This window comes from Pagrus major, chromosome 15 (genome assembly GCF_040436345.1).
Source record: "Pagrus major chromosome 15, Pma_NU_1.0".
Lineage (NCBI taxonomy): Eukaryota > Metazoa > Chordata > Actinopteri > Spariformes > Sparidae > Pagrus > Pagrus major.
In genome coordinates this window covers 16,553,222-16,697,400 of record NC_133229.1, presented here as the reverse complement: position 1 = coordinate 16,697,400, position 144,179 = coordinate 16,553,222, and the positions used below count along the sequence as shown (strand labels likewise).

Genomic DNA, 144,179 nt, shown 5'->3' with positions numbered 1-144,179 from the left:
TGGTTTTTGCGTAAGTGGTAGTTTTGGGGGCCTGAAAACGCAAACCTTTGAAACTGAGTGTAATCTTTTGAAAACGCCACCCTTACCGTCATCGTGTAAACTGGCAATACGCAATTCCTGTGAAAACTGTGACGACACTGCCCCGCTTCACGCAAGTGTATTATGTTGCCTGAAAAACATGCACAAATAGGAGGACGACAAGAAAAATGGCAGACTATAGAGCTTTTTTGTGCGGCTGCCTCTACTGAGCATATAAAGCTCCAGAGTGTCACAAGTGTAGATTTGTTGCACCTTTACTCTGATGTGATGGCTCACTGCTCTGTAAAAGAAAGCATGTGTGGTATTCTTGTGGTTTAATTGCAAAGTTACACCTCCAGCTGGCCGGGCATGCATGATACAGCCTTTTCAATCGATTTTTGCAAATCTGTATGCACGAGGATCGTTTTCACAATGTTGTCATATGATTGCGGAACCTTTTTAAAACGCAAAGGAAAAACTTTTCCATACTAGCATAACTGTTGTTATGTAAACGGGGGCTATGCAGATGCCTTCACATTTGTAGGTGCCACAGGCTTTCATGCATTATTGGCATTCCTATAAAACATGTCATATGACTATTATTACATATTTATGACCTGACTTTCATGTTGGGAGGTGGAGGGAATGGTGGTGGAGTTACAGTAAATATAATAAAAATAAGTATTTTAAGCCAAAACATGATGTTTTCCTGACCATAACCAAGTGGATATTAGGTCTAAACCTAACCAGAGTATAACGACCACGTTGTCACAAGATAAAATGGAAGATTGAACCTGCATACAATCATCTCTATGGTTTACAGAGACTGGTCCTTTAAAAACATATCCAGTGAGTGGCAGTTCTTAAGGTGAAAATGCTGTATTGATGGCAAAGATCAGAGGAGAATGGTTTGTAGTGATAGAAAGGAAACTGTAACTATGCAGGAAAGCATCTTTGAAAGCACAAGGCTTTGAACCTTGAAGCAGAGTGGCTACAGTAGCAGAAGACCACAGCTAAGAACAGGAAACTGATGAGTCATAACCTTTGCTGAGAGATTCAGCATGGGTCCATTCAGCCTTGTATCATGTTATGTCACTGCTGCTGCTGGTGTAATGGTGTGGGGGATATTTTCTTGGCACACTTTGGGCCCCTTAGTACCAATTGAGCGTCTTAGTGCCCCAGCCTACCTGAGTATTGCTGGCCATGTCCATCTCTTAATGACCACAGCGTACCCATACACCAATGACTTCTTCATGCAGAATCACACCATGTCACATAGCTCAAATAAGATCAAAATGGTGTCTTGAACATGATAAAGAGTTCACTGTACTCCTCCACAGTCACCAGTTCACAATCATGCAGAGCACGAGGGTTGTGGTGGAACAGGAGGTTTGCATCATAAATGCGCTGCCGACAAACATGATGTTAACATGTCAACATGGACCCTAATCTCTGAGGAATGTTTCCAGCACCATGTTGAATCCATGTCATAAGGAATTAAGGCAGTTCTGAAGCCTGAAGTTGGTCCAGCCTTGCAGTGTGTGTAATTAAGTGGCCAGTAAACATTAACACATTGTTTTTTAATGATAAGATATTGAGTGGGTCAGCTTATAGGTGCTATGTGGAGTTTTCTTGGGAACAAAAAATTCAGTGTTTTCACCAAAACACACTGTATGCATTCATGAGGTTGAATCTATTTGCTGACCACCAACAGAAAAGCTACTCATGGTCAAAAAACTTAAAGACACTAAGTTTAGCATTTGAATTTTACTTTTTACTTTAGTGCCACCTGGGGGCAGTGTGAAGAATGACACTGTGAGACAGTATCAATATACTGAGATGCTTTAATGTCATGCAAGTTCTACACATGACAAGCTTAACAAATACAACAGATTGTTAATGTCTGTTGTGAAAATGAGACACAGAAAATCACTTTTGTGTCAAACTAAATGGCAGATTTATGGTTACAGCATGCTGCGGATAGCTCATCCACCACACTCTGCTGCTTCCAATCAGCTTTATACTATCACACTATGGTCCAGGTACCACTGTCTTGGCTCCACAATGGTGGAACAAACTCCCTATTTACACCAGGACAGAAAAAAAAAAAAACAACCTGTACACATCTTCCATCAGACTGAAAACTCACCTGTTCACACTGCAACTTGGCCCATAAATAATAGTAAAATAAATGGTCTCTTATTCTCTTATCATTCTAAATGTACCACTTGAAGTCAGGGCTGTTTCCAAACATTTGACGGCCCTCAGCAACATCTCACACTGGGGCCCCCCAAAACCCAAACCACCACTTCTATTCTGGCTATGATCTCAAAGCCTCCAGTCATTTCATTTGCCCTGAAAGAAAATGATTGACTTGGTTACACCTTATTATCAATAAAGCGTTTAATAGACACGTTATGAAAACAATAAATAACAATTCACAAGGAAAACATTTGAAGAAAATTAAGGTGCACAAATATTATTAAAGCAACATTATGTAGATATTTGCATTTTGTGTGATTTGGCGCCCCCACGGTGTCTGAGTGCAACATTAAAGTCATGACTACAAATCCCAGGTCTGCAACAATTTGTCAGACGTAATGAAGGTGTTAACTACAGACAAAACTCATTACGTCATAACAATGTTATGTGTTGAAAACCTGTATTGTGTATTACAGGACACTGTATCATCAACATGATTTTGAAGCTGTATTTTAAGGTTAAAAAAAATTACATAATGTTGCTTTAAAAGAGAATAAGACAAACCTTTTCAGTGTAAATTCAAGATTATTCCAATACAATATAAAAACAAGGAATAATTTTTAACTCTCACTGAATATTAACGATCAACAAAAATATATATTCATGTAAAATAAAGAAAAACGCCCTCCTGGTGGTTATGGGTTCACTGCAGTCATTTATAGTACATATATGGAAAAACAGCTTTTTTTTCTCCACGCATGCAGTAGTACTCCCCAAGACCTGTAAACATACTTTAATGTGTCAAATTGGAGTGGTGGAATTACCCATTTATTGCTGGGTTGTATCCACACTGTAGGTCGCTTTGGATAAAAGCATCAGCTAAATGAATGTAATGTAATGTAACACTTTATATGGCATCATACCAAATGGTGTGTTTGTTGAAGAACGTGATAGAAATGGTCGTGCAAATATGTTGAGAGTTTCTGTAATGAAGAAACAGTATGGCAGACAAGACCAGGAACGGATCATAGGTTGGAGCATGGTGGAGTACACTTTGACATTAAAGATGTCTGCGACTTCCTGTCTGGATGACAGCCAGTAATTGAACATCAGCGACTTTGCTTCACACCAGCCCTTATTCAAATGTTTATACATGCTGCTGTGAGGCAGCAATGATTCAGTCAGAACGGTCAAATGATTACAACACAGGTTCCCTCGTGGTGTCTGGATTCTGGGGATTTTGATTTAGCTATTTTTGGTTGTTGAGCACTGGAGATGAAATATCTGTCAATCATGAAACATTAACCTTTTCCTAAAATGTTAATGCCTTGAAAAAAAAAGAAGGTTTGAAGTATTCTGAAAGTTCATTTGTCAATGATTTCCAACAAATGATGTCTGTGTCCTTTTGGTGAGTCACAGCGTTTCAACAAACCCAGCTGGGAGGTAAAACATTTGTTCGCCATGATGATTTTGTTGATCAAAAGTTGGCTGGTCTATATCAAATACTTCACGATTAAGGAACTTGAAGAAGAATAGAATTGATGTGGGGTTGTAAGCCAAAAGGTTTTTTTTGGTATGAAGATGAGCAGAGGAGTGATTTGAGGTGAGAAGTTGAGAGGTGGAGCTGGAGCACACAGGAAGCTCCACGTGGTGTCTGGTGCTCTCGTAACCAGTGTCAGCAACGAGATTAATGTAATGCCTCCTGTTAGGCAAATATCAAGGGTACAGACTGGGCTGTTTAGGAGAGCTGGAGCACCCACAGGGTCATGCTGATTGATCGCTCCGACACCCAAAGGTCAGCACTGCTAGGGTTCTGCTGCCTCTGACGCAGCCTGAAGGCCTCAGCGGTCACTGCTGTTTGGGTTTTTCTCAGCTTTCCCTGAAAACATTTTGGCATTTTTTGTTCTTGTGGACGTTTTTCAGGGACGGTGTGTTAATGTCTGCTCTCCTTGGCAGCTGGCCGCTTTAGGCTGCTGCAGGTGTTGATGGCAGAGCAAATGAGAAATGAGAGAATTAAAGGCAGATGAAGGATACAGAGTTTATCCGGATTAAGACAAATGAGTGGCGGGGCCGGGCAGCATTGTCTGTTGTTTGAGCTTTTGTTTCTGGGTCAGAACGCACAATTACCCAGACAACAGGGATATTTCATGCGCAATGCCCGCTGCTATTGCCAAAGTTATCCCATTAGTGCAAGTTTGCGGAACTACATTTTTAGTCGATGTTTTGAAGTGGCTTATAAAGGCTTACTTTTTCTTTTAAAGAAGCAATTAGTGTCTAAGTTATTGATCGATCAGCAGCCTCGGTGTGCAGAGTGCAACGTAGACGCCCATACTGGGGTCTTTGGCGCCTCTCCAGAGGACTGACTCCCATTCTTCGTTCGTCTGAGCATCTCTGCTGGCAGCTCGACAGCTCATTTGCTCCCTAATAGAGATGAACTGGTGGGGATAGTCCAAGGGAGAGGGAGATGCTGCTTTCTCCAAGCAGGAGGGGTAACAAGAGGAGGGATACGGCTTCAGGTTGCCTACCATCACCAGTGTAATTGATTACATTCATCACAGCGTGTTGCAGAACCTCACAGTACTGTATAAAACTACTGCCTGGATAGTCTACCCATGTCAGCCTTCAAATGAAGACATATTAGCTGAGAGGGATGAAAAAAAAAACGGTCCAACTCCTCCATCTCCATCCACGTCCAATCCACGCGTGGTTAAAGGTCGCACTGATGTGTAAACATGGAACGAGCAGCTGGGCATAAAACATACAAATCAATATCATGTTACAACACCATTAATGGTAATTGTTTTCCTTTGTAATGTGATCAGCATTCACACACTCGTGTCATGGTTGATTATAAGAACAGGCCTGAATGAAACCCGTGTGGTCCAGGATAAAAGCCGATAGATGACAGCAATCTGACCTGCTCTCATTACCATTGGTGGACACCTCATTGTGTAACCCGACTGCAGAGGAACAGAAAGGCAGGAGATTGGGCTGATTGTGTGTGAATGGGGACTGTAATTAGACCATAACCGCGACCACACCAGACAGGTAAACATCCAACCACAAAGAGCAAATGAAGGTGTTGTTCGCAGACACTGACTAACCGATCATTCAGAGCAATTAATAGCCTCAGCTCATTCATTCAGCCCCGATTTTAGGGGTAAATCCGGGTTAGATCGTAGCCACGCAGTGACCTGTCTTCCTTTCAGCCTCGGGTGCAGCAGTGAGACTATTATTTTTCATTGAGTTCTGCTGTGAATGGTTTGCATTGTCATTGTGTGGCTGTATGAAAACCATCCAGACTGAAATAATCCCTTCAGCTGCAATATTTTAATAAGATCCTGCTGCTGCTGCTGCTCACGTCATGCTTTCAGAATACACACAGGCTAATATAGTAAGGAAGATACAAGTTTAAAGGTGACAGAAAAGAAGGGTGATGAGTTTCCCCACACAGAACCAGAACACATCGTCACCTTTCAAAGCAGTGATTATCATTTTTCCTGTGATGAACCTCAAAAGCAGAAATCTGAATCACTCTAATGATTTATGCCAGCATTTAAATTCAAGGACAATGGAGCAGTGAACTGCCATTACTGTGCAACTGATATTGAAGTATTGCTTGACTTTTATGTATTCAGTAATGACGTGGCACTTACAGATCTTATACCTTTGTCTTCTTTTCTGCACTTTGATCAGATCTTTGCTGTAATTTTGTATACTCTAGGATATCCAGAGGCCATGCTCTCAATAAAGCGCTCAAACATTGTTCAGTTGGTGTTGGTCTGAAAAAGAGACTGAAGTAAAACAAAACAAAAAGTAACCACTGTAACATTGTCTGTGGCCATATCAGTACCAGATCCTTTCCAGCTACCTGATTGGTACTGCACAATTATTTCACTTTAAAATTAAAATTATGTTTAAAATTTGTATAGATACAAGTATGTAGCATAACCTGCCACACACTATAGCATCTGTAGCCAAAGCTAATTTGCAATGCACATCCATAGATGGGCCTTAAAATACATAAAACTCAAGAAATACATAGTATTTTGTTTGTACAGCACAAACACGAGCTCACGAACAACAAAAAAACCACAAAACACGAAACACCAGATCCATACATAACTGATCCTTCTTCAGAAACTTTTTCAGTTTGAGTTTAAAATGCTCCCAGTCAGGACCCACTTTGAGTTCAGTAGGTCAGGAATTCCACGTGTTAATTGCCCCGAACAGAAAAAGCTGTTTGTCCTATTGAGGATTTACGTGAAGGCACCTCACAATTCCCACTGGGTGCTCCATGTGTTACTGAGCCTGAGTGGAACCACCAAGGTCACTGAGCGTGTGCAGCTGTCACCACAGATGAAAAAGAAGCAGGTGTGTCTTACTCTTAAGCTGCTTCCATCAAAAAAGAGCCAGACATTTCCCTCAGGAGCAGGTGGAGAGCTAAAAGGAGAGACATTCTTACATTCAACAGGTGACCAGAAACACAACTCCCAATAAATGCTAATGTTGCTGTCTATCTGCAGGGTGTGTAAACAGGAAACCTCTACGTCTGTCTCTGATATAGTATTTTGTTCGTGGTACTCACAGCACTGAAAACAGTCATATGAAAACAACAGCAAGATCTCTTTCCTAACATTTGTCCCAGTTACTCCAGAGGCCTCACTGTGAGCTGTTTCCATGCTTCTTATATGGCTTTGTTAAGTAGTCACTGCAATGACCACAGGAGGGTGTGTGACACCAATGACTACTGATCCATAATATTTCCTTTGCTCCCTGCTGTGCTGTCATCTTCATACCCTATAGGTCAATTTCTTAATGAACCCTGAGGCTTTCGGTAGCAAATGACTTTGTCCCTCACAGATGTGGAGGTCCTGTAGGGAAAGGATCAATCTCAGCCTCAGTTGTGGGCTAACAGAGAGCCAAAACATGCTAAAGCTTTGAGTTGGTAAAGCCAGCTGTTCCTTTTGTCTGAGTACAATCAATATATTGTTGTGATTTCTCCTACTCATGAGCATCGCTTTCATAGATCTCTCGTCCAAGGAGAAAGGAGAGGATCAACACAAGCTTTATATATTCTAAATATGAAGCTACTTAGCTTAGCATAGAGTAAACAGTGAAACCCCCATAAAACCACAACTTGCCATTTATACACTATTTGTTCACTTTTTCAATTGTTACATGCCCCCCCTCTGCTGGCCAGGATGTGCCACTGTGGCTGATGCTTGGCCTCCTGTCTTTCCAGATGATAGCAGTTTGGCTGATTAGGAATAACCAATAAGAGGAAGTAGGGCACTGGGCTCTCTCTCGCTCTCACTCCATTCCACCTGACCAGAGAGGCAGTCAGTCAGCCAGAGGGCTGGCTGGGATATTATGTTTTGTTTTACGCTTATCTGATGGGTGCAGTAGTTAGCCCCCAGCTCTGACGGCCCTGGCGGGTTGGTCTGGGAGGCTGCCCTTCTTTTGTTTATTTTGGCCGGCCCATCAGTTTGTTTGATTGTTTAGGGGTTTTTCCCTTTGTTTGATTGCTGTTCAATTTATAAATTTATCTTCCTTTAAACTGCAACTTGCTTGATTGTCTTGTGTTAGACCGCATTTGGAGTACCTCCTGTAGAGGGTCATAACAGTCATATCTGAGACAAACCCAAACAAAGAAACATTTAAGCTATCAAAAGCAATTTCACAACATGCCTTTAAGATAAACACAGCGCTTCCAAGAACGTCCGGAAAAAGCAATGTGGAAAAATCTCATTTTGGTTCAGATGATCTGTGTAATAAAGTGGAATTTACAATAAGCCTGTGAGTCAAGCGGCAGAGGCACAGGGCAATCTTATACAGCGAGGAACAAGTACAGCGCTGAGTACAAAACATGACTCAGTATTATGGCATCATCCACAGTTCAGATTTTATGAATCAGAGCAATAAACAGGCAGTATTGCTTGGTGGCTGTGTGAATGTGACATTGTGAATCACCATCTTCAACATCAGACTTCAACTTTCTTGGACTGTTTTCATTTCAGAGATCAGCAAGTGTATGGTCCAGACTGTAAATTATGTCTCAGAGTCAGTTAGAAGCATCAAGTTGCAATATTCTCCAAGTACATGAGAGTATAGCAGATTTACTGGTGGCCACACTGGTACAGTAACACTGTACTGGTACATAGTGGAAGGACTAGAGGACCTACAGTGCAGGAACAGCAACAGGATGTATTATATACTGCCCATGATATCAGAGTGGAGAACACTAAGTCAAAATAATACACCTGTTTTCACAAAATGTACACATTGACATTCTCAACCACTCTTCAACCACAGCGTGTGTGCAACACATTTGAGACCACAGACTCTCTTTGAGTTCAAACACAGACTCTATCACAGCCTATTTACTATGTGATTTTAAACTGTTGATCCCCTGAAACATCAAGTCAGGCTTAATCATTTTGACTTGTACCAAATAACTGCAATTATCTCAAAATGTGTGAATATATGGGAGCTGTAAAGCTTAACACCAAGTATGTCTGGCATTTTTGCTTAACGGATTGATAAAAATGGACACTAAATAAGACACGTACTGTAAGTAACTCATTGTGTTGCCGCTTCCGTGAGGAGTGTTACTGAGCTGACTTTATTTACTGATTCATTACCATTTCCACTGTTTGTAGTTTCCTCCCAAAATTTCTTTAACAAGTTGTGTTTGTTTAAAGCTGCAACAAGGAACTTTCATTTTCTGACTCTGGTGGCCCCTGGGGACAAAAGTGGTATGAGCACCACAAGTAATACGACGCTAATGACACACATCTTTTGTTACCATTCCTACACTTTGCACGTAAGCCTCCAGCTAACAGATTTGGTTGCGCGGTAATAGCAATTTTGTTGAGCTAGAGCTTACATCATCAACATTCCCTAGTAATGTTATGACCTCATAATAATAAGTCAACGGCACAATATAGCTCGATAGCAAATCAAACATAAAATGTTATAAGTCAGTTGTTGCCTGTTGTTTTCCTGTTATATCATTTATCGAGTTAATCATTTAATCAGTGCTATAAATTGAAACTTCTGTTTACCAGGTGATATTTGCATATGGATTCAGTGTAGAAGAGCAGGTGACAGTCCACAGCAGAAACCTCAGAGAGTCATAAAGTTTCCCATGCAGAACTCTATTAATCCCAGACGTTTTCCCTCTCCAACAGCCCCCTTGAGGTTTGTCTTTACAAGTGTAGCTATCTGGGTTGATACGGAGATGCAGAGTTATATTGCCTGTTATCCCCGCTTTACTATAAAACAATGTCAGGATTTAGATTGAATTTCCTTGTCCAGGTGACCCTCTGTTGGGAGTCGGGGATGTGTTTCAGCAACTACCAACCGTGAGTGCCCTCCCCAGGGAGCTCACGGCCCATTTAGTGATTCACTCCAGGAGAGCTGTCACCATGAGGAGAGAGTCACTCCTACTCCTCTACCCTCATGAATTCACATGAGACTGGTGTGCCTGAGTCTGCTTAAGGAACACTGCCTATATTCATCAGACACACAGCAGTCTGAGGAGTTTGCCTCCAAGGTGCTTGAGCTCCTCGAAAATCTCACTGACTCGGCAAAGGTCTGAATCCCTTATTTGACAAACTAAACCAGGAAGTAATGATGCAATTTCTCAAAATAAATACATTTTCCCTCATCCTTTCCTGTGGCAATTTCTTTACAACTGACATGGGTCAAAATCAATTGTCTTCATCTTGTGCAAAAAAACAACAAATGGTTTTATGAAGCTTTCATATTCAGATTCAGTCAAACCAATTGGGGATCTTCAAGAATTAAATTCCCTCTTTGTGTTAACATTACTCTGCTGTAAATCAGAAGGAAACACTGCCTGTGGGAACACAAAGGGGGAATTTGGCGCTGAAAAGGCTGACTGTAATAACCCTCATTTGATTTCCCGAACTCAGTTTGCTGAAGTCTCATTATAACTTTAGCTGAACTTTAAAATGCATTCTACACAAAAGGAGGCGAGCAGATTCTGTCCCTAATCACTTATAGCGGGGTTGCTGACGAAGGGATCTCTTCAGGGACAGTTTGAACAAATAAGTCTCCTCATGATTACATTTATATACTAGTAATTAGCAAGAACAAATATAAGTTGGAGGAAACAGTGCCACTGAGCCTACATTTCATCAACGTAATGGGGGAATGTTGTTTGCAAGTTGTAAAATGTTGATACTCATTTACTAAACTAAATTTCATCATGTTTATGTTAAGTTACAATGTTAATGACCTAGGTCGTTTTTAACGGAAGTTACAGAAATAATGTAGTGATTCAAGGTCAAACCATACTGCTTTGTTGCAAACCTAACCGAGTATTTCTCTTGTCAAAATGTAACCAAACTGCGACGTTTATTGCAGGAATGCTGTAACGGCCATGTTGTTTTGGGAACAGTGATATATGTCGTTTTGGAAACACGCAGACAGTTGGCGTTTTGGTATGATGAGGATGTGTTGTGAAAAGAACACGGACATAATCCAAAAAGTAATTACAATTTCCATCACAACATACCTGGGCAAACAAATTATTAATAATCAATGTCATTTTAATGATATAGAGAGAAATATTGTACATATTTTAAAAAGATGTTCATATCACATTTGCTTCTATAATTGACAAAAGTCATCAGTGCTGATGCATTTAAATATTCATGCATTTTTATGCATTTGGACATTCTCATGCACATGTGGACACGCATGCACATCAATACACTTAAGTCTAGCCCAGCACTGTGTTAATGATTGTGTCACAGACCCAAGTGCTGCCTGCCAGTGTCACAGTTCATCTCTGCCTCACCACTCCTGCACCTGCCTGCTTCAATCTGCCAATCAGACACACCCCTCTCATCAAGCCACCTCCACTCACCTGTGCTCTCTGCTCTGCTCTGGCTGCATTTAAGCCCCAGCTCCACACTCACTCATTGCCAGATTGTTCTCGATGCTTGCACCAGACTCTCCAGCGTTTCTCTGCCTGATCTCCCGGTTTCGACCCTGCTTGCCTCCGACCATCCTGCCTGACCGATCTCCTGGAAATCACCTCAGCCTTCCGTCCCCGACCACGATCCTCACCTGTCCCTTTCCGGATTCTGCCTGTCTGCTCCCTTGGCTATCCGGTGATTACCGGATTCAGCTCTACAGAGTAAGTGTCACTCTCGTCTCCTCTGTGGCTTCCTGCAGTTCTGTGACTCTGATTATTCCTTCACTGAGTGAGTACAAAACTGAGTTTCATGGACGTTACTCACCAGTATCCTGGTTTGGTCGGATGAACCTGATCTACAATCCCCACCAGATACTGTTAAAGGCCAGCGGCCAGAAGACAGACTGTTTTGCCTACTGCCATTGATTCCTGCACTTGTGCCAATAAAGTTTGTTACCAACGATACTTGCCTGTCTTTGTGCTGCTATTGGGTCCAAACCAAACCCATTACAGCCAGTCAATTGGTAGACTTCCTGTTGTTCTCTCCTGAGCAGGTTGTAACCTCTGCTGAGTGCACAGATGACAAACAGAAGGAACTATGGGTAGTTTACATCTTTCCGGTTCATTTATCTGTAAGACAGGGTCAACAGGATGCTTTACTTTCATTTCAGTCAGTGTAAAATGGAAAGTGAGACTGCAATTCAGTGATAAATGACCGAGCATTCCTTTTATTTTATTGTTTTTTATATCAAAATCTATATGTAAAAATAGCATGGCTTCAAATGATCAACAAGCAGTGGAGCCATATACTGTACCCACCAATCTGTATCTTTAACAGTGACTGACGGGTGAATCATTTTACATATCCTACTTTGCTTTTTGTATAATTCTTGCACCACTGCCTGCTCCTTCTATGATTTTTACGGGGATTTTCCCGAGTTTGATAGATGCTGGACGAAATGATGTGGTATTTTTCACATGTTGTCCAACAGGTTAATAGGTTTATTCTGCTTCGATGGTCTAAAGATTCCAAGAAGGGTCTGTGTCTAAAGAGGAATTAAGCCATAGTTCAGTTGAGCACATCGCTGAGATGAGAGCAGCTCCTGACATATTTTTCTAGAGGATATACACTTGACTGGCTGATTAGCCTTCAAGCTGTTCTTTTCAACTTCTAACTTGGACACTCGCCCGTCCTACCAATCTGTTAGGCTGCTGACTGCTGATGTATCTTTAGTTTCCTCCAGTGGTTTTGCGGTAGAATGAATACAGACTACCTGATGTGTCCTGCTGGATTAGTGGATCTTTTTCTGAACACGGCCTTGTTCAGTGGAAAATGATCTTATCTGCAGTCTGTATGTGGTGATGTGCACGTAGGAAACAGGTCTCTACAACATGGGAAAGAGAAACTGATGTTAACCCTTTATTGGTCTTCTCACCTTTTTAATACAGCACATTTTGTGCTGTGTACTCGATGTGATTGCCATTTATACTGGTATGTTGGGCCAAGAAAATCAGTAGGTCCTTTACAAGTTCTTTCTAGGAAGTTATGGGCCTAAAAAATCTCTTTCGGCGTGCAGCATGTTTAGAGTTTTTGAAGGTGATCATATGTGTCTTCGATGCAGTTTTGTTTCAGAGGCCTTACTGAATAAAGTCAAGTAAATAAAAACCCCTCCAAAGTCTGATTTATTTTTTTCATGAAAACATTCTGTACAGGAGTGACCAAGTAGACGAATGATTACAGTGAATGCCACATAACTGCTATGTCCCTGCATGGCTTCCATCTGGGGACCTGTCGTTCCAATGAAGGTGCACATTTAAAAGAAAGTTATGGCTCTTTAGGTTCAACTTTCAGTTTTATGTTGTGACAAATATGTTGTTATGCTCTGGTTAGGTTAAGGCACAAAAGCCTTTGGTTATGGATAGGAAAAAATGCTGTTTTGGCTCACCTGGTCCTGTCACCAGAAATTGGAAATTGTCTCGACGTCTCCTCAAAAATACCTGGTTTGGTTGCTGCAAACATGGCTGGAAGATATCCCAATGTCTTGTTAAAAATATCCAGTGGTGTCATGCTTACAGATAGTGAAATGCTGTCTCGAATTTTGATCTTTGGCTTGGCAGCCATGTCGCCCAGCTGTCATGCACCACCATGTAATGTGAATGCGGTATAACACATTGTAGAAATGTTGATATGACACTCACGACACATAAAAATGTCTTTGTACATATACAATATTTGTTCCTCACTTAAAAAGCAAAAAAATCTTTAAGATATTCATTTTTTTATATAAGCTAATTCATGTTATCAGTTCCTTTTAATGTTTGTGTTTTGAAACTCAGTCCAGCACATAGCCTGTTGCCTGTATGACCTTATCTGGATGACCCGAACAAAGTGGGTCATGTTGTGTAATCCAGAGGAAGGAAGTGAAAAAAAAATCAAATCATGTCTGCCTGGTCCCCATGTGGTCGCAGTGGGATGAAGAGGGAGGAGGGTTGTGTTTTTGAGGTGACACATGGTTTTTCTCAGCGCAGACAGATCAACATCTCTCTGGCCTTCTCGAGTCTCCGGGCAAACAGCTGAGACTGGACTCGTTTCCGGAGCTCCATCTTCGCCTGCCTCGCCCTTCCCTGCTGCCCTCCCGATGTGATTTGTGTTTGATCTCAAATCTTCAGCATGCCTCATTAGAGCAACGGTGACCTTGGAATTAAAATGCTCCAACTGCATCTCAGGTGTCTTTTGAGGAGTATTAAGAAGTGAAAAAAATTTCCAGTAATCTGGAGGGTGTTACTTAAGAGTTTTTTTTTGGTCATGATGTTTCTTCTTCTTTTCCCCTTTATTGGGAAGTTAAAAACACAAAATATGAGTTGACAGAAAGATGCAACTAATCTGGCAAAAGTCTCGTGTCAGATTTAATCTAATATAAAAGAAATCAGTACTGGGGAATTCTGATACTTTAACGTTAATTGTATGTGTGATAAGCATTTTTAATACTAAAACTGCATCTACTCCCAATCATTTTTTTGACAAGTGCTTTCTTTATTTTCAGCAAAGTATATATGTTATAAATTATAATTATTAAAATATAATGAAAGCAATATCAGTTGTAAGTACAATATATACATGAAATGGCTCATAAAGGCCAGAATATGCATGTTTCTGAGGTTGACATGAGGAAAAATCATCAGTCAGCTTCAAAACCTAGAAATGCCGGTCTAAGCACAACGTACACCATATGCTCACACAGGAAGCAGACATCGATGTACTTTTTTTGCGCATAAGCATGAAGAAGCACATACACAGACACACAAACATGCACACAGCAAGAGGGAGGGGCGGATAAATCTGGTCGGCTTTCTCAGAAGTGTCTGTGGCCTGAGACATGCATCAGGGCCATCCAGTCTGAATCTCCAGCGGCGCTGAAGGTCCCAACAGATGGCCAGCTGCTCCATCACACTCTGCACCCTAGGCCACACTGATTTAGCAACACTGAGATACTCCAAACAGCCACATGGGGAGCTATCATCACTCTAATCAGTGTTGAGCTATTGTTATTACACACTCATGCTGTGCAGCCAAACTCAAAACCCATAGATATTTATTTGAAATTCTGGTGAAGAGTCTGAAGTTTCTACCAGAAGAGTCATGAAGTCAATAAAATGTTGGAATAGAGTGTAGTTTATGTGCCATCCTAAAAGCAAATAAAAAGTGCTGCTCTTGGTTGAAAACTGCACTGAAACATTTGCTCAATGATGAAACAAATGAAAAGATTTCATCTCACTCCTGTACCACAGCTCTAATTGCTATACTACAGCTTCCAGCCACACTAGACTCACCCTGACACTTGTCCGCACAGATATCATTCACGAGACACTAAACAAAATATTAGAAAACATATAGGCTATGCAATGCCCAGTTGTATAATACTGGGAAAAAAAATCAAATAAAATTAATACAATAAATGAATACTTTGGTAGATGCACAACATTAAATGAACAGGATTCTACTTAAAGGACTTGTTAGACATTTTGGGAAATATGCTTAATTACTATCTAGCCAGGAAGAGTTAGGTGAGAAGCTAGTGACTCTCATTACTGTACATCAAGTTGACATCCGTGTGGTATTACCGCTGGCGCTGCTGTCAGAAATGTAATGTTAGCTACTGTCCAAAGCAAAAAACAACCCCAATGTCAATGCTATGAAAAGGCAGCATAAAACACACGGTTGTATTATTAAGTAGACAGGTTTTGGTACTCACTGATCTAGTCGAAAGAATGCCAAGACTTTTAGCAACACTCAACAAAAATATAAACAAAACTCTAAGAAATTTGTTAAAATCCATGTTTGTGAAAACTTCTCCTTTGCCAAAATAATCCATCCACCTCACAGCTGTGGCTTGTCAAGACGCTGATTAAACAACATGATCAGTGCACAGGTGCTGGTTGTAATAAGAGGCCTCTCTAAAGTGTGCAGTTTAATCACACAACACGATGCCACAGATGTGGAAAGTTTTCAGGGGTTGTGCAGTTGGCATGCTGCCTGCAGGGATGTCCACAGGAGCTGTTGCAAATTAAATGAATGTTAATTCCACTACTGTATGATTTGTCCGCTGCTATACATGTGATTTTTCAAGGTAAAACTTGATACCTTAGCACCAATCATGCTGTTTAAACAGCGTCTTAATACGCTACACCTGTGACGTGGATGGATTATCCCGGCAAAAGTCTAAAAAAGTCTTAAATCTTTATTTGTGACGAGTGCAAAAATTTGAGCTAAAACTAAAGTCTTGTGTTTTTGTTGAGTGTAGTTCGCTTGCTAGTTAAGACTGAAGCTAAAACTGCTGCTTTAAGTTGCAATGAAACATCAGTGTTTCCCATTCAGTAGCCTACATACTTGCCCTATGATACATTCAAGTTAACTTGCTCTTACCAACTCTCTCTCTCTCTCTCTCTCTCTCTCTCTCTCTCTCTCACACACACACACACACACACACACACACTCTCTCTCTCTCTCTCTCTCTCTCTCTCTCTCTCTCTCTCACACACACACTAATGATCCCTGCCTGTATGCGTCAGTGTTGTCCAGATGGCATACGCAGCAGTATCGGCAAAACTAAAGAGAGATTTTGGTGACGCTGTTATCTTTTAAACTATATTTTAGTCTCATCTTTTTATATAAAAATATATTATTACGTATGTAGTGATAGGCACAGTTAAGTGTTAAAAAGTTACTTATGTCTCACTCCTTGTTATCTCTCTTTTATAAAGAGTATATGTATAGAGTGTATACTACATGCTCCGGTGCGGCTGAGTTACACGGACAAAACAAATCAAACAAATCCTCCTGTGGTCAAACTTTGGGTTTTTTTCAATGAATATACAGTGAATATAAAGATTTTTTTTAAAGGAGAAACAGGTTTGTTTTCAGGGTTTTTGAGGTCAGTGTAAGCCAATCTGTGCGCATGCTGTCTCCCAGATTGACACTCTGTCTCTAATGAGCTCACTTGGACTTGAAATTAAGCCGTTATCCTGCGTAATCCCTTTTATCTCACTCTCCATTCTGTATCACACATGAAATGAAATGCAGAGCCATAACCAAGATTAAAAAAAAAAAACTTAGGTCATGAGTCAAAATCCCAATCCTAATACACTCTTTGCCCCTACAAATTAGCCCTACCCCTGTTGTAAACGTTCATGCCAAAGTCTAGGGCGTCCTGATACTTGCTGGGATAGAAGGGCAGGCTGAAGTGTTGGGGCTACATGGGCCTACAAATGAAATGGCGTCCGCACTGTCACGTCGTCTCATCTTAAAAAAAGGTTGTATTCTGTCACAGTTATTTATACTTCATGGAAATCTCAAGGACTCCTGTAAACAAATCTTTATAATCTGTATCCTTTTTTTCTTGGCCACAACCAGATATCCACCAAAGATTGACCACAGGATTATTTATTTGATTTGTTTTGTCTGTGTAATTCTGCCACACTGTAGCATGTAGCATACACCTGCTCTATATAAAAGATATAAGGATAACAAGGAGTGAGACATGAGTAACTTTTTCCTCATAATAGGAAGTGATCCGACATTTACAGACATGCCCCCGGAGAGTAGTTTGGAAAGGTCAAACCACTGCAACACCAGTGGAAGCCCGCTTGCGTGAGTGTCACATTCCACCAAATGAACAGCATAATGCCGCACTCTCTGATTCAGCACTGTGCTAAAAGGTTACAACAAATGAACAGTTTAACACCAAACTCATTTATCTGTGCGATTGCAAAGGTTGTTCCAGCTTCATGGGACCGTTGCATATCATTAGCATGTGCGGGGAACGTGTGGCATTGTGTACAATTACAAAAGAACAATTAGCATTTATATAGGCTCTGAGTGTGGCAGGGGAACATGATTAGGATAACTACGGGAGAGGTAAAGGCTGAGGTCTGATTACCACCATATGTGGGTCTTAATGAGAGCGCTCAGTTATGTCCTTTGTTTTTTATGCCACATTACAGACCAATTAGCATATGTTGGTGAACATGAGAGCTAATAGTTTGGAATGAGAATTAGATGATGGAAAGAATTTGAACTTTCACAGCTTTTCATTTCTTATTCAGAAACGTCGTTGCTGAGGTCGTGATTTACACTCCGTTGTGCAAGAGTGGCAGAATCAGATCATTTCCAGCTGCCCATGGCCTCAATTCCATTCGATCTCTTCTCAGGCTTGACCAATACACTAATGGGGGGATAAATGCCAGTCCATTTCCCTTACCTGCGTCTTCCTGGAAAGGCACTGACAATTATCATTCGTCTCCTGATGGGGGGTTGTCTGGGCCTCTCATGTGGCAGATAAGAGAGTAGGCAAATAAACTGGGAGAGAGAAACGTGTAATGCCATGCGGTCCTCTGGCATATGAAGAAAGGTTCCAAAATGAGTGTCATCAAAACAAGTCGCCAAAATCTTATTCCGTCACCTCCCCCCCTTCCCAGACCAGACATAAACGCGGTCAGAGCCATGGCTGTTTGATCTCTAAAAGAAGAAATTAGCTGAGGCTGAAGGTGCAGAAATGATATTGACACTCTGCCATAGGTCATTCAAAGGGAGAGAGAATCAGAGTGAGGAGTACAAAGCAAACTTCATTTTAACGACTCCTCCTGGTTGATGTGCAGGATCTGAGTCGAGTTTCCTCTGAAGTCTGCCAAAAACTTTCAGTCTCGGGACAAAATATTGAGTCACGTTGTTAAAATATCTGAGAAACAGGTTTGTTTTCAGGGTTTTGAGGTCAGTGTAAACCAATCTATGTGCATTCTGTCTCCCAGACTGACACTGTGTATCTAATGAGCTCGTTTGGACTTGAAATTAAGCTGTTATCCTGCGTAATCCCTTTTATCTCACTCTTCATTCTGTATCACACATGAAATGAAATGCAGAGCCTTTTAGAAATACTTAGGTCATGAGTCAAAATCCCAATTATAATACACCCTGTGCCCCTACAAATTAGCCCTACCCCTGTTTTGAATGTTCACACCAAAAGGGTCAGGTGTCCAGATACTTGATGGGATTGAAGGGTAGGGTGAAGTGTTAGGGCTACAGGGCCTTAAAACAGAGGTTTTTCAGAGGCACACTTCTAACAACACTCTGTTGTTTCAGTGTACTATGGTCCTTTTCTTTGAAACAAGCATAAAATAATCACTATTTGTTTGCGGATGTCTCGGTAACTAGCTAACATTACATTGTTTTAGCTGATTCATCCATGAACCACCACCAAAGTCGCTGCACTTGGTACCACTCGTCTAATATCAGTGCAGACTGTCAGGGTAGGAGCACAGGTTGCAAATGTTAGCCTATAAAGCACCACTAGCGACCAGCTAACGAAACAGTGTTCCTTTTGTCATGACTTGATTGACAGCATGAAATTGTGAACGAACTGCGTCCATGCTTTTCTATCTCCATCAGAGGTGCATGGCAAATGGCATTGTGATAATACCAGGATTGCCACAGTGCGCACACAGCTGAAGACGGCATATTGGCATATATACAACAAACAAGATAAAATGTATTCAATGTAATTCGTGAACTTTAAGGGGAGCTGGTAGGTGGAGTTTGTTACCTGTGGATAGAGCCAGGCTAGCTGTTTCCCTCTCTTTCCAGTCTTTATGCTAAGCTAAGCTAACCAACTGTTGGATGTAGCATCATTTTAACTGTACAGACATGTCAGTGGTACTGATGTTTTCATATAACTCTCGGTAAGATAGTAATAATTGCCTTTTCCAAAATGTCTTAATGTTTTCAAATCACACTGTAAAATACAGACCAATGTCTATGTTTTTATTTGTACACCCTGAATGTTGCTAATAACCCTAATTTTCCCGAAAAAGACAGAGGACGTAATAATAATAATATTAACTTTATTTATATAGCACTTTTCAAAAACAAGTTACAAAGTGCTTTACAATAAAACAGATAATAGCAGTGTATTCAGTCTTAGCTGCTGCACATATGGGAACACACACACACACACACGCACACACACACACACACCCACGCACACACACACACGCACGCACCCACGCACACACACACGCACACACACACACGCACACACACACACACGCACACACACACACACACACACACACACACACACACACACACACACACACACACACACACACACACACACAGTTAGGTGATGACCGAGAGAATAAATTCAGGTAATTTTGTGCTGAGTCTTTCAGGTTACATGATCTATTAGGTGAAGATAAAACAAACATTACTCATGTTCTTATTCAGTCTTTGAGCATTTGCCCACCTTTTGTGCTTTTTTATCGTGCATCGTTCATCTTGCTGCAACTGTATTTTTATGTATTGCTCCAGCCTGTCAGATATGCTTCTCCTTTGATAAAAATGTTCACTATCAAAAATAGAAGGGCAGAGAGAAGATACATAAATCCTCAACAACAGTGCGGCTTCGACACTGTCTGGCCGTTTTTCAAGCTTTTCAGATTTCTTCTTTTGAAACTGTTATTGAAGTTCTTGGACTTGTGAGAGATTAAATAGAAAATATGTTATGATTTGGACTGAAGAATCCAAACAAGATATTTTTTGATTCCTGGATATTTCCTGTGTATCCCAGTGTATGAAATGTAAATACTCAGACTCGGCAATCTGTCTCCATCCTCTACCTTGCTGCAGAGCATTTCCTTCTCAACATGTCTTTCAACACATGCTCAAAGGACACATATTATGCAAATTTTTATATAAAGTTCATAATTTTATTTCGGGTTACAACAAGAATAGGTTTACATGCTTTAATGCTCAAAAAACACATCAGTTTTCTCATACTGTCCAGTGCTGCAGCACTGTATTCCCCCTCCCGAATATCCAGTCTCCTCTGATTGGTCAGCTTGCATATGCCTGAACCAGCACTGCTAACAACAACAGAGCAGCTGTGATAAATTAATTCTTATGTGCTCATCTAGCCACTAGGCAAAAATTATGCAAATGTTTGACATGATGACGTAGTGTGATGTCACAAAGTCACAGAATTAAAGGTGAGACTACTGATGAGGCGTTTTAGGCACATCGGGAGCAGTGTTTTCTGTGAGAGAGAGGAACTTTCAAGACCTTTTACATGCACAAGACACCTTAATAAAACAATGAAGGAAAGGAAAAAAAAAAAAAGCACAATAGGTCTCCTTTAAGATGAGCGCAGGATACAATTAACTCACAGCTGCTGATTATCAGATTAGTCCTCACTCAGTAAGACTTAATCTAAAAATCAATACCTGTTGTTGACCTGTAATTGTACAGGTCTTTTCTTGGACTGGCTCTGCATTTGATTGCAGATCTGTAATTGATTTTCATGGTTACATTAAAGAAAACAGGTAACCCAGGAGGGATTTCTTTGGGGATTTGTGTGTAATTAACGTGTTTTCTCCTGTCTTTGGGGTAATGCAATTCTCCGGCGAGCCCTGCAGATGGTCTGCTGCTTTTAGTTTACAGAGCCGACCATCCAGTAGAGCCTCAAGAGTAATCAATGTAAGACCTTTCACTGAATCATTACTCAAAATTCGGTTTAGAGCTGCAATCGTGGAAAAACGCAGAGCTGTGCGGAGAGTGACAGAGGTCATCTCGCCGGGTCCACGGAGGCTGGCGGGGACTATCGATCCGCCTGATTTTGATTTCACAAAGAATGAGTAGCGTGACCTCCATTTGACAGCTGTATGCCAAAGATAGGAACATTGTATCTGTCACATAGGATTAATCTGCCTCTGGAGGGAAGAAGGTGGACTCATAATCATTAAACCAGAACTCCTGAAAGGTGGAACATGTAGAATCTTAAGACTCCAGTGTGTTCAGTGTGTAAATGGTAACATCTCAAAATAAGTCTGTAATCAAATGAGATGATTGATGAGGTGATTGGTATCCTCAGGTGCTTTTGCTGTTTCTCTGAACTTGAACCACATTTTGTTTGAGCCCTGATGCCTTTTGTCACAAAGTGGAAGTTGTTATTTGTCACCTGTCGGACTCACTGGCATCACTTCTGGTGTTTGCTTCTCCTTTGGCTGACAGAACCTTCCATGGCATTGTTTTGCAGTTTGTGTAAATCACTTTAAAGGAGCTCCATGTAACAATTTGTGGAAATTTCCATATATTAATCACTTTTTGTTTATTTATGCGAGCGGATTGTAATGTGACCTGAAACATTAGACCTTATTCGTCTCTCTCAGTTGCCTGTACAAGCCTGTGGACGATCCGTTTAAGTTCTTTAAAGCTGCTGGACTGTGGACTTCCTTTGTGAAGGACTCGACTCTGATTTTCAGTGACAGTCCAAAGGATGTGACTTTATGCACGTTCGCTAGCGCCTCGTTCAGTTCCTGTCTCCACTCCCCTAACAGAGAGCAGCAGTAGCTAATGTTAGTTTAGAAATGGAGTAAACTAATGACCGGCTTCAAGCACAACACAGAAAATTCCACAGAGACCCCTTAATGTTGCAGCTAATAAAGGTGGAAATAATTTTAATTACCTTAAATGTGATCTTATCTCATCTTAACCCATAATGATACATTACGATTTACTGGTTGACTACATTCTGTATTATTAATCTAAATATGCTAAATAGTAAATACATTTATCAAATAAAGTAAAAATGATTATACTTGCCTCTGAATTGTGTATAAAGTAGCAGAAAATAGAAAAACTCTAGCTACCTTCCACCACTGCTATTTTGTACCAAAAAGACCTAAATTATCCCTGCGACTCCCAAAACGACATATACCATAGGTGTCGCTGTTCCAAAAACAACATGACAGTTGCAGCGTAACAGCGACAGGCTTACCGGACCTTCACCTTCATTGGTTTTAGGCAAGGTAACTTCTGGGTTAGGTTTAGGAAAACATGTGCATTGCCATTAAAATATCACAGTAACTTAAGTTACATACATAAGAAGTATCTGTTACATTATGTATGTGACGTACTTTGTCAGTTAAAAGGACTCACTGTTGGCCTTTTATATCAAACTGGACATGAACAGCCGTCTCCTGGATGAAAATCATGTGCTTGTTTGACTCAGCTATCCACTCCAACAGTATTTCATTGCTAAATGGCGGAAGGAGCCATCCAGATGTTGTATAATTTGATGATCGTTTCACCTTTTTGTCGACGCAACACAAGGACACAGCAAACAGCGGAGACTGTGTACTCACATGGCAGCACCTCACTGATATGTTGCTCCTTTTGACCTTCATTCCCATTCAGTCCCTATAAATGGATCTCCTTTGCATTCATGATAATGTCCTTTTGTGAACACATGGACCCTCACCTTAGAAGACATTTCGACTCACCATGATCACAAAGGTGTGATCTGCTAATACTATACATGTCACCTGGCAACATTATATGAAGGGAGAGATGCTTTTTGACACCAAGCTTTCCAGTTAGAACCCTTCAATATAAGGAAAAACACCCCAGAATGATAGCATGATAAAGAGTTCACTCATTAGCCTTGAACTCAATTAGTCAAATTAAGTGTCATATTGCCAAATGTGACACATTGTGGTCAGTGTGATGTAGTTACACAACCACACTGTGTTCAGATTCGGTTCTTGTTTAGATACAGGGAGATCATTGTGAAACATTTATTCTCCCAGTGGTTGTAATTACTGGCACGAAGCCTGACATTGTTGCTCGTGGCTGTATTTGATGATAAAACCCGAGGTGTAGATCAACATTTGAGACACACTCTTTGCTCCAGTGGCACATACAGTACACCAGTATGTTCAGGTTAGATGTTCAATGTGGATATGAGATCTCACATGTCTGATGTGGACTGTATTGGAATTTTGCTCAGAGCGGAGGCTGAAGGGTTTGCTTGTTTGGTAGTTACTGCATATAACCCTGTGCTTTGAAATCTCAGAACACAAAAACCCTTTTTTATTTTTATCCAACTTCTGATAACCAGACGGGTTTGTGAGTGAACTTTAAATCCACCGTCTACGCTCCATGAATACACAATTCTTAGAGGCAAGGTGTATGATTTATATAAATGCGTGTGTACTGTCGAATATTTCACTTCAGATCCCTGGATGAGACTGTGTGACACTGTGCCGACAGTAGATTGAGAAAGCTTTAGATATACAGTTCAGCGCCAGTTCTTCAGACTGTTTTGTATACGGCATGTCACTACATCATCGAGTAGAGGACAGGAGCGTAGCACACATGTCCAAACTCACCTGAATCACAGAATGTTATTGCAACTGCACTTACACACACAAAAGCTCCAGAGCTGGAGGTGTTTCTGTACACTGCAGGCGACCTGGTGCATGAGAAGTGAAACAAACGAGGCATGTGAGGTCAGTTTTGTCTCCTGTCGACCAGAGAAACAGAGGAAGCTCACAAAATAATCTGCAGATCACAGAGGGGAAGTGTTGTCGAATGTATGAAAACCTGAGGACAAGAGAGCAGGAGAGCATGAAAGGAGCTAAACTTGAGTGTCTTTGGGGCTAAGATAATAAATATTATTATATGATTATATATTATATGAAGATTATTTATCGTTTTGAGACAAGGCAGCTTGAAATAGACCCTTTTCATGGCAGACATTTTGGATATTGTCAAACCAGGAAAAGCCGAGATGTGACTCATAATGTTAATGATGGCTCCATTCCATTAAGTGCCCCAGCTAACGTTACTCCAATATAGCCGCTTCCTGGACTGGCTTCCACTCAGGGAGGACGTTCTGTACAGTGGATCACGCTATCATGAAAAGGGGCTCTTTATGTCACCTGTAAACCCACAAGACAATGTAATATGAATTGCGTGCAGCTCACATTTTTCTGTCCGAACCCAACAGAGCTTGAGACAGTAATAACCAAGCCGGACCTGAACTCGGCAGGTATTCTGTTTTTTACGTCCAAACCCAACTCGCACTGGACGCAGTTAATGTGAGCTGAAGCACTGGGTTTGTGATAACCTGTCACGTCAATCTCACAAGTTTCCATTTTTCATAACCAGCTGCTTTGTCACTATCTGCTATAATGACTAAATCAAAATGCCTAAATAGCGTCAGTGGTTTTTGTTAGTTAAAATTATCTGATGACAATATTTTCTTTACATCCTCCATCTTTAGCTGGCTAAAACTACATGAATGATTGTCACAGATAGACAACGCAAACTAACGAATAGCCTCTGTAATGTGTTGTCACATAAATAGCAAACCCCAGACATGCTAACGATATCAGTTCTTATGTTTGAGCGCACAAACTTACATATAAATGTATTAATACACATCTGCTCTGTTTTTTTGGGGGATTTGGAGATGCTAAAATAAAAGACACAACCTCAAAGCTCTTATATTACAGATGAACACTTAAGAGCACATACAGAAGCTGTTTTTAAATATGGAAAATTAAGAGACAAATTTCCAGTTGGGCTGGATTCATATCAGTAGGTGTGCATTGAGGGAAATATATTTAGCATGCTGCATCTATAAGTGGCACGAATTAAGTCATGTAACCAAGCTATCTTTCATCAAATTCCACTTTTTATCTGCTAATAAGGTTTCTTCTATTTTTAGATACAGTTTTCATTGAATCAGTCACCACCAACTAATGTGTAAAGGTGTTTTTTTCTATTTTTATCACATCCACACAGTAATCAAGTGAATTTAAGATTGTCCTTCAGTTGCCAGCACCTCTCAAGACTTTCCCCATGGGCTTGTACCCTCATTCAATCTGAAGCCTTCAGTGAAACAGCTAGACCAGCCAATTCCACAGGTCACTGCCCTGGTGGAGGCCTGGTAAACATGTAATAGAGAGGTGGGATGAGATGGGATTGTGTTGTCTGTCAATAGAACCAGGTTGAAAACATCAGAGCTGCAAAACTGCACAGGCCACAGTGATATCATGTTGTAACCTGTGGTGATTTCTTGAATAGCATTCAGGTCTATTTGGGATTTAAATGATTGCACCATGTCTGCTTGAAGGTGTTCGTGCAAAACCATTTTGTCAAGTGTAATACAAACCAAGGCTGCTGCAGAGTGAACGATGCCATGTTCAAAGAATATCACAGAAAGGATTTTAGCAAAAATTTTGTTTGGGGGAAACTAATTGCATTTGCTCTTTTGACTCCTCTTGAGCAAATCACAAGGTTGAACCTGGCAATGACACTTTAAAACACCTGCCAAACAAAAGCAGTCATACAGAGGTCTGGACAGACAGCACAGGCAATAAATCCTCATTTACGTGATGGTCACTGAGGTGTGACAAGCTGGCTTCCACAAGAGGGAACTAGATCAAAGACTGGGCAGTGACGGAGACAGCGGGAAGGTGATTCACCTCTAAGGAAAAGTTCTGTGGCAACGTGGACTTGACCTTCAAGTTCTGGCTCTGAGTTAACATGAAAGTGGAACCTAAAATATAAATGACTGCTTGTGAAATTTGGAATAAATCTGGAACAAATCTTTAACTCTGTATCCTTTTTTCACCTCCTACTTTTAAATCTTCGTGCTGTGCCTTAAAGTGTAAAGTGTGATAATTGAAATACAACTGGTCAAAACACGGTTAATGTCAGTACAGTAAAGGGGCTCTATGTAAAGATTTGTAGCTACTACATGTATTTATTCCTTTTTTTATTGGCCATATGTGAGCGGATTGTAACATGATATGAAAAACAAGACACTCCCTGCCTCTCTCGGTTGCCGGTACCAGGCTGTGGACGATTTGTTTGAGCTGTTTAATGCTGCTGGATCTGATATTCCGGTCAAAATGTCAAAAGGATGTGACTTAATGCATGTTCTCAAGAGCCTCGTCTCAGCGCCTCTCTCCGCTCTGCTAAGAGAAAGCAACAGTAGCTAACGTTAGTTAAGAAATGGAGTCCACTAACATAAACTAACGACTTCCAGCACAACACAGAAGCTCCACTGAGCCCCTTAAAATCAATCCTCTTTAAGTATCTTTCAGAAAGAATCTATGTCAGGTACAGCTCTTCAGTGTCACTGGACCATGCACTAGGCTTACGATTTGATTGCTGCACCACTATTATATGAAGCCAGGAGCTGTTTTCTACTTATAAAGTGGCAGGGTCATAACCTCCAGTGCAGTTATTGATGAGACAGTTAATACCTTCTAGTAGTAGTAGATATTTTTTCCTTTCCGTCTTGAAAGAAGCAGTTCTGGACAGCTGTAGCTAAAAAGTTAGATAGGCAGGCTGGGAACACTCTGGCAGCTGTCTACATAAGAAATTCTCCCCATTCCTGTAAAATACACTGGAGATGCTCTTGAAAGTGAGACAGTGTGCTTTCAATGAGGTGAAATGACAACTTAAATGCATCATGTTTATGATTTGTACACAAAGACGCAATTTCTTCCCCTTTTAAATGCTTATGTGGATTAATGACTAGAAACAGACAGCAGTGAAATTGTAAAAGGTGTGAAGATTGAATACACTTAAAATATGTGTGTGCCACAACCTTTCTCTGAACACATAAACCTCTAATCATAAAGTGTATTTGTCTAAATGTGACTGTTGATTATCTAATAGATCTGGTGTCAGTCACAGAGTTGTGTATTTTCCACATCTTTTCACAGGGGTGTCACTTTGTGTTGCAAAGTGGTGGGGACATAAAAGCTCAGATGATTTTTTTTTTCAAACTCGTTAATATTTAATTTAACGCAACGCAATGAGCAAATCGTATGTGGTCACAGTAGATAATTAGGGTGTGGATAAGTAATTCTAGGTGTGCAGATGTCCCAGTGTACATTGTGCTGATCACAGCTATTATCTAATGAACAATAAGTGTTTTACTGCACATGTTGAAGGCTGTTGCTTAGCCTTAGTATAGACCACTTTACAAATTAACACCTGGGTAAAGATGTTGTCATATTTCACATCCAACCCAAGTGCTAGAATAAATGTTAGCTATTTATGTTTCTGCAAAACCACAGATAAATTAAAATGGAACATTTTCAACGCTTTTTTTTAAGGTCTTTTTTCTCTCTTATTACAACGCTGTGCTTATACTCTGGTTAGGTTTAGGCACAAAACCCACTTGGTTTGGTTCTGGAAAGAAAAATCATGGTTTGGCATAGAATATCGGTTTTAGTCACCAAAAAAACAGCTGGAAATATTCCCAGGTCTCTTTAAAAATGCCACGCTTGGTATAAATGTCAGCCTTGGATGTATCTGTGTTTTGCAGGAAACATTATAATATCCTGGCAACAGCCATTTCCAACTGCAGGTACTGATGGAGAGCAAAGCATTTATTCTCATTTATGAGTGAACATTTCTTGCTCCAAACCATTTGTCAGAACATTTTTTAATGAATTACGCTATTAGAAAGTAATGAGGACAACATTTCAAACAGTGGTGGGGACATGTGTAAATGACACTGATGTCAGATCTAAAACATCCCAACTGATTTCTGTCTTTGTTTTAGAAATGTGTGCTCATTGCACAAACCTTTATACCACTGTTGTGGGTTGACACCTTGCAGCTGCGAGGTGTGAGGTGCAGACTGAAGCAGTATATATACTCAGTCAACCATCCTATAGCGTTAAAAACAAGTGTATAGATCATCCTTTCAGTACAGGACTTTTCATTGATCCTTGTCATTGTTCACGTGTGCTTATTGAGCTTATGGCACAATGGTGAACATGACTCAGAAGTTCGCTTTCAGTCTGACAACTGATCATTAAACCAAACCACAACCAATCATTAAATGATTCGTGGTTGTGGTGGTATTGTGTGACTTGACCTCTTGATGCCACATTTAGCTGCAGCTAGGAGAGCTATTGATTGGAATTATCGTACAGCAGGCAGACAAGGCATTTGCAGACTTGTATGTCATAACTGGAGTGAACAGACGTGCACAAAGCACAGGGCTCTGATCCAGGTTAACTGACCACACAGGTGCCTGAAATCACTCATGTCCATTACATAATAATTCCACAAGTAATGTGTGAAAAATGAACTTTATTTTGATGAATACAACAATGCCCATAAACAGCCAGCTGGGATGCCTAATTAGTCATGATAATCTTACTGAATTGCGTGCTGGAAAAAGCAACACCCCCACTGTGTGATCCTAAAAACACACTCCCTTTGCATATCAATCATGACTGCTTGCGATTTTTGGTTTGTGGTGGGATCGATCGCAGCCACGGGCGCATCGGTGTCCGCGGCGCGCAAAGGAGCGCACACGAGGAGGACGCGCGGCGCCCTGTCGCCTCTCCTGGAGGGCAGCAGCAGCAGCAAGCAGCGATGCCGGAGCCGCCTATATAAGAGCTTCCAAGATGCCACTGATCGGTCATTCATGCACTTGCTGCCAGCGCTTTTCGAGACACCGCCTCCCTCTGTCGGCAGCGTGCGCTCCGCTACTACACCGCTCTCACATGTAGACCCACGCTTACAAAAAAACTCTACTCAACATTTCTGGAGGATTTCTGTCCAACCATGCGCGTCAGCCTGCGAGGACTTCAACACAAGAACTTTGTCAAAGAAGAGTCCCAGTGCGCGCAGGAGGATGCTCCAGAGCGCAGGCAGCGCGTTTAACGCAGATCAGTGAGCGCGGCTGTTCAGGAGTTACTCCACATGGAGTTGTGAGTGTGAGAAAAAAAAAAAAGAAAGAAAGAGGAGGATTTTCTCTAAACTCACCAAGCAAGTAGCCTTCACTCATGGACAATGGATACTTTCAGCCTGCCGGTGAACGCTGTGTCCTACACTGTGGCAGCTGAACTCTCCCCCACTGATGATCCCTTTACTGCACCCATCCGAAACATCGCGCAGTGGCACTTCACGGTCCTGGCTGTGCTCATGTTTGTGGTCACCTCGCTGTCTCTGAGCGAAAATTTCCTCGTCATGTTTGTCACTTTCAAGTTCAAACAACTCAGACAGCCCCTGAACTATATCATAGTTAATCTGGCCATCGCTGACTTTCTGGTCTCCCTCACCGGTGGAGTAATAAGTTTCCTGACTAACGCCAGGGGTTATTTCTTCCTTGGGAAGTGGGCTTGCGTCTTGGAGGGGTTCGCTGTTACTTTTTTCGGTAGGTTTACCCGTCTTTCCTTTCCTCTCCTTTTTTTCTTTTGTGCTACTGTAACTCTAGGGCTTCATAAGACAACTTCCATAACTGTAGGTGTCAGTGTTGGAGCTGTTTCTACATATCGTCATCACATAAAGATATGTGATGACTGTGAAACAGGCTCCACATGGCACATCCTCATCCATCAGCGCTGACTTCAACATCTGGTCATAAATCAGGACATCTGGGAGAGAGGTAAAATAAGAGTGACAAATCAATTTCACTACAGCTGTTGCCAAAATGAGAAAGTTGACCAGCGACCAGTGGATCAGGGTGTTAGAAACTTTGCTCAGATTATTTAAAAGTTCATATCTTAAAATTTGTGTTGGTGTAAAATAAGCAATCATTTTACTGCCAGAGTAACATACTTCTTGCTGTAGTGATATGAGGATAGTAAAGTTAGACTTTAAGTGAAATCCACAAAGTACAGCGTGAAGCCAAAACATCACACAGGAGAGATTTTACTTTTTTTTAAAAATATGTGTGTAAAGAAAATTTAAAGGGGCACTATGTAGTTTTGGAGAAGAAATTCAAATGAATGAGGTAATAATACAAAATATAAAATATATTCCAGCTAGTAAACTGCACTACTTAAAGCTCAACCCTCATAATGAAGCTCTGCTCTGCTGCCCTGTGTGCATACAAACAACACAGAATTCAAAGCAATGCTAAAGAGCCTCCTCACATACTGCAGTGCATGACTCGCCATAAGTAGGTTACCAACACCGTGACCACCAATAACATTTAACTAAGTCAGCGGATTGGCTTCACGGGCTCTACTGAGGTTCTGTCTCAGACTGAATACAGAGGTTCCCAAAGTGGGATCCTGCATGGGATAATCCTGAAAAAAGAATACCTGATTAACTCAGGCAAAGGCTCCTTATTGAATTAGGTAACAAGGTTTGTGGGATCCCATTTTGGCAACTTGACCGACTTAGAGTGGCGCGTCACAGGAAGTCACAGGATTTCCTAATTAAAAATAACGCATAAATGCATTATGGTCAGAATATATTCATTTATAATGACTGTTTATGAGAATGTGATGAATATTAAGTAACTTTCACATGGAATAGTTTAACTTGTGGCACTTTAATGAGACATCTTCGGTCATTATTATAAAGTTATTATAAAGCAATTATCAGATGAATTCATGTAGCCTGGGAAATACTTCACATACTGATAAAGATGATAAATAATGAAAAAATGTACATATTGCATGTGTATGTGTTGAATTACCATCCAAAAGACTACAATTATTATTTAATATTTAATATTCTGTTTGTAGAATGAGAAGCCGACGAGATGCAAAAAGAAAAAAAAAATTGGCGTACTAAATTATGATCGAGGAAGCCATGCTGATGTATAATCAATAGCCCACTGAAGTGAGGTTCGCTCATATCTTCAAGGGGCTTTTGTTGGAGAAAGCCACTTCAATTTTAGTCTTGACAGCAGTTCCAGTAATTGACAACTTTGCTGGAATGGTATTACCTGTGCATGTGCGTGTGGAGACGGGTGTGTGTGAGTAAATTAGACAGTGATTAAGCTGAGGTAGCTCTTCCCGACGAGCCGGATGGACAATCCACTTAATATTCTGCTCAGGGTGAGAATATCTCCTGTTTCTGTTTATTTTTTAGTTTTCCTATCTGTGTCCACCTGCGCTCCACAGATAAATACTTAAAGAACGTATTGGGCAAAAACAGGATTGTTATTTTACTTGATACCCTTTGATGGTCAGTTTTTGTTGACTTTTAAAAGCTACAAAAACAGCATTGAAGTATTGGTGTTCATTTTATTGGTGAACCTTTGCAGAGGCTCTTGAGACAAATGCAAACCATTGTTTCCACCTCTCTCTTTTGTCATCTCAAGTGTGCTTAGTAGGCAGACAGTAGGAGTACCTGGCTGTGGAGAGATAGGTAATTAAATGGTCTGTGAGAGTGACTTATTACCATAATTAAAGTGGGCTTTTTTTAGCCCATTAGGAGGCAGCCTAATGCACCTACCCTGGATCATTAAACTATTTCTAGCAACAGTCTTTACCGCTTTTACCTCTGCACAGTACAGAATTGGGATACACTGTCAAAAATTAAGAAACAGATAAACTATAGGGGGGTGGAAAAGGACTGTAGATACAAAGAAACTAATAAGATTTCACACTCAGGTTTATTACTGTGCCAGACAACAAATGAAAAACACAGAGCTGTGGTCCAGGCCTAAGTGGTGTGTTTCTGACTGCTGCTGTCCCGCTGAGCTCCCACACACTGACCTCCTTCTGTTTGCCTCAGGGATCGTTGCCCTGTGGTCCCTTGCTGTTCTGTCCTTCGAACGGTTTTTCGTGATCTGCCGGCCTCTGGGGAACATCCGACTGCAAGCGAAGCATGCTATCCTGGGTCTGCTGTTCGTCTGGACCTTCTCCTTCATCTGGACCTTCCCTCCAGTGCTAGGCTGGAACAGATACACTGTAAGCAAGATCGGGACCACCTGTGAGCCTGACTGGTGAGAAATGAGCATTTGATTTTCTCCGTAACCCACAAAGAGCTATGTCTTTTTAAACTGACAACAGAGAAGAATTGATGTTAAATGAACCATTCATCTAAGTCACATAAATCTATTTTCTCACTTAATTTTTTGTTGAAATGTCTTCCTAAAACTGTTGATTATCGATTGCAAGCAATCAAATTACATTTCAATAACTTGGATCAACACAAAGTTCTTTTCACCTTCATTTTAATGCGGTGGGCACAAAAAACATCTCAGTGGCTGAGTATCAATACCATGAGGAGTGAGTGAGAAAAAACGTTTTTTTGTGATTTGAATGAAACTGTTCACTTCATACTAAAGACTGTAGGTAAATTATTTCATCTGATATCACACACTGATGTAGAAAAAAGTAGTTTATTTTTGATTAGTATTCAGAAGTTGAAGTTTCTGAGTCACAGCTACAGCCTAGTTTGCCGAAACACGCTTGTTAGTTTCTCACATCATGCACATGTTCACCCTATAATTCTTAAAAAGCAAAAATCGATTCTGAAATCTCTTCCTGACCTAAAACAATTTACAGCCTGAGGAAAGAAGCTGCTCTGTTGTCTGGTGGTATGGCAATGGCTACTACTCAATCTCTTGCCAGACAGCTGCAGGGTGAACAGGCTGTGGCTGGGGTAGGTGGCTCATTGCAAGTAGCTCATCTAACCGATATTGCTGATGCTTGGTAGATGGGTACCAACCATATCCTTGATGGTTTTAATCAGTGCTTCAGAGCCTTCGGATCCTGGATTATGCACACCCAATGCCAGACTGTTGTGGAAAAGAACATGTAAATGGTACATGGCCAGGGATGTTATCAGGCCCAGCAGCTCTACTCACATTCATTCTGGATCAGATGCCTTTAATGGTCTGGATTGCCTGCCACGTGTCTCTCCTGATGCCTCTGCTTTACCACCTGATGCCAGCATTTAGTCTCTCTATGGCAGCATTGTATGCTTCCTTGTCACTTGACCTGACCTTTTCTTGACCCACCTGTGCTCAGTAAATATTCCTGTAGAGCTGCTGTAGTTTCATCTGTCCATACTTCAACCATTTTTCTGATGGCTTGAGCCTGGGAGTAAGTTGGCAAGAAAAGCAGAGAAATGTGGTTCGATTGTCCAAAGTTGGAGCGGCCAAGAGCCATGTGGAGGCGCCACTCCGCAGGAGCACGACCACGACCACGACCACGACTGGCCTAAGGGTGGGGTGGGCACCAGTTGTGGTAAATCATAATGTACACCTGCGTTAACAGTAAACAGATTTTTTATAAAATAAATCAAAATCAGTTTTATTTATATAGCCCAAAATCACACTCACATTGCCTCAGTGGGCTTTACAATCTGTACAGTAAATGAGGAAAAACTTGCTATATTACAATAAACAGTATGAATTTTATAGTATTTTTTCATTTATTCCTTCTGTCTTTGTCAAACAATCCCAACTGTGAAACCACACAGAAATAGCCTATCTACATACATCTGAGGAAAATAAATTAACTAAAACACTATTGTAGGTAGAACACTGTTCATTTTTAATATTTTTAATATTTTATACTTTTATACTTATTTTAATTCATTAGTACTGAAGGATGCAATCTTCCAGATTGATAAAGCATTAGTTAACATATTATAATTGTGCATTTTCTTCACATCAAGGGCAACACATTTATATTGATTCATATTTAAATCAATAAGTGTTTATGCATCACATAACCTACTATTGAGGCCAGTCCAGATGAGGGCAGCCCACCTCAGGGACTGAGATTTAAGTGGGAAATCAGTCCCTTGTATGCAATGTGATTCATTTATTTGCTAGTAAAGAGACAGAAATTAAAAATAATCTGAATAGAACATGATGACCCATCATAGAAGTGAATAAGAAGCTTACTGTATCAGTTTCAGGGGATGCTTGGGAGAAGAACTGTGAGACTGCTGTTTGGTTTTTATTGGTCCTGACGCTGCAGGAAAGCCAAGCATTTGAATCTTTGAATATCCTGGGCAGCCCATGTAATATAACGTCTTTGAGGCAGCCGCAGACATGTGCCCACTGGCTTCTAGTGAAAAGACCCATCGCTGCTACTCACTCACCCTACCATGCTGAAAAAACTAACCAACCAAACCAACGATCGCTATGAGTAGGCAGGTACTAGCTGTAAGAGGCTGAATGCGGGTGGGATGATGCTGTGTTCCAGGCAACTTGGAAATACAGGACAAACCGCCTCCCGTATTGACTCAAAACAGGACGCAATATTTAACTGTAAAATACAGGATGATTCCATATTTTATGGGACGGGTGGCAACCCTACACACTGGATGCATGAGTCGCACTTCTCATGTGCGTGTCAAGCAAGGCTGCTGCATCGCTTCATCACTTTCTCACTCTTTCAACAGGGGTAAAGGAAAATCATGGCATCATCATGTCAAACTCCATGTACAGAACAGATCGGACAGGAAGGAGCTGCGCTGAAGCAGCAACACAGCCTATATGAACACAAACATGAGAGTTTTTCTGACAAGACACCTCATGCACAAACAGAAGAAGATTGTAGACATCCTGTGGCTTCAGCTGCATTAGCTCACACTGAATGTGTCTCGTGGAAAAAGGCAAGAACAGGTTGTCTCTGACCTTGGCCCTCAGGGTGCCATCTGGGTAATGCTATTTAGCCGCCTTGATCAAAACCGTTCAGATAGGGGGCTGAGTGTTTGCCTCAAGCCCTGTAAGTGAACCATTGCTCAGATGAAGCATAGGGGGATTGAACGGTTCAGACAATACAATTAAGACATCACCTTATGGAGATATCCCGCACATGGATGACCCATTCCACCTCTAGCTGCACGCAGCATGAGTTCTGTCAGAAAACATTTGGTTACCAGCAGGAGCGCGAACAGCACAGGTGCTCGTGGTCCAGAATGTTGCCACATGCACAGCCTAATGCATTTTAAAAGCCTCATTTATGTGCATCTTTTTTATCTCCGGATACATGCAGATATTCAGGGCTGGACAGCTTCTGAATGTTAAAAAGCACACATGCAAGGTTTTGAAGGATTGTGCAGGAGAAGTTGCTGTCAGTGGATTGTCGGTTGGTGGCTGCGTCCTTGGTAAGAGGTTGGAATACAATCTACCTCCAGTATGCTGCCGACTTTCTTTCAAATCCCTTCTAGTGCTCAGGTATTTTTGTCAGACGTTTTTTGAAAAGACACATACAGATGGAAGTGTATAACTCAAATCCCTGGACTTGATGGGAAAATATGAATAAATACACTATACAGTATTAGTAACCCTCCTACCGTGTCCTCATTGAGCTATCATTATCATTTTTTGAAGAGTTGACCTGTTGCTCGGTTCTTCTGTTAAGTAGTGAAAGCATGGACAATAGCATACATTATAGGACCAGTTAAAATGGGTTTCACGGCCATAAGCTTGAAAATTATGTGAGTTTGTCATTTTATGTAATTTTCTCTACTAGAAGTATAATGACTTTAATGCTCCAGTTACTCTCAGGGTATTTTCAGCTTACAAAAGTACTTTTTTTTTACCAAGCGCCTGGATATTTCCTCTGAAAAACATGTGTTAAGTGTCCATTTTCAGTGATATTGTTATTAAATTTGAACTTTGACCATGTAAGGCTATATAATGTGGAAACATTGTGTTTTCTAGCTAATAGGGGCAGTTACAGATCATCTACAGGCTTATATTTGCATTAAAAAAATTCAGGTGAGGAAAATAAATAAATACTTCGGAGTGTTCAAACTCCTGTAGATCAATGACAGGAGCACTTGCACAGCTTTTGACCGTTTGGGGAAAGAATTCAGACTGCAACCTTTCAAAAGAGCCCAAAACCATGCCTGTGCTCCAATTGGTCCAAATGGTTCAACAACAGCTTTGAATTCACTTTGGGTGAGACTGGGATAGGCGTTTTAGGATAATTTTACATACGTTTCCAGAAATATATGTGTGGTAAACAGCTAAACATTATTAAAGTGGTTAAATGCAAGAATTTTCATCTAAATTACAAATCTAAAAATATCTTTCAACATTTTAAAAGTCACTTTGCTCATACACTGGTGTTCCCCAGTCGTAGTATCAACAAAGACCTCCCAGAAACTCAGTGTTGCTTTAACTTTCAAATGTGAAGCAAAACTGAGCTCTCCAGTTTAAATGATTGATTCACTCTGACAGTCAAACAGGCTGTAGGTGAACAGGGGCACACCAGCTGGTGGTGGGTAGACTGATTCTTGTAAATAATTAGATTTATTTGGGATTGCTTGACAGAATCGGCTGGACCAGTTCATGTGGTTCACCTCATCAAAAATGACAGTTTGCCTGGCAGTAGCACTGCTGGAGATGATTTAAAAGCTGTCTGGCTCGTATATAAAAGTGGCTCATTAAGTCACTGAATCTCAAATTTCTTTGGCCTTCTGACCAAAAGATGGAATTGCTGTGGAAACTGAATACTTCATTTGGGCAAGTGCATCAGTAGAGTGGTTGATTCAGATCTTTGTTTCCACAATTAATACATTTCAATTCATTTTAGAAAACCAGTTGGTTTAGTCTGATGCGTTTGGTGACAAATCGAATTGAATGAACAAATGCAACTCTGTACATCTACAGCCCAAAAACCTTCAGGTTGGAGGGGCTTACCTACAAGTTGTTAGGGCTTTTCTGCACATGGCAGGAACTATAGAAACAAAACAAATGACATGAGATATTGCAGTTTCAAGGCCTCGGCTGATCTGCTTTCACTGGGACCAGAATTTCTGCCTTTTCTGTTATTTTGTGCGCGTATACCAAACAAATCCCTCATAACTCTGCTGTGTCTGTTAACCACAATATGGCAAGGCCCTCTCGCCAGATTTGTTTTGTTGAAAAAAGCTATGTAAATGAACCAACAAATCTTCATGGATCATAAATTACTATTTAGCATGTGTCTCATGACAATGAATTCATGAGGAATGAGGTGTGAATCACCCCATCACAATTGTGTGCTCAGCCACACGTCCGTGGTTCTACGCATGCATACAAATTAAAATACAAGTTCCTTAAAACTTGTTTCATTTGACTGTGGCAGGTATTCTCATGTCAATAACATAATTAGACTTAATTAGTGGCCTCCAGGCCCAAATTGTGTCACAGAGATTTGTCTCAGCTGTGAAATTTCCCTTTTAACTGAAGCTCTGTCGTCTTTCTCTGCAGCCAGATAAAAGCCGGCCTCTGAATGTCAAAATGGCATTTCACAGACAGCTCATAGCTAGGAAATTATGGGATTGTTAACCACTTAGCGACACACGAGTGTTATCAAACCAATGGCCTGGCATGTTTTTGGCTGTATACATCAATCTGTTGATCAATCCATCAACCATTATTGATAGTTCGCTACAAGACATGTCTATTTCACTATGAGCAAAAGTGCAATTGTCAAAAACTGCAGCCCAGTCGTTTTGGTTAGGTTTATATGTATGTTTTTGACCCAGTTTCAAGCTCATAAAATATGAATGTTAAACATCTTTCTTCTCTACCTCTGAACAGGTATTCATCCAACATGATAGATCACAGCTACATCATCACTTTCTTCACCACCTGTTTCATTCTACCACTTGGACTTATATTTTTCTGCTATGGAAAGCTACTGCGGAAGCTCAGGAAGGTCAGTATGAGTTTAATTTACTTAAGAATGCAGCTCAGACTTTAGGAAATTGTGTGCATCAGACATTACCCACCATAGTCCAATACTATAAATAAACTGTCTGTTAAACTACAAAGTACTGTACAGCTAGCCCATGGTTCTGCGTTTTCCTCCAGGTATCCCATGGTCGTCTGGCCACTGCTAGGAAGCCAGAGCGGCAGGTGACCCGTATGGTGGTGGTGATGATTGTTGCATTCATGGTTGGCTGGACACCGTACGCAGCCTTCTCCATACTAGTCACAGCTCATCCCACCATCCATCTCGACCCCAGGCTGGCTGCCATCCCCGCCTTCTTTTCCAAGACAGCTACTGTCTACAACCCAATCATCTACGTCTTCATGAACAAACAGGTAAAAGTTTTAATAGTTTTCATTTTAGAAAGGAATACTACTTGATTCAGCCTTGGTACATTTAAGTATTTTTTGCAATCCAGTACCAAACTAGTTAGAGCAGTGTAGAGGGTAGGGGGCTAAATTCCTTCCTTTGCCAGAGTTGAGACACATAGGTGTATGCATCAGATGAAAGCTGCATCACAATGCTGAGATGTTTTTTTCTGTTGTTGTTGGGTGTTAGCCTGTCTCTCAATAATGCATGGCGTATGAATAAAAGAAACGTGAAATCCAGAGAGTACAATTGTCCATACGTGGCTCTGTTAAAAAATACATTAGCCATCTATGATACGCTTGTGAGGTATGCAGTTGTGAAAGAGCTGCTGCTGACATTTTTTCATGCCATTTACTCTTTTTCGCACTCTCTTGGGGTAATCATTGTTGACATAGACTATATGTCGGGAGCCGTAAGAAAGGAGTGATTGCATGTGGAATTTAAATTCATTTTTGATCTTGTTTTGATAGTTGAAGCAAAACTTAAGACGTTTTTCAGGTAAAAGAAAAACAACCTTGTTTTTTTCGGAGTGACAGTTTGCATGTTTTTTTTTGACATTTTCCTCCCAGCATCACTACTGAATGATTTATAGAGTTTCACCAAAGTTCTTAATACCTGAATTTAATGACCTATTAATAGGTAAACAATGGGACTCTTAATTGCCTCATTCATTTAAGGCAGCTGTGCTAAAAAAGGTCAGGCAGCAACAACACTGACTGTAAGACAAATCTGCTACTGGAGTGTTTCAATGCAGGACATGTCCAAATAGATCAGGGCCATTTAGTTCAAATTTGTTGTCATTACTCATACTCTCTATTTTTAGGGTATTATTATGATATTATGTGCGTAAGACACACACATAAATAATCAGTTATAGAGTGGAGACAGAGACTACATCCTAATGAGTCTGAGTAGACAAAACACAACAAGATGGATGTATTGTCTCTGTGTTGCTCAAATGTCATCAAACTCAGATAGAGCCGCACTAGATTAGTTATACTGCTTGTATTTCAGTACCGTTTCCATTACTGTGAATGTTGTGGGCTTAAAGTAAACAAGCTGTAATGTGAATCATTTGGATTTGAAATATAGCTGCAGTTAAGGTACAGTATGAGAAAACATGCAGGTATTTATTTAAAAACATAATCCATTTTGATTGTGTTCCAACATAATATGATGACAGATCAAGTGTATATGCATGCTGACAAAAAAAACATCTAAAGGCAAAAGATTGGAGCCATTAAAGGTGCGACTGTTTAAAACAATTATATGCAGAAATAGACCTCACAGTGCCCTTGAGCAGAACGTTGACTGCTCCAAGAATTAAGGTAAACACGAGTGTGCTGTGTCCAATTTACTGAAGTCTCATCAGTTTTCTTTGGCTCCTGCTCCAGTTTGGAGTCGCTGCTATACAAAGTTATCCTGTGACCCTCTATTCACACTTCATGTAAAAGTGAAGTCCTAAAGCTCTTTAACAACCTTTTCATGTTAACATGTATTCTTCCACATTGCTCCACTGACTGTGGTGCGTTTTAACTGTACATGACAGGTTTTATTTTATTTTTTTTAAATATGACTCTTTACATTGCGGCCTGTAGAGTGAGCATTTAAACTGTCAAAGCCAGTTATGACAAACATGACTTAATGCCAGACTTACATACAGTACACTTTATAGTGATCTATTTTCAGATGGGGGAATAGAAGTCCAACGACACATATACAGTAGGTGCTTGGCATGACACCCAGAGCAAGCTTCAATGGCCAGAGAGCAGCATGGAGTCTGCATGCCCATCTGATTGCCCCAATTCTGAGCTGCACTCTGTTGAAATGTCAGCCAGTTTTTCCACTAAGACATCGACTGGATGTAAATAAGGTCAGCTTCCAGGCAGATTCTGGTTTGAGCTCCTGCAGCTTCAGCCAAATTACTTGCGCTTATAGAAATCAGCTGACCTCTAGAGCTTACTTGCTCGTGATCGCTCTCCCTCTCACTCTGTCTCTCTGAGTTACGTAAGAAGGTGAGGTGATCCAGAGTCTCGGGATTTTTTTTAACGATGCATGACTACTGCTACTTGGAGTAACAATTTTATAGGGTGACAGCCACCGGGGATCTCTTAAGTCAAAAGGTCGAAGGCGATAAAACATTCAGGAAATGTCCATTTGTAAATCTATTATTATTTAAATTCCATTTTCCATCAGGCTGACACAGGCTATGACCTCTCAACGTCAAACTTCTTGATCAATAATAAAGGAAAAGCATAGATCTAGAAATAACACAGTGCAGACTGTGCCCACAAGGTATACTTTGATTTAAAGTAATGAATTGGTGTTTTGTTCGCTAGGAGCTTGATGTGAGAGGAAAACTTTATTGATCCTTTGAGAAAATATACTTTGTTCCTCTCACTCCTGCGATCATAGACTGAGTTTTTAGCCCAAATGCAATCCTGCAGTAAAAGCAGCATTACGAGAGAGAATGTTATTCTTTAGGTCCAGACCATCGCTGAGCTTACTGTGTGAAGACAGCTGTGCCGTAAGTGAAGCTGTTAGAGAACTCAAGGGCTTCGTTGAAAGCGGTTCTCAACAAATACATATTTTCGGTCTCTTCATACTCCAAACCTGTTTTTTATATATATGTACTTGACAAAAGCACCACTGACTTCGACAGGATGAAAATAGCAGAAGAACACATATGAGCTCAAAGCATTATGACCTCAATGCCTGTGTCCTCGGTGTTTTAAAACATGCTGAAAAAGTACAATATAAGCACTCAAGGAAGCTCGTTCAAAAAGCTAAGTGATCCTGCCATAGTAGATGTCAGCTTAATTCAGCCAAGCGAATGCACCCTATAAATGGTATGTGCTGATGTCACTTATTCTCAACCTGCACTCAATGAACCTGAAGAGCTGCAAAAATACAAAGAAAACAAAGATATGAATATGGAAATACGTGAAATGGAAATGATCCATATGGCCTAATGGACAGTCAGTGGAATGAAATGTAGCCAGAAAATGTTGTAATATTTTAATTACCTGCTTGTCATGGCCAATATTGATCACAGAGAATGACAACCTGTAGTATTAGCACACCCGAGGGTGAGAAAGGCTAAATGTAGTGAGCAAAGATGGATGATCAATTATTCCTTAGCTCCAATAAGATTTATTGTAGACTTTTTCCTTCTTCTCTGAACCCTTGTGGAACATGTATTGCAAGTTACAATCATGTGTGTCTTCCTCTGAAACTGTAAAAAACGCCCACACCTGTGACGACATGTGCTCTGTAGTCTACACTGCGTGGCTCTACCCAGGCGCAGCAGTTTGTTGCCACGAGCGCCTCAAGTTCGTGCTGTGCTTGTTGTTCTTGCTCTTGTTTATTGGCAGATCACAAACCAACTTTAAAGGTGCATGGCGCCACCTACCATATCGGAGTGTGTAGACGCAGGTTGTCGCTATATGTTCAATCTTGGACGATAGTTATTATATCATAATTATATAATTAAATACATTGATCTATAAATTTACAGTATTGATTTGTTGTCCAAAAAGAATCTTAAAAAATATGTAAGAAGTGGCCACCTGTCAAATTCACACTCAAAACAAACAAGGGGCAGCACATCACTAGATTAACCACTGACTGCTGCCTCCTGTTACTCATCACCCACCTACAATGCAGTACTGACTTCCCTCCCTAGACAGCTTAACAACCATCCACACCTGGGCTCACGTAGCCCTAACAACCCACATGAAGGCCGGTTGGGTCAACGAACCACAAGTGGCCCTAACGACTCTGAAACTCAGCGCTCACGTGTCCTTAACGACTCTGTAAGGACACTCCCACACAGAGTTTACTTAGACTTAAAAGTCTTATACAATGGGACTGCTACACATATGTCCTGTATACAAATAACTATATAAATGTTCTGTGTTTGTGTAGCATGAATGAGTTACAAAGAAACCCCCTCGAACCTTGAACGGTGTTGCTCGCAGTGAAAAACAAAGATAGAATAATCACAAACTCTTTGCCAAGTTTTGGCATCCTAACTCTTTGTTTGGGTTTTATGGGCTGGAACTTTACTGTTTAATACCCTCTCACCAGGCTCATCTCCAAACTCAGCAAGCAGCCTTTTTTTTCCCAACTGAAAGGCTCTGATGAACCCACTGTGTGCTGCCTGCCCAGCGTCTATCCAGACCAGAGCACTCCATATGTTGCTCCGTTATTTAATCACAAAGTGCCCCATTTACAGTCGTTCGGAGGGAAATCAAAGTAAACTTTTGAAGCTATTATTTAGCAGCAGGTCATGGCCTCCATTGTGTTACCATGATCCCACAGATATCTACGGTCTGCCTGAAAGTAAACCAATTTCCACAGACTGTGCAGTTCTGGCTAGTCGTTCCTTTCTGATGTTGCAGTAATTACGGCTGGCGTAATCAGTGAATAGTTTTGCCTCAGGGAAACATTTAATCCTTTTTGAGCAGAAAGTCTGTGAGAAAATCAAAATGACTTTGAAGATACAACCCACTGCCGGACAACAGGGAAAGCTGTATGACCAAATCATAGGATCATCAGAGATAAGATGAGATAAGACTTTAATGATCCTGCACCGGGGAAATTTGCTTGTTATAGCAGCTACAGGTTGAGTGACAGAGTGACAATGACAGTTGACAATGAGACTGCATGACAGTTAGTTCTTTTGTTTATATCCATATCTACAGTATTTATCCTACTGTACAGCAATGTAACGATGCAGGCCTGTTAGGTATGATCGAAATTGGTGCCATAGCCCTTTGTGACTCTCTATAACTCAGCTGCTTTAAAGAAGCAGATGGAAGCAGGCTGATCTGCTGTAGACGTTCAGCGTAAATGTGTTTCAGGCTATTCATTTTGCCATTAAGATGACATTTTATGACCTTATTCGCTTTGCGGGACAAGGTTACAAGGAAATTATATACAAGTACTAGATGTAAGGGGTTTAACAGCATATTTAAGGTCCCAGAGTGAACAGAGCCATAGACTGCAAAATTGCAGCCTTGTGCTTTTTTCATGACAATAGAGGGTAACAGAGGTGTTATTGCCACTCTTTGAAAGCAGTACTGGTTTGAGGGGAGCAGTTAGGAGGCTTGCATGTCAAATTAGACAGGTCATTAAGGGTCAGGAATCATGATTTCTCCCCGAGGCTTCACAGAGTGGGAGCTTCAACACTGACAAAAAGGTCAATTAGTGTTTTTAGATTTAAAGTAATGTGGAAACAAATGATTGTGAGGCTATTAGTGAGGACCGGTTTGAAATGGCTATGTCCTTCCAAGAACAATTATTGGCAGGGCGTCATTGTCACAGCCATTTTGCTCATGTGGTGTCTGAGAGGGCAATGCACACACTGCTCTGTGTAATACAGTTACTGATGCTCTCTGATTATTGAGCACTAAAAACATACGTTTGACAACAGGGAAAAGAAACAACAACTAAATCCCAAAGGCATAAGTCTAGGTTACTTGTCTTTGTTTTTAACAGTGTAACCTGCAGTTTGTTTTACCCCGTGTCCACCTGAGATAGACAGCCTGTTGTGCATTAAGCAGTAAACCCGAGGCTTTCAGGCTTTGTAGACATTGTTTAACACTGACTAACTCCCTCTAAAATCAAACTGCTCTTTATATTTGTGTCTGATTAGATTAAGCAAACATGATATGTGTTAATGACACAGCTTTGGGGGGGGACATATTTTTGAACATTAGACAGAGCCAGGCCAGCCGTTCCCCACTGCTTGCACTCTTTAAAGCAACATTATGTAACTTTGAAAGTGATTCTGGAGAAAGACAGTTGATTGTTGAGAGTCTCATTCCCAGATTGTCAAATAGCTATGCTTTGGCATCGGACCTGAACCATTAACCCAGAGACCCAGTTTGGTAATTGATTTTGAATGGTATTTGTCAAGCTGGGCATGAGACTGGTGGACCCTGCCACTCGCCCAATGTAAGCTTTGATCGACTGGATGGATGGATAGAAAGAGACTCAACAATTAGCTATCTTTCTGCAGAGTTACATAGTGTTACGCTAAGCTAAAGTGAGAGTGGAATCGATCCTATAAATGTGGTCACTGTCATAACGAACAATGTTGTTGTTGTTTTCTGTCCAGTTCCGGAAGTGTCTAATTCAGCTCTTCACCGGCGTGGGGTCCATCCCAGACAGCAACTTGAACCAGACATCAGAGCGACATCCAGGAATCACTGCAGAGAGTCAAACAGGAGAAATGTCAGCCATTGCAGCCCGCATCCCTGTTGGTGGCACTGGGTCGCCCAGGTCTGACGACTCTCCGACCGACTGTGGCTCGTTTGCCCAGCTGCCAATCCCAGAGAACAAAGTGTGTCCAATGTAACAGTAAACCTCATCCCAAATTGGTGTTCTCTGACCCCAAGAGTCCATAATAACCTTCTGTAATCTAGTGTGTTTCAGAGCCTGTCTGGACAACGGCAGAACTTTAAATCTTTCGTTCAGTCCTTGCGGAGATGGAGGATGCAGTGAGAAGAACAGGAGGTCGAGTATTGAAGAGTTTTAAAAGTTGAGAACTCAAGCACTTTTTTCATATTTCACTTGAAAAAGTCATTAAGAGACTCACAACATCAAAAACTAGAGAAAGTTTTGGGCTCGGGCATGTTGCAGTACTTTGTTCAATATTTCATTAAAAATGAACAGCAGAGGGGACATGAAGGATGTGTGCTGACAGAAATGCTCAGAGTTTCAACTGCAAGATATTTGTAAATATTTGCTTGCTGGACAATCTGTCTTGTTATTGGAGATTATCGTCGATGTTCTCTTGACCATCATTGCACACCTGCAAGTGAATCACATTAGAGGGCACTTGATTCAACTTGATAGTGTCTGCCTTCATATCCCAGTGAAAAAAGAGACTGCTAAAAGCGCAAACCTTGACATCAGTTAGTCGAGGGCTAGCCAGTATTTTTCAAATACCACAATGCATCCAGCCTTTCATCTCGTCCTCGCCTTCCCCTTTGAAGCCCTGTAGAGAAAGCATTGTTTTTCTATGCTGTTTCAGTACTTTGCTTTGGCAGCGAATCTTCATTCATCTCCGCTCGTCAAGCGGACGGAGCAGTCATCTGAATTTGGATACTTTTACTTTAGTTTGTCCCGCACAGACTAGTTTGGGTCAAAGCTTTCATCTATAGTGAGGATGGTCAATGGGACTTGGAGATGCCAGTCTCCTGTTGCAGAGGACAACATATTCATGAAGTGCCAGCAGGGGATCGACAAAAACAACCATGCACACAACTACAAGCAGCACATGCATACACCATACATGCACATATCTGCATACATGCATACAGATTGCAGTTCTCTGCCTGTATTATGATACGCCCTCAGTAGGCACTGTGAGGACTGTACAATGCACCAATAAAAATCCTAGCACAAGAGTGGCTTAGCTAAGCAGCCATGTACAAAAAGCAATGAGCATTTCCATTATACACAGGTCAACAGCAATATTAAAGCTAAATGCTGTCACACAGTTGAACACTTCAGCGTTTCAGCTACAGTAGATGTAGCAGTGTGTGTTAAAATGTCTTCAACTTGACTTTGTGGTGCATGTTTGTTCACTATTACTGGATATTTGTCAAAACACTGTTGTATTCTCTTTGCTGCACAGTGATTCCCTATGTTAAAAAAGTAACAGTATGGTGTCTGTTTACAATGTACTGAGTGTGTGTTCCAATCATGTTCAGCCAGTCTGGTAGGAGTAACATTTAGCATCTTTAAGCATCAGTGCATCTGTGCCAAATTAACTGTAATGCCTTGATATAATTAGCACAACAACATGAGTCAGTGGTGAAGAAGACAAGTCAGCTTGTATCTCACGTATCTCACCTATCTCAAGTGTTTCCCACAATTAAGAATTAATTTTTCATGCACCTTGTTGCTTTGTTGTTTACTATGAAAACTGCACTTTTTAGATAAACGTCATGGAACTTAAACCTTCATCAGTCAATATTGTATGTGTTAGCAGCTGATGCCTCCGTGTTGTCAAAGAGTTGCTCTAAGCGCTAAAATCATCACTCAGCAGCTACATCCTTTTTAGCTGATGAGTCTTACAGCTCCCTTTAACCCCATTTCAGTAGATGGTAGCCGTTTTCAACAAGATACAACTAGCTAGCAAAGAAAGTCGAACACTTACAAAGACCCAAATAATAATTTTACTCAGGCCATCCTCAGACAAACAACAATATAGGTCGACTGTAAAAGCAACATAATATGATCTCTGTATGAGTGCAAGGCAAATGTTTGCTAGAACATTAGCCTTAACACTATAGCCTCCCATGGTAGTTGTTGTGCTTCTGCCAGCTTGTTTAGACAATTCTTTATTCCCTAAAACTGATGAATGCAGCTTCAAGTTTTTTACGATCACATTCATCTGCCACAACCCGAAACATCCTATTTGTGGCATGACGTAATGCAGATTCATTGCATAGTTAGCTGCCTGAATGGAAATGTTTTCGGAGATGGTCTCTTGTTTTGGTGTTTAGACCAATGTCATTAACATTAACTGCTTCGTTTACTGACGTTAAAGTGTTCAAGCCATATCTCTGTTTAAGTCTGTTTGCTGTTACTGTTTGTAAAAGTAAAATACAAACTCTATTATGATTGTGCTTAATTGCTACATTCAAGTAAAGCCATGTTGTCTAGCAATATTTGTCCTCGTTAATCATATTATCTGATTTTATTTATTATTTCTATTTTGGCTTAACAAGTATTACATTAAATCAAATCTTCAAAATTTTCTTGCAAATGGTATATACAGCAGCCTCAAGGGACAAAAAAAGGAGGTAACAACTCAATTGGCTAATGAGTATGAACACTATATAAACAAAAATTGTCACGGCATTATTTGCACACACTTGCTGTGAACACGTAGATACATTGAACAACCACCACAGTGTAGGAAATTGTTTTCAACAGACAAGCACAGGCCAAATTAGAACGTGACAATGAACTATGGCTATGGCTATGCTTTGGTGTGTAAAAGATTCAAACTTACCAAAGGTTTTTTCTGTGGCAGCCATGACACGCATGCAAAGGTCAAAATTTAATACTTTGGGGCAACTCTGACCATCAAAGGTATGTCCACCAAAACTGCTTGTTTTTGTGTCTGACAACATACCAGAAACAATTCCTCTGGAGATAGACCTTTTTGTTATTTGTTACCAAAAACGCAAGTCCCGTTCAAGGTAAAGTCCTGTTCGGAAAACTTGATTTGAGTTGTTGCCTGAAGATGAAGGATGAACAGTGAGTCAGAGTTCGAGACAGGAGTTTGGAAATAAATTCTTGCTGGCAGTTCGAGGTTAACTCCAAAGTCATGGCTGACTATTAACCTGATATTTATGATCCAGATAAGGCAACAACTGTAACAACTCACTTCTCTTGAGATTTCAGAGCGAGACCTCTTGTTTCCGGTTACAGAGATGATCTATTTATTTCACAAAAAAGGTCTCTCTCTCTGTCAGAATAATTTCCATTATGTTGTCAAACATTTAGAATAATGATCTCAGCCTGTCACTGACTTAAACAAGCCCTTTTAGTGGATGTAACATTAACACTGACATCGGAGTTGCCACAGAGGATCACGTTGCAGCCATTACATCTGTGTATCTGTCTGCCAGCTGAGGTGATCTAATGGTCTGATTCCAAAACGTTTTGTAGGTATGAATCATTTACACAGCACAACATGTAGATAAAGGTCCCAGGTTTAAAAATATCAGCATTTTCCTTTAATGTTTGGACATGAGCTCAGGTAAGCAGTCTGGAGGTTGCAGATCTCCCAGTGACACAGGACTTAATTAAAAAATGAGCAGCCCAACAACAAATGTGGATGCTCCAAGCACCCTGCCATCACATCATGATGCTGGTTTCAGTGTGCATTGTAAATCTGGTTTAGATCAACAAATACAGTATTATCTGATCCAAGATACTGTGACGTCTATGTTGTGGCTTGAATCACACGGCCATGTCTCACTGGAAAATCTCCAACTACAGCATTTTCTTTTATCTGTTCCTGAGCTCATGTAGTAATATGCTTTATACAATCATGTGTTTCACAAAGTGATGAACCTCGGCCCATCGTTGCTTGGGAGCTACTGAGCATTTCGAGGATGAACCTTTCATACCCAGTCATGATACTCTCACCTGTTACCACCAATGAACCTGTTTAGCTGTGTTTTTGGAGCATTCCACAAATTTCCCAGTCTTTTGTTGCTCCTGTCCTGACTTTGAAACGTGTTGCTGGCATCAAATTTAGAATAAGCAGATATTTATAAAAATCAGTGAATATTGTCTATATCCCTAAGTATATGGCAAACATAATTTGCAAATTATCACAGTCTGCAGCGTCCTAGCATTTTTTTTTTTAAATCAGGGTTGTACCGGTGTGTCAACAATATCTAAACTTTCTGTTTTAGTGTCCACACACTGTCTTCACCAGTCAATACCAATTTATTTAACCTCTCCCAAGCCTCCCCACTACTCACGCACACATACACACACAGACCAATCTACGAGGCGCAGATACAGTATGTATGTAGGGGCTTTTGGAAGCAGTGACTTCACCTTGAAGATCAGACAGGATATAAATCAAACAAAGCTGCCAGAGTTACATTTTGGTGCAAGGATTACAGAGTGCACTGCATGCTGATAAGTGGAGAGAACACTTCCAACATGTATAGATGGATTAGAGCTCCTATTTCTCACCTTCCGACCCTGAATATCAAGCTGCTCCACTTATTTGTTGTGTTGTACTTATGAAGGCATGTCAATACTTGTTCCGTTGAATGTTTTTTGTGTCATGAGTACTTTTGTCTTGAGTTTGGTTTACATGAGTTTACAGGTCATAGATGCACGCTGGTTATAAAAATGTCTGTATTAAAGTATATTTTTTGAAAAGCAATTACGCACTGCACTGTTGTGTTGGTTCTTCGTGGGAAAATAATAATGAAATGGGAACTACTTTGATTGATGATGTGATTAGAGGATGCGAAGAGGACTCACTCCACCTCTTCATTGCTCCATTAAGCACGGTGCAGTTTGAGGTGATATCCAAATATCTGTCCTCACAGATGATGCCACTGAATCTCTGGAGAACCAGGGTTGTCCCACTGTAAAATTTGCAAGTGCTTGTGGATTCACCAGATATCTGAGGCCTTTCTGCACAGTTGTCATTAGAATTCAATTACACAGACCTGGCAGAGGAAGCCCAAAATGATCAGATACAAAGAAAAGATAAGCTTCAACTTATTGAGCTCAGCCACAAACATCATTAGTGGCGTTGTGTTTTGACAATTTTGAGATCAAATTAAAGGATGATTGATGTTTTCACGGCAAAAACAAGACTAACTAAAAAAAAAGTAACCTTTGAAAATGAAAACTATGACAAAATGTTTCACTTTTTTGGTAAATGAGTAAAAAGATGACAAATTGACAAATTGCCTAATTATTGTTTCATAAGTCCTATTCAACAATTCCTGTTTCAGTGGATCTACATACTGCAGATAAGCTCCTGTTTAGCAAAACAGTATCCTCTAAAATATCTCGTTTTAGCTGCTTGACACGTTGGATTAACACTGGGCCCTGACCGAGCATCGGTATGCGACATGATGGGGGTGAGAACATGTTGGTTGCATTACTGTTAATAACTAAAGTATCTTGCATTCAGTAACATTTAGTGATGTCAGTGATGTTACCTGACATTACTGGCAACAAAATTGGGCAGAAACTACACAAGCAAACAGTCCAGAGCACAGGCATTTATTAAATGGTAAGCTAATGTAACGTTATCAAGCACTGTCAATAGAGTGCCGCAAGAATGAGTCCAAAAACCTGGTAATACTTTTTTGCTCTTCCTGTTCCCTTGTCTTGAAGTTATTGGATTTTTTGAATGGATTTTTTCAGTTAAATGCCCGGATAAATATCGGCGGTTCACACAAGTTTTATAGTTGCAAACTATTCTAACTTTATCTTTACAACTTATAGATTGAACAATATACAGTAAAGTGTGTATTCTGTAGCGTAGTAAAAGGCTTTGTGTTGGTGACATTGAAGTCATGTGACCTCAGTGTAGTTCATTTATAGCTTAACGTTAGCGTTTTACTTCTGGCGATTGCATTTACGCTTCAAAATTCATAGAAGTGGTGTTCATTCACAAAACCTGTAACAAAACCTCATAAACTTGTTTGCCACAGAGCAAAAATCCCATTTTTGTTGATGGAACCGGTGCGATGCTAACTCCCAGGTTAGCCTAAAAAAAAAAAAAACGTGACCCGTCACCCGTCACCTTTTGTATTGTTATTGGAATGAATGGGTAAACTCTAAGATTAATGTTGACAGTCAACCATTGAAATCTTCCTCTTCACGATGGCTGATCCTCTCAATCTAAAACCGGACATCAGTATGTCTACCCCACAACAGACAAGATTGACACCTGTAACCATGGTAACTATACACAACAAAGATGGTGACAGTGGTAGCCTCCAGATGCCTAGATGCCTAAAATGAGAGTAGAATTTTACTACTGAAAACTGGACTAAAATGTTTTTACTTTTCATTGACCAAACCAACAAAAACTGTACATCGTCATTACACGTGTTTGGTTTTTGCTTTTGCCTTGCCTCTGCAAGCCATACATTTCTCTAATAACACAGAAGATGCAGTTTTGTGTAGTTGACCTTTTTGCTGAATTGCCAAGTGGAGTAACTGAAAATGCTGAAGTCATCTACTGTACTGACAATTATTTGTATGATTCATGCCCTTGGGAATTTAAAAGGTGGCCTCATTATACACTTAATTTTGTTTGTCCTCAGAAAGCCCCCTAATTACAACAACTGAAGTGTTGAAGGATTCCTTAAGGAGAGCTTTACAAAGTTATTTTGAGGAGAGGAGAATGAAATGGTCAGCGGGTGATGCAGAGCTTTACACTGGCACTTTGTCTATTCTATTCAGATCATTGGGGAGATCATGTGGCGTCATCAATATTTTTGACATACATTTACACATACATTTGGTAATCATGTATCCTCAGTTATTCTCAGTCAGCATAACAATTGGCAAACTGCAAGAATTTATCCAAGATGGTGCAGTCATGTTGCACATGTTGCTGACATGTTTTTAAGAATGAGGAGGGCAGAGGGGCTGTAGCTTCAGCAGTCGCTGCTGCAAAAACCCATCCATGGGAGAAGTTTGGGGAGTCTATGGGGAAGGACTTTCAGTTGGCCTCAAGGAAGTTCTTGCAAACGTTTCGACTGGTCAGTAAGGGAAAGCAGGGCCTGGAACTGCTGACCGGAGTGAGGATATTGTTGAGCAGTGAAGAGAACACTTTGAGGAGCACCTGAACCTGACTCAAATGTCCTCTGTGAAGAAGGCAGGGTCTAAAGACTCAAGGGAAGAATGGTCCAGATCCTTGGCACTAGTCGATGAGGCAGTCAAGAAGTTATTCTGCGGCAAGGTGCCGCGTGTGGATGAGACTTGCTTTTAGATGCTGAAGGCTCTGGACAGACATTTCTCTTTAGTGTCACGTGGAAGTTGGGACAGTACCTAGGGAGTGGGCTGCTCCAGTTATCAGGGTATCACACTGACAGGACAGACAGGATGTCTGTATACAACCAAAGTTAGAGCTGTGTCCATGTCCTTGGCTCAAAGTCAAACAGGTCTTCAGTGGGTGTTGGACTCTGTCCAAGGTTACCCCTCGTCTCCAATCCCGTTTGTGGCATCCATCGACGGGATCTCAAGGTGCAGCCTGTGTGGGCAGAGCGTCCACTTTAGGAATCTCAGAATTGGGTCACCATGGTGTGGTTCTTTTGGCTTCATTAGTCAGTGACCTTCAGCATGCACTGGGGTGGTTGGCAGCTAAGTATGAAGTGGTGGTGAGAGATAGCACCTCCAGGATAAGGTCCTTTGATTAAACATGCACTGTTCCCGGGGGATTGGGGCTCCGTTGCTGCCCCAAGCGAAGGAGTTTAATTATCTCATCTGGCCTGGGAATGCCATGGGATCCCCCCAGGAGGAGCTTGAAACGTGCTGAAGAGATGGACTAATGGAATATCATACTTACACTGCAACCCAGCCCTGGATAAGCGGAGGAAAATGGATGGATGGATGCATTTCATCTTTGACTGCATCAATGGGTTGGAAAGCATTGATAATGGATAGAGGATGAAAGAAAGTTTGAACTTTGTGAGCATTGTCCTTCTGACATGTAACTCGTCCAGCTTCTGCAGCAGAAAACTAAACAACAAAGATTTTTGCTTTGAATCCCAAAGCAGAGAGATCCCACACAGATGTGTTGGCAGGTCTCTCCATCTTCTCCCTCTTCTATCCACCCTCCGGGTCCACAGCCAGTGCAAATACAAACAGCAAGGATTGACATGTGATCCCGCAGAATATATATGTTAAAGGGGAAATTTGGAGCACCACAGTATTTAACGTACTGTGGACACACAGTAGTCATGGGTGTGTTTTGGGCGGAACATAACTCAAACTAATCCAATCCGAGTGTCGTCTCCCATTCCCTTTAAGAGCCATTATTTACAACTCTGGACTTGTTTCCTTTGGAGAGTTTACATCTAAAGCTCTTAGTTTTGTGGATAAAATGAGCCACAAAATTTGTTACAGTGACATGATTAAAATAACTAAAAGCAGCCTCTCAAATCATGAAATCAGACTGTATGAACTGTATGAACCTGCCTGTGTAGGCACATCTAATGCGTCCTTTAAATAGCAGGAAACAGACTGCACTTTTGACTTTAGACCAGTTTTTTGTTGGTCTATAGCGCTGTCACCATCCAAAGAGTACATGAATGCAGCAACAGATGCAGGATGAAAATGTAAGAAATAAATCTATAAAAAGGCCTTTTTGATTGAAAGTCTACGTATAATAATGCATAGTTCTGAAAAATTATTTAAAAAAATGTTAATATAAAAGTTCCACATCAGCACTTTCAACTGGTTTTGACCACTTGTTTCATACTCGGTACATTCACTGAAGAATAGACAGATTATTAAATAGATTGTTTGACTCACTAACTCATAATTATGAATAAGAAAGTCAAGAATTTGATTTTTTGTCATTTATAACTATTCATCCATCTCCACCTTTTTTTTCCTTTTCTTGGCAGAAATGGGCCATAAAAACAATATTTAGATTTGCTGATCAACTTCACAGGAATCAGAATGAACTCTGGCATATATTTAACATTTTTTTCTGTGTATTGACCATCAAATATTAGAATTTACTCTAGAAAACAAAAAAAAAATGTAATTATTTTTTTTCTGGTGCATGGATGAAAGGGCTGCTCTTTGGGAGCGCAGTGTGACCTGCTCCATGGAAGTAGTTGAGATTCAGTGCCTTGCTCAAAGGCCTTTGTTTATCCGCATCTCTGCTGCTCTCAAGTGGCCTTTCCTCTCCCCTTTACTCCACTGAAATATTTCAATCCATCCTTTGAAGCAACAGTGACACCAGTGACTCCATATCCATCTTGCAGAAGAAATGGTAAATATTTACAAAGATTGTCAAACCACAAGCCGTGGATGACAGCCGGGATGAAAGTGTTGGTGCAAGCAAAGACAGAGAAGAGGACAACACATATAGCAGGGGTTATGGTCCCAGAGATAAAGGCTGATGTAATAACTGACTAACAACCCAATACCATCACAGCACATAAGTTTCACAGAGCCCCTTTAATTAACTTTCTTACTTAAGTAACAATATGCTGAGCTAAATGCTAACAGCATGCTTAAATGCACACAATGGCCTTCTGAAGTTTAGCATGCTATTATGATGACCAAGTAGTAAGTAGTAATCTTAGTTTATTGTTTTAACAAATTTGCTCATTTTCACTAAACACAAAGCGTAGCTGAGGGTGAGGGGAAGGTCATTACTTTTGCAGGCATTTGATAATAAATGAGAGTATTGGACACATTCATATTTTTTATCTGATGATGGTGTTACGTGAAAAGTAAAGGGGTCACAGCTACAACCCTGATTCCAAAAGAGTTGGGTCGCTGTGTAGGACATGAAAAAATCTGACCTTCCCATCTCACTTGTTGCCTATACAAGCCTGTGGACGATATGTTGAAGTTGTTTGATGCTGCGACAGTCCAGAAGGATGTGACTTTATGCACGTTCTGGAGTGCCTCGTATCACATGCCTCTCTCCGCTCGGCTAACAGAGAGCAACAGCAGCCAATGTCAGTTTAAAATTGGAGTCAAACGTAAACAACCGGCCTCCAGCACAATACAGAAGTTTCACGAGCCCCTTTAATTAACTTGCTTAATAAAGTACATATATGCTGGTGCTATAAAATATATGCTCCATTATGTTCAAGAACTAGTCGATCATTTTTTCCGGTGTGTCATTTGTGGTGTGCAGCTCACAGTGGGTTTATCGAGGCTTTTTTTATTGAAAATAGCTGCCATTTGTGGCTGTAAATGAAGATAATGAAGGCGATGACACTGCGTCAAAACAGTAAAGTTGTGGTCTGTGGAACCAAAACAATTAGCTGAAAGATGCTAAAAATGCTCCATAGAACTGAAGGGAAATTCTGCATTGGGAAATAATCCTCTATGGGTTCTTAATAATCAGCAACGCCTTTCACATATATGTAGTTTGATCTACTGTTGAGATAAAAAAAAAAAAGATTAGTGCAGCTTTAATGTCGTTGTCATATTGTGTGCCAGAGCTTGAAATGTTCTGAAGGAGAACATAGCAGAACATAAAGCTAGTGACACCGCTATATGACAAGCAAGCTAACCACATGTAATTATGAACAGAGGCAAGTAAAAAATATCAACTCCATCGGTATCTCCTGTGTTTTTTTTTTTTTTCATGATGATACCCAAACATCCTCCCTTACTTAATAATTCACAGATAGGGAACTTTTTAGCCTTCTCATAAATCACCATAAGTGCTCATACTTTCATCTAGTCAAAACATTGACAGGAGTTGTCCATCAAATGTGAATACAGTGACAAGAAGTGGGGGGAATGAAGGTGAGAGCTATGGCCAGCACCTCTCAACTCATCTGTCTTCTCTACTTAATACGCTGAGACACTGGCTTAGAAAAACAGCAATCTTCTGTACTGGATACAGTGGTCCCAGTTATTGCAAAGAAGGTTGCTCACCCAGCACCCTGCCTTCAGGTTTGACTAAACACTGTACTAAAATCAAACAGCCTAGGGATATTTCATTTAATGCAGAAAAACTATAAGTTCCTGGCATCTGATTCATTTAAAATGCTGAATGTAGACCGTTTCTGCTTAAAGGATAAGTTCACCATAAAATGACAATTCAGTCATTATCTTCTCACCCTCATTCCATTAGAAAGTCAGGTGAAGTTTCATACTTCACAAAACATTTCTGTATATTTACAGCAAAACAGCATTATAGCATTCTCCTAAATAACCGATGTAGCTGGGGACTTGTTTTAAAACTTAAAAAACAACTAAAAGAAAACATAAAATGGCTATATACTGCTTGTCGGGTGTAATCCAAGTCGCTGGAAGTCTTGAGATCCCAAATTGATATTAAAAATACTTTATTTACACCCTCCTCTGTGGCTAAAAATTACTCTTCAAATCACATTAGCTCCACACATAAGCCTATAAGTTTAACAACTCTACCATCCATTTTTTTCTGTTGAGAATAAATCCACATGGGTCAAAAAGTTTGACACCCAACTTTAACTCTCATTTCTTGCACACATATGACCATCCCATCATTCAGAGCTGTCTGCCTTGGGTGCACCCTTGGGCCTGTCAAGACACAAAATCCAATACCTCATCATCTATCAAGGGGACTCCCACTGCACACAAGCTACTACCTACTTCGTGATTGATCATTCACCACTAGAGATCGACCTCAAGACTCAACTGGACACGATAGAGAAATCAAGGAGACAAAATGTGGTTGGAACATGATGTCCTTGATGTTAATCAATAAAATCAATCAGTGAGCCTAAGGAGGAGGAAATTATAAGAGGCAGTTTGTTCTTTTCTGACTCACTAATTATGGGGCTCTCCTGTAACAATGGATTGATAGCTGCATTTAAGGACTTTGTGGGTTTCATTATGTTCTCAGCGGGAGCCCAAAGATCTAACTGAGCAATTGAACCTCTGTGCCCTGAGCCCCATGCCTTGCCTTTCTTGCAAGCAAGCAGTTCACAGGTGATTTAGGATCCCTTTGCTCCTCGTTGCTTCAGACTCACCCTCTAGATAGAATGACGGAGGAAAAATTGTATCACCTCTTCTAGTGCTGTGAAAGCACTTTGCTCTTTCTTTATCCTTCCACTGTGGCACTTAGATGCTACAAGAGAATTCTCAGATGATTGGACCAGAATCGTTGAAAACGTATTTTACGTGGTCATCAAACTTGTACCCAATGGCTGTTTGGTTGCCTTATGGAGTTGTGATGCTATGTTCATGCCCTCATGGCAGATGTGTGTCTCCCCAATAGGCTCCACACAACAAATCCTTCACTGCCGGCAAAATGAAACTGTATCTCGCCGATGACAGAGTGCTGCTGATGTGTCAAGGGGGGCGCATCATTCACAAAGCAGCTGAACTGAGGTAACTAGTGGGGGAAATTATATAGACTGATATATGCATCCAACACTACAGATTCAACTCGAGCCTTTCTGTTGTAAACACAGTTTTGACTTAATAAGCTTTTACTGTAAGAACTGTGTACAAATGTTTTTGGAGTGATGGCAGAATTATATGTTCTATTCTGGGTTTTAATTTCATACTGTATGTTTGATTAAAGTGGGAGGAGGCTGAAGTACATGACAGTACAAGACTACAGTATATATCTAGAATTTAAAGCCAGCAAAGCCTGTAAATGCCGTGAGTGCAAAATAGGTGCAAGGATCATCTTTTTTAAGTTGTGAAGCTTCATTCTCGGCGTTACTGTCGTCACTCGGCTGTCGAATCCAGCCACAGAAAATTCATCTCATTTCACCTTTCAGTTGAAATCAATTTCATCCCCAGCTGCTAACACAGTTTGCCCTGGTGAACGCAATTTTGTACATGTCAAGGGCATGACTGATATACAGTAGCAACTATTTAATTTCCCATGATCCTCTTTGTGCTTCATTGGCATTCTTGTCTATGAGTCCTGTTTTCAGTGAAAAGCCCTCTGTAGAGTCTTTGCTCAGCACAGCAAAGTTAGCGACTAGCTAGTGAACATAGTGGAGCATTTAGCAGCTAAGGAGCCAGATATTTCTCTCAGTAGTTGATAGATACAAAAAACAGAGCTGGAAAAGACTGAAGACACTTACATTCATCACTCATTGGCCAGGAATATGACTCCAAATGAATAATAATGTTGCTGGATGTGTAAAAATAACTTTACAAGTTCACTATGCTAGCCTTTTTTTAAAAAAAAAAATCAGATTTTGCAGGGTGAAATGCTGGGACTGTATTCTTAATGGTTTAAATGTTAATGTTAAGCAGCAATAGGCAGTCCGAGAGCTGAGATCACATTCAAACAAGCCAAATGAGGTTGAGCATTTACCAGTGTAAGTCTTACTTCGATCATCATCTATTAGAGCGATGACAGCAAAAAATCCCGCCTCCAAAAAGGTCACTGCTCGTTTGTCCGGATATCAGCTAAACAAACAACTGAAATCTTTCCCCAGTTAAATAAATGGAGACTACTTAGTAAAATAATTTTGACTGTACATTTCCACGCATAAATTACACAATAGATGCCCTCTTTGTTGTGTATACAACTCCATCCTTCTGCAGGTATGAACTTCCCCCTACAGTATAGAACATTCCAACAAACAACATCAGAAGCAGCTTCAGATATTTATTCAGAGCCTCTTTGAGAAAAACTTTAAAATCATGAGCTTTACAAAGGTAGCAGTTATTCCCCAGGTATTACATAACATAGAACAGTTGTTGCATTTATTTTTTTCCACCACTCGTATATTACATCTAGATCACTGCCCCCTATAATTACATTACATACTGTTTGAGGTATAATGGAAAAAGGATAAGAAGCTTAAAGGAATATTGCACCCAATTAAAAATTTTGTCTGTATTAACTCATACTGTATCAGCTGATAATGTTCACAGCAGAACAAACATAACAGCCATCAAATTAGCTGGCACAGCTCCATGTCAGCCTTTCTAAAACAGCTACAGTGGATGAAAAATAGGTCTTATTGATAGCTGTAATAAGAATTTTAAAAAAGCACTGTTAACATAATCCAACTGAATAACTTACATAACGCAGAGGTCACAGCATCACTAAACTCTCACTAACCCGGTCCGTCGTCCCCACATGCTACAAGACTGATAGTAGACCTTGACGAGGACCTCTCCTGGATATCAGATAGTCACTTCAATGTGAAGAAGGCCTGACGACGCGTGCATTTCCTGAGGTGACTGAGGAGCATCCACATATCTCCTCAAGGTATATATTTTTTTTTACATACATATTGATTGTGAATGCTCTCCCTTCTCTCTGACAGCTAGTTGACACACCCATCAGGGTTTCTTTCCTCTGTAATTCAAGACCAGCAGCCTTGCAATACGTTGGTTTTTAAACTAAAATGTGTTGGACGAGTTACAACTCCTTTCAGGACCAAGTCAGTGTGGAGGTTGTGTGCGTGACATTAAGTTATGGACAAAATAAATATTTCTGAGTTTGTTTTATTCCTCATTAATAGTGTAAATATTACAATTCAGAGTTCAAATTTCTTCTCAAACTGCATAGTGCCCCTTTAAAGTGAATGGGATTATCCACGGCGTTAACTTCAGCTCAGGCTCACTTGAGGTGGACTGACCTTTAATGTAGACCAGCTGTTCCCATCTGAGTAACAAGCCGCTTCTCTGACCACCTGAGGGCATTACAACCAGGTGGTGACAGAATTGACATAATATCATCTTATAAAGTTGTTGAGTGAACATGTTAGCAAACTATTTCTTCACCAGCTTTCAGTTTACATGAATGTGGGCAGACAATATCAAAGTTCTTGTTTGGGTGATATCATATTTTAAATGTATTTGAGCTGGTTCAGGGAGAGTGGGGTAAAACAGAAGAGAACCGGTTTGAAAGACATGGGACTCCCTGTCTGGAAGTTATGTAATTCTCATAAGTCAGAGAGAGAGGCAGCTCAGCTGTACAAAACAACAATGAATGTCATTTTCCCATGACGAGTGATTTGTCAGAGTTGGTACTCTTTAAAAGCCTGGGTCTAATTGCTGGTGTATAAATATTCCACAACATCAGTCTTTTTTCCACAAGATGAAAAAGGACATTAGGGCTTTCTATTTCCCCTGCACTTTTAAACCCATCATTAATTGATAAGATGTCATCATTTTGTCAAGGCTTCAGCGTTAATATTTTATCTCAGGAGGGGAAAAAAAAAGCAAAGGCAGAGAATTGTGAACCCTGATGAAATGAGCCTGAATGAAAAGGCCCTGTGTTGTTGGTACCTCTGGGTGATTCAGATAGAAACTAAAAATAAATCCAAATGTCAGTGATAGATTTTGGCTGGAATAGGTAATGGATTTAAATATGTGCTAAATTGGGCTCTAAAGTAATCAGTCTTGAGAGATTATTTTATTATATTCTCTTTTACCTGCTGCAAGGCGGTCATTGCTTTGGTACGGTATTCTACCGGGTTAATTTTACTGTATTTGTGAATGATACATAATCTATATATATTGTATCCCATAATATCTTTGTTATACATTTGATTACAAATGAGTTCACAGCAAAATTTAGAGCTCTAAGAAAATCTCTTTGATTTCATCACTCACTGCAGATGTCTGTGGCTTACAGTTATTGTGTCAGGCTTTCTGTCAGCCACTAATATAGCTTGTATCAGGTAGGCAAGTTGAAATATCATTTAATAGCTCCTTGTTGTCTTTTACTATCAAGACAAATCAATTTTATGTACATACTCTAGTATGATATCAAAAATCACACATTTTCCTCAAGGGGCTTTACAATCTATGCAGCATATGGCACCCTCTGGTAAAAAAAAAACTAGGGGAAAAAAATGGAAGAATCTTCAGGAAGAGTAATGATAACTTGTAAAACATATATAAAGAACATGGATCCTGGAGCCGCTCAAGTGCCAGGTGTTGACTCACACAGTCTCCTCTCCACAATGGAGACCACGGGCCCTATTACAGAAAAACGTCCACGATGCTTGTCCCCGTTTCATATTGGAGAAAGCAACAAGTACACGGAGGGAGAGAGAAACAAGAGGAGAGGCTGAATATTGTAGAGGACAAAGATGCACATTCAAACATCTGGAATGAGGCACCGACAGCCAAGACAGAGAAGTCTGAGTGAAAAGAGAGGACGAGAAGGAGAAACTTGGCAGAGAGAAGGGAGAAGAAGGGCTCACAGTGTGGCTGAAAGAAAGTTTAAAAGTGTTCTCATCAACAGGACAAATATGGATTATAAGTACTGGCTTGAGACTGAAACCGACTGATTGGTTGATTAAATCAAAATTAGAATCACAGTGTGGAAGCAGGGTGCCAAGCACTCAGGTGCTGACTTTACTGTGTGTGCACAGCTGCACTCCTCCACCATCTCACTGCCTTCACGTTTCTAATTTGTGCTTGAACACCTGCCATAAACTGCTGTTAAACTGAGTGTAACATTATTCCATTATTTTATTGTGTCATTTCTTTCACTTTTGTATCTAAATGTATTTCTATTGATACATAACATAGCTTACAGCCAGTTACAATTACTTTAGATATGAAATCACCCTTTCCACATAATGATGTTAAGATGCTCTTATCAACCAAGTGCATTCACCCACTCCAAAGTGCTGTTTTGGGAGATGCAAGTTGAGTGTTGCAGAATCAACAGAAACACTCTTGGAAAAATCTCTTAACTGATGCATTGGTAGTGGGGGAAAAAGCACCCCGAATTTCTTATCATACAAACAAGATTAGTTGAGGCGGCAGTATAAGTAATCCTACAGAGCCTACGGGCACTGGTGGAGCAGCTCAACTGTGCACACATTGAAATGACAGCAAGGATGTGTTTAATGCTTTTGTAACTACCACCTCATTCAAGAAAGACACTTCTAAGTGCCATTTTTGGACACACGTGTAAAAATGAGTGTCAAGTGTGTGTCAAGTGTTTGCAGAATCACATGTAACACTCTCAATTGATTGTTTGGTGCTAGAAAACCGGGATAAGGGCTCCTGTCGTCCTGATCATACAAATAAGATAAGTTGATGTTGCAATCTGGGTAAGCCTACAGATGGGATGTTGACGCTGATTGGCTTCTAGAATTATTTATTAAATACTAAATTGAGCTAACCAATGTCAACTTGAATTTCTTTAACTCAATAGTAATATGAGACTAGACGGCATGCCATGAAAGCAACAGTTGTTTGTCCTCGATTCACCATTTAGAGAAAGGTATAGTATTTAATACAGAGTCTACGTGGAATTCCCAAATCACCAAAATCTATACACTGAGAAACATTTTATGTTAACCACAAGGTTTCATGCCTCACCCGAAGACTTTCAGAATTGGACTGTGCAGCCTTTTTTTCCCCTCTTGATTTCTATGCTTCTACCATGGGTGAGAAGGCTACGTATTTAAAAGTATTTTTTATTTTTTTTGGTCTGTTTTAATTGTGCCAGTTCTTGTTATTTCCACCTTTGTTTTATTTTGAAAACTGACCTAAGCTCTATGTCCTTCCTGTGTCTGACATCCTGTGTCTGGCTGTGTTGACGCAGCCTCTGTCCACTACCATCCAAAATAGACTAAGTGCGTATGCTGCTTCTGGGATGCTTCTGAAACGCGCCTTAGATCGCCTAGTAGAACCACAACCATTGTCTAGAATATGATCTGCTCCTGTGGCCCGCTGGAACCAGGGAGTCAATGTTTAACTGACTCTCAGATGGTGGAGGCATTGTCTCAAAAAAGATGTGAAAAAGATAGTCGAGTATGATTTATGGACAGAGAGTCATGAATCAAAGGCTTTTTCACAAACCATGATCCCCATATGTGTGCAACGATTCGTTGATGCAAGGTGTAGGATAACTAGAAAAAAAAAAAGACAAAGGCTGTAAAAATCTGTTCTTGGTTGAGCTGAGCAACACTTTTAGATGTGAAAAGCAAAGCACTGTATTTTTATAGGTGACTCATTTCTGGTCACCATAAAATCTTAAGAGAGAAATTAAGATTTGCTAACCGTTATGCAAAATAAAAGTTGGCAAAGACACTAAAATCGACGTGTCTTTTCAGAATAAAAGGATCAATCATAAACCCAGTGAGTCCAACACATTACTACCCAGCATGGTCGCTTGACTCCCTGACTGACACCAGCTGCTGGGGAGGGACATGGAGCGTGATCTCTGACAGACAGCCATTACTGAGTCACACGATTAAGAGTGCTAGAACGAAACCAAGACAGATGGCAAAAGTGGAGAAGACCGCACGAGATGAGGCGAAAGGGTCAGCCGGCGAGCCAAAATGCTGCCACCACACACTGTGTTCATCTCTCATCACCAAAGAGAGGCGTGTAATGAGTGGGACTCTGACAGTGTACCATGCAATCTCTTCATGGCAGGCTCAAGGCTAGACTCATCTATCACATATTTAATCAGTAATGTAGTTTGACTTGCTGGCATGATGGAATTCTTTAACTAATGTCATTGATTGATTATAGGATCCTTTGAAAGTGTATCTTATTATAGAGAGAACATTGGGAGAAGTATGAAGGGTAAGGTGGAGGTAAAAGTACGTTGAGAGTTTCTGATCCCAGACTGACTTGTTTGTTATGTTGCCAAGATTTATTCTTGAACACCAATTAAAAGAATTAAAGAGAAGCTCCTGTTAAAGTGATAATAGCTGATTTGATTTCACTGGCTGGTTCTGGTAATGTGACGCTTCAGACGGTTTGCTACACAGAACCATCAGAGCAGTGGTATCAGTGGAGCCCATTGGTAAATTAAACTCTCGCTGAAGCCGGTCACAAGAAGAGCAACATACAACTTTTGATCAAGAAAGGACTTCGGTGCCATTCTTTGCTCAACTGTGTGTGTGTGTGTGTGTGTGTGTTGCCCCGTCTGAGCCAGCAGTGCCAGGATGAATCCAGTCGCTGTGTCAGGTTCAGCTGATAAAATGCACTCACACATACAACATGACCCAGTAGTTCAGAGGGTCAGCAGAGCACTGGCACGTTTTCCCTGCTGTCATGGTTACAAGACGTGGATGGCATCACACACACATTCATATTATGTACATAATATAAGTAATCCCCTAAATCCTGCATGATGACTTAGTGTGCTCGTGTGGGCAGGTGGAATGCACATAGATCTGCTCACAAAGCGACATGCTGGCCTCACTGGCTGCTTGTGTAATGTATGGCGGCTGTGCTGCTGCTGCACTTGGCTCCTGCCTGCCCGATCTGTTTACATGGAGTTTGCCTTTGATAATTATCAGTAAATATGATGAAGCTGTTGTGTGTATTCTCTTCATGACTGTGACACGCTGGCATCATGTCGATGTGAAGGCCTACAGGTTGTTTTGTTCTATTTATGCCGAGAACCGCACGCATGTTGCGGTAAAAATAGGCATCTCCAGATGAAGCTGTGCCAGTGTGGCTGCTCTTACCCTTTCAACATAGACGCTGAAATGAAAAGCAAGACGTTACGCCATGCACAGCTCACGCAGCCAGTGTGGCCAGCCTGTAAGACTATACTACTGTTTTTGTCCACCTTCTTCTAATACACACAAGTAAGTGTACATTTTTTCCAAGTAAAATTTATTCCATATCGTATTCTGGTAAAGTCACGTCATGGGTGCGAGAGAAAAAGAAAGTTGACTGGACAATGTAGGCTGAGGGCATACATATAAGTGCAATCAGAGTGGTTTAAATTAACTCCTTCTTGTGCCAGTGTGACTGTAATCAGGTGATTACTTTGACCTTAAATGTGGGTTGGGGGACAGCACATTCTAACTCCACTTCTTTATTTGTGATTTTTGATGCTATCTTTAAGTCCTCCTCTGCTAAAATTGATTTGAAAAACAACCAAATATAATATCCTGCTTTGATTTGGCACAGTACTGTGGCCATTGAGCATGAGACATCGTTGCGAGGAGAAATCATGACCTCATTATCGTGTGCAGCATTTGGAAATGATTGCATCCCGAATGACCTACTTTTCTTTGCCGGGACCCTATAAATATCTAAGTAAAAATGTAAATGTAAACAGGTAACGCCGCAGCTTGCTCTCAGGTGGAATGAGTGCGTTGCTCAGGGTTTAGATTAAATTGAGGGCGCAGGGTGCTCGAGAGTTGCTGTAGTTCGGCTTCGGCGTCTCCATCTCCATCTATTGGGTTCACTCTCCATTTCAAGGTGTACATCTCTCAAGTGCATATGGTGCTACGGCTAAATGAGCAACCTGTGTCCTTGAATTCATAATGCCTGGGGCTGTCTGAATACATTTTTGCAAATGCTGAGTGTTATTGTACACAATCTGAGACACACCGGGCTGTGCTTTTGTACCGGTGCTGGCTGGAGGAGGTGTGAATGGTGGAATATCTGACAGGAGTCTCAGCTGCAGAATTTGTCCGCCTGCACCTGTTTGGTAGTTTTGTGGCTCGATACTAAGATGGGTGACAAAACTGGTGTTCATACTAAGGATGTGCCACATGCCACAGTTCTTTATGTGACAGCAGGCTAAGGGAGCACAAACATATCCATCCAGAAGTGTTATAATATAAAAAACACACTCTGTTTATAGAATTGCATTCTCCTTTAAGTATATTTCACAAATATATTAGCCTGGAGGAAGAGTTACTGGGCTAATGAATTCATGGCTGGAGGGTTGATAAGTTGAACTGGACTGACTGGGAAAACCTGTGTGGGGGAAGTGAATGAAAAATATGCACTCAAAGTGCCCTTGAACAAGATTTACTTTGGTTCAATCAGGAGAAACTCGGGTACAGATATGAAACAGAGTCAGGCCTTTTCATGCAGATTGCAGACAAACATGGCCGTTACCCGTCTAAGAAGGGTTATTTTGTGTTTCTTTGTAGATTACACACTACAGGTCCCAGGCTCCCAAACTTTCACTTTTTTTTTTAAATACATTGGTAATCTGATTTCCAGTGTGTTTTGCAAGGGGTCCAAAAAGGAAGCGAGTGGGCCCCACAGTCCCATAGGTTTGCGGAGGCCAGTACAAGAAGCATGCAGCAGGCCTCGGGCAACACGAGCACTTTGGCTATGGTTAGACTGTGTCATTTTGTTAAATGTTAATGAGTAGACATGTTGTGTCTTATTCTTTAACTCACTTTCTGTCTCTAAAGTTAAACTAGTGCTTTTAGTTGCCTAAACATAACCCTATAAAAGTTTAATCAGGCTTTATTTGCTAGGAGTGTATATCAGATTGCAAGAGCAGCTATTTGCAAGGCAAGCCACACTTGCACAAATAAGGAAAGCCCTGATGCAGGTAGCTTAATTGCCTGGTAACTTTGTGGTCACCCAACTTGGCTCAAGAATAAACACAGTTTCCCTCAACTAGAACGAAATGAGGCAGCCAAGAAATCTCAATAAGGGCATGAACTGACCAGAGTTTCTGGCTGGCAATCTAAATGGGATGAGGTTTGCAGTGTGTCAGGGACAGATTCAGAATGAGAGTGAAAGCCACCTGGGTACCATTCCCCACCTCTCTTAAGCCTTCACAAAAGGGCGTTGTCACACCCTGATTGGCTGGGAGGGGAACTCCCCAAGCTGCTTCCACTCATTAATTAGGAGTCAGTCTCCCATCCTGAGCACAGATGATCTGAATCCACTGCAATCAGTCCAGAGGGATTTTGAAAAACCAGCCCAAAACAAAGACAGATAGCACGTTTTACACAAAGGGACTGCTACACACCACCAATAAAAACACACATACGTTACAGAACATGCACAAGATTGTGAGTATACGCACAAAGATGCACACTCTCACATAAGAGCATGTGTCATCAATCATTCTGCCTCACCTCAGTAGAAAAACTGCGCTGGCACCAAACGACACAGGTTAGAAGAGAAAAACACAGGAAGCGAGGAGATGTTTTCATGACGGTGCCAGTTTTGCCACAATATCCGCAAAAGTCACACTACATTTCCTTAATACGCAGCATTGGCATGCATCATGGCTTCATTATTTCAAACTGACTGTGATCCCAGTAATTATTACGAACTGTGAAAACCAACAACAAACACAGTACACCTGTGAAGTGGCAACTTGTTTTTATAGTGATTACCCGTTCAAGAGTGTATTTATCTGACACTGCACATGAAAGCTGCTTTTATCACACGAGACACCATAGGGAATATCTTTACAACCTACATGCTGTGTTTGTGTTGTACGGCTGAATAAACACAAACACGGTAATCCTCATAATACATCTGTGACAGGGCTGGGAGCCTGGCTAGTGAAGACTCAGTCTGTACCATAGCACAGAGAAGAGATACTACAGGAACATATCGTGATTGGTCTCTTTAATAAGAAGACATGACGGCTTCTAAATCACCAGCACTTGGTCAAAGGCTATTGTATATCTGAACCAGCATTTGAGTCCTGTATATAAGATAGTGCTGTACGTGTGTAACTACCAGCTCTCATACTCTTCATGTTAACATTGCAGCTTCCCCTCGTCTCCTGATGAGGATCATGTAGTTCTGCTTCAACTCAGCCCAGCCGACACTTGCTTGAAGCCCAGGTAGCATCAAAGTTGTTGACTGATCGAGAGGTAGCGAAGATGGGGACTTTGGACCCAGATATCCTTACACATAACTCTAGCCATCTTCTCGGTTTTAGCATTTTTACAAGCTTCTGGCAAGGGGCTTGAGGATGAGTGCAGTGTTAAGTAGGGCAGTAGGATGAGGTTTTTGAGGTTGCTCCACTTGGGTTGAGTCCTCAGGTTTGATATGGTTGTGTAGTAAGACAGCTGCTTTTACACAGTCAGCCTTATCTCTGACATCTACCACGTGGAACCCCATACACATACTTACACATACAACAACAGTGAGCAGTAACTACTGAGCTGGATAGCCTTTTTGGACTGGGGCACTTTCGTGACGGCTATTACTTATGTGTTAGTATGATTGTGGTATTAAACAGAGTTGTTCATTTTTGTATTTATTAGACTAAAAAAAGCTAAGAGAGCTTGTTGAACGTGGCAAACTAGCTCACACACTTCTTCCAGCTAGCCAGCGAGAGCTACAGGGCAGTCTATGTAGCAGTGTGTTCACATGCTCTGGGGGGGATTGATTTTTCAGTTGGACACTTTTGAAATCTACCTCACTCTTGCAGGTTTTGGGTTTTGGGATATTTTTTTTTTACCCACGTTTGAATGAAACTTTTTTGTAAATAAAATAAAAGGGTGATAAGACAGATAAAAAATATCTTTGGGTGCTCTATGTACTGTAGCTCAGCTAAAGTTACAGCCATTGATGATAGAGGTGTGTGTCATGGTAAAGAGGGCATATTCAGTTTTTATTTTGAAATCTTATTGCATTCACTGTGATTCAGTGAATAAACAACCCAACATGTTTTAAAGGTGCAGTTTTGGCTCGCTGACAAAGTCACGTTTAATAAGACCACTATAAACATGTTTCCTCAATGATCCTCCTCAGTTATTATGCAGAGCACAACTCTGACAGTCGAACTAACAAAAGTACACAAGATGTGCTTGGCACTCCTGCCTACTTCTGACTGTGTAAATTGCACATGCTGTCCCGCAAAATAATCCGTTGTTTGGTGGCAGATGGTGACTGGTACACAAAGTAATGTGTTTAATAACTGTGGTGTAAAGTGAAACCAGAGGAGTTAACACATCATTCACTTCCCCTAATGTTCCCTGGGTTATGTTTTTCTTTATTTCATGTCATCCTTTCTTTGTTTTGTGTTTTATTTTGAAATACCCACCTCTCCCCTTGTCACAGATAACTTCCTGCTCTGTGTGTTTCCTGCCACACCCTGATTGGTTTCCCCAGTCCCTTGTTATCCTTCCCCCTCTAGTCTATGAGGTGTGTGTGTTCGCCTCACTCCGTGCCAATTCCTTGGGTGTTTGGCATTTCATTTCTTCTTCTGGGTCTGTGTTTTGTTTTCCTGGACCTTACCGGTTTTTGATTCTTGCCTGTTCCTTGATGGATTTGTTTGGATTGCCTTTCTCTAGTTTTGAACCTTGTCGGCCACACCATCCTCGAAGTCTTTTGAATTCTGGGACTTTTGTGTGATTAAATCATTAAACTGCCTGAATTCTAACTCTAGCATCTGGATCAGGGCCCTATCACGTTTATTCCTCTTTTCCTGCCTGCGCAAGTCTGACACAAGTAGCATTGCACTGTCTTGCTTCAATTTATGTGTTTTTCAATACGTTTGTTTAAAACCAGAATGGACACAGCATTAGTTTTTATTTATGCAGGCCATGTACTGACTGTTAGTCCACCATCACTTTGGTCCAGAGATTGGGATGATGGTCATGAAATCTGTCACACAAATTCAAAGAATCATTCCATGGACTTGTTGGACTATAACATTTAGAAAAACTAACTTTATTGAAATTGCATTCAATAGCAACTTGTATTTGGTTATAATTGGACTGAACAGTTTTGATCCATTATTTTTTTCTTTCCCACAAGCAAACTCGAAACCTTCCCCATCCTCCAGTGTCCTCTTCCCTCTTTTCCCTCCATTATAGCTGCAGCCCCACGGTTCTCACTGTTGTCCCAGCCAGTATCAAAATGCATGCCGAGCCTGGGTTTTCTCATGACGCATCGTGCCCTTGTAGAGAAGTGCAAACTGGGAGGAGGAAGGAGCTGGCCTGCTTGCTAGCACCTGGAGTCTAAGGCCCCAGAGGGGTGACACAAGTGCAGCTCTTTGCCTGAGGGCCACTCCTCCATCCGCACAGTGTCCACTACAATCCATCAGTATGTTTTTCCACAGTCATGACTGACATGTTGCCGGTTAATCAGTGAGACTGACCCAGCCCGTCAGTCAGCACTGCCTGAGGGTCCTCATCACCAGGATGATGCAATGACATCCTTGCTTTCTATGGATATGTTTCTCAGTTCCTTAAAATAGTAATGGTTAGCAAAATGAAAAAAAATGTAAGTTTATATATATATATATATATATATATATATATATATATACACATACATATATATATATATACACATATATATGTATATATATATATATATATGTGTTCTACTAGTTCTTCTGTCTTTCTATGGTAACCTCACCAGGGTTGAGCTGCAATGTGTGGCGCAGTCTTTCTTTATGATTCAGTGTTCACTACGCTTTCTTTTTACTGTTGCACAAGTCTGGTGTGCACCATGCAAGTCAGCATCTGAAAAGCCTTACAGAGCAACAGAAGTCTAACCTGCGGCCACTTTTATAAGTTAAATGCGATGGAAAATACACACAAGACACATACGATGTCTAACAATAATTAACATGCAACCATTAGGATTCACAGGCTTACACCAGCAATCAAGGGATCAGATGGATAAAAGGGAGGGAAAAACACAGGGGACCCCTGCAGCCAATGGGGAACAGTTAGCAAAATGAGAATGCAATCACCACACAGGGCACAGAAATACAGTCAGCTGCCAGTGAATGAAATTCTCCTACTTGACTAAGAAGCTATTTTACTCTCCTAATGAGAGGCTAGGAGATACTAATTAGCTAAGCCCTCTCAATCAGAATCATTATTTCCTAAACACACCCACGGTGATAAGACAGAAACACAAGGTGAGCAAGCTGAGGGTCGCTGATGGAGACAATCAGGAGGATTTGAAACTACACCCACTAAATGTCGAGGTCTACAGGGAGAGTGAAGATAAGCTTCCCTCATGTGAATTAGCAAGACATATTGCAGGCCATACCATCATGTGACTGTCCTCCTATTGCTGAAGATTAAGAAATCCATCAGGTCACATGCTGCAATGTGAGACTCCGTGGAAATGTTTAAATGTTGTTTACATGCTACAGTTCCCATATCTCGCTGCCATGATTATTTACTGTCTTATATCCACTGATCATGTGCTGGCAGTCCCCCTATATGAGCCCTCTCCTGGAGGGATGTCAGAGCCCCTGCTATATATGAGCACTCCTGACAACAATGCTTTACTTCGAGGACCAATGTGTGTCAGCTGCCTCTGATATACCTCCATGAGACCTGAGTAGCATACAAAGCATGACTGAAAGGGGAAATTGAAGTCTAGTTAAGTGAAGTCCAACCCTTATCTGGACTGAAGTGCTCCAGATTAGACCCTGAAACGTCCAAAGTGTTTGATAGCTGAGGAGAGCAAATCAAGCAAGTGACGAGAGGGAAAAGACAGAAAGAGGGGGGATTGGGTTTCATCACATGTCAGTGTGTCCCGTGACTTCATCTGTTACACTCCTCCTCTGCTGCTGTGTGGGTGTTGAGTCCTGCACAAAAAGACGGTTCACAATGACTGCTCTCCGCGGCAGTGCAGTATACACTAGAAACAACATTAATTAGTTTGTTGCTAACTCCAGAAAATGCTCTTCACTCTTATGTATTTTTTGGGTTACAGACGGACAAATTATCCCTCACTGCAGCTCTCTTATTTTAAAGGTGTTAGTGATAACATTCATCCACTTATGAGTTGTTTAATGAGTTGTCGTTAGTTATTAAATGCAGGGCTCCTACACATTTTCCATTTCAAAATTCCATGTTTCCTGACAACACAACACAGAGTGGATGAAGGATACAGGCGTCGGTCGGTGTCAGTCATTTCTCCTGTCCTCTATCCTCCATCCTCTGCTCTGCTGATTCACTTCCTGCAGCTCTCCACTGCTGTTAGAGGGAGGAGTGGCTGGTTTGTCTCAGCAGGTTGCTAAGTTTACGAGAATTTGAGGAATTTTAAGATGAAGAAAGAAACAGTTTGATAGAGACTGCTTTCGTTTTGGATTGTTTGTAATGTGAAACAGTTTGTGAAACAGTGCTGTAGGAGGAGAACTGATTTATAGACAGTTGTTATCTTTCTTTGTTTTCCCATTTGGAATTCATTGCCAGACAGGCTTTAGATTTATATAAAGTCAAGCCAGCCCTCAAAAAACTTGCATTTACCCATAGTGGTCATTGGTGGAACGTCATACAACTGTCAAACATCCTACTAGTTTTTTTTGTTGGTCTCTTTTAAAATAAAAACCAAATTTTTTTTTTCGTTTGTTAGGACATGTTTATTCACTGTCACCATGGAAACGATCACAAATGCAGTCATAAAGGCATGGTTTCATCAAGCAGAAAAGACTTTCTGAAGAAGTATGTTTTGTCCACACGTCTTGTCTCCGTACAAAAGTTCAAAGTTCAAAGTTCAAAGTCGACTTTATTGTCAAAACTGCAATATGTACAAGACATACAGAGAATTGAAATTGTGTTTCCCTCTATCCAGACAGAAATAAGAAATATAAGAATATAAAATAAAATAGAAATATAGATCTAAAAATAAAAATAAAAATAAAATATGTACAGCTTATCCAAACCTTGAAAAGACAAGAATCAATTCCATACTTTTCCCTTGCAACTTTGCTGAACACAATTGATAATTGCACAATGAGGCCTTGACGTGGCATTCTGTATGTGCTTATAACCTTGACGTTAATGCCGACGCCGACAGTGTTCATAAACAGGAAGAGCCGGAACTTTGGCCTTGAAAATGTCAAATATGTCCATCGGAGTCATTAGCCGTTCTTTGCTTGAACAGTCAAACAATACATGCGGAGCACTGTACATTGAACTGCCGTGACATTGTGATGATGTACATTAGCCACAGTCATTATGGAAGTTCTTTCAGTTGGATGACCGCTGGGATTGACAAGATCATCGTGAGTGTCATCAAAGTACGTCATGATCCTTTTATAATTGTGTAGCTTATGTCTGATGTGAATATAATTACTTCACCAGCAACGTACCTGGGAAATGTGTTGTAAGATATTCAATCTTGCAGAGTTTTCACTTACTCTGTGAAATAAGTTTGCACCTGGTAGTAAGCCATATGCAGTATATTTCTCAGCACACCTAGGGCAGTTTGAAAAGGCACAAAAGTGAGATTCCCTTCAAATGAACTGCTGGGATCTTCATCTGATTGTACAAGTTCACTGTCATGAAACTAGAGGCCCAGTAGTCGTGCTGATGGAACAATATATAGCATAAGTTTATAATCTCAGAGGTGGATGGGCCCTTGAAGGGTATCCAGACCTGCAAACCCAGCACTGCACCAATACCTGCAGCACAGCAGTCTTCACAGAAAATCGACTGTGATAGGTTGTTATGAGGAATGTAAATTAGATGCAAAATGGATTCAATTTAGTTGCAGTGTAGTGTGGAAATGGCAGAGCCCACCATATTCTTGTTAAAGACAGCTGGAGAAGAGGGAATGGGAAGTGAATTAAAAATAATAAAGGCTGAGATATTAAAGGGGAACACATTAAAGACCAATCGCAGTCAAACATGAAGAGCGAATAAAGGACAAAGAAATGGTGAGAAGAGAATATAAACCTATGTGAGATGCACAGAAAGCATCTGCATCTTTAGAGTCTGACCTTTTCTACTTCTTGCCAATCTTCCCTCTGAATAGATCTACGCTCTGAAATATCTAAGATATGCAGCCAAACAGAGAAAGTTGTGTTCCAAGTACTAGTTTACTTGATACACTTCTTCATCTTTAATCTGTTGTGTTTCCTGAATTGTTTTGTCAATGTTCTCTTTAATAGATTTTTTCTTTTTTATCTTTTGAATTTCCCAGTACAACACTAGTTGAAACCTGGTCAAGCGTACATTTCCACCAGCGGAAATCCACTCATGTCTGTTTAATATTATGACTGTATGCTCAAGGTCCTCTAGTGGTCGCGGCAATTCACAGTTTTTGAAAAAGCTCTTTTATTGACTGCTCTGTGTAACGCTGAAGAAGAATAGGCTGCTCATCACATAAGTGCAAGGCCGTCAGGAAATAATGTGACTGAAGAGCGGGTGAAGAACACTTGCACCTAACTGCATGCCACAGAAGTTCAATAAAGACAGCGTTTTGATCCCACCTGGATCTTTATCAGGTCAGACTGTTTGAAAAATGCAAAACCACCCCATATTTATACATCTGCACGCCAACAGACTGAAAGGCCCTATCAGTGTTGTTTACCATCCAAACTAATAGTCAGTAAAGTACATTATTGTTGTGCAGTAGTGTCATCAAAGCTGATATTACTTTAATTCACTGGCTATCTACATGTGTGGAAATCTGAAGTTTAATTGAGCAAAAACATGCTTCATCTATTTGAGGACGTTGCAAATAACCTACAGAGCCATTACATCTTAATGCACCGTGGGCTGTAATGTAACATTTTTTGTCCCTGTATCACTGCCATGTGACACATTCCTCTGGACTAAACGTCCAAAAACCGTAGGGGGAAATGTTGGTAATAAAATGATGACTGATTGGCTTTTTCTCCCTCCTGGTTCAAAGGGAGAAAAATCTACTTAACTCCCCTGTAATTGATTTCGTTACAGCCTTTAGCCGTAACTTGTGTCACGATGGAAAAGGGTTCACATTTAAAAAGGTTAAGGGACAAAATGCTAGTGGGCATAACCCTAACCCCACAAAAAAGTTCCTGGATTTTTAATAGGTAGACCTATCTATAAAAAACATTAATAAACTGTATTTCACCAATAAACCAACAGACAAAACATTTAACGATGGAATATATAGAACTTTGGTGAGCTTCAGAAGAGTGAAGTCATGTTGGAGCGCCCTCACAAACACCCATCATGTCATGTGTCTCAATTAACTTGCCTCCTCCTGAGGTATCAGCTGAGCCATTAGAGATCCTGATTTTTCCCTTAGCCTGCTCAGCAAGTTTATCAGCATCTTTCTGCAGGATGTCGCATCATTCTTTTAGGGTCTTCTTTTTTCTCTGTGAACTGCCTTCCTCTTGAGGCTCTGTGTGGCACTCTCTCCTCCTTGTTTTGATCCGGGTAAATCCTGTAGCTTGATATTGCGGAGGATTCTGATGCCAGGAGCTCCTTGGGCGGCACCTTTAGAAACAGCCTCAAAGACACGCAGATCGACCTTTGTGCCTCCTTAGATTCTTCACAAGCTTTCAACCTCCTTGTTGACCTAGATCCCCTTTCAACCTTTGCCATGGGACAGAAGCAGAAGGCTCTGGCAGAATCTCAGAAGCTCAAGGTAAGATACTGGGTCAGGAAACAGCCATCCTCCCAGTAACAAACATCCATCTGTGTATTTGTTTTTGTTCCTACAAATGACAAAAAACTACAATCCCAATCCAAAGGTAAATTAATTAATCCAAAGCTTGTGAAATAGTTGGGTGGGGGGTCATTTGTCCTCATCTTAACAAATGTGATCTCTACTCCATTTCCAGTCTCATTTGGGTTTAACATTGCAAATATCAAACCAGTCTCCTTTGCTTGGCTATGGCAAAAGCATTTACTTCAAAAAAATCTGTGTATAATAAAAAAAAACAGATGCTAGTTATTTCACTTTTAAGCCAGTTAGTGGTTATATTGGATGAGAGATGTAAGTTAGCCTTGGGGTTTGGCTGCAAGGTAAACTCAAAAAACTATAAACATCTGTCTGCCAAACCAAACACAAGAACTATTTCCAAAGTCTCTAGTGTGAATTACAATAAATCCCCCGAACAAAAGGAAAAGGTGGCCGTCAAATAAAGCATTACCATAAATCAGAGCTTTGTCTGGGCATCCCTGGTTAGCAAGCAGACCGGTCAGGCCTTGAATAAAGAAGCAGAGGTTTCATGGATACTTCACAGGGCTACATCAATCAACCTTACTTGTCAGAAGGGCTGTGTCACAGTCATGAAGCTCGACACTGCTGGTTGCAGTTATCCTATTACAGTGCCCACGTGCCTTACAGTACATGGACTGGATGATGGTTGAAAAATGGGTGATGATGGGGAAAGTCTGTATTTTAAAGAAAATTAGCCAGGCAATATCAGCTTGCACATAGTGGTTAGATACAGGGAATAATTGTGGGCTGGATTGCAAGCTTGGCCTTCAGAGCTAGCATGAGGACTTGTATGTTAGCATTCCACATGTTGAAAATGCATCTTATCAGATACTCTGCTGTCTTAACTCTGTATCTCTGCCCATGCGCCAACTGCCTGACATGCAGCATCTCTCTGATTATGCAGCCTGTGGTTACACAAACAAGAGGTGCATCTCATTTCTCACATTGTTTTTCCTTAAGTAGACGGTGGGGCAAGATGGAGGTTATGATACTGCATACTGGGTCATCAACTAGATTTGTCCAAGGGATATAATTCTTCCAAGCAGACACTGTGGGGGCCTGACTTTTGAATAAAATAATAATTGTATTTTGGCCTAAGAAGCCTATTATTGTTTAATTTTTTCACCTCCTTATAAAATGAATGCTATGCTCCATCAGTGTAGACAGACTCATGAAAAACATGGATGTCCACTAAAATGTATCAATAGCTATCGGATGGATTGCCTTGACAATAGAACTAATTGTATCATCGGCAGTATTCAATCACCAAAAGATTTCCAATGAATGGTTTGTCTGATAATCGACTTCCACATGAGATGAATCTTTTGTATCTTCTCAGAAGGCCCTTCTGGGAAGCTTCCTTTCTTCTGTGCAGCGTTTAGCGAGATGAACTTAGGGATGAAACCTGATTGACCCGGTCTCACAAGGACAAAGGATGGGGAAGATGATACAAGAGAATTGAGGTGCACCTAAAGATAGACTAACACAGTAACAATCAATATGCCCCGAGGGAGAGGTCAGTCCAACATCACTTGGCAGTGCATTGGTGGTTATCAGTATTTCCCTCAGTATTCATCCATTCATCATCTGACCACTGTGTGAGATTTATATGCTATCTATATGGAGGATGACACAAAGGACTACACCTGTAAATAAGATATTAATTTTAATTAATACATTTTTTCATCAGATGCAGCAGATGCCAGATACAGGCTACGGTGCATTAATTTAGAGCAGCGCACAGACAGTGTCACTGGAGCTACACCGGAGTTAATTGTAACCCTGCAGTCAATAAGAATCAACTATTCACCCAGACAATGGTATAATCGTACATATAATGTATAGTGCTATGTATTGCCAAGTATTAAGCCAGTCTGGAAATGGGAGCTGAGATGGTGGAGGTGTAGGGAGATGTGTTGTGCCACTCTGTCCAGCAAACATGAGGTTTCGTGGTAACACATAAAACTCAGCTCTTGACTAACTAAATGATCCCAGACAGGAAGTTATACCCCTTGCTGTTAAAATATGTTGGTTGGAGGCAATACACCTTACGTAACTGAGGTTTTTTGGCCTGGAATATAGCAGGATGGGAAAAAAAACAAAAAACAAAAAACAGAGGGGAAATATCAGACTAACATTTGAAGATTCTGGTGCATGCCATATTTCTGTCCAGCACTTAGTATTTATTGTGTTTGGATGTGCATGTTTTTGTAAACTTTTTTCATATTGATTAAGAATAAGAATTGTGGAAACAAATGACAATCATGTGGACTGTGGGGGGGAAGGGGAAACTTATTTAACAGCTCAACCTGGCTGAACTTGGAGTTGTGAAATCCAGCTTTTATTTCCCACCACAGCTTGCTTGTAATTTTTTCCACAGCAATTCCAGTCTAAATGTCCCTTTTGAGATACAACACCACCTGTTTACACTATTCACCTATTGTAGCTCTAGTAAATGCAAAACTATTACTCTCTCTCTCTTACACATGTAAGAGCCAAAACTCTTCCTCTTTATTAAACGTTATTACTATGGCTGCGTCTGCAGTTCATTCCCTCTATCTCCTGCTGCTATGCCAATATTTACCTAAGCAAGGCTCCGTCCAGAATCACATCATCATCCCGATGCTTGCTGATGACAGGGTTTATCCTGAAGATGTAGTAGTATAATCTCCTGGGCCCCTGCCTTCATTCCTCCTGCCTCTGCTGCATCCAGTGTGTAATAAATGTGCAGCACGACGAAGAGCTCTCTCTGACCTACTTACATACATACAGTGCATACAAAGGTCAAACGACAGGCTGCAGGAGAACGTCCTCTGGCTGTAGTTCTCCTTCTGTTTGGTCAAAACGGACACATTTATCATGTGAACTTCAATCCTTTAGGACAAAACAAAGTCAGGAAGAAAATAGCGGTGAGTAGCAGTAGTAGTGTGCTATACATGCTACTGTTTTAAATACTCATCAAGACATCATCTATAAATAAAACTAATTCATGAGACCACAAGTTTTAGATTATTTTTTGATTGATGGCAGTAGGGCATTAATACATTTGGCTTAAAATCTACTTTAATGATTATAAAAAGGGAGAAAAATCATATCGATGCACACTTAAATGTCAAAAAGCTTTGAAAATTTTGATTACAGTTATAGTGGAAATATCTACATATTAACACTATTTAAACATAGATGGTAGTACTTTGGGAGCACTACAGCTACTGAGAGAGACATCTGTTGGCTGCCCAGAGGGCTGAACAGCCCAGTTGTCCCTTGGTGCAAAGACAAACAAGCTGCTGAGACAGACAGTCAGCATCAGTTATTCATCAGAATATGGGAAACAAGACAAGTGGTATCCAGCAACTTGGCTCTGAATGTCATCAGCTAAAGAACAAGCTGTCCAGGCATCAGTGATGCAGACAGGAGCTGAGACAATAATTTCTTAAATGTTACTCGATAATCAGCAGTTTGTTCTAAAGGGTACAGTTCTCTGCGTTTATGAGCACCACAGCAGCACTACAGTCTCTGTGTGTCTGCGCAGGAGAAGCTCTGTAATCTCATCATCAATGTCTGACTGGGAAAATGGAGCAACATTTCAAACCAATTGTATGAGTCTGAATGTTGCACAAGGCGTCTGAGGCTGACTGAACCCAGACAAATCTAAGGTAATAAAATCTGCCTATACCAGCCCCTCTGAATCTCAATAATTGACACACTACGTCTTCTTAAATTCATATAAAAACCAAGGCGTAAAAACAAGTTGGGGTTTTATGTGCCAGACTATGTCTCAAATCGGTTTTCAAACGGATTAAACGATCAAGTCATAATGTGTTAATTAGTGAGCTTTAAAGGAGCTGGTGGGCAGATTTAATTACCTAAGAACAGATCCAGGCTAGTTGTTTTCCCCCGTTTCTTGTCTTTATGCTAAGTTAAAGTGGCAACATACAACTTTTCTCCCCCTGCGTTTCCAGATGGTATTATTGTTGGCACCGCTGTCGCAAAGACAACTGGATCGTTTCCATTTTCCTTAAGAGTCGCAAATAACAACAACACAGGACAGAATGTGAGCTTATTCAATCATTTGGTCCATAATAGAAATTGATCACCAGTTAATTTTCCTTTACCCAGGTGACTGTGTGCCCAGCGGCAGACAAAATTGTATAGTGACAGCAAGGTTTATAGGGAATCAATGACATCTAACACACTACTGTAGGTGTATTTCCTTTGATATTCATAGTGATTCACAGTGAAAATCTGTTTGGTCTGTGTGTTTCACATCTGCCAAGGAATAAAGCATTGGTGACCTCCACTTTCTCTTTTTAATTTTAGGTTTGCCTTAATTACAATAAATAGAGCAGCATTCAAAACCTCAGGTCACACAGTTCTTACAGTGAGAACATTTTTCCCAGTGGGTGTGTTTACCACTTAGGAATTTACTGAATTAACATTTGGTGCAATAAGGCAACAAATACAAGGATTAAGCTGCTACTGCAATGTCTGATAAAGGCATTCTGCAAATTAAAATTAGCAAAAACAATTAGCCTACATTTAATTTGAGTCGACTAAAAAGAGGTCTCGCTGTTTTCATGTTGACACAGTTTGACAGGGCAGGGGTGACAGGGGTTAATTTCATTAACTTGTTATGAAAGCCACAATTGACAAATCTTGAGCAAATAGCCACAAGAAAACAAAGCTATAGGAAAACTTTAGCTGCAATTTAATCCATTTTATTCCAAGTCCATTACAAATGCATATCAATCACTATTGTTAATCATGGTGACTGATGTGGAGAGCACACTCTGTTCACTCAATATGCAGAGTGTTATCTGTGAGGCAGAGAGGTTCCAACTTGTGAGCACAATGTCAACAGTAACATTGGTATTTCATAATAATACACGGCATGTATATGTCTGAGCTCCCCTCCCCGAGAGCATTAGCCTAAGTCTTATTTTATGGAGTCAGGCATTGTATTGTATCTTAACATCTGCTATGTACTGAAAAAACAATATTAAAAACTCTCATACTACAGCAGCTGGCTGACGTGTACGCCAGTCATCATCTTGAGCCATGAAATATAAGTGAGAAATATTGAGGATATACAGTAAATTATGTGGCAATTAAGTTAGGGAGTCCATACAGAATGCAGTTGAAGGCTGATGGTGTGAGAGTCGTTTTGTGATGAACATCATCTTCCTTTGAGTCAGTGAGGAGCTCTTGATCTGCAGAGGAAAACCACAAAGGCAATAATTAAATCTGAGGTTTATATTAAAATCCAGCTTAGTTGGATTCATAATTTGAATGATTCTGCTTGACGTTTATTTTTTCCCTTTGCAAAGCAATCCAAGCCTCATATACAGAGAAAGAGAGATGTGTGGGCGTCTGTGATGCACCCATAAAAAACACATGGGATGTATTTACAGTAAATAGAAATTCAAATGTGAGGCTAAATGAGGTAACGTGTAGGATATACAGTACCATATGATTCTGTAACCTTGTGATGTGGCATCTCTGAGCTGTCCCCTCTCCTCAGGGCATGGATGCTCTGGCCAGAGGTCTGTCTGTCCTTCAGTAGATCTGCAACACATGGTGACAGGCACAGACTGTATTACTGTACCGGTGAATAATGACCACAGGAATAAAGTAAATGTTTAACAGAAGCTAAATTGCAAATCTTTGGCTGATAGTAAGGCCCAATCCCATTACAGCCCTTGTCTCTACCACTTAGCCCCTCCGTTTTGCTTGTAGGGGTAGGGTCCTGATTCTATGGGATAGATATATTTGTTTGAGTGTCACAACCCCGTGAAATGACTCATTTCACTATAACAATTTGAGCTATTTGGTCTGAAAACATTTGGCAAGTCTTAAAGATCCACACAATTAAATCATTTTATCATCACATTCAAGTTAGCTGGGCGCAAAACCTGAAGTTAGACAACTTTTTCCAGCGGAAAATGATGACTTGATTGATAGTTGTCCCATTTCATAGGGGGAGATTTGAACCACTACCTCTTGTAACTCTGTTCTGTGGGGCAAGGGAGCACTGGAAAATAATGGGTAGGGATAAAAATTGGACATGGGATTGAGCCCAAATGTAGGATTAATAAATGTAGGAAAAGTTTATTGCTCCTAAAGTATGTCCAACACCTACTGTCTAGAACCTTGGCCATATTCTGTGTGTTCTGTTGAAGGCTAGTTTGCCACTGGTTGAGGACAATACAGCCGACACCACCCAAACTCATCAGCAGAGCAGTCTCCAGTGGTTTCTCCAGGGCAAACTGTCTTGCACTGGAGAGGAGTGAAATGGTGAGATTATGAGAGACAGAGGGAGGGGAAGCCCTGTTTTTATTACTAACCAAAAGGCTGAAATACTGGCAAAGACACAAGACAAGAACGTCAATTATCACTCTAGCAAGTGAATCCAGTAAAACACATTAGGATGGTAAAAAGGAAGACAGTTATAAATGGGAAGAAAGCTAAGTGGACATTTATCTGAACAACTGAGTAAGAGCTTTATTCAATAAAGCTATTTTGTTACCTCTTGTGCATGTCAGAGTTTAATTGGTGGGGAACACTGGCGTTCTTCTGAACCATGTCGAAGAACAGAGCCATGCGACACTCTGAGGAGAACAAAAATCATTAGCATTATCTTGCAGGAGAATAAATAAAGCTCTTTTACAAGTATAAGTACGTGTATCCACATAAACCTCCTCACAAACAAAACACACAACACACATACTGCAGAGTGCTAGGTGCCTCAGTGGCCCGTCATGTCATGTCATGTTATGTCATGTTCTTTCTTAATGCTTAAATGCACACAGCTTGCACCTGTGCCTCTGACTTCTTCATATACATTTCCAAATGAAGCATAAAGCACAGCCTCCAGGATGTCCATCATGTTCTGCCCTTGACAAAAAGAGATGTGCTCAGCTGTTCTCATGTGTACACCTGAACCTTAAAGGTCCTGCAAGGAACTTTTAACTTGTTATGCAACAGTCTCAATTTAATACTGATGCCTACGTATGACCTACATAAGCACACAGACCATCAGTGAAAAGTAGTTATTGTAGTTATTCTTGGTGCCTGGTTGGAAAGATCATAAAACTAAATCTTTTTTTATGTGTCATCCATTTACATGAATGGGCAAAAATGCCTGGAAAACGTTGAATATTTCCGAAAGTATGAATTATATGAATGAGAAAAGGCATATCCGGAATGTGCTGAGGATGAATTGAGGAGTCTCACTACTGAGGAAAGAAGCTGCTCTGTAGTCTGGTGGTATGGTATGGCACTAAAACAAAGTTTACTTTGTTTTCCCATCATTGTCTTTGGCCAAAGGTGCCGCCAGAATCAACAAAAAAAGTGATACAGGAGGAGTCAAAGCCCAGTGTGTGTTTGTTATTATTTTAAATGTCATGCGAAGGTGCTAGTTTTAAAGTATTTACAGTATTTGATACCAATGGGGCTCAAAATGAGGACAAAACAGCCACTCAAGAAAAATGAAATCTGTCTGGTGAAAATAAAAAAAAAATCATGTGGCAGAGCCGTGGAAAAGGGTGTGAGTAAAGGTGAAACATCTTTATCTAAGTAAGGCAAGGAGCTAAAAAGAATCCAACAGATATGAGGATGCTGGATGGGTGTAACTTTTAGTTTAACACAACATGCTGAACACACATGACATTTCGGCCGTTTTAACACAGCATAAAACAGGCAAGAACAGTTATTTAAACACAGTCCCTTTATTAATTACTACACAAAACAAGCTTTTACTGTACGAGCACTAAGACCTGTAGCTGTGAGGAAAATGCTGCTTGGGTCAGTCACCAGGTGTGTGTCAGTGAGGTCGTCTAGCATCTTCTCTATTGCAGCAAGGACAGGCTGTGCCTTGCAGCTATCATGGCTTACTTCCGATACAGTGACAATCATGTCTGTGTCTGAACCAAGACACTGCTGACCCCCCTCCCTCCTCGCGATACGCAGCTGCCTGGGGCCAGAACGGCGGTCCACTCTGGTGTGAGCCTCAGTCATTGTCACTGCGGCGTTACAGTCATCGAGCTTTGAGCCATGTTAAGATGTAATGTTATTACCCCAACAAGATAAAGATGCAGTGACAAAGTAACACAATTCCCCGATAAGATATGAGTACAGATGGTGCAGCGTGTCCCGCATGACACCTTTTTTTTTCTGAGAAATACAAATCCGCCATCGCCTAATCATATCCTGATGGCCAATTAGGTAGAACCGATCTGGTGTGCTGTGAAGTAACAGCTGGAATTCAAACCATGGTGTCAGTCACACTATAGTTAGCAGCACTAATGCCAGGCTAGCGGGTGGCACATATGTCTGGCCTGGGGCGATGCATAAGGCCATCCTGACACTCTGTCAGTCACATTGGAAGTCCACCAATCCTCAGACTACCTTTGTTTGCTGGTGAGAGAGAGGGAAGAAGTGGATATGAGGCCATATTTGTTTGTGAAATATCTTTAAAGGTGTGACGTGCTAAAAGGTTTTGGGCAGATTTTTATTTATTTAAAAGGCCCAGTATGAAGGATTTAGTGGCATCTAGCAGTGAAGTAGCAGAACACAACCAAGTGAACACTCCTCCCTTCACCCCTCCCTTTCCAAGCCTGTAGGAGAACTTAGAGTGTCTTTCAGGTAAAGTAAAAATGCGAAAGGTCCTCTCTAGAGTTAGTGTTTGGTTTGTCTGTTCAACATGGCAGACTCTGGAAGGTGACCTGCTCCCTCTCAGGTAACTAAAACACAATGATTGTGAGTTTAATGTGATTATACATGAATAAGAACATAGTTATGAATATTATATTTCAATTGCGAATAGAACCCCCTTAATCCTACACACTGGACCTTTAAAGAGTACTGAGGGAGGAAAAAGGCCTCCTTAAATGAGAAGAAGGGGACAGGTTTGTCACGGGTTTTGGGAGTTTTATCAAAGAGGCTACTTCACTGAAAATATAGACGCAGCAATTTTTGAGTTCTATTTTTCTCGAGTTACTTTTCAAATGAGATGTACTTCTTTGTCAAAATCTGTATACATTCTAATACTTTTTTGCTAATTATCTTGTCCACTATGGTGAAGCGGAGGTCATGTGGCTCGGCCTGCTCGTTCGTCCTCCTGGATCCACACTCTTCACATATATTTTATAATTTACTTGTAGCAGATATTTTGTCATTGTAATCTGTATATTCAGTGATTTTGTTGGTCTGTTCAGTATAAGTGACATTTGTTGCACGTCTGAGGGATCCCTTCTCTATACCTCTTCCTGAGGTTGCTTCCATTTTTTTCTCCTTTGGGGAGTTTTTCCTCACTCGAATCGAGGGTCCGAAGACAGAGGGTGTTGTGCACCATACAGACTGTAAAGCACACTGAGGCAATGTGATGGGGATTTTGGGCTTGGACTTGAAATTATTCAGTTAATATCCACCTGAAAATGCTCCAGATGTGTTATCTTATATGACTTTATGCTATAATTAGTCGGTAGGATTGAATGACAATAAAATTAGTACAGTTTTCCTCATTAGTCCTCATTAGATCTTCTTACAGGCACTCGGTTAAGAAAGAACAGAAAGTCTACTTGTTATGGCAGACATCCGACAGTGAAACCTCATTGATTTCTTACTGCAGAACAGAGATATTTCTATATATATACCCAGTCAGAGAATGAAAGATTGATGTTTTTTAAAGAGATTAAGCCTACTGCTCCATTTACTGCTTACATAACCCACAAACAGCACTGCTCCAAATTTCAATCATTCATTCATTACAGTATTTTGCCACTTATTTTTCTTCTGCATTTATTTAAAAGGCTTTTCAAATCTGCTACATTACTAGGACATTCGACGCTCGAAAAATCTGATGACATAGACTGATTATATATCTTTCTCATCAGTTTGTGACATTTATGTGACGTGGTTACATTTCTATCGATAGCCGATATATTTTTTTGGGAGAGGGCCTACATACAGTAATAATGAAAATGGGGTCACATAAAATAAGGCAGAGCAATGCAGAGTGAACACATGTCTGTACTGACAACCCCAACTGACGTATTTGCTGTCAGTCGAAAACAGAAAGAAGAGTGGTGCCAGTAACAGTGATGGGCATATTCTGAGATGTCTGTGTTGCTGGTGTTATGTCTGGACATACTGTAAGACAGTATGCAACAGACCTCTACATCAATTCTGTTTAATTATGTGGATATTTTTAGCATACTGTGAATATTTAATGCATCTACATAAACATTAATTCAAATAAAAATGGTCTCAGGTCCTATTAAAAACTATAGACGGTAAATGTAGTGTTTGGGTATACAGTACCAGAGAGGTTGAGGGCTGCTAGTTTGGCAGGTGGGATGTTTGCCACGAAGCGCTCCATCCCCAGGTAAATGAAGGCACTGCACCTGTGCAGCAGCTGCTCCACCTCAGACAGGCTAGATACATATTTGGGGATAGGTTAGCGGCACAGAAATTATCAAGTGTGTTGCAATGTAACAATTAGAGTTGGTTCTCTGTATCCTCAGTGCAAGGTCCAAACAAAGACATGCTGCATTGCATTGCATTGCTTTGGTCTACTTAAAGGTTCCTACCTTGGCTTTTGTTTGCTGCCCATGAAGCCCTCCCACAGATGGGTAAAGCGCTGGTTGTGTGTTTCCAAAATCTCCTTCATCCTCATGCTCAGACTGGTCCCTTCTGTGCCACACAGACAACAACACAAAAAGATAATTAAAACTTAAAACTTAAATTTAAACTTGCTAAAGTTGTGAAGCTAACTGGGAGCTGCAATGCGACAAAAGTAGAGATTTTGTATAATAGTCAACTGTAAAATAAGGATGCTTTAAGGGCTACGAACTGAGAATAACATAATCTACAGAGAACATTAATCACAAAAGTACTCCCAGCACTTCTTTACACAACACACCACCCCTACAGAACCAAAAACAAAAGCAGCTACAGCTATACAGCACTGTAATTTTTCATTAACAACATTTCTACCCTTAGAAATAGCTACAATATATACTATTTTTTTCAATTATGTGCATATTTAATGTACATTATGTAATGTAGTCCCTTCAAAAATCGATTGAATTAGTTACTTACCAAAGTGACCTTCATTGTGAGGGTCAACAATGTCTGTGAAGGTGTGTTAAGAATAAAGCTCAATGAAAGAGAGTGCAATAGATATTGTTTATCTCATATTCCATGAACATTAATAAAACAGCCAGCTTAACAAACAGAATTTTTTTGAATATTTAACAAAGAAGATACATTTGAAGTTACGTGTGTCCACTGGGAAGGTGTTCGAAGGCAGCGGCATCTGGGTAAATACATTAAAGTTTATACAGCTCAGGACAGTTATAAGCATAGTGTATACTGTATATATATATATACACACACACACATTGTCTATAATATATACATCTGCAAATACTGTTTGTGTCAAAGAATGAGAGTGGATTTTTAGACAGAGAAGACAGAGCAAAAGAAATGGAGGCAGAAAAGAAAAGGGTCTGGTGGAAAAAATAGAAGTGGTGCATGACAGAAGATAAATGCTTAGAAGCTCGAAATAGGATCTTTATGAAAACACATTATGTAATTGATAGAAAAACCACACTTAAAAGGGAGGCGAGGTGAACTTAAATTATTGCCAGTGCTGACAGCAGGTAAAAGTAATATTGCTGTCTGTATCTGGCAGGCCCAGATTAATTTACTGAACTCACCACTTTGATGGCTTGGCTTTGATCTCCCCTCGCCTTAGTTCCTTTGCCACCTTTGGTCTCCTTTTTGTTGTCACTTTCAACTGCCACAAACAGGAAGCAGAATTAATACATACACTTGTCTGCGGGGTAGATTACACAGCATTTGGACTGGGGGAAAAAAAACTCAGTATCTGCAAAGTCAATGACATTTACTGGTGACTTAAACTGAAGAACTGTTCTGAAGGTTTCCTCATAGCGACAACATTTATAAACCCCTGCAAATGAAAGCTCTGACTATTGATTAACCATTGATTATCAATCTAATTACATCATCTAGAATAGTATTGAATTTAAACTCAAGCCCACATAGGTGGTGAACCAATCAGTGTCTTTTGAGAAACTGGGCATGGTTTATGGCCAAAAGTAAGAGAAGCGTCTGTTCAAAACAGTGAGGTTAGCTCAGATGCTGCTATAGCATCAGTTATATCAGAACTGTTATATATAGTATAATTCATTAAAAGAAGAGCAACAGACATAACTAAAGGCTTTTCCTGATTAAAAATCAGGAAGGAAGGTAACTACAATCTCTAATGCCAGCGGCAAAGTTTTTTCACTAGAAAAGGGAAAAACACTGAATTAATATAAAGAAGTAACAGGGTAAGAGTTCTGCTTTCTGTCCGAAGCTTTAGTCAGTTTACAGCAAAGTGTCTTTCACTCTAAGTCAGTTGACCCCCCCCCACCATCTTCTCTCTATGTTTTATTTACCAGCCACTTCCAGCGCTGTTCTATGACTCTGTGCCTGAAAAACTTGGGACTGAAATACAACTCATGTTATTTATAACGTTTAATAAATGCCAATGCCAATTATAAACCGCAGCTTGGAAAGATAACCGAGTTATGCCTGTAAACGCGTTCACATGCGCACGCACAAAATGACACTTATGTTTTCCAGCAGCAACCTCAACCACACAGACCAGACAATATATAGTTAAGATGGCATAATTTTGAAACAAGACAATAAGTATCTGGTCTCTCAGTTAAGGTTTAGTTACAAGGCAGGAATAATAAAATCCAATACATGAAGTATGCGCTTAAGATGTGACCACAAGATGAAGTTTTTTTTCCTCAGTATTATCGAATAAAATGAGACATATAACTGATGTGTGGACATCACACCTTGTTGCAGTGTACTGGTATTTAACTAATTGGCTTTACTGTACACATTTCATATTCATTAACAGGCTACACTTGTTAGGGATTATTTAGCATCACTGGTCACATGGCAGCAGTGTGTTCAGTGCTACATGACTTTCTTTAGCAGACAGTATTTTTTTGGGACTTCAGCTAAACAAGCCACCACAGTTTGTACTTCTGTTCTGCTTCTCTTCCCAAATCACTCCTAAAATGTTAATGTAATATATTTGATCCTAATGTGTTTGAATTACAATCTATGTTAAATCACTCAACAACTCCAGATACAGAGACACAGACAAAATTTTAGGCTGTAAGAACAGACATCCAGACAAAGGCAAACATTTCCTACCTGAAGGCAGTCTTTTTATAGTTTGTGCTAATTTGACCTGTGCATACTTCATGCAAAGCACTGCACAGAATAACAAATAGCCCTTTCAAAAGTGGTTTCAGGCACTATATCTTCTTGACACAATGGTAAACTGTAGATGTCAAAATTATGGTAATGATGGTCCAGAAAAAACCAAAACAAAAAAACACTTTCTTTCACTTTCTCATCATCTCCCATGTGTTTGATCCAGACATTCAAAGATAAGATTAGGAAATACATATTCTGTAGTTTCCTATCTGTGGCAAATGCAAGTGTCAGGTGACACACACACATATACATTAGTTTAACAGTAACCTTTGAACATTCATTTAAGTTATGCAAATGATTCAACCTTTGAAAAGGTAAAAGTGTCTGCAGCATCAGACTCTGTGCTCTGTCTGCCCCCTTTTCTTTTCTTTACAAAATATTCGTGTAGAGAATTCCCCCAAGGATTGAAGCGTCATTGCCAAAAAACGCTGCTCTTTTCTGTTGGGATTTTACACTCATAGTACACCTCCAAAACAAAATCTCGAGAGACTGGAGAGACACAATGTGCTGGATAATATTAATTAAAATGAGGTTCGTCCTTTTTGGTTTTCATTTGTTTTACCAGAAAAAATACTTACGTTTCTTCTAAACTGACAGTAAAGTAAATAATTACTGCAATATACAGTAACATTGTGAAGAGGAAAATGGGAAGAAAATGCAATCAGCTGCTGCATAGTGATACTGGCTTGACCCCTGTAGTTAAGTGTGAATTAAAATAGATTTTCTAATTTAGGCCAAGATAAAAATTTATATTTAGTACCATCCTCTCTGGTGACATACTGTACTTGTTGCTCACCTTTCCTGTGTCCCAGTCACAGTTCTGGGCAATGATAGTGCAACATTTAACCTGAACTTACACCAGAGGACAGATGTTCTTGCCAGCCTGTCATCATAACCTGGTGATACACAACACTGCTCTTCTCTGCATACGTTTTTTTTAATTTCACAATTTAACAAAGGCTAGGGATTTCTGTAAATGATCGAGGAGCCAACACATAAAAACATCAGCCACAAATGGGTCCCAGATGGACTTGTAAATGAATACATTTTAAGTTTGCTTTTTATACAACTAAACCTCTTTCCCAACCAGGTCTGATACTAGAACAACAGCAGGGCCATCAGTGTGAATCTACAGCACCTCAGAAGGCAGGAGAGTCATTATGATGCTTTTCAGCTGTACCCACACTATTTGTTTTTTACACCATTTTGGTCACTTCAACGTAAAGCTCCATGTGCTCAGTCAACACCTACGTATACTGTATTACTCCTCGACAATCAAATCTACAGTCCTGACTCTAAATTGCTCTAGCAGGCAGGGCGAAATGGCCACAGTTAATGGACATCCACTTTAGCGAAGCAGGCCGAGGCGTTCACGGATGTCCACATGAAGTTCATGGCATCCTGCATGGCAGCAGGATGTGAAATGACCTTTCTCTCCTGAACAAATTCCATTTCTATGGATGGCTGCCTGCAGTCTAAAGTGTAAGACATTGTTTACTAAAAAATTATGAGAAATTCTGTGAGGCAAACCTCCACTAATACAATGTAAAAAAAAGCCCATTCTAATTATTAACAATTTTATAAATAAGACGATTCAACTGCATTGTCTTAAATATCCCACAACAAATCCATTTTTTCCTGCAGTATCTTTGCTGGGGTGAAATGCATTAAAAACTAACTTTAAATTTTAAAATTGTTGTTCATTGTCATATCTTGATGGTTCTTTACCTGTCACTGTCTATTTCACATTATCTCTTGTACAATATAAAACAAAAAGGTAACCTTTAAGAACTTTTTTAGCGCTACTTAATTTTTTTCATGATGTCAACAAAAATAAATATGAGCAGGTTAATAAAAAAGCTCTACACATATGTCTTACATTAGACAAGAAGCATTTTAGAAATTATCAATGGAAATGAGGAGAAGTGAGTAATCATAGGTCTTGATTTATCATTCTTTGGCCAATTAAAAAAACTATTAGTAGTCTTATAATTTAAAGAGAGTTCCTGTTTAATTAGGACAGTAATAACATACTTAATTAATGCTGAGCAGGAATTCTCCTGATGCTTTTAGATCTGTTTGAATGTCTGCCAGCCAGTCAAGTCATATGCACTTCCATATTCCAACAGGTTTCTAATAATACCTGTGTTATATAAAGTACTGCATTAGTCATGCCTTTTGTTTACACGAATAACTAGATCTTACATCATTTACGTGTTGTATTTTTAAATGTTCATATGTATGCATTGGGCAATCATGTGTTTCTCTGGGTGCCTCTGTGTGGTCGCTATGAAATGTCAAGTTAAACCCATGTTTAACACACAGAACAAACATAGTTAATGCTTCCTCAAGCACTCAGGGCTAATTTGCAACCCTACAGTGGCCGGCATTTTCTGGTGTTAGTTGACATTCAGTGTTACGGCGGAAAAATACATCACTTAGTACTGAATGCAACTGTTCACTGGATTGCATAAGATCCAATAATAGAATCATGAAATGATATGAATAATACAAGATCATCAGACTTAGAATCTGGTAGAAGAACTGTTCTACAGTATGTGAAAGGTGAAATGTGTAAGAACTGGCAAAGTGTCAGAGGTCACTATAAAAATAGATATAAGATATAACCAGAGTAACTGCTGCTCACTATATATTCTTTGCTGTAGCTATCTATGGCTGTAGCTACTAGCTGCAGGAGGAAGCAGAAGAGTGGGCATCTCCAGTGTTGAAAAACAGCATCCAGAGTGCTGAATTAGAAAAATAAAGTTCGATAAAAGAGAGAAACTTGATTACAGAAGGTATCAATTGTATTTTTCTGTTAAGGACAATAGGTGTAAAAATATTTCCTGTCTTGGCATTTTTTTAAATTTTATTTTGTTTTTTTAATAAACTAAAAAAGCTAAGACAGCTTGTGAAACGTGGTAAACTTGCTGCAAGCATACATCTCCCAGCTGAACATACGGGGGCTATCAGACCTATCTTTCCTCTTGCGTTACAAAGTGGATATTAGGAGACAGGACAGGCCAGGGCTAGCTGGTTAGCATGTTAACTTCAGTTGATATATCTGCAACACAATATGTAGACATGTTGACATTATGCATAATACCACTGTTGTTTCTTCACACTCTGTTGACAATGGTAGTTCAGTTGTTGAATGTTTTAAACTACAATTCTGGCCATATCTTACACATTGCCCCTTTAAAAAGTTGCATGTTCATGGGACTGGTTAGGACTCATCAGGTAGTGCTTGTAAACATTTCAGAAACTTTGTCTTTATGTTTGTCTCTGGTACCTTTCTCTGGTTCTTCTCTGTTCAGGCGACTGTGGAGTAGCTGGAGGGAGAAGTCTCGTGACACAGAATTCAGGCCTTCCTCCTGCAGGATGGACAAGGCTTCCAGCGGCAATTCCAGCAACTTCCTGTCTGCCAGCAACACCAAGTACTCCCCTGGTTCTGCTGGTAATCTGACTAATGCACAAACACATACACAGCACAAACATCTTGACATATATTGTATACTTCATGACACCAAAAAATTATTTGAGGTGTAGTTGCTGTGTTGTGTGTGAAATAAAATTGTATCACATTATTTCACACATATAGCAACAACACTGGCCTAAGGGGGGTGAGCTGCAGCTTGCTTGAATAGAAACCTGCTGACAGGGTGCCAATACACAGATAGGAATCACAGCAGATGTTGGAATGGTTGTCTGTATGATACACTGTAAAGATAACCATAAGGCCCTCAGACCATCACAGACACAAGCAAGCTCACAACATGCTCTCCCTTTACCTGAGCTCCCTTTCTCTTCTTTATCTTTGGTTTTGGTCATCTCAGAAACTGGTAGTGATGCATCCTGGGGCCTGAGGAGGGAAGGATCATCAGGCGAGGATCAGTACACTGCCTTATGTCTGACAAGAATGCCAGCTAGAACCAGATAGTGCATGATGTGTAAACATATACAACAGAGATGAACAGACAAACCAGTCTCTCTTTGTTTTGAACTCATACTTGAAAAGACTTTTTTTACAGTGGACATTTGTACCTGCCACAGTGGCAAAACCTCACTTCAAAGTAGCAAAGTTTCCTTCCTTAGGCTAAGAAAACTAAATGAAATTTAACAAGCCTTTGTAGTGGACAAAGTGGGGAATCTGATGGCACATACACTACTTCACCTTAAGCAGGAGAAGTCAAACTGTGTGAGGAGTGGATTCAAATAGTCTTCCATATCTTGTACGATTTCTCTGAACGTTTGTTCTGTGGCAGTTTTCTGTAAGAGGGAACAACAATAAAGAGAAGGGAGTTCAGTAGCTGTAATGCAGTATTCATTGTCTCAGGCCCCTGATTACTTTCATACACATCTATTGCATCAACACAATGCTGGATGAAGAAGTCAGCCAAGCGAGCAGAGGCATGAGATGATGATAATAACAGTGGAGTGAGTTTATTTATGAGGCTTGCAGTGGATAATGTTAATAGAGTGAAAGAAGCTCAGAGGTCTCAACAAGACATACACGGGGAAAAACTTGATGCTCCTGAGAGGCCTCCAGCCTGCCCTCAGCTCCCTGCCAACAGGCTTCCTTGAGGAGGGCATGTCCAGTCTCCTGGCCAAAGGCCCAAATCCGCTCCCTCAGTGCCAGCAGAGCCCGGGGGCAGACTGAAACCTTGGCCACCCCAGAGCACGCCAGGGTACCTGCAACAACAGAACTGACACACAATCAGACATGCAGACTCACAGACACATTCAGGCCTTGTAATTGGTCCCGGTGAGAACCTCCTCCTCCCTTTCCTCCCCCTGCTCCTTTTGAAAGATCTCCCTCTCTCTTCTTCTGTCTCATCTTGTTTTTTCCTTAACTGTCTTCTCTGTTTCATGAATTTGTCCTAATTCTCAGGCAATGGGTTTGGAGCCCTTTTTTCCACAATGCCTACAACTTCTTATGTGAGAGTAGTCCCAGGAAAGGTCATGTAAGCAGGTGTTACAGTATGCTAATACCCTGTGATGACTTATGAAAGCTGGTGTTTCATGCCAGGCCAGTAGCACAGAGGTCAAAGGGAAATTCATGAAATTTGTTTTGCACTGTGTCTCCTTTTCCTCGCTCCTTGTCTTCATTAAAACTGAACTTTTCATCTGCCCTGCAGATAAATGTTACATGGTAATACTCAATTTCTTTGGCTCAATTTATATGCTGACAACAAAGCTACATGCAGCCTGGTATGTGTGCTGAGGACCATATTCCCCAGGGCTGTGGAACAAATTACTGTCTAATTGTGAACACTGGTTTAAAAATGTACAAGCACGTCACCTGTAACTTGCGCAGTCTTTCCTTTTTGATTTGGAGCTTTGGTCATCTCATAAAAGGCCCCATAAAGTTCTGACCTGAAACCAAAACACATGGTTATTTAAAATAAAGCTATATAAATGCAGTCCATATCTATCTGCAAGTAAAATACAGTAGTGTAAACCATCAGCCCTCTAGTGGCAGAAGTAAAACACTGCAAGCCCCTTCTGCTCTAGATATGACTGTAGCCTGGATCTAATGTGACTTGTGTGACTTGCAGTCATTAACTTATGTATGATGAAACTTTTGGAGAAAGAAAAGGACAGAATTTTCAGGATGGCAAAACAACAGAAATAGTGAGAGAAAACAGCAGAGAACAAAATTGAAATTACCCATCTTCAGAGTGCTGAAGCAGCAAAATCTTCAGGTTGGGTGGAAGCTCCGCAAGGATGTTCAGGTGGCTGGGACTGATGGTAAGATGGCTGAACGGCTGCAAACAGGAAGTAATTTTCAGATCACACATTTAACAACTGTTATACAAATTTGAAATGCCTTTGAAATAGTCTTTTTACTTTATTTGAATAAAGATTTTTAGAGAGCATAAAAAGAAGGATGTTTGTCTTACAAATTGATTCAGAAGGACCATTTAATCGTATTAAAAATTAAAAGGATTGTGAAAATGGGCAAGTGATTTGGTATGGACGGTAGGGACAAGGTGCTGCTCAATTGTTCCACTAATATTTTCACAGATCTTAAAAGATCAACAATTAAAAAAATGCGCTATTTTGTGAGACATTGGGATATCTCGTTGAAGCACTCACAGTAGTACTAGCATCATAAATGTGATGAATGAAAGGCTGTTTTAAAGCAGTTAGTATTCTGCTTTCTACTTTTCTAATTTACACACACTGAAGAATTAAAAATGTCTTTTCTGAATAAAACCATCATCACTTAACTAATATTATATTTAAATTTTAGCTGTTTGCTAATTCCTGATCAATGCTCGGACTATTCATCAAATTTTATTACCTGGCGAAAATGCTCCCTGAAAGAGAATCAGGTCCTTTCATTCAGTGAAGTTACAGCTAAGCTGTTCTGTATTCAATCCAAACATTTATCATCTTTAACATTACTAATGTGTAGAGTTGGTAGAGTTGGTTTGTAGAGTCCTATGCCCTTGATATTTATTTAAATATCTAAATTATTATCTAAATTAATAAAGCTGAAGAGCACCTTTATTTAAGACTTCCAGACAAACCAGACATAGGAAAGTCTGAGATAAGTTTTTACTTTGTCATGGCGATCATGAAGAGCATATTTTCAGGTTTAATTGCTTCTGAAGTCATAATTGTTTCTGTTCATAAAATATTTAAACAAACTACTTAACTTGAGTTAAATTAAGGACTATAATCATAATCATATAATCAGTTACAAGCTACACCACTAATGTCAATTATAAGGCCATTATTTAATTCTATTGCCACTATTACCACATTAACATTCCAAAATACTCATCTGCCTTTCAGGGGCATTTTTCATGTAACTTCTTTCCCGAGGCCAACAAGCTGCCCTACATACCAGCCACTGTACATGTTGATGTGACATAAAAACTTTGAAAAAGAGGTGTATCTGCAGCCCGGCTACTTTGGGTGACTTTAGAATTCTACTGTACATTCAGAGCAAGGCCATAACAGCACCAATATCGTGTTCCCCATCAAGGGAGTTTACCAAGCTGAGTGTGACAGCATCCATAAATCATGAGTGGGGAGGTTTGGTGACACAGTACCTTAGAGAGGCTATTGAGGGAGTCCTCCACCCCCTTCAGCATGCTGCTGGGCCTCTCCTCCTGAGAAATGAGCAGTTTCCTGTGTAGGCTGAGCAAAGCAGAGAGCTGGGACACACCAGTGTCAGCACAGGCAGAACTTAGGACCTCAGCCATTGTAGCAGCAGTACAGCAGCTCTGGGAGTAAAACAGAAGATGGATGAAGGAGCTGTTCTGTAATAGCTAGAATTATAGTGGGTGATGATATCCTGAAGAATACCATTAAGTAAGTGAGGGTGATGTGTGGGTACAGATGTAAGGGACTGTGTTGTGCATAGAGCAACCTGTGTGTCTATGCTGTAGGTCAGTGGCAGCGTATGGACCCCTGTTTCATACTATGAACTGTATGTAGAATTTCAACAGTGCACAAAACAGTGATGGGATTGAAAGTGAAACTTGAGGTAACACTTATAATAACCATCATTATTAAATGGTAAGTTTATAGTTAATTAAACTTTAGTTAAGAGTTATTTTACTATTAACAAACAATTGAATGCTTTATAAACCATTTATTAAACAATTGTTTATTGTAAAGTAGCAACTGATGTTTATAAACCTTTACAATTGCTTAAAGGTGCAATGTGTAAGAAATTTTGTTGAAGACATTTAAAAAGTAACTAAAATTATCAACAGAATGTGAAGAAATTACAGTTTTGACATTATATAGAAACGTATATGTATTGTGTTGCAGAGATATCTACTGAAGTTAGCATGCTAATCAGCTAGCCCCAGTCTGGCCTTTTTCAGTATACCACTTCGAGCCCCCACTCCAGAATGCTAGCTGCACAGTTAACTGAGCTAACTAGCTAAGACTGTCCACAGTTAGCAGCAGTTAGCTATCACTATGGTGATATGTTGCCTTTTATTTGTAGAAATTTGAGAGAAGGCCAATTCTTACATATTGCACCTTAAGATAAATAGCTTCTAAAGCATATCATTGTTTGTTAACAGTTTAATAACTATTGACTAAAGTTTAATTAACTATAAACTATCTGTTAATGATGGCTATTATAAAGTTTTACCAAACAGGATGATTGGCATGTAATCTCTCTACATTATACAAACACTGCATGTTCATGACACTCACACACTGTAGAAAGAAAATGCACATTTTTTTTATCTTATGCACAATACCTGAAACAGGGCAAGATGTTGACCTGCCACTGCAGGATCGGACTGGCCATGACACTCCAACATGTTGAGAGAAGCATCAGCAAGGATGGAGAGGGGCAGCTTGTGTTGGAGACACAGGCTGACTGCTTCACTCAGTGCCTTACTGGCCTGTGCCAACAGCTGCTGGGCTCTATGCCTCCTCTGCTGCTAAAGAGACATCAGTCACACACAAAAAGCACAGGCAGATTAACATCCCTATACAGTTAAAATTCAATGCAAGTACAAGTCTATCATAATCAGTCAAACATTCACAGGTACAGTACACATTTAAGCATTTTATACTGCATACATACATGTAAATTACAACATCATATCTATTATTCTAAGATATCATTATAAGTCACCTGTAAAATGCTGGCACATATATTTTATCTAAGGATAGGTTTCATTTCGTACATTGAAGGAGTTATAAGTTGCTGTAATCATTCCTCCTCACCATACAGGCCATTAAGACACTGTTTCTTATATCTTCAATGTAGGTATTTATACTTTTTGCTCCTGATAAGGCTGGAATGTTTTATGATATTTTGATAAGTTTGCTATATCTGGCAACAGTACTTTTAAGTCCCCCAATGGCAAATGTACAATAAATGAACTGATTAAAGCTGTCTGTGAAGGCATTCATCTCATTTTGATACCTAGATATTAAAAATAACACGTGTAATTTTACAGTAGTTCATCTCAGGCACCCCAGTGAACACTCAACCTTAGTACGTTATCAATTTAATCTTACTTAATATTCCCAAATGTTGCCATATAAATAATACATTACCCCATTTTATTCTGTACCTAGTTTGATGTTGACAGTAGATCTCTCTGCACTGACTTTCAATATTAGAACTATGCAGAGCACCCAAAAATGTACCTCTGGGGGATTTGGGATGTGATGTGAACCTCAGTATAAAGACCTTAGATTAGAGATGAGTCAGAAGTAATGGGGTCACTTGTCAGGAGGTATGTACCTGCAGCTCAGCACTTTTGGCAGAGGTCACCCTCTGCTCTCTTCTGCTTGATCCTCTGTCTTTCTCTGAATCCTCCTCCTCCTCGGAAACAGCTTTAGGGTCAGACCGGGGCCCCTTCTGAACAAAGTTAGTTCAAGATCACAGAACAGTGATCGTGATTAGTAATAAAATCCCATCATGACCATAAACCATGAAAACCTGTGCTTTTCTGTCTTATGTAAGCGGGAATCCTTCTTTCTGATCCCTATAAGATTTTCAGCCTGTTTTTTCAGGTTACTGTCAATTCATGTGTATGTGTGTGCCACAAATAAAATCCCCTCAGATTTATGACTTCCATTGTCAAGTGTTTCGATCTTAAGTGATTTCTGTCTGGTACGTAATTTATTTCTTAAGGCTAAAGGATAAAGATTCATTTATTTGTCATTTTACATCACCAGGGTTGCAAAACGAAACTAAGTTTAAGTCCCTTTATGCGACATAGAAAAAAAACAAAAAACAAACTGTCTTATAGAGTGGAGTGCAAATGATGAATTAAGGAGTCTCACAGCCTACCCTCTCTCTGAAATTACATAGTGCAGATACAAGTGATAGGTGGGTGGAGTGGCTGAGACAGAGACACCATTTACCCTATTACAAGACACTGTACAATCAAAATGACTTTGTAGCTGTTATTTTAAGGTAAAAAGTTATATAATGACTTAAAAACCATGATCAGGGGTGGGGAGAGATGTCAGGGAACAAAAGTAAATAAATACTAGATATGCAAGCTGATTACTCAGTTGCACCAATCAGACAGATGATGAATGTCACATGAGCAACTTAACATACTTAGATGTGGTTAGACCACACTTCAAGGAGGACTTTCATTTAATTTCTGGACTCAGATAAGCAGATTACATCTTGTGTTTCCAATAGTCTGTTTTCCATATATAATTAATTCAACACATTTCTGATATTCCCTTGTTCATCTCTAAATAATATATCAAATTCTATAATTTTCTATCTGGAACACAGCGCCCGTGAGAACCCTGACATGTATACATGAGCATCATGTGTAAATGTATATATGAACACTTGTGTTGTCTACCTGTTTGCGTCTGTCCCAGAGAGCGCACAGATAAACTGGATCCTCCTGTACAGCCAGCAGTCTGAGGTACTTTCCCAGCAGACTCAGACAGAGAGCTCTAGTCTCCGTGTTGTCCAGGGAGCGAGAACTGACCGCAGCCAGCTGGCCCAGAGCCACCTGCCCCAAGGTACTGCCCGCACTCATCCATTCCTGGACAACACACAGGGAAGTTAAGGTCAAATGAGGAGATGGGTCACAGGCAATGTACTTACTTGTACTATCATCTGTCAGACAAGTTTTTGGATTAACATTTCTTTCTTTTTCACCCGGAAAATCTATTACAAAAGCTATTCAAAGGCAGCATTGTCAGAGGAGGAAGAAGAGTGGTGTCTGTGGAGAAAACATGAATAAGTACTCTGGCTTCAAATTTATCATAACAAATACTGATCTCCTGTAGTATAAAGACAAAGTGAAGTGAGACAAAGAGGAAGAAGGAGAGAATAGAAAAGAGAAAATAAATGGAAATATACAGTACATGAAAAATAACAGAACTTCATCAGCTCTTTATGATTCTGTCTATCATAAAATCCAGTTTAAGTACTCATGGATGACCACACTTGTGCTCACAGCATAAAACACTTCTCAGCCTCCAAATCTAAACTATTAATATTATATGAGCAATTTGCAATGTAGAGTGATGCAATTGCTCGATTGCTAACATGTTATGTGGCTTAGTGGCAATAAGTCCAGTCAGAATGGAGAAAATTCTTAATGTAGTGTAACTGTCACATGATTTTAGGTTAGTCTAAGGGGTAAATTTCTCTGGAAAGCACATTTTTATTTTTGTTTCAAAATTGCATTATAAGGGGGAAAATATGTTATAATAAATGTTGGATATGTTCTCTGTTTTCTTGAGGAGCATTAGTTCTGAGTTGAGTGAGTGTTTGCTATCCCACCCTCGGCAACTTTTCAAACATTTTATGAACACAATAGTTTCCCAAACCCAGCCCACAAAAAAGAAATCCTAAATAAATATTCTGAATGACTGAAAATCCTGAGCAGTGGTGTCCCAAATTAACATCAGTGGAAAGCTAACTTCGAAAGTTGGCTTGCTGCTGTGCTTGTTTGGTTACAACAGTGATATAAATAGACAGCTGTTTGTCCTGGCATCCTCTTTCAAAGCCAATAAATTAGTTTCAATAAGAAGAAATTAAGAGTGGGGCTGGTAAGGAAAATGCCCTGAGAGCCAACAGAGAAGCTAAATAAATGCTAAATTGTTGGTTAGCCACAAGGAATTTGCTCTCAAGAGTACAATTAGGTATAAAATTGCCTGGTGTTACTTTGCCTGATAGTGTCCCCAAGTGGCTATTAACCACAACTAACCTGCACATTCCTCTGACCTACATAGTAAGACTAAAGTTCTAATACTTAAGTTCATACATATGTATTGACCTAAACTGCTCATGTTCAGTGTAACAAAGACATATGACATCTTATGAAATGCCCTTTAAGTGCTGTTTTAAGTGTGCCAAGTCTGATTATGTCTAAACAAATACAAGATGTCAAATTTGACCCAGGTTTGAGCTGCCTGTGTGCACAGTCTAACCTCTTCTATGGAGTTTGGTTCAGGTGTGCAGCGTGTAAATTCCTCCACTGCTATCTCAGCAGCGGTCTTCCTCTGCCGGGCCAGAGCTTGGCGTTTCTTCTCAGCACAGTGCTCCTCCAGCATTGCCAGACAAAATTCTGCCAGGGTCAGTCGCAGACGCAGCAGCCTCCGCATGGCTGCCAGAGACAGTCCATGACTCTGACAAGGACAAAAGTACAAGTATAAAATTCAAATATGAGAAAATGCACTCAAAATTGAAAGCAAATATGCTGAGAAAACTGTAACACACACCAAATATACACATGAGCATATATGAGTCATGAGGCAGGCAACCAGTGGTGGAAATGGCCACATGTTGTTGGGGGAACAGCTATGGCCTTTTTTCTATTTAGGCTTTTAAGTATTTCCACTTAAACTTGTCTATTCCCCATTTTGAGTTTCACATTTGATTTACAATTTATGCTTTCAGTTTGAGCATTTCCATTTAAGCGTTCCTATTTTAAAATTCATTTTTGTGGTTTACTCACTTTACATTTTCAAATGATCATTTTTACATTTTAAATGAGCTTTTTCGGTTTAATTTTTCTTTTTCTTTTGAAGTTCATATATGGACTGATTATTTGTGTTAAATTTCCCTTTTGGACTTGAAAATATCAAGAAACATCTCCCATACAGAGGATGCTCTGAGCACTCTCAAACTGGAACTATGAATTTTTGAACAACCATTTTTAGGTGAATTCATGAAAGCACCCATATTTATAGCCCATCAATCAGCCAGCTAAAAATTACTTTTAATCATTAAAACATGTTTGTACAGTTAAATGCATAACACACCTGAGGCAGATGGGGAAGTGAGAGATGGACTACAACCTCGGCAGACAGCATTTCTCCGCCTGTATGTATGTGATGCACTCTTGCTAGATGTTTGGAGAGATTGCTTATGTTTCCATCCTTAATTGCAAAAGACTTAGTGGCAATGAGCATTGCTCGCATCAACCCTAGAGAAGTTTAATCAGACTTTTGAGCACACTGTCATCACAGCTGAGTCTCTGTGTCTGTGTCTGCATGGAGGCTGAGAGGGCTACACCACCTTGGTGCATCGCACAGATGACAAACACATGAGAAAAAGAGATCCCTCTTCTGGACAGGAAAATACATGAAAGTCTAAATTTCTTCAATGCTGACAGCAGCACCCATTGAAATATTGAATCGTAGGGGGAATGCCTGCGTTTCCCCTCGATCCCCCATTTCTACCACTGCAAGCAACTCAAGTTTAAATGATAAAGAAAATTCTACCGTACGCTTTCCGATTTAAATAAGCTGCCAACCTGAAATCAGAAACTCCTTCTCTTAATAATGATAAAAAGTCTGACTACTTAAAATGATAATTGAAAACAATTATTCTAAAGTGGTGGGTTAGGGTGCAAGAGTGGACTGTGATGATGAGTTCACAGACAAATAGCAACTTAAGCAAGATGTTTGATCAGATTTCATGAGACATGATGGCAGACATGAAGAAAAACTTGGGCTAAAAACCACTAATTTAGACAAAAAGACCTGAATATACTGCAGCTCATGAAGTTGAATAAATGGGCAACATTTCAGTGAGTACAGCTGTTGTCCCTTTGTATCTAAGGCGGGTTGGATGTCAAAACTTACAAGTGCAGCAGCACCATCTGCTGAGAGCACATCGTCACAATCCAGCTTCCCATGTCTGAGTCAAATATCCACTCAATATTTAATCAAAACCTCAATAGAAGAAGAATTTGCAGCAGGTGTGAGAGTTGTTCAATCAATCTTTCTTTCATGATTCTATCAACATGGAAATCAAGGCTGCAGTCTGTGTTTTGCCAGTCCATCTCTGGCACTGAAGCCCTCAGATAACCTCATCTGTATGAGAGCTTGTATTGTGTCTGGATAAAATATGATTCTAACGGCCATCTGCTGTTGACAAGTGAAAGTAATGAAGGCTTTATCTGTTTGTGTCAGAACATAGTTAAACTGTGGCCCGAGATATAAACAACAATACACACATACACACACAAATATTTAGCAAAGATGTCAGACAGCCCAGAACTGCAGAATATGACTGTGGTACAACGGGGCCTTAATAACCTCATGCAGCTGCTTAATTGTGATTCGGTCAATTAGACTGTTTAGGAAACGAACAGGCAGACAGCACAAACAAAGCCTCTCTGTCATTTAGCCATGAACAGGGATTTTCATAGGAGAGCCCTTTCTTCTCACAACATGCTCAGATAGCTCTCTAAATAGGATCAAACATTTTGCCATCTGCACATGTCTATTATGGGCCAACAATTTTACCCAGAAATCAGCTTCTGAGTGTAACAGCCAAGCAAATGCACTTACACAATTGTTCACAGCATTTATTTTAAGAATTACTGTAGTAATGCTTTCTCCTCTGCCAAGTAAGTCATTTCTGGTGTTAATTTTCAGCCACATTCTCTGCTGATGAGTATCCTCAAAAGAAAGTCAAGCAGTTATAACTGGTTAATAGTGTGGATAATAGAAGACAGAATGTATCTCAGAACTTTTGAGAGCCTCCCAAAGTTTTCGAAAGATTATCATTACAATGAAAGATGGATTTTCAAGGAGCAGGCATGCACTTTATCTACCTCCTCCTGCGAGGGGAGCAGCCTCTGTGCATTCAGCACCGCATGTTCCTGCTCTGTAACAGCTTGCTGCATTTGGGAGAGGCTGTCGAGCAGGAAGCGCTGTTTGTCCTCTGTAGAAGTAGTGTGGTTGGCTAGGATTCTGTGGAGCAATATTATTAAGAGTTGAAAAGAGAGAGAAAACAAAGTGGGGTTGTGTGAGTGAGAAAACAAATGTACCAAGTGAAATTGAGTATGAGACTACATTGGGTTTCATACAAGAAACACTAAAACAAATTAATTCTTCTTTGGCGGGTAATTTTCTTGTGAATTTTCTCTTAGGTACAAACACAATTCACAAGTGGCCCAAACCTGTTGAATGAGTCATGGACAGATAGTCTGCCTTTGTCAACTGGTTAGAAAAAAAGCACTCATTTGACTTGAAAATATACTGTCTCTGAATGGATTACATATGATACTAAGATTAATTAAAATAAAACACTGTATAGTGACCATATAACTAAGACAAACTTTAAGGTGCTACATGCAAGAATTTTAGATTTAAACGAAAAAAAAAAAAACCCAACTGAAATTATCAGAGAATGTGAAAAAATAAGAATGTTGATGTCATGTCAAAGATTTTATTGTGTTACAGAGATATCTACTGAAGTTAGCATGCTATCCCATTAGCACCAGCTCGTTGTTTCTCCTACTATCACTCCGACCCTCAAGCCCGGACTGCTAACTGCATAGCTAACTAAGCTAACTAGCTGACGGCAGCTACAGTTAGCAGCAGTTGGCAGTTACTCTGTTGATATGCTGCCCCCCCATTTGTTTGGAATATGAAATTCAAGAGGTGGCCAATTCTTGCATACTGCAACTTTAATGTAAAATGAATGTTCTCCTCACCATATCATCACCATAGCTTGCCAATTAACTGAGATGTTTTACAGATTTTAGGATTAGTTTGCATGTTTTGGCACAGCAACTAATACAGTGCAATAGTTGTTGGAGAATTCTTATACTCAGACAGCTGCCTCAGGGTCTTTATGCAGGTCACTGTCCAGTATCGTCATCTGTTGCATAGACAGTGTCATGGATGTTTTGCTTCAGAAAGACATTTTTTAAGCATCTAAATTCATGTCAGACCATTCACTCTTCAGTTCTGTCACACTACAGCGCTGCTCTAATGGCACACTGTTTACAGCTGTATTCAAAGTGTTTTCTAATTGTTTTGGGCCCTCTGATCATCGACTGACACTGCTAAACTAGTTATCTTTTTGTTTGCTAATTTTTGACAGCTGGACTTGAAACCCCATGGTGCGAAAATGAACAGTTGGCCTGATATGGCAATGATAGTGGTGTCGATTGTGATCATCACAAAATCAAACAAAGGCGCACCTCCTCATGAACAGGTGGCGTTCATCAAGCTAAAGTAAATTATTTTATTTTAGTTTGTACAGTTAAGGGAGTATGGTAAATCCAACTTGAAATGCTGCCATGATAAAAATCGGCACAGAAAAAAGTAAGAAATGTTCAGGATGATTCACTTTCATGAATATGAAAATGTTCTTGCAAGGGGTTGACTGTGTATAAGTCTGGTGTAGGTGTTATAGTAGTATGACATAATTCTTAAAAGGATAAGTTCACCCAAAAAGGAAAATTCAGTCAATATCTACTCACCCTCATGCCTATGGAAAGCCGGGTTCACAAAACATTTCTGGAGCTTCACAGCAAAACAGTGTTGCAGTATTCTCCTATTCTCTATTTTCTATCAGCATGGGGGTGAATAGATAATTACTTAATTTTCATTTATGGTGAACTTATCCTTGAGGTTAAACTTTTATGTGCTGACTTTCAACAGTCAACTGCTAAAACCCATCAACATGCACTGAGGCAAAGCAAAAAATATATTTGCACATGGCATAGTATATGGTTTAAAGAATATCCCATTTATAATGACTCTAACATTCATGTCTGGTCTAATTCCTGGCTGACTAACCTCAGACCTTGTGCATACTCGACTTGTGCCTCTGCCGCACGTTCTCTATAGCTGAGCTTTGCGAAACCACTGGCACAATCTCTGAGTGTATCACAGGCAGCCGTTAGCGTCCGGACAACCTCGATGCCGAGTGTCTCTCCAGGTTCACCACCACCAAGGGCATGTATACATTCAATAGCTCCTCTGGAACACAACACAACACATTCCATTAGATCAGAATACACAAATGCCTGTTGAAATCACCACTTACATAAATGGTTAGACATTTAAAACATGATATTTGATATTTAAGGCATAACAATTACATGTTGGAAGTAGGTTTCACATATTAAAGATAATGTTTTAGCCAGTTGACTTTGTTGGAGTATACAACTAAGTCTACTGATAACACATTTAACACACAAGGAGGAATATTTACTGGGCTTGTCAGGGCCACAAAATTTTGTATACTCACAATTTTTCATTATAGAAAAGTATACCAATCTCAAGTCTCTCAAACTCCATGTGTGTCTTACAAAAAACTGTGTGAAGTAAGTGCATGTATCTTCTAAGGTTTACTGTTCAGCCCTTTGTTTTAAAGACTGGATTGTAGGGTGAAATTTAAAATGTTATTATTTGCTGATGATTACTGTGTATATTCTTTTTATTACCCAAATTAAATACTACAGCTCAGAAATTATACAAACTTTCATCAAAGACAACACAGCACTGAAGGTGATGTTTACCAGGAGAAATCACACATTTAGCAGGTTTGACTATAGAAGTTTGTGGCTACCTCATCTCTAATGAAGTGATCAAGAAGGTGATTTCTGGGACTCTGTTTACTTGTTGCTCTAGAAGCAGCTTCAGAGCTCCACAGCCTCGTTTTATAATCTGATCCAACTGTGAAAGAAAAATAAAACACAATGGGAAAAAAATATTCACTACAAAAAATAAATAATCGTACTGTAGAGTGTTGCTACAATTTAGTGATTCTGTACCTTGGTGTGTGCGCCATGGTCTCTCTGGCTGACTACAGCTCTGACCTTGGAGAGGGTCAGCTGGTACCAGAACTCCTCATCCCCACCCAGGTCTTCGGCTTTGTCCAGCAGGATCACAGCCAGGGCATAGTTCTGCTCTTCACAAGCCAGCATGGCCAGACTGAGCAAACTTCTTGCCATTGCTTTCTGGTCTCCGAACTCCTTAACAGAGACAATTTGAAAGAAAGTTATAATGGAGCAGAAAATTAGCAGAACATTGCTGCAAATACTTCTAATATTTTATTGAGCATAAATTATCAACCATTAGCAAGACCATCTGTGTAGACAATAAAAACACAACACAACTGTAGAACATAAGTGTCAGCATTGAAGATGTATAAAATGGTTCAGTCCGGTTCAGTTCAGTGTTATATTGTCATTTGATTAGACTATATTTTACTATCAGAGTCTGACACTGAGGTCTTTTCTTCCAACTTACCATAGCCACCATGTGGGCCTCTGCCAGGAGCTGCCTGGCAGGTTGATAGAGTCCCATGGCAAGGCAAACCTCAGCTTTGTCCAGCCAAATGTCCTGAGCACACACATCCATACTCTGTCGCCCAGACCAAGCCTTTTCATCCACCTTAACTTCCTAAAAAATCACAAAGATACAGGACAATTCTTTATTGTTCTATATTGACTCAAACTGTAAACAGACAATGGTTTTTAAAGCTGTCAACCAATTAACAGGTTGGATTAATTCAAGGACACATGGCACTATGTGCACATCCACTGGAAAACACACATAAACACCACCAGGCAAAACAATGGGTGCAACAGAAAAATCCTTCCTTATGTTATATGTGTTATAGTGTTTATGCCTCAGTGGCAGAAGGTCAACCTCCTGTTAAAGTTTGGAGAGTGGCTTCTGCCACCAGTGTTTATGGAATGAGCATTGTAGATTTCAATATGAATTTCACATCAATAATAGGCTACTGTACAATACTTTACATGAAGAAGGACAAGAAAAGTTATAACCACCCAATTAATTTATTCATTAATTAATTAATAAAAACAAATCCTCATCTCACATAACTGACTTAAGAGTTAATACTCCCTTTATGAGACAAGTAATTTGACTGTCATAAACCTCACATATTAAACTGTGATCAGTCAGATAAAACTACTTATTACAGCATAAAATACTGTAATCACGTGTGGGTTATGGTCATCCTCTAAGAAGCAATAAGCCAAGAGTTAATTAAAAGTTATTAATTTTAGTGGTCATTTCTCTAACTAAACCATTATAAATGTGGAGCACTTCATGCAATATTTTATATATTTGTTCTTTGAGAAGCAAGCTGACCTGATTGGAAGATTTGTGAAGGCCTCTCCTCTCTTGTAAAAAAGCCATTGCTTTGTAGCACCTGAAATCATGATCATCATAGGTCAATAAAGCAAAATGTTAAAACGTTAAAACTTTGTAGCTGAGTCGACATACTCCATCTGTTCTTGTTCTTGGATTCTACTCAGATTCAGGAGCTTCTCCTGATATGGTGAATGTGTGTCCAAAGCCAGCCGACAACAGGTCCTCACAATTCTAATTAGTTGAAAAAAAGAGCATGAGAAACATACAAAGTCACTACATAAAGCTAAGTTATTGAGTATTAATAGGATTTCTAAAAGTAGCTAATGGCATGACAAGTTGATGCTCATCAATTCAGCGGTTTTCTGTGCTTCCCTTTTTTTGATGTCTAAATAAAGCAGCTGTTTAACAGCTCACTTTAGTCAAATCACTCCCTTGCAGTTTCTCACAATTTGAATAACTAGCCTGGAGCCTCATGCAGAGATGAGGAGCGAGCTAAGGAGGTCTAGTAGGATCACTTCTACATGATGATTTTCATTTTCAAACTCTACAAAATGCTTTATGCAACATCACTCTCATATGCAGTGGATCTGTAACTAGTTCTCTTTTAATTGATCAGTATTTTTACCTCAGTTGGTAGAGGTCGGAGAGGCTCCTCCTATCAAAAAGGTCATGAGCAATGGTCTCAGCCAGGTGCATTATGGGCAGGGTCAGGTGGTCGAGTGACAGTGAGTGGAGCTCTGTTTCCAGCAGGTTGAGATAAAACAGACTCTGAGTCTACAAACAAACATGCAAACATATGGAAAAACAAAGAAATACAAGTCAGATTCTTGCGGTAACATCCTAAAAATTATACATACCAATACCATCCAGGGTTTTATCAGAACAAGAAACGGCCCACAATGCCACCTGCTTGCTCCATTTCCTAATTAATTCAATCTAGTCTCATCACATATTTTTATCCCATTCTGGCAGTAGATCTATTAATTAATTATAACACATATTTAATTCAGAATGCTGGAGTTTCAAACTCAACATCTTAATTTGATCCTCACAGATCAATAAATGCAATTCTACTTGATCTACAAATGACAGCTTCTTCGAGCAGCATTGATACCAAATGCTTTTGTCAGCTGATTCTTTGAGCCCATACAGCCAGCGCCTGCTATCTTGAAAACAAGGCTGAAATGAGAGTTTATGACAGTAATAGAAATGTCATAGACATTTATGTAGTCTTGCCTGCTTTGGAATGCTGTGTGTATTGATACATTGAGGGTTACTGTTGGTTCTGAAGATCTGCCTGGCCTGGTCAGGACAGACGAAACCAGCCCAGTCCTTAGGGGTGGAAGGAAGTGATAGATCCAAGACAATGGGTTTAGGTCTCTCTTCTGCAGGAGTAGGCTGGTCAAACAGATTAGACACAGAATTCATATATTGTTGTTGTTGTTGTTGTTGTTGTTGTTATTACTATTATTATTATCATTATTATTATTATTTAATTTAAGTTCAGTAAATACCTGTCAAGAACACTTTATATAAATAATATGTATATTTTTAGAGTGGTGTCATGTAGTATCTGGTACCATGTGCAAATATTAAACTTTCTAGCTTAATCTCCATAGAAATTGAGTGTTTAACTTACTGTGAAAATTAAAAAAAAATTGAAGATAGCAGTTGAAAGCATTGTTTCTTTTAATCATACAGACAAAGAGGGTGAACAATGGCCTTGTACTGTATGTTACACACTCCACTAGAAATTGTGTAAATCAGTAGAATTCTGAATTACAATTTCGAGCTATAGGACTTACATCTTTCGCCTTTTTGCCTTTCCCCTTGTCTTTGCCTTTTTTAGATTCAGCAGAGAGCGGAGGCTGGGGTGGCTGACTCTTTCCCATCTCACTGGCAATCTCATGACACACTGCCATGGACACCTGGAGTAACAAATGATCCATACTCAAAAAAACATTTTCAGAGCAGCCACATCAACATTGTCTAATTTGAGGGATAGAACAAAATTGTAGTAAAGATGCCCTACCTGCCATATTTGAAGTACAAAGGTGTAGGCTCTGAGCAAGTTCAGCTGGTGCTCAGATGAAGTCCTGTCTGCCATGACAGCGAGCAGAGTGTGTGCTCGTACTAGGCTGTCAAGGCGCCACACCTCCTTCAGATTAGACAAACTTTGTGTGAATAAGGAGCCCTGGACTCCTACCAGGGACTCACACTTCACCGTGCTCACATCCTTCTTTTTGGACTCGTCCCCTGAAGGAAAGATATACAAATAGATTCTTTGTCAAAGTAAATGTTAACAGGAAACAGATAAATAATCTGTTAATAGAATGTTATAGCAACATTACTTTTCACAATTACAAATGAAGCCAATAATAGACAATAATATTCAGTTTGTCTCTCAGGGAATATTTAACAGGGCTCACAGCAGGACACTAAAAAGACTGCTCACAGCAGTCTTTAAAAAAGTGCTAAGCTATTCTCAGGGGGTAGCCACATGGGATCTTGAGAAATCTGTCTTTGTCTGGGCAGTTCTTTTTCCTCTGAACATTGAAACAATGTACTTGTTTTAATGTTTACACAGGGTAAACCTTCAAATGAAAGTAAAAACATTGCTGATGTAACTTTCAAAAAGTTGTGGCATGGCCCTTTTGTGGATCAGACAGAGCAGATGTTATCCCCCTCAGACTAACACAGACTAAACCTTCAGGGAGTCCCTAAAATAAAAGTACAAAGGCACGTGTTTTCATGTGCAACAACACACACAAAGTCCATATGGAAAAGGACCCCAGAGATATGTGCATTTCATTCCCATGTGCGTACCCCCAAGGGGAATTCTCATTCTTTCACCCTCTCCTGAATAATTTAGTTGTTGCATAATTCACAGAACTAAGTAGTGATTCACACAGTTGTGTCATGATACAATGAACAAGACGAGTCAATAACAGTTGTACCTGCTCCTTCTGCCTGTTCAGTGTCCATGTGTAGAAGGATGTCTATGGCGCACTGAACCTGGTGCTGGGCATCGGCTTTGGGGAAGTTGTGACAGTAAAGCCACTCTCCAAACTCTAACAGGAGGTTGACCTTCTGCCACTTAGTATCTACACTCTGATTACAAATTGCATCGCAAACACAAGAGTCAATCACAAATATGCCAAAGATGCGAAGATACCTTTTTTTGCTATTTTCCTTTTATTTAGTAACATGTGGCCTGGAGTTTGGTATCTCCAGGCCACACCTCTGAATGAGGTAAGAGATATCATTCATCTTAAGCCTAACTCAGACGTATTCAACTATTGGTCTGTGGGCCAAATGTGGCCCTTTGACAACCTAATTCTGGCCATTTGATCATTTTCAACACTTTTGAATACGTAACCATTCTTTTTAAATTGTGAAAACTAGTAAACAAAATGGAGGAAAAATCAAAAATGCATTGTTTTAACATATTTTTGATCCCTCAAATCTGGCCCTTCTAGAAAAGTACTTGATTGGGCCTGTCTTAGCCTTAACTTAACCTAGCCCCAACTGAGAGGCCCTTCTCCTGTGTTTCAGGACAAGGCAATGGGCATTCAATTGTAATGGCATGATCCCTCCACATGATGGTGCTACATACTTTTCTAAAAACAATGCCCATGCTCAGTGCAAAAAAGACTATTAGGAAATGAAATGATGAACTTGACTAGAATTTTCTACATGATCCAACATGGTCTATTTGCATAAGTGTATTATCTATCAGGTTTGGGTATGGTGCCAGAATAGAGGTATTACCAACAGAGAGGTGATGGATTTCTGGTAGCAGGTGAGTTGTTGGGTTATATCGCCAGCACACAGTGCAACATGGTGCCACATAAATGAACAGCACTGCTCCCCTTCATCTTTTAACTTCTCCATGTCCATCAGTACTCTTGCCCCCTGTCGTGCTTTCACCAGTATTTGTTGTTTCAGCAGAGGTCTGGTCAAACACAGACGGAAATTAGATTTCTTTTTGACTTTCTGTCCCTTTAATATATCTCCCTCAGTCCCCACTGTGTTATTTTTTTACTCACAGTTGGTGTTTTGTGTGAGGCACGTCTCTTATAGCTTGATCCAGGAGCTGCACAGCACTTTTCCAGTTTGCTTTATCAATGTGGATTTGGAGCAACACACCGTAAATGGCTGCTCTCAGGGTTAGGTCCTCTTCATCTACTCACAGAGGCACATACATCCAGTATATACACATAGATACATATTTAGATGATTGATTTTATGATTAAATGCAAGCATGTGCGTGTTCTAGGTAATCATGTGAACTACAATATTCAGCGATCCAAATAGACAATCCTAATGCAAACGTCACAGGCCTCAAAGCTTTATTGTTTATCCTGGAATGATTAAAATGTTCTGTGTCATCCATTATTTGCAGTACTGAGGTACAAAATAACCAATCAGATACATAACAGGAAGAAAAAACAAATATATTCAATTTCAAGGGGTATAGTCTCAAAATTCAAAAAGACATTTCACAGATTATCCATTTCAGGATCCTCTTACCACTCACCTGTTGCTTCATGTTTATAACTCCCACAAGGGAGTGTCAAGGTCAGCAAGCCTTCAACTTTGCCCTGTTTCTGAAATAGAACGAGAAAAGATTAATATTTAATACTTCCCCCCTCTAACACTTGAGCCTCAAGGGTAATAGGAGAGTGTTGCTGGTAGTGGTGGATGGTTGGTCATAGTTTAAGCTCCCTGATGTACAATATATGAAACATTGCTATCTGACCTTGCCCTTGATCTGACCCTGGCCCCTTATCTGTAAATCCAGAGCATGCAACATCACAGGGTTCAATTATACATGTAAGGTAGTCATTTGTGATGCTCACACTGAGAAACATGTATTTTCTGTTAAGATACAGCACAGTTGCACCACTGCTGAAGAACAGTGTCAAGATGGAAAAAAACTTCACAGATGAACATCATTCTGAATTCTCACATAAACTGTCTTTAATTATGGATTTAAAGTTATTCTGCAGCTGAACGACTGTTGATCCCCCTGGCTGGTTTGCTGTCCATAGGCAGTGCTGAGGAGATGTTTTTTCAAGCACACCCACAAGTTCTCTCCCATAACACCCTCAAGGAAATGTTTCATCAAATCTATCATCAATTAAAGATAACACACCAAGTTTAAGAAGTATGTGCCCTATTTTACCTTGTTTTAATGCAAATAAAATAATAAATTAATAAAAAATCAAATAGGAAATGAGAATTAAAAAACAGGACATGAAAAGTTACTTCTGTCACTGAATTTTTGTTTTGCTTTCTTGCTGTTTATTTTGTTGCTAGTACATTTTGGCTGAACTTTTGTAGAGTCAGCAGTTGGCATGACTAAAAATTTGAAGTTTTGGGAAGGTCTGATGCTGGGGCTGGGGAGAGCCTGGAACACTTCCCATAACAGACGGGCAGACTGTGTTCCATTGTTGCCAGGCCTTTTTATTACTCCTGTTAGGTTGCACTATTAATAATGCTTAGTTGTTAAATATCACAGAAAGTCAAAAAGTTAGTTGTGTGCCATCCAGTAGTTAAGCCAGGTGAGGAATAACAGACTCAGCGAATGGAAAATTAATAGCTCCCATGCCTGCAAAACTGAACTGAAAAATGTTGTATCCCTCTTCTTAATTAAAAAAAAAAAAAAATCAAACATTTAAATAATGTATACACATTTTGTAATTTCTCTAATGTGGTGTGCCTGAGGGTCAAAACAAAACAACATTTCAGAGTACGGATAAGGTAGGTTAATGCTTCATGTTTCTGTTCAAAAAGAATTGTTTTCTCAAATGTCTGTTTTACGAAACGTTATGTTTTCTGAAATGTTGTGTTTTGACCCTCAATGCCTCTGTACATTGACAGAGTTCACATTGATTAAAGTGAAAGTCTGGATTAGGTGAGGGGGCCATACCTTTGCATGTCTAGTGTTGGTATGAATCAGAGCAATCAGGATCTTCTCCAGGGGCTCTTTGAGCTGCCATCTTCCCTCAACAGTCTTAGTCAGGGGGAGACAGGTGTTCCAGTAATGCCTGACAGCTGCAACACACAATGCTGGATTCTCAGCCTTTTCTGCATAGCTACAGTATGGAAAAGAGAAGAAAGCAAGCACATATAAAAGGTAAAAAATCTAGTAATCCCCCTTTTTTTATTTTTATTGTTTATAGCTGCCCAAGGCATTGGTCAATACATGAAGTGAGTGTAAAGAGCACCTGACACTGGACAGAAGCACCTTCATAGCCTCTATGTAGGTGTGTAGGTCTCCGTTGGACTTGTGAACCAAACTCAAACCCTTCAAACAAGCTGCACTGCTCAGCATCTCATTCACTGCAGTCAGGCCATAGCTAGGGATTTGAGGAAATGTATTAACTGTCAATCAAAGTCAACCAATCAATAAACTAAAATGTGTAACTGACATACCCTTGGAAAATCTGAAACTTACAACTCAATTCAAACTTTGAGACTTACAAAAATGCAAAGCAATGCTGGCTCATTAATATCCCCTGCAATACTCTTGAATATTCACAAGATGTCACCTGGCCCTCAGAGAGCTTTGGAAGCAAAAGTGCTTTCCATAACAAGGCACACACATTCATATCAAGGACACTCTCTCCTGTCCATTTTTAAGAATAAGAGAAAAAAGACTGATCTGCCCAAATATTGGTTTAAATAAATTGTATTTAGCCAACTACACTCACAAAACACAGGGCATAGTGCGGAGGCCTTTAACCGCTCCTTCCTCCAGCTGCAGAGCGCTGTTGGTGCAGCACAACACCAGACTGTGGTCCTTGGCATCGTGGCAGAAGGCAGCCAGCTGGCACCACACCTGCAGCTCCACCACGGCATCAGTCCAGCTGCATTCAGACACCATGCTCACCAGCTTTAGGTGAGGAGAGAGATGAGGGGAGAGGAGGAAAATGGAGGTGGTGAGGGAAAAGAAAAGGAGAAGAGAGGAGGGGGTTTGAGAAAATGGGGATGAGGGATTGAGAGAAAAGATGAGAAGAGGGAGGAGGAGAATTGAGGGGAGGCATGCAGGGAGGCAATGAAAACAAGGGAGGGAAAATATTGAGGAGAGGGGGGGATTATGCAAGCAGGGAGTTGGAGAAAATTGGGAGGAATGAGGATGACAGGGAAGGGCAAAGAAGGTGATGGGAGAGGAAGGAGAAGGAAAGGGAAGGGATGGAAATGAAGAAAGGATATGAGAGGGAAAAGACATGAGGTGGTAGGCCAAGTAAAAAAAGGACGGACACAAGGGAATGAGAAGAGTGAAAGGAGGTACACAGAAAATGAAATGTGAGAAGGATTAAGCAGGAGTTGAAGGAAGGGGGAAGGGAGCAATGGAAGGAATTTAAGAGAGGGAGGAGTGAATGAGTATGGGAAAAAAGAAAGAAGGAGAAAAGACAGCCAAGGAGAGATAGATGGATGAGAGAGAGTAGAAGACGATATACAGTAGGTGTGAAAAGAAGCCCAAGTACCTCAAGTTTCAAAGAAAGTGATTCTCCACAGATAAAATGCACAGCACACCCCATGTCAAAGAAGTTTCTGATCAAATCTGACCAAAGCGAGATGATTGAGGAAGCTACAGTAATTAAGAAGATAATGGCACATGATGAGATGACGACAGGCTCTGAAGACTCAGACTGGGTCATATTGGCATCTGTTGTTGCCATCTGGGCAACAGCTACTGTATTAAAACATGAAGAGAGGACAGCACATACTGTGGAGAGACTGGGAACAGAGAACTCCATATGCCTCGGGTTCCTATTGCACTGGAGCATCTCCACTGCAACCAGCACACGCGTCATCGCCGACACTTCTTCGTTCTCACACTGGGAAAGAGAACAATGCATACTGAGCACTTCAGTGCAGTCCTCTGCTGAACATACACCAATCCCTTAAGTTTAATTATAGAAAAGACACATACATGTATTACTATTTGCTTATAAGTTATACATGGACCTGCAGTATGATTATCATATTGTATGTGTCCCAACTACTGCAGAGATGACCTTGTTGATAATGCATGACTTCCTATTGTGTGGAAAATGAGTTGATGAATGATTTATTGAGATTAGAGATAAACCCCCCCATTTATATTAACACTGCATTTCTTAATTTGCATGGCAAGAAACAAACCTCATTTAGCTGTGACTCAAAGCACATCAGGCTGAGGGGACTAATGTAGGGCAGGAGAAATCTTGGCTGACAAATGCTCGTAGGATTACGGTGCCTAATGAAACAGCCCCTCTAAATGACAAATTGTGTAAGTGCATTGCCCACATTTTTATCCCACTGTAAAGCAGCACAATTGGGAAATATGACATCCGGAGATGATCACAGAGCAGCGGATACTTTGTTGTAATATGGATATGGCGAAAGTAACACCTACCACATCAAAAAGATTAATAAAAATGTCAAGCCATCACAAGCCTACAATATTATAAGCATATTTAAGAAAGGAGACCATAATACAGGATACATAATGAATGTGACATGACTATGTTGTGACAATGAGCTATATAGTTGTCTCATTGAGTACTCATCCTCATTCACATTACACATATTTCATGGCGCAATAAAGAAAAATGCCAAGCAGCCATTTTATCTTAGATACATTATACATAGAGGTATCCTCTAAGTGAAATAGTAAAGTATAAAAACATTATCCTTGTCACATCAAATGTAAAAAAAAATCCAAATTTCAATACTAAAGGGTTTATGGCCAATTTTGTTTGTTTTCCTCCATTGTTTTGCTGCTACTTCTTCTGCCAACTGTGTTCTCAAACTACAAATGCAATGCTGAGGGATTACAATTTCAAATGCATTCTCCTAAACTTTGAACTATTTCTGGTTCTTTCCACACAGGTCTCTTTACTTTCCCTGCCAAAACATCCTGATTTGTAGAAATAAGCCTCAGTGCACACACTGGGTTCAGATTTCACTTGTTAGTCTTCTGACAGCATTATCAATCTTGATCTCAGTGACTTGACTTAGTTCAAGAGTGAACTTGTTTCCATGGTGCTGGCTCATTCACTGTGGACATGAACATGCAGAGGTACAAAACAGAAGCAGCAGTGAGGTGTGTGAATGCAAAGCAGGAAAAAATCTTTGTAACAGTGTCAATGTTAAGGGTTTATGTGTATGTGCTGTTTGTCCCTTCTCCCCTCCTGTCATCTCTAGCTCTGCCCTAATAGACGATTTTCATAGCAGCCATTTTGACATCAAACAGTAGGGTAAACACAGGTGTTACCAATGATACTAATTAAGATTTCATTCCATTCCGCTCAAACAGAGTCAAGGTGTTGCTATTGTGCATGTTGGCTCACTAGAAAGTCTCCGCCATACTAAATGGAACTGAACCTTTATTAATTTTCATTAATTAAACCTGTGTTTACCTTCTTTTTCAAATAACTATGGCTGCTGTGAAAAAGGTTTATTGCTCAATGAGGTTCACCTGGCCTAGTAGAGGCAGTACTTACAGCCCCTGTGCCAGCCTCAGAAGGAAGAGGCTTCTGGAGTGGGGACTGGTGGTCTTTATGTCTCTCAGCATGGGATGTTGTACTGTTGTTGTGTTTTAACTGAGTGTCTTTTTGTTAATCCTAATTTAGTGTCAGTTGTGGAATGTTGGTCACCCCATGCTGCCTAAGGGTGGGGCAATAATCTAGGTATTCATGATTCTGTAGTACAGTATTTAAATGTTTAAGCTTGCAAGCCAAGGGCCTCTTCATCAGTCAATTTGAGATGTTTTCAGCACCTCTCTCTCACTGAGGTCATGGGTTCACCCACCTTAGTTAAGATGAGGTTTGATTTGCCACACAAACTGTTTCATCTATGATGTCTGGTCAGGGAGAATATTAAAGTGTATGTTGTGTGGCCTGAATGAAATCGAAGATATACTGCCTAAATGATTTTGTTATTTACGCTTCAGTTTGTTTATCACCACTAAATGGTGATGTGGTGTGCAAAAAAAAAAGTATGCAGTATTTATTCTTAGACACCAGTGTGTGATTTTGTGGATTGTAGGAGGAGATTTGAGAACACAACACCATGTGGAGCAAGCATTTGCCAATTTGCAAATGGTAACAGTTTTTTGTGTCTGTGTTCTATAAACAGGGGTTTTGTTTCTTACAATGCACCAAAACAAGAGAGAACAACTTAAAGCAAAAGCTGCTGTAGTTACTCCTGGTCAGTGTCTCGAGTAAGCCAATTAGTCAATGTGTTTGACTAATAATCAGCAGGCAATTTGAGGGAGGCTGAAAGGAAACATCACCCTCCTTGTTAGCAAAATGACCAAAAAGGCATCCTCCTTGTTAACCTGCTACACCCCCCTCTCCATCTCAGAGTAGCAGAGAGAGTGCAGAGGTTTTTTTTAGTTGAATATGTTCATCAAGCACGGTTCTGTCCATGGTGCTGAAGTAGCAGCACCATGGACAGAACCATGCACCTTTTTCTCTCAGCCCTGCTCTTCTGTCAGTTTCGTCTCTGATCTATAATATTCTCTTAACTATTCACTGCAAAAACTCAATTCTTTACTATATTGTAGTTAAGTGTCATCTTCATGACCAAAGCCACAAGTGGCAATGTTTGGTCGTGGAAGAGCGAGAGGATCATAAAGACACACTGTTGCCTCTAGTATTCCTGCAATATTTCTAGGATCATTCAGTCGCATCTGTGCTGCTGAAAATACACCCCCAGACCAAACCCATCTCTTTAAAAAACATACGTTGGGGGAGACATGACTATAGAAATAACAAAACAAAAACAAAACAAAAAGACAAACAAACAAACAAAATTAACAAACCGTGACTGCCCAGAATAAAAAGCTTCCAAGTACTGCTTCTAAAAAAAATACTACTTAATTAGCCAGGACAGTGCACAAACAACAAACATATAAAATACAGCTTGTTATTTCTGAAAATAAGATCTCATACTCATGTCATATCCTATTATGATTCTAACTGAACTCTAACAATGAGCCTGTATATACCACAATAGGGTTGGCATGACATGCTTGCCAGCTTGGGCACCTAAAATACTTGTTAAATATTATATATATAAGTAAATATCACTTCCCATAATTACAGTTTACTAAATAATATTAGTGATAAAATAATTTAAACGAGAATTAAAATGAATCTACATTTACAAAAAACAGCACATAATTCATGCTGAGTGGTACCATAACCTGTAACTCCTTGATAAAGAGGAGACCACACAAGAACTATATGTATATTACACCGCAAGCAAATGTAGCAGGACTTTTCAGTCCTGTTGTACATCAGAATTTGAATTTGCTGCAAGAGTAAACTGAGCCGGACGCATGTGCACTTGGTGGTGTGTGGAACATCAAGTGTAAAGCAGAATTTAATATGCAGGATTTTGTTTCCAAGGCTTCTTCTCTGTGGACCTCTAGATTCATGAAGCTCCACTAACACAAGTGCTGCCATAGACCATAGTGACATGATGGTAGAGCTTAGAAGACATGTTTGAACAGATCTTTTTACATCTCAAGACTGTTCTGTGACAAAATAAAGGTTAGCTTGCCAAGATATGACTTTTAATAGCGGTAACATGGTCATATACAAATGCTGTCTGTAAATCTTAAAGATTTTGAATTATATGTCATAAAAATAACACCAAATTCAACAATTTCTGAAAGGTTTGGATGATTCGAAATGCTTCTGTAGTTACTAAGAAAGGAAGGACTTTACGTTCAAACTTATTAATGTCTTCATGAATAGCTGGTGCAACCTAATGCTAGACTAGGACATCATTTCGTAAGAACAACGAACAGTGCTTTAAAATGTTGATTTTGCCCTAAACATGGATTATCAACCTACAATAAGGGTCACTGACAGTTTTGGGCTGATGTGGAGAATGGTACCTCATCTTTTGTTTCCATCTTTGAACCAATCTGTTGTTGCTGGAGCATCTTAATTTGCACCCATGTTGCCACCACCTGCTTCCTGACTGCGATGGGGACGGTCTCCCCTGGGATGTTGCAGTTGGACATGTGCAGGGCGTAGTCACACAGCTAGGAGGAAGTGTAGAAAACAACACTGAGCTTGCATTCTATCAGCTAGAAGTATTTAGTAGGATATTAACAGCCAAAGAAGCTCTATAAACAGACTATGATATTAACATAGTCAGGATTATATATAATTCTTAACGATGTTAAACATGTTAATGTGGATTTAAGTGTCTATCATGTACCATACATTATGGTACATATCTGTAAGACTGTGCACACCCTGGACTTTCTCTAGCCCAAGGCCCTCTGCCAGCCTGTCAGCTACAGACCCGACTGACATACAGAACAAACTCAAAATTCAGTAAGACTTTGTTCAAGTTAGATACTGTATCTGACCCTGCTGTACTGTAGACTATTTATAAAAAATGCATTGAAAAGGATAATTTTTTATCTTTCCTTCAAAAAGGAAACAGACACGATGAAATTGAGTTAATAATTCACTGATAAAGTGCCTTTCATCTGGAGTTAGAGCTGATACTCATGGAGGATCCTTTGAATAGAAAAGGAGAAAGGAAACAGGGTTTAATTGGCAAGTGCGACAAAGAGAACAGAGAAATCATACTTCAACGGCACAAAGAAAACCAGTCATGAAATCTACATGTGAGTGTGAACGCATGTGTGTGCATGCATGGCTGGATGAATAATGGGTGTCAAAGTAAGAAAAAGATAAAAAAGAATGTCCTGGAGAGCTTCAACTTTTCATCTGTGATGCTCTAACATCTGTCATGATATCATATCAAGGAAGAATCAATGCTTTCTACAGACACAGACATGTACTGTATGAAACCAAAATAACCTAGTCTGTTCCGGTGAACTCCATCTCCTTTCTAACAAAATAATACTCCATCTAAGGGGTGAAATACATTTAAGGGGATATTTGTAATAGACACTTACTTGCCAGACACATTTTAAGGAGGATGACAAGTTTGCTCCAAAATAATGAAAAAAGCTTCCCATCTGTTCTATAAAACAGGTCAGCATCTGTATGACAATGACCTGTTTCATCATTCATAATGCAGACAATTAAAAGAGAACATTTGGAAGGCTGAAAGCAGGCTGTAGTTTGAAAAGTGAAATATAGAATCTGAAAGTTTGAAACTTTCAAATCATTGACATTGTGTAACTGTTTCTGAACAGGTCTTGCAAGGACTCAGTGGACTTCATTCAGGGACTGTATACAAACTCCTTTGAGAGTCTCAGCACAATCTCTTCAGCGATTCTTATCTGTTGTTAAGCTTTGAATGCTGAAGATTCAGTCATTGTTTTCACGGTGGAAAGATCAGAAACTGAAACAAAGAGCAGCTCAAGACACCACAATAAGTCTGGGAGAGAATTGCTTCAATCATGTTTGCTTCAACAAAATACAACCAATCAAGAGATTTCCAAGTAAACATGTTTTGATTAGTTGTACTTGTTCTGGGTCCCAGAAAATGTGGGTTCTAAGTTGTCAATATTTTATGTTACATGGTACCTGGAGGTTTCTAAACTCTGGGAAAAGTATTCTAACTTATGACCTCAACAATCCTTCGTCAGCATTGATTATTTTTTCAGCTTCTACAAAAGTTTTAGACAGAATCAGTGACTGTGCAATTGCCAGTTGAGTTTTACCAGATGGCTGCCTTGTAATTATTTTGTGGTTATAGGCTTTTTTATCTTTAGGCGGACACCATTACTAAATAAATTGCTTTGCAAATTCATGGTGATGTTGGGAGTTTTTATATAAATTAATGGTGAGAGAGGGCATTAAATCTAAATGCATAATGATGGGTGCAGCTCTTACGCAGATTTGTTGTGACATGGGAAAATGCTTTCTTTGGTTATTTTATAAGTAGAATTACCGCCTCACGGTTGAATGCCTCCATGCACCAGTCAAGATGCAGTTTGCATTCATGTCTGCCCCCCGAAATTATCACTATATTGGCATGTTTGACTCCTTTGAGAAACACGCTGTCTTCACTTCGAGACTATTTTAACAGAGGAGTACAGAGGACTGATTAAGAGCTTCATCACATGGTACAATGACAATCACCTGAAGCTAAAATATCAGCAAAACCAATAAGCTTGTGGTGGACTACTGCTGTGCTGCTTTCTATTAGTGTGTAAGTTCATTGAGAGAAACAAAATACAATATAGATACACAATAAATAAAAGTCTATTACAAGACACTGTAACATCAACATGATTTTGTTAATCAAGTTATTTTAAGGTTGAAATTTCACATAATGTTGCTATAAAAGGACATTTCATCAGGTCAAAGACTAATTTTACTGTGATGCAATCAAGACTTAACAAAGCAAAGTCACTATTCTTCACAAATACTTCTATGGTACTGATACTTAAATACATCAGATAAAATGCAACTGGGCCAAGTGTGAGTGCGCCTTTAGTCTAAGCCACACACAGACATACCTCCAGTGCCTTGCGGACTTCCTGCAGGGCAGCAGGGTCTAAGGAAATCCCATGGACACAGCTCTCAGCTCTCTTTCTGCCCTTGTCTCCTTGCGGGGCTGTCTCGAAGCTGTCTGGTCCACACAGAGGCTGGATCAACCCCCGGGCCACAGCATCGCAGAGGAGCACAAACAGAGCACGATTCCTGGGAAATACAATCCAAAGAATGCTCTAAACTGACATTCTCAAGAAAAACAAGGACTGAAAGTTGGGCTTGAAGGCCAAACATCTTTGTTTTTATGTTCTTCCTGAAAGTCAAAACCCTTACAACAAATTTGGATGCCGTAGTGTACAATTGTCTCCTTGGTCACATTATTACAGAAGAATGTCACTGACATTCACATAATTATCACTGTGCTCAAGGGCAGTTTGGTCTGTTTTCATGAACATTCACTGCTTCCTTCCATAGCCAGAAATAAGAGCAGAGCTTAAACTGCTCCTTGGTGAGTGAAACAGACTTTCTTCAAAAGTCAACTTTGAGCAGGCCTAAAATGCTTTTTCTAAGGACAAGTGTACATATTGCAGGTATCAGCTTAAAAGGTAATCATTTTCAAGTTTCAGCAGAATCGAAAGACATGTTTTGCATAGTAGTCCAGTGAGGGTTGAGTGAATGACTGCTGGGCAGTGCTTTCAAAAAATGTACAGTCATCAGTCTAAATATAGCTATGTTTCCTGTTTCTTGATATGTTGACATTTGGTGAATGAGTTTTCATCAAATGCCTGTGACATCCTGGTTCAAACCTGTTTACATAAACACTCACATCAGCATCAACTGCACAAATTAGTCTTTTATTCATTGTCGGTGGAGCAGCTTGGCTCTTATTGGTGCTGGCCTGAAAAAAACTGCAGGCCAAATACCCAAACATCTGTCCAATGAGTACATACCCTGGAATAAAACTGATACTAATTTAGGGACCCGGCCTACCCCGTGTACTCTGTCTTTTGGATCATCTCCACCAGAATCTGGAAGGTAGGAATCAGGCATGTGTACTCCCCAGCTACCAACAAGTGGCTGCTGTAGTTCCACAGGTAAATGGCTGCATTTGCTACCACCCACGGCTCTCTGATCTCTGCTCCAAGCTCTGCTGCCCGCAAGAAGTTGGAGGTGGCGTAGGCTGACAAAGCCTGGATCCAGTCCCTGGGTGAGAGAGGTAGAAAGGTACAGTAGGTAGTGGGAAAGAAAGGGAGAGAGTTGTGTTGTGTGTAAGAGAGAAAGATAGTAAAGTGGCCACAAGGTGTTCTCTAATTAAACTAAAGGTGAAAAGTCATTGAACTTTTAAAAAGTTCCTTGTTAAAACTTATAATGCATGAGTTTTTTTTACATGAATAGTTCCATTAGCTGAATAAAATTGGCATGCTTTTCTGGCAGGTTTTTCTGCATGATGCACAAAAGAGCCTGGAACGCACCCTAACAATGTCAAATAAATTATATCTAATGAGGCATCAACAGCAATTTATCAAGCACCTGGATACACATTGATAGCTCTCAGCCCTCATAATGTTACGATGTGCTTAAAGCAAGTTTCAGGCAAATTTCAGGCAAAGTGTAATAATAGTGCAGTAGTTCCAGTGCTGAATGTAATATGTCAGGTCTTGTCAATTCAATAAAGAGAATAGGCTGTAAAGACTAGAGGAAGACAACCATGACTGCAATCCAGGGAGACAAGTTACAGGTATAAAGCTTTCTTAAAATAAAAAAATAAAAAGTACTGATTCTATGTGGCTCCAATGTGGATTTTTGAATCCCACAATCAGTCAGTAATAGGGCTGGGCGATTAATTGAATTTTAATTTCGATTTCGATTTTGGCTTCCCTCGATCATGAAAACAAGATAATCGTAATAAAACGATCATTCTGCCGCACGCCGTGTCTTGTGTGGTAAATGCAGCGAACCCTTCCATCTCCACCTGTGCACTCCGCTCCGCCCCGCCCCCGCCTGAACAGTTTCGCTTTCAGCCACGCCGGTGCGTGTTTGGAAAAAACGTGTAGAAGAAGACGGTAGAAGATGGCAGAAAGGAGCCTTTGGTCGGGAAGAAAGATAAAGCGAATTCTGTGGTGTGGAAACACTTCGGTTTCGAGGAGTCTGACTCGGAACAAACGAAGATATTGTGCAAGATAGGCATATCCACCCGGCTCCCGCAGGCATGAAGAAATAACGGATGCCGTCACATACATGATGCCAAAGACATGTGCCCTATCAACACCGTTAGCGAGCCGGGGTTCAATAAACTGATTAACACATTGGACAAGCGGTAGTAAGTGTTACCATCACGTCACCATTTCAGCAGAATTGCGCTGCCCTTTATGACGAATGTCGCGGAAAAGTTGCAAGAGAAGTGTCAACAGCATTATATTTTGCCACCACAACGGACCTATGTTTTTTTTATTTTTACATTACATATTATTTAATTCATTTTATTAAAATATTTTTCTTATTTATTTGCATTTTTCAGTTCAAACTTATCGTGTTAAAAGAAATACCAGAGTTAAAAGTTCAATAAATGCTTGTTCTCAAATCAATGAATAATCGTCTTTAATAATCGTGATTACAATATCAATCAAAATAATCGTGATTATGATTTTTGCCATAATCGAGCAGCCCTAGTCAGTAATATAACCACCCTTAACAACATAACTCGTATCTGTCTGTAACTGCCTTTTATTATTTCTGGCCAGCTACACAAACGTATTACTATTAAAATGTATTACAATAAACTGTTGCATTGTAGTTCTGATCTGGTCCCTGGTCACATGTTTTACAAACAAACCAAAGAGGAGTAAATATGAAGTAATACAGACTGACAGGTAACTTGTTAATTTGACAGTTTTAGTGACTGTCATCCTGCATCATTAGCACATCATCATAGCCCACATGGGGAAATCAAATTCCACAGAGAGCTCACAAAGAAATGATTATTAGGATTATTAGTAATATTGGCCTGCATATCAGCCGCATATGCAGTAATGATTTGGGGCTCATTATTATGGGATCGCTGTCACACACTTTCTAATAGACTTAATGAACTGATCAAGTGCATGAAGTTGGATACAGCACAGCAGTGTTCACAGCTTTTGACCTATTAGATATCGAAAATACCGCACTGATGTGCATAGGTGTTACTATGAAATGATTTCATATAAATCCATAGCTTGGCTTCAGATGGTTATAAGGTCGCTTCCTGAACAGTTCACAGTTCAGCAGATGGATTTATTAGTAACTAAGCTTTTCAAATCGTGCAAAAAACACATATCATTTTTCCAAAATCCTGTGGGTGATCTGCTTGCTTTCACACCACAAACAAAGTACACCAGTCTGCTTGAGACCGAGAACACGTTTTCAAGTGTCTCGGTCTGGTTGTTTGATCCGCACCAGGGTCCAATTCAGTAGCGTAGCTAGATATTAATTAACGCCTGTGGGATATGAGATGTGCAAGAACCAAAGCAAAAAGTTATTTGATTATTATTTATCATCTATTTTATGATCTCATAATAAACATTATATAGAACATTTTCTTACTGTCAGAGTTGTTTCCTACATTGCATTGATAGCAGGGTACTGAATCGTTTACTGTGGTTTGGCAAAATGTGATCGTTTCAAAAAATAAGGTGACCAAGGTTAGCTGCAACTTCTATTTCTTCATTCAATGCTGCAATAAAGTCTACAGTAACAAAACAACACAACTGTTGTAGCAATGACAGACCTTGAGTTGTGGCAACTGCAATGGTCTAGTCACTCAACATCTGCTCATCCGTCTATCGCTGATAGATCCGTAATCTTAACAGGAAGCGGCATTGTGTATAGGGGTGGAGGTTGGAGAGGTCAGGTTAGAGGAGCCTGAAGTCTCCCAGGGTCGTGGCTGGAGCAATCGTGTTTGGATTATGGCCTAAGAGCTTTGTTTTGACATCTTTGCTGTAATGATCGATCACTGACCAAATGAACAGCATAAAAGCTGATGTGCACCAAGGTGACCCCAACCTCATTTGAAATTTGAACTTTCATTACAAGTGAAATGAAGTTTCTTTGAGTCTATTTTTTCCAATGAATTACAATAGTGTAAAAATTATTGAGAAACAATGTTAAGATTTTTTTATTTTTTACTTGCTGCCAAGTCATTTTTCTTATGATTTTGTTGACTGTGCCAGCTTTAGATTAAGATGGCACAGGCACATCTGGGCACACCAGTGGCTACGCGACTGGTCCAATAGACATCTTTCACACCAACCCAAATGAACCCCGCTGACCATGAAAACGCACCAGGGTCACCTTCAACCGAACCAAACAGGTGAGGTGTGAAAGCAACCTGGAAGATTACTCACTGCCCCATTACATGAGCCACTGTCATTGAAGTACAAAATATTGTCCCTTTACATACTCACATTTTTCACAACAATACTAACAGATTCACATGGAGGCATTAGAAGTTAATTACATATACCTACACAGCACTATTTTACAAAACATTTTATCAATTTTACAAACATCAGGTTTAAAACCCTACAACATTATTTGGGACCTAAGTATGTGGGCCTTAAGAAAGTTTTAAAAATCAAATTAAATCATGATTTCTCAAAAGCATTTGTAATTTCGTAACTGCAACATGGAATAGCAAAACAAAAGTGAACAAAACGTAAACACACAATGAGGAAAATATGATTCTATTGAGGTCTTCTATCACTAGTTATATTGCTGCTGTAGCTGTAACAAAACAGTTTCAATTGTTTAATATGGTCATACAAGATGTAAAATCATATAATATTGCAAAATAAGACTAGACATGAATAAAACATGTATTAAATCTGGTTTATGCAAATAATGATAAAGAATAAATCACAGTGCATAGACATAAGTTATGCAAAACAGCCAAAAATATTCTAGTTTACTGATATTGTGTTTGTACCTGTAAATGACCCAGTGCGGATCATCGTCAGACACACACACCTCTCTTCCCACAGGAACAGGGACAGCAGGGCTGTTCAGCTGCACCCCCTCTGTTCGCAGCTTTTGGACTGTAGCCTAAGCAAGACAGGATACATTTCCTCAACCTCAAGAGATAATATTAAAGTTGACTTACTGTTTTGACAACTTCATAATAAAAGGATAAGAGAAGACTTCCTGCTATCGGATGACAGCTTCTCTAGAGCCGTTAAGGCTCAGCTGACGCAGATCAAAGAAAAGGAAATGACTGTTGAGCATTTTACGCCAGTGGAGGACAACTCAAGTAAGACACAAGCAACCTGTCTTCATCATCAGACTGAGACACAGGTATCTTTTAAATTAATGAATTATTCTCAAAATATAATACCCATGTGTCGTGGAACAAAGGAAGAGATACAAGCAGCGAGGCTACAGTGTGAGTCAGTTTTTGGCAGGGTCATCTAGTTTCTGTGGATAGTTGCCTGCATTTTCTTCAAAGTGCTATCAAGTTGACATCTCTATGGACTTAATACAAACTTGGAGCTGCAGGCTTGATGGGAAGTGGGATTACACAATAAGACAAGCTCATATGAGAAGCACAACAGACTCTGACTCCAACCAATCAACAACTACCTCACGGGCTTGTTAAAAATCCCAGAATGCACGTTTACTACTGCAAGCAGTCTTTGTTCCTAATCTCATATTTCAAAAGAAGAGCTGGAGCTAAACAAATCAAATATAATATTCCTATGATCTTAGAAAGCTCAAACAGTTTCTGAGAACATGAACACCTAAGTACAAAAACTTCTGCAGCCATAAAGATACTGAACAAAAAGCTGAAATAGACCAGAGAATGTGAATGTACTCTTTCCACTGCTCTTGGTAATTTCTGTAGATGAGTTACGTGCATGCGTGCATGTAATTCAGCATATTTCATTGATAACAACCACTGTTCTTTCTTTACAATGTATCAGAGCTGTGTAAAGTTATTGTTAATGCCCATCTTAGTGCCGTTGCTTCACATTAATGCATTCCACTGGCAAAACACGAGCCACTGTTAGTGCAGACCACAATCATTCTTCAAAAGAGTCCATAAAACATGAAAACAGTCACTGCAGGTTGTAAATTAACAAGAAGGAGCAGCGACAGTGAGCTTTTAGATGAAGCGCTGCAGGCAACAGGCTGAACACCTTCAACTCCTGAGTAAGATAACCAACTTTACTATAACCTGCTCTTGTGTGAAAATCTAATTGCACCATGTGCAGTATGACATCATATCACAGTCCCATTTATTACTGACTGACTTCTTTACAAAACTGGCAATAGACAACTTTTTGCTGGATTTTTCCCGCAAAAAAGAAGGACGAATTACAGCACAAAGGAAGCACATCTGCAATTACGCAACAATACAGGAGGAGGAATTGTTTTTCCTGGTCACTATCCCCAGGTTGTGGTGATAGAACTGGAGTAACTGAGCAAACTCTACATTGTAAAAGAAAAAGAACCCCACTGATGGCGGAGACAAAGAAGAGAGTGATAGAAACCAAGGTAAGACTGAATGAACAGATATTTACTCATTGGAGAGCATGTTGTGTCAAAGTCTGTTCCCTTGTGAGATGTGTTTTCCCTTACCAGCCGGACTCAAGACGGTTCAAAACCACCATTTTTTTCTAAAAAGTCAGTGAGTAACAAAACCTACATACTTTAATACAACTGAGTGTTTTACTCTGCCTTTTCTTAGCACTCAGATCAGTTTCTAGGTCAAGTTGTGATTCTTATGGTTGTTTTTTGCTTTGGACAGTAGCCAGACTGTTAGCAATGGCCATGTTGCTAACGCTGTCTTTGCCACAGCAGCGCAAACAGTAATACCAGAGGCAGATGCTAGGAGAGGGGAATTTGAAAAGTTGTCTATTTCCACTTAAAACAATGTCACTTTGTTTGGTCTCACTGTAAATAGATACACTGGTCACTCTTCAGTTGTATTTCTAACAAAATAGCTGCTCAACAAGTGTTTTCTCTCATATTACACAGCATTCGCTTTTTCTGCTGCCACAACATGTGTTGCCAAATAAACCAAGACTGTAAATTTTAGGATGGATTGATACCAAATGCAGTTTTTTATTGTGGATTACTATCAAAATAACATCAAAAGTGTGCATATGTGTGAATTACGAGGCACTTAGTAAGCACTCACCTCAGCGCTGATGAAGCGGATTTCAGCTAAAAGGCGCAGCAAGTCCCTCACACAGGTTTGGCTTCCATTGCAACCGTGAAGACATTCTGCACAGCTCTCTTCCTCTGAGCATTGACACTCTGGATCAGATCGACAATATCTGTGATGTGAATTCTCTTAATGACGTCTCCTTCATTTTACAGTTTTATAACAACTACTACTATGACTACTTCTTGTCCATCTGCTTCTTTTCATTTGCGATACTTATAACCAAATTAAACTTCATGTAAATCAGATCCATAATTATAATGAATGTGATTTATACATGAACAATGAGCTGAGATTATTTTATAATAATGCAATGATAACAGAAAAGTTCTACATCAGTGGTGGTATATCTAAGTCTGTAGTCTTTAAATCATTCTAATTTTCTAATAGCCTCTCCCTCTGGAATTTCTCACTTATTTTACCAGCAGTCTACAGAGCATTCATCATCTTACTGTCAGTGTTGGAAACTTTCCATCTCCCATCATCGTAAAGCAAACAGAATCGACAAGCAGCTCGGCACACATCCCAAACTTCCTGTTTCCTGGCTGTCTTCACCAGTGTTGCCCACAACTTCACCCTGGAACAGCCAAGAAATAAAGACAGAGATGATTCCTTTCTGAAAAGGTGGAGGTCAGGGCAAGGGCACAGCAGCAAACTGCATACTGTATGATCTAAAGTTGTTTGTTTGCAGGGCCATGAATAACAAGTCTTTCCTTTGGGGAATCTTCAAGTCTTGATGGCTCTGCTCTCTCCTGACCATTATGCCTGCCATTCCTGACGTGCACATTTTATATCGTAATGATATTGCTGGAGTGGGGGAACTCAACTATGTGCTTTGAAAATGGAGATGTAATAGAAGGTTGCAGATTCCTATAGTCACACAAGTTTAACCGCAGAGAAGACCAATACATCACACATTTATTTATATCTAATGTTCAGTAACAGCAAGGAGTAATAAATTCAAAAAGGCATAAAAGGCTGATTATATGGCCAATATTCCAACTGGGTTACTGGAAAGCCTGTCAGCTCAAAATAATTATGAAGAAAAGTTTACACTAGCAAGAAGACAGGAAAAAAAGAGAGAAAAAAATCTCTGACTTGTATTCACATACTGTATCTATAGTCATAAATAATAAATGTAAACGTCCCAACACACACACCTCTCTGTGTTGTCTGTGTCATCTCCTTGTTGGGCCAGGTGTCCATCCACCTTCCCCACAGACGTAGAGTGATGCTGAGCCTTAGCAGAGAGCGAGGCCCCTGGTCCAGATCCAGGACTGCCTACGGGAACTAGACAATTGTTGGAGCACTGAATACGAGTCAAACTTTATTAATGCTGTTGGAAAAGCTTCTGCATTTTCTCTAAATAATAAATCAATACAATTTCCCGGCTAGTTTGCATAACAAAATGTCTAGTCATTCTGTTGCACAACTCCTTATGCCTGAATGATCGTCTAGAACTCAAAGAACATGGAACAACTGTGCGCTCATATGCATAGTAAGATTGTTATCCTTTTGAGGAAGTTAGGTAATGATCCTTATTATGCCATTTCCATGTAAGCAAGAGGGAACACAACTAAGAGACTCACAAGAGAAAATGGCCTATTTCCAACAATGCCAACTCTTTGAAACAGAGATGATACTGACTGCAATCTGATCTGACATTTACGACTAAAAACGTAAAACTAAACAAAAAAACAAAACAGCAAAGAAGCACATTCCAGGCTTTTTCAGACCCTTCGGCAGCAACACGGCTATTCAAGCATTTGTTTCATTGAGCTGAAATATAAATAGAGGTCTGTGACTTTCACTGGAGTGTTTCAAAGAAGCAAAATGCTTCAGTGCCTGTGTGCTCAACCTTCGAAGTCAAATACAGACTCACATATTCTCTATTCATGCACAAACCTCTCATTGATAAACATCAGAGGTACAACACTAAATAGTGGCAATGCGACATGCTGCAATTAATTAGTTCTTCGAGTCTCAAGAGTTACTTTATGTGCAGGCTTTGAAGCTCAGACCACAATGCTTAAGTGTTGTCAACTAAAGCACGCTTGAGGATAATGGACAAAAACAAGAGGTGTCTCCAGCTTTTAACCCATGCCTGCAAAAGAAGCCCTTTGATTAGCTGTCAGAGGGGAGTTTTTCACTGGGTCATTAGGACTGCTGAATGTTCATTTGATGCTGTGGACCAAGGAGCCTGGAATGAGTCTGAGATCAAAGACTCTCCCTGAGCTCAGGCCCTTCTGCTCCATGATCCACTGCATACAGTCGATGTGTGAGCTGCACCTAATACAGGCTGACTCTCGGAGAATACACAACCTAGAGACAAAGGTTAACGCTGCTACTGAAAGAGCTTCTGTCCTGATTCGAACATTCAGGACAAATTTACATACAAGACAGCGCATACCTATTTTGCTCTGTGACTCTTATTCAATTTGCACTCACAATCTGCGTGCAATCAGTGCCTACTCTACTGAAAAAGTCGGTCCTTACACAATCAGTGCAGAGGACTGCCTTCCATCCTGCAAGTGAGGGAGAGCTCAGTCATATCAGCGGGATCGGTCTTTCATCAATGAACTAACAAGATCCCAAAACATTTACCCGAGCCACAGTTCAACACCTGAGATAAATGTTTTATTACTCAATAATTTATGATATCTCCTGATCTGTAGGCCCATTCGTATCATTAATGCAACAGGACTCATTAAATTTTCTTCAAAGAAAATAAAACCCCCTCCGACAAAAACACAGTGTTCCGAAGCCACCACAATTAGTACAGAGAAAGCTACGAAAGTGAGAAGAGAGAGAGCTATGTACAGGGGTGAGCAGCAGGTTCATCAGACGCTCAGAACAGTGCAGGTGCAGGGTGGAGAAAACACAAACCATAAATGTCTAAAAGAAACAATATTACAAAGCCTATATTGATATAACTATAATGAGCACAAAACCACCAATCCCTACCGCCGTATTGTTTGATGCTATAAAATAGTTGCTTACTTATCATATTTTCTCACTCCTTTCTTAAATTATATACGCATTAATGGCCTTATTGCCTGCAGAATGTACCCCAGATTAGAGTTCTTTGGAGTATATGCTTCCAGGCCAGTAAACCGTCCTTTCACAAAAGTTTAATGAAATGTGTGATTCATACTGCAGATACAGGGGGAAAAAGTAAATAATAGTAATAAAGGACTTGCGTTTCAACCTACTAAATCCCTATGGGAGAAGATCTTGTAAATTAGATGCATTAGGAGAATACCATTTTGTCTGTGAAACTGTGAGAAGTGAGAAAAAAAATCTGTACTTTTGGAGATGTTGTCTGCATCCAGGACCATCTGGAAATCATCAGGGGCCAAAAGGAGTCCCGCAGTGACCAGGATGGGACGAATGTCTGTCTTATCTTGGGGCTTCATGTCCCTGACCTGAGATAGAGAGGGAAGGGTTGGATGTCAGACTGGATGTTTACTTGTAGTCATACAGTTTACTTACAGTCCTATGACCAGCTATGTTGTCCTCTGTGACTTTTAAGTATGACAAGAAACATCAAAACACACAAATTTTTTATCTCATGGCACACAAATTACAATTACTCTTGTCTCATCAAACCAGCACACAGCATGTTAACTGTTAGACTGATTTGCAACAACTAAGTTCTGGGGGTATAAGAGGCTCTTATCCTTCACTGTAGCTGTGTATGATTGCTGTTCATGCATAAAAATCTTGCCGTGTTCAGCTTCAAAGACTCGTTACGTTTTATAATGTTCGACTGTCTGACACAGATGGGCTGAAAACCTGCTGCATAAGCATGGCGGCTTTATCCTCTGTCCGGGAGGGCGTTTGGTAGAGGGTCCCTCTGATCTGCAGTAGGCGGAGAGCTGACGAAAGCCGTTCTCGTTGTGTCCCGTTATCGAGCAGCAGGGCTTTCTGGAGGTGAGTCAAAGAAGCCTCAAGGCGCCCCTCCTCCTCTTCAATCACCGCCAGCTCTGAGTGGACTTGACAGCGCATCTCCAGCAAAGTACTGTGAAAATAACACACCAATGTATCAATATAACTGACATACTACAAAGGAACAAAAATCAATAGGCCTGATACCAAATTTTTAAATTGGGAGATACTAATGATGCGTCTGTCATACCTAAATGTTGGTCTGACAAAACTGTTTCATACCACAAATCATCATTTTTCTTGATCCAAATGTAAAATGCGTTTTAGGTTTACTTTAAGGTTAATAATTGTAAAAATGTAAATGTGCTGTCAGCCTCCATTACCACTAATAAATTGTATTTTCATCATCATTGAGATTTGAACATATGCAAAAAAACACATTACAAAGACTGCCTAAAATGTGATGAATAAGAAAGTACACCTTTTTCCATGCACCATGCATTCACACTCCATTTGGCCAATCAGATAAAGCCCTAGCTAGCCATCAACTGCCCTCAGATTAATTGGTGTCAAGTTTGTGACGACTGCAAGGTCGGTTAGCATGATGGCTGAGGAAGGACAGAAGAGCTAATATGATAATAAGTAATATTGTCATCGCAATACTGATCAGTGTTGTTGCCCATTAGAGATTTTCCTGATATAATGCAGCAATGTTGTAGTCAAGACCACCTAAACTGAGACAAAGTAATTACCAAGACCAGAGTGGTACAAAACCAAGACAAAACCAAGACGTTGAGGTGTTGAAACCGAGTCAAGACAATTCTTGTGCAAGCATCAGCATTTTGTGCAAGCATCAGGTTTTCTGGGTGACTCTTGATTAGGGGTCAACCAATGGCTTTTTCAGGGCCGATACCGATACTTTAGAAATCAAGGAGATTAACAAAAAAAAAACCGATATTTTGGACAGATATTCATTTGCAGTAAAAATGAAAATCTCTGTCAACATACCGAATAACCAGTGATGAAATAGTACAATTTACTCAAGTACTGTCCTTATGTACAATTTTGACGTACTTTACTTGAGTATTTCCATTTTTCCATTATACTTAAAATAAATAAGTAAGAAATTCAGTTGCTAGTTACTTTACAGATTCAGATTATTCAGTATTTATAGGCTATTAATTGTAACGTGTTACCAATCAAATATTGTTGTAGGCGGGACATTGTGTGAGATGTTTTTTATGTTTTTTTATTTAGTTTATTTTATCTGCAATCTCACAGAAAAATCACTGACACCAATAATCAGAAAATGCTGAATGTAGGACCCGATAATCTACCCTTAATCTTGTTAAATGTAGACTTCTTGAATGTTAAATAAGGCCACAACCTGTTTTTCTGTAAAACATTTCCGTGTAAAGCTAACAAGCTCAGCCAAAAATATGAGCAGCGAAGTCCAACTATAAAACAAACTGAGAAGCCCTAAGACATACACACATAATCATGTATCATGGTGAATTTAAAGAAGCTGGAAACCTTTGCATGTCTTCCAGTACTCGGGCCACACTGAGCAGAGGTGCCTTGATGTGTTTCCTGAGGTTGTGCTGCAAAAGGGGCAGACAGAAGCTCCACTGGGTAGCACACACTGCCTGCATGGCCTGAGGGTCCCCTTCCCTCACTGCAGTCTGCAGCCACTGATCCAGCTTGCCTATCTCCTTCAGCCGGGCCTGTGGGACAACAGCTACAGATTGAGAATCTCTCTGGTAGCAACGACAGCACAACACTTCTGTCAATTGGCAAGTGTAGTTGGAATGCATTCCATTGAATATGTGATGCCAAATTTTAATGTGACAGCTTTCATAGCAAAATATGGTACAAAATGGGATTACATGAACCTACTTCCTCAAGATTTTTTACATGTAAATAGGAAAAATATACTACAGTGAATATATGATAATTAAAATTCTCCACTGAAACTCCAACTGACAAAGTGCATTTAGATGGGTTAGTGGTTACTTAAGACACGGACACTACATGAAGGTGGATTTCTGGATTGAAACCCTTAAACAAAGAATAAGAAAAGAGAAAATATTATTGAACGCATAATCAAGCCTCTGTCAATGGGTCCAGTGCTTGAAAGAAAAACATGCAGCAGAAACACATGGCTGATAATTCAGACATATGATTGAGTACCTCCACACTGGCTTTGGAGTAGTCATTCATCTTCGCCTCTCTCTTCAGAAGGTTGATTTCACAGTTGACACACTCCATCATTATGCGCTGGCCAGTAGTCTAAAAAGACAAAAACACATGTGATTTTAAGAGTCAGCAGTGCATTAAAGAGAGGATGACACGTATCCTTCATAGATATGTTATCGTTTTACTTCAGTATGCAAGAATGAAGAGGGAACATTTCTGAAAAAAACACCTTTTCTGTGAAACAAATTCTACGTTGCTGAAAGTAATCAAAAATGCAGCAACCTCTTAGGCTCTTGGGCATGAGCTCACCTAATTAATCTCATCGATGTCAAGTGCCCGCTTAAGAGGGGATGTTAAATTCCATGCATAAATTTGCATGTGTCCCTGTAATATGGACAGTTACAGTACAGAGCCACGCTACTGCCTGAGGCTCAACAGAATATCGAACACTCACAGCCTCTCCCATCGACTTCAGCTCTTTCAAGCAGTCGGCAGCTACTTTCTGATGCTTCACTTGCAAGGCCAGCAGAGCCAACTCCAGAAGCAAGGCAACTCTGCAAATCCCAGATAAAAAATAATTTATACAGTTCACAACATTTCAGTACAGTAATCTGAGCCATGTACTGCATGGAGCAACAATGGTAAGAGTAGGAGATTTGTTTAGGGCACTTTAGGTCACAGACCTGTCAGCTGGTTGGGCGGGTGTTGGGCTCTGAAGAGGGCTAGAGTTCACAGGCGTAGTGGATACTTCAGCACAGTCCACCAGGAGATGGAAAATATGCTCTAGCTCCTCTTTTGCTGACTCATCCTCCTTCATTTCTTCCAACCTGCTACAAACCACATTAGAACCTTCCTGCGTATATTCATACATATACACTTATGCATTCAAGAGTATGCATGCATCTGCATTTCCATTCCTTCCCTAATGTACTCACACTAACAGTGCATAAACCTTAGGCAAAATAACCTATATGATGACAATGATGGCTGGGTCAGACTGCGTCATGCTGTCAACGTTTATAGCTGAGCTCAAGAACCATAAGGAGCTGTGACATGTTGAGTACAGCCTGCAGGAAGCGGGTGGGGGCTGGGACTGGGATTGTACCATGCCACACCAGAAGCTATGGTACTATACTATTCATGTACGCAGGAAGAGAGATAAAACTGCCCGTTATAGGATGCTTCAGGCTAAGCTGAGGGCCAGTGGGTCAGTGTTTGAAGAGCTTCCAAGTTAGCTGAAGGTGTTAAAGCTTCAGGATCAAAAACACTTCAATATCCCCCTCTAAGCTCTACAGCTTAAGAAAACATGCCATCTAAGACAAATACACATTGCGGGTTACAAATACAGAATGCATAAATCAGACCTCGATATGACCGTTAATAAGGTCATAAATTACAAAGTTTACGACTGAACTTGCCTCTATCATTAGCAAGAGGCATTGTAAAAAAGGAAACATGCAATCAATCAATAAAACATATTCTTTCAAACACAATGTTTCTTCCACAGTTGTTAAAGAGCAAACAATATTAAAGCAGATCAAACGCTTCTCTCCTTTGACAATGACTGCTACTGTAAAACTTGTTTATCTTAGCTGCAGATAGATGGAATAGGCTTTCATCATGACACCGTGACAGCACAAAAACAATGCTTTTTGCAAAACAAATCCTCCAGCAATATCATAGCAGAAATAAAGTTTTACTTAAATATAGCACAGAAACTTTCCTTACTTTTTCAGTTCCTGTATTCTGTAAATGATTGCTAAGGTAGAGCACTGCCTGCTCATTTCAATGAGTACATCGCCCTCATTCAGCTTGTGATGTACCTAGAAGAGAAGAGTAAAGGTGTTACACTCAAAAAAAATAATGTATGCAAAATATTTATGCAGTTTTAATTTCATGTAGATTTTCCAACTTATTCTATCACTTAAGTTCAATGTAAAGGGTCACATTTAATTCAGAGTTTTTCTTTCATGTTGAGTCCATCTGTATAAATTAATTGTTGTATGTAGATATGTGCTTTATTGTAGGAGGCAGAATTATCCATTTGAAATGCATTACTTTTATGTACAACACTTAAATATAAACACATGAAAAACACATTATGTTTATCAAGAAGTCCCCCTAGACTTTATATGTAAAAATTGAATAAACACATATGGTTTATTTGTAAATCTGCATTAATTCAATTTAATCAGAGTAAGTTTTTTTAATTTATTCACACTGAATCAACATGATAGAAAAACCTTGCATTTGATATGACAATTTACATTGAACTTATGTAATAAAATTATGAATGGAAAATGAACATGTAATTAAAATACTTAAAATCACTTTTTAGGGGAAAACATTTTTTTGACTGTACACTATATATACAATCAAATTTAACACAATTAACTGAATGAGAAGTAGTCCATAGATAGAGTACAGGGAAGGGGTAAGTTTAATAAAAAAGGGTCGGGTAAGGAATTGGTTAACCTAGGATCACAGTTAATGTAAAGACAGAGTTAGGATCCCAGTTACATAATCTTTCTTTAGTCAACAACCAGGTGACTATACCAGGTATTATCTTTGAACTACTTAAATAGAACGTTACCCATAATATATTGTATATTATTATATTGTATCTGATGTATTATATCAGATATAATGAGAGATTTGCCAATTCTCCTATGTTTGAGGCTAAAAAACACCCCAAACACGTATTACTTGTGTTAAAAATGAATGTCACAAGGGTTAAAACAAGGCTGTTTTTCTTATTTAATGAATAATTGACATTTTTGATTACATGGTTTTCACTGGACACGTGAGCCCCCAAGTAATAAAGAAATACTGTTTACCAGTAAAGTAAAGAGTTTTGGATAAAGATGTGGCGTATGTGACTTGATGAATTGTTCTGCAGTTCTGGCAAAACTTGCAGCTTCCTCCATTTTCTCAGAGTCCACCAGACATTTGATCAGGTGCCTGGATGGAAACAGAGAGCAAATGATGCCGTCAATATGTCTGTTTGGAAGGGGTTACTGGGATATTTCCACAACATATGGACATTAGCCACGATGTGAGTTTTACTACAGCAATCTCCACAGCACTACACCAAGGTCCCAAATTGTAAGTGTATGTACACCTAGCAAGTGTACATCCAATGTAACACAATCAAATAAAATAGCCCTTACTTTATGAAGCTTGTAATGTTCTATTGTGGCTGACACTGTGGTTTTGTAGAATCACACTGTATTCTACTAAACGTTGTTTGGCATATTTTGTTTGTCGCTGTGGTGGTCAGTGTGAACACAGCATTTCAAAGACCATGCAGTGCATTTTGATAGCCACACAGTGAGTTTTGAACAGAAGCCATGTATGTTTGCCAATCCTATCTTATATGGATAAAACTAAGCTATGGATTTCAGACATTACCAAATCCTATTAATACCCTGGCATTTACATTAGACTCTACATGAATGGTACATTATGTCCTCTGAACAAAGATAGCTAACATCTGTGCCTGTGGTGTCAGGAGAGAACATGATAAAACAGCTTACATTAGAACTGATTCTCCATTACATAGAGGAGAATAATGCAACATATTAACTAGGGAGCGGGGAATCTGTGGACAAAAGTTAATTAGCTCTGTGCATCATCCCCATGACTCCAGCGTGAGACTGGACATAATCAGGACTGGACTTATTCATGAAAGACAACTAAGAGAGCATTGCGGGGTCACTTGCATCATGAGTTCAGCCCTCCAGCTGTAGTCCTGGTCTGCCACTTCCTCCAGACTCTGGATCACCTGCCTGAGGGAGGGGACCAGGTGGAGGCACCGCCCTGGTTGCAGGAGAGGATGCGCTGTCTGGAAGTACAGCACCGAAGCATTGAAGACTCTGAAGTAGTATCTGAACGAAACAAACGACATGCAAAAGGAGAAAACAGAGAACGCTGAATTATCTATATGATGTACAAGCAAGCCATTTCATCTCCTTGTACAACTCAATTCAGACCAAGTGTCAACACAGTATGGAGAAGTCCTGTGAATTGCAAATGTGTGTGGACTAACCATCGCCCAATGAGCCTCAAGAGAGCACCCTGCAGGAGCCTTTCTATGTGGAATAAGTGAAATTTATGAATTCAAGGCGCTGCTTTAGAGAAAAGCGTGTGAACAGACTGTTTGAGCGCTGCTAATTTATTCACCAGAGAGTATGTTGTGCATTAGTCTGGGTTGGATGTATTAGATATGTATTCCCTTTGGTTTTAATTGGGATTGCTCATTCAGCTCTTTTATTGACAGGTTATGAGTTCATTTGCAGACAGAATCAGTGCTTATTTCTCGCAATGTTTAAGCCGCTATCTCCAAATACATCTTTCAGAGCAAGGAACAAGGGAACTTTCACAGTTTCCATTAAAACATCTATATTTATCATCCTTTTTAACCTGCTCACAGATACTTCCAGTCAGCTGTTACATTTTAGAAGAATACATGCTGCGTATCATCCGCTTGTGAATAAGGGTTCAGGGTGAAGCATGAATGATCATGTTATATTTCAACAATGTTCTTTGCAATTCAAACCTTCATCTCCCAGAATAATTCTGTGCTGCGAACTGAACTCTCATAACCCATCAGAGCTAAAAAACATTCCCTGTGGTGAATATCTCACTTTTATTACATGTTTTAACAGCTGCACCATAGCACTATAGTGGCAATTTCTGAACAATATCAGAGATGATAAATAGTACACGACATAAAAATTGTTCAACTCTCTTGATAGAGAAGAAAGCCAAGCACACTTCAGAGAGGTTACATACCTTGGTTCACGTTTTGAGATTTCAATTGCTTTCAGAAAATACAGCACAGCCTCTTCAAAGTCTTCCTAAAATAGAAAAGAATGCAAAAAGTGGAAGTAAGAACTTGTCAGATCATACAAACATACAAAGATCAGACACACAAACCATTCAATAAAGACAACAGTTGGAGAAAACACCAAGAAAAAACTTAAAACTGCACTTGACTGTGAAGAAACAAAGGGCAACATGCCTTAAAGAATCACACCGTACAGTATGGCTCTACAGTAGCTGAGTGTGTGTTTGTACCTCACTGGCACAGACACACTGATATACAAACAACCCCCTGAGGAAATGTGTCTAATTTACTGTCCTCACCACAGTGCCTGTGGCCGGCGGAGACTTCAGCTGGCCCTGGCAGAGGTAGGCTCGACACAAAAATTGATTAGCCGGCGGATTCCCTTCAAAGTACATCTTTAGACACGCTGCGCTTATCTCCAAACAACCCAGCTGAAAACACAGAGAAATAGACACACAAAGGGCAAACAAAATAAAGATTTAAAGTGTATCTGCAGTTTTATCGTGCCAACAGCTTTTTCCTACATGTGATAAATTATCAAAACTATTCAGAAATGGCTTCCTGTATGTGCGATTATTTATTTTTCACATGACAAACAATCATCTTAATTGCAGGCTGTTGCCCATGAGACTGTCTGTCCTGTGTTATCCAGTATATGGTCGCCTGTTAATTGTCAGATAAATTCACACAGGAAGAAATGGTAGTACTGTCAGGAGAGATAATTCTGTGACAGAAGTTTCAACTGTAGACTGTAAGCTTTTAATTGTGTTATGATTAAGTATTTATTTTTTCCCATGCTGGAAGATCATAAAATGAAGCTTGGCAGTAATGAACACTGGATCAGTGCATTAGAAAATGTCTTTACGCTACAGGAATATTCATGCTTGTCTAGAAAACGGAAGAATATTGTGATGTAGTTCTGCTGAGGAGTCACTTAAGCCTGAGACTTCAAGGCAAGCTGCACTTTCACTGGGAAAACTTGCTGTATGACATAAAAAAGACAGAGCAAATCACATAATGGAATATCACTGTGTTTCATTATTCAAATACGTTTCCCTTGCCCTGGGACAATTCACTTTACATTAGTGAATACTCTTTCCCTTATATATATTTCTTATCCCCTACTGGGAAAATAGTTAGATTTAACGAAATAAAGTAACTGTATGAAAACAGTGGCATAATGAAATATGTGATGAGACTCTTCTAGCAGAGAGGGACTGCAGAGGTTTCTATTTCCATGATTTTACATAGCGGTACCTGTAGACACTGCCACAAAAAACTCCAAAAGGTTCTTCTTTATTTAGTCAAACCAATTGAATCTTCTCTACATGCCAATAACGTCAGTAATAATTCAAGATCACAAAAGAAGATGCTTACATATCATTACAGTAGCAGCCATTTACTAATATAAATATGCTCTACATTTTCCCACAGTCAAATGCAAATCTTTCATTCTTTGAGGCTGCTTGAAGCATCATGTCTTATGCGACATCTCAGCAGTCGTGAACTCCTCACAACATGAAACCCTCCTCACAGCGCTTGAAAGGCAAGGTTGCAGGCACATTCAGAGCATGTGTTTTCTCACATCAATCTTTCATACAGTGAGTTTCAGCATAAGAATCTAATGCTGACTGTTAGCAAATACACTGGCCGTCATCAGTGTGGGTTTACACAGGATTCTGTATGCATGTGGTGACAGTATTTATAAGTGTAATTTATATTGCATGATGTGTAGTAATTTAATTCCTCTCTCTTCAACCTTTAGAATTCAATCTTTAATCTAGTGGGAACTAGTTGGTTGTTTTCATTTACAGACTAGAGAAAATCTTCCGCTCTCCATAAAAGCTGTGTGTGCATTCATGCTTCTAGACTACTACTGTGATTATTTTATCTGGGATAATAGGATTCACATTAGTTCCCAGGAAATTGCTGTATCAGAATATACAGTATGTCCTCTAGCATCCGTCCTCAGCAGGCACACACTCAACTGATTCAGAGCCTTTTATCCAGGGGCTACGACTCATTATCTCTTACGTCTAAAATCTTTGCTTTGGCCCTGCTGACCAAATCTACAGTGATTTATCCATGCCTCAGTCTCACCTGTAGAGCTCCTTCTGCGCAGACGACGTACAACTCTGGGGCAATGCGTGGATTGCGTCCGCCTGTTCCAGCTGCTGTCCTGTCCTTAATTAAGCGGTAGGCTGACTGCAGAGCTCCACGGTCTACACACATTACATTACATTAAACACAGTTAAGTCATATTTTAACGTCGTTACAAGTGTAATTGTTCCTCAACTGATACATTACAAACCTCGTTGCTCATTTGCCTTGGTTAGATACTGACGAATGTCCAGGTCCATGTCGGGTGAAAGCTAACTAGCGTTTTCTAATACGTTAAGCCAGCGCTGTTTAAGCTAATAATAAGTTGTTAGCTAACGTTAGCTAGCTACGGTAAAACTCCAGCCAGTTTTAACTCTATTGTAGCACTACCCAAGCAAAACTATCATTACAGGTGTGTGAAACTAGCTAGTTAATAAATATGCGACATTGTTAAACTTCTGTTAACGTAAATATGCCACTTATTAGTTACTTTAATGAGAAACTAGCCCCGTGTCAACGGAAATGCTAACGTCAACTTCACTATCCCACCACCTGTGTTTGATGTTAGGGTGCGTTACTAGGCAACCGGAGACTAGGCTTGTACTACGGTAAGCGAAAGGGACCAAGGGGCTTGAGAATTGCTTTTGGTTCAGTTTTGCTCTGGCCAACACAATGAATAGAAACATATTTCTGTAGGCTACTTATTGGCCATCTAAATTTCTCTACACTGACTACAAGCTAGAGCTGAACAAAATTCCCAAAAATCAAATCAACTTGGCTTTACTGGCATAAGTATTGATGTTGCAGGCACATTTCATAATACATTTTCATGAGAAAAAAACAGCCTATGAGTAAAAGAAAGAAAATGTTAAGACTACACATGACAAAAATAAAAGATTTGTTTTCTCTCTCTTTCTCACCCACTCTCTCCTTCTCTCTGCCTTCTCTCTACTCATACACACACACACAGACACACAGATGTGGGTACAAAAAAAAGCACCTCTTCATGCTTGCGGTCCCAACGCTTCCTCACTTCAAAGTGCATCATTAGAAATCAGGCCACTCAGTGTGCAAATATAATTTACTTGGTCAAACCACATGGCGCTACTGATGTGACAGGGGGACAAAAAAGCGAGGCAAGGCAAACTGCTGTGTGGCTCTCCCTATAATGGAGTTCCTAGTTTGAGGTTTAATTGACAGAATCATGTATACCTGCCAGTATTTCAAAGCAGCATAAATACAGAAGGCTAGCACTTCAGTGGCCCTAAAGCAAATTTGTTAAGCGGTTCATCGTGGGATCTGTCTAAATATACACGCAAAGAGAATATTCACCCTTTGGAATGGCTTTAAACGTTAAATATATAATTATTTTCTGGAAGAGATTTTTTCTCTGTCACTTGACCTACTTAATGGTTTGAGTGGTGCTTTTTTCTGTCACTGCAACAACAGTGCTTTTGCTGATAAATGTGAGTTAATGTGAATTTTACTATATACTCACTGTTGAGTTGCAGAGAAAAACACTTATTTCCATGCTTCACTTTACATTTCAGAGAGGTGATCAACAAATCATTATGAGTGGGCCTTATAACAGATATATTTTTAATCATGTCTCATAAGTGTGAAGTAAGATCCCAGATATCAGTGAGACAAATAAGGGCATTTTCTTGTAACACCTAAGTGTTTAATGCTCTGTGTTAGTGATGTAATCCCAATCACTTTATGTTAGTGATATAATCAATGTGTAGTGGAAGAGGGTGGGACTGGCTTCACAAAGCCAGTAGCCAGGCAATCTAGCCAACACAGATGCTGCTATATGATGATGAATAGGCTTTTAAAATGCTAAATGTGTTTGTTCAGGCTAGCGACATCAATGCACTTGCCTGCTGTGTAGCTTACAAGAATCTTTACTGCAGTGTAATCGTATAAAATTGAATTTCCACAATATATCATATGGCTATAATCACATATAATCCTGGCATTATCTGTAGATGAGTAACATGAAAGATACAAATCTAGATTCCAGGACCAAGGTTTGTAATGTCAAAGCAAAGCCTTATTGACAGCAAAAATGTTTATCAAAATTTTCTTTTTCAAATGGAAGTGATAACAGTTATGAGACAGAGTGTGTACCAATATCCTCTGGAAAACAACCAGGGCGTCTTCACTCTGTCCACAATATCTGACTTTAATTCACTGTCAGTGGAACAGCTCCAGGAATGGCTCATATTCACAAAGAAAGACTTAACTGTCGCGGATTACATTAATAACAAGCCTGGACTCTTTTCAGAATTTAATTTAAGGCACTGAAGAATGAGTTGAAGTTCAATCCAATGAAAAAAAGCTAAGCCCCAAATAGTCCTCAATAGCATAATTTTACTTCCATTTAGCTTCAGTGTACACAGCATCATAAATACTTTTTTGCTGAGATGCGGCGTGTTTGGGTCATGCTCTCTTATAAAATGAGAAAGGAAATTGAAATGCCATTAGGAGATAATCCATGAGCTGTGTCTGTGAGTTATCTTTGGACCAGTGCACAGGCGCTAGCCACATTTAATGAGGATATAACAACATGTCACAATCTTGTCAGCAGCACTGACGCACACAAAGGTGGAGAACAAAGATAAACAATGTCCCACCAGCAGTGAAATTACATTAATCACCCCCAGCCGTGTTCCTGAGATGAATAGAAACAAAAACCCACAAGGCTGTTTC

The 144,179-nt window shown here is 39.9% G+C and overlaps 2 protein-coding genes across 3 annotated transcripts; one reads left to right on the top strand and one right to left on the bottom strand.

Annotated features, from left to right (window-relative positions):
• The first annotated feature begins 29,333 nt into the window (after positions 1 to 29,333).
• valopa (vertebrate ancient long opsin a) lies at positions 29,334 to 44,687 on the top strand. Its single transcript, XM_073481756.1, has 5 exons — positions 29,334 to 29,700; positions 32,019 to 32,229; positions 37,783 to 37,900; positions 38,056 to 38,289; positions 44,448 to 44,687. Exons 1-5 carry the CDS (start codon positions 29,337 to 29,339, stop codon positions 44,685 to 44,687), a joined length of 1,167 nt encoding a protein of 388 aa, XP_073337857.1. The 5' UTR covers positions 29,334 to 29,336.
• A 34,682-nt stretch (positions 44,688 to 79,369) lies between these two features.
• On the bottom strand, positions 79,370 to 141,938 carry cfap46 (cilia and flagella associated protein 46). Of its 2 annotated transcripts, XM_073481360.1 has the most exons (59): positions 141,679 to 141,938; positions 141,468 to 141,589; positions 139,667 to 139,798; positions 139,313 to 139,377; positions 138,241 to 138,405; positions 137,356 to 137,479; positions 136,247 to 136,341; positions 135,202 to 135,348; positions 134,973 to 135,072; positions 134,513 to 134,611; positions 133,856 to 134,046; positions 132,230 to 132,455; positions 131,742 to 131,859; positions 129,595 to 129,724; positions 128,887 to 129,011; positions 128,408 to 128,526; positions 126,197 to 126,312; positions 122,224 to 122,436; positions 121,260 to 121,443; positions 118,704 to 118,853; positions 114,538 to 114,648; positions 113,518 to 113,699; positions 113,032 to 113,163; positions 112,734 to 112,899; positions 111,339 to 111,408; positions 110,848 to 110,983; positions 110,570 to 110,753; positions 109,756 to 109,909; positions 108,831 to 109,054; positions 108,604 to 108,726; positions 108,035 to 108,196; positions 107,424 to 107,572; positions 106,931 to 107,029; positions 106,796 to 106,856; positions 105,929 to 106,081; positions 105,451 to 105,651; positions 105,246 to 105,352; positions 104,471 to 104,653; positions 102,493 to 102,631; positions 99,857 to 100,054; positions 98,272 to 98,460; positions 97,185 to 97,301; positions 96,184 to 96,366; positions 95,014 to 95,187; positions 93,620 to 93,717; positions 93,252 to 93,325; positions 92,463 to 92,641; positions 92,124 to 92,218; positions 91,741 to 91,811; positions 91,242 to 91,415; positions 86,362 to 86,441; positions 85,910 to 85,958; positions 85,742 to 85,774; positions 85,231 to 85,333; positions 84,962 to 85,074; positions 81,168 to 81,249; positions 80,781 to 80,917; positions 80,108 to 80,206; positions 79,370 to 79,851 (listed from the first exon to the last, which is right to left on the bottom strand). In XM_073481360.1, exons 1-59 carry the CDS (start codon positions 141,725 to 141,727, stop codon positions 79,739 to 79,741), a joined length of 7,767 nt encoding a protein of 2,588 aa, XP_073337461.1. In that variant the 5' UTR covers positions 141,728 to 141,938; the 3' UTR covers positions 79,370 to 79,738. The 2 variants fall into 2 exon arrangements, with proteins under 2 accessions (XP_073337461.1, XP_073337460.1); XM_073481359.1 differs by lacking the exons at positions 138,241 to 138,405; positions 139,313 to 139,377; positions 139,667 to 139,798; positions 141,468 to 141,589; positions 141,679 to 141,938 and having other exon boundaries at positions 96,184 to 96,369; positions 137,356 to 137,473.
• Positions 141,939 to 144,179: the final 2,241 nt, after the last annotated feature.

Bases quoted from the DNA above. Each gene is read 5' to 3' on its own strand.
- cfap46 (XM_073481360.1), bottom strand. From the start codon at position 141,727: ATGGACCTGGACATTCGTCAGTATCTAACCAAGGCAAATGAGCAACGA. The intron at 113,164-113,517 runs GTGAGTGTAGTT...TCAAATCCCTAG, and splicing joins CGCACTATGCCCTGTGTTTT to CTATGGCCTGACTGCAGTGA. The intron at 110,754-110,847 runs GTGAGTAAAAAA...GTGTTTGACCAG, and splicing joins CCTCACACAAAACACCAACT to ACCTCTGCTGAAACAACAAA.
- valopa (XM_073481756.1), top strand. From the start codon at position 29,337: ATGGATACTTTCAGCCTGCCGGTGAACGCTGTGTCCTACACTGTGGCA. The intron at 32,230-37,782 runs GTGAGAAATGAG...ACCTCTGAACAG, and splicing joins ACCACCTGTGAGCCTGACTG to GTATTCATCCAACATGATAG. The intron at 37,901-38,055 runs GTCAGTATGAGT...GTTTTCCTCCAG, and splicing joins TACTGCGGAAGCTCAGGAAG to GTATCCCATGGTCGTCTGGC.